At 35.2% G+C, this 117251-nt stretch overlaps 1 protein-coding gene, 1 long non-coding RNA gene and 5 pseudogenes across 2 annotated transcripts; 5 read left to right on the plus strand and 2 right to left on the minus strand.

The window, feature by feature from the left end:
* Positions 1-20380: 20380 nt before the first annotated feature.
* Positions 20381-21343, minus strand: LOC143680364 (olfactory receptor 9G1-like; annotated as a pseudogene).
* Positions 21344-30579: 9236 nt separating this feature from the next.
* On the plus strand, positions 30580-98911 carry LOC143679154 (uncharacterized). The gene is made up of 3 exons (XR_013173572.1): positions 30580-30686; positions 46349-46462; positions 98731-98911. It is a non-coding gene; the product is annotated as an uncharacterized LOC143679154 (long non-coding RNA).
* Positions 50695-51617, plus strand: LOC143679149 (olfactory receptor 2B8-like; annotated as a pseudogene).
* On the minus strand, positions 60409-61272 carry LOC143679152 (olfactory receptor 5AR1-like). Its single transcript, XM_077155805.1, has one exon. It carries the CDS (start codon positions 61270-61272, stop codon positions 60409-60411), a length of 864 nt encoding a protein of 287 aa, XP_077011920.1.
* On the plus strand, positions 74265-75210 carry LOC143679153 (olfactory receptor 5AP2-like; annotated as a pseudogene).
* Positions 83786-84805, plus strand: LOC143679356 (olfactory receptor 5M11-like; annotated as a pseudogene).
* Positions 98912-106592: 7681 nt separating the features above from the next.
* On the plus strand, positions 106593-107526 carry LOC143679155 (olfactory receptor 5M10-like; annotated as a pseudogene).
* The last annotated feature ends 9725 nt before the right edge of the window (positions 107527-117251 follow it).

The raw sequence follows: 117251 nt of genomic DNA on the forward strand, positions 1-117251 counted from the left end.
GTCTAATTGCTCTGGCTAGAACATCCAACACAATGTTGAATAATAGTGATGATAGTGGACATCCTTGTCTTGTTCCTGATCTTAGGGGGAAAGTTTTCAATTTTTCCCCATTGAGGATGATATTAGCTGTGGGTTTTTCATATATTCCCTCTATCATTTTAAGGAAGTTCCCTTGTATTCCTATCTTTTGAAGTGTTTTCAACAGGAAAGGATGTTGAATCTTGTCAAATGCCTTCTCTGCATCAATTGAGATGATCATGTGATTTTTCTGCTTTGATTTGTTGATATGGTGTATTACATTAATTGATTTTCTTATGTTGAACCATCCTTGCATACCTGGGATGAATCCTACTTGGTCATGATGTATAATTCTTTTAATGTGTTGTTGGATATGATTTGCTAGAATTTTATTGAGGATTTTTACATCTATATTCATTAGAGAGATTGGCTTGTAGTTTTCTTTTTTTGTAATATCTTTGCCTGGTTTTGGTATGACGGTGATGTTGGCTTCATAGAATGAATTAGGTAGTTTTCCCTCCACTTCGATTTTTTTGAAGAGTTTGAGGAGAGTTGGTACTAATTCTTTCTGGAATGTTTGATAGAATTCAGATGTGAAGCCGTCTGGTCCTGGACTTTTCTTTTTAGGAAGCTTTTGAATGACTGATTCAATTTCTTTACTTGTGATTGGTTTGTTGAGGTCATCTATGTCTTCTTGAGTCAAAGTTGGTTGTTCATGTCTTTCCAGGAACCCGTCCATTTCCTCTAAATTGTTGTATTTATTAGCGTAAAGTTGTACATAGTATCCTGTTATTACCTCCTTTATTTCTGTGAGGTCAGTAGTTATGTCTCCTCTTCCATTTCTGATCTTATTTATTTGCATCCTCTCTCTTCTTCTTTTTGTCAATCTTGATAAGGCCCATCAATCTTATTGATTTTCTCATAGAACCAACTTCTGGCCTTATTGATTTTCTCTATTGTTTTCATGTTTTCAATTTCATTTATTTGTGCTCTAATCTTTGTTATTTCTTTCCTTTTGTTTGCTTTGGGATTAGTTTGCTGTTCTTTCTCCAGTTCTTCCAAGTGGACAGTTAATTCCTGCATTTTTGCCTTTTCTTCTTTTCTGATATAGGCATTTAGGGCAATAAATTTCCCTCTTAGCACTGCCTTTGCTGTGTCCCATAAATTTTGATATGTTGTGTTTTCATTTTCATTCACCTCGAGCTATTTGCTAATTTCTCTAGCAATTTCTTCTTTGACCCACTCATTGTTTAGGAGTGTGTTGTTGAGCCTCCACGTATTTGTGAATTTTCTGGCACTCTGCCTATTATTGATTTCCAACTTCATTCCTTTATGATCCGAGAAAGTGTTGTGTATGATTTCAATCTTTTTAAATTTGTTAAGACTTGCTTTGTGACCCAGCATATGGTCTATCTTTGAGAATGATCCATGAACACTTGAGAAAAAGGTGTATCCTGCTGTTGTGGGATGTAATGTCCTATAAATGTCTGTTAAGTCTAGCTCATTTATAGTAATATTCAGATTCTCTATTTCTTTATTGATCCTCTGTCTAGATTTTCTGTCTATTGATGAGAGTGGTGAATTGAAGTCTCCAACTATTATGGTATATGAGTCTATTTCCCTTTTCAGTGTTTGCAGTGTATTCCTCACGTATTTTGGGGCATTCTGGTTCAGTGCATAAATATTTATGATTGTTATGTCTTATTGTTTAATTGTTCCTTTTATTAGTATATAGTGTCCTTCTTTGTCTCTTTTAACTGATTTACATTTGAAGTCTAATCTGTTGGATTTTAGTATAGCCACTCCTGCTTTTTCTGGTTGTTATTTGCATGAAATATTTTTTCCCAACCTTTCACTTTCAACCTATGTTTATCTTTGGGTCTAAGATGTGTTTCCTGTAGACAGCATATGGAAGGATCCTGTTTTTTAATCCATTCTGCCAATCTATGTCTTTTGATTGGGGAATTCAGTCCATTGACATTTAGTGTTATTACTGTTTGGATAATATTTTCCTCTAACATTTTGCCTTTTGTATTATATATATCATATCTGATTTTCCTTCTTTCTACACTCTTCTCCATACCTCTCTCTTCTGTCTTTTTGTATCTGACTCTAGTGCTCCCTTTAGTATTTCTTGCAGAGCTGGTCTCTTGGTCACAAATTCTCTCAGTGACTTTTTGTCTGAGAATGTTTTAATTTCTCCCTCATTTTTGAAGGAAAATTTTGCTGGATATAGGAGTCTTGGTTGGCAGTTTTTCTCTTTTAGTAATTTAAATATATCATCCCACTCTCTTCTAGCCTCCATGGTTTCTGCTGAGAAATCTACACATAGTCTTATTGGGTTTCCCTTGTATGTGATGGATTGTTTTTCTCTTGCTGCTTTCAAGATCCTCTCTTTCTCTTTGACCTCTGACATTCTAACTAGTAAGTGTCTTGGAGAACGCCTATTTGGGTCTAATCTCTTTGGGGTGCGCTGCACTTCTTGGATCTGTAATTTTAGGTCTTTCATAAGAGTCGGGAAATTTTCAGTGAAAATTTCTTCCATTAGTTTTTCTCCTCCTTTTCCCTTCTCTTCTCCTTCTGGGACACCCACAACATGCATATTTGTGCGGTTCATATTGTCCTTGAGTTCCCTGATACCCTGTTCAAATTTTTCCATTCTTTTCCTGATAGTTTCTGTTTCTTTTTGGAATTCAGATGTTCCATCCTCCACATCACTAATTCTATCTTCTGTCTCTTTAAATCTATCATTGTAGGTATCCATTGTTTTTTCCATCTTTTCTACTTTATCCTTCACTTCCATAAGTTCTGTGATTTGTTTTTTCAGTTTTTCTATTTTTTCTTTATGTTCAGCCCATGTCCTCTTCATGTCCTCCCTCAATTTATTGATTTCATTTTTGAAGAGGTTTTCCATTTCTGTTCATATATTCAGCATTAGTTGTCTCAGCTCTTGTATCTCATTTGAACTATTGGTTTGTTCCTTTGACTGGGCCATATTCTCAATTTACTGAACTTGGACCATTATCTTCTGCTGCTGGCATCTGGGCATTTAATCAGATTTCCCTGGGTGTCAGACCCAAAAAGGTTGTAAGATTTTTCTGTGAAATCTCTGGGTTCTGTTTTTCTTATCCTGCCCAGTAGGTGGCGCTCATGGCACACGTTTGTCTCACATGTTTGGAATGGATCCGCCTGGTCACCGATCTCCGTTGGCCTGGGGATTTCCGATCCAATTCTCTCCGTTGGTTCAGGGGGCCTCGCGTGGTGGGGGCATCAGCTGCCGCGGCTTGGGGGGACCCTGTGACTGGTCGCTGGCCACAACGGGCTCGGGGAATTCGCCACCTGACCAGGAAGTCGCCCACGGGGGAGGGGCGTCGGTCACCAGCCACCGCGGCCTGTGAAATTCCCCACCAGACCAGGAAGCCGCCCACGGGGGAGGGCCACTGTGGCTTGGATAGCCCTCTGATCCGAGACTCATAGCCGTGGACTCGAAGCTGCCCGCAAAAGAGGGGCGCTGGCTGCCTCGGGTTGGGAAACTTGCCTCTCCGAGACTCTCAGCCGGCCCGGGAAGGAGGGAGGGAGTAGCTCCGTCTGCCGCAGCTTCCATCTCTTTCTTATATGATACCAGGTTCCTACTGGATTGCATGGTTCCTTTCCTTTCTGAATATAAATCCTTAATTCAAAACCAATATGATAATGCAGAGGATTCAGATGTTGTACTCAGATGGGCACCTTATTTATACAGATCAGAAATTGTTTACAATAATGTCCAAAACAGTCACTGAATGATTCCTGCAATCTTACATTTGCAACCAGTACTGATTGTGAGCATAGAAACATTTCATTACACCCTCACTAGTATCAGGTATCTTACCTGTAACTTTTACTGTCTCAGTACATGAAAGACGCCCAGTGTGGATCCAGGAAACTTATAACTGCTCCTTCTCCCCTGTGTACTTGCTCCTCTAAAGACCTCAGGGATTTATACCATGGAAAGATTCTGCAAAGGCAATTAAACCTGTGTTGACTCATTTCTGAGAATCTTGCTCAAAGTAAGAGAAGGGAAATTTTTTTAAAAGATGAATATGATATATTGATAATCTATTCTTTAGAAAATATTTGCCTAGAACTTTATTTAATTGTCAAATAACTCTTTGAAATATATCTTGCAGTTCACATATAGACAAAAACATGTTCGGGTGCAGTCAATGATTTTGTCCAAGGTAAACTCAAAACTTCCACACAATTAGGATTATAAACTGAGATAACCAAGTTGTAAAACTCAAGGTGTATCCTGTTTACCAAGCAAAATTTAGAAATGCATATGCTTGACTATCTATCCAGCTATAACTATACTGATTTAGATATGGTCGTTCCTTATCTTCAATATCAATATGATAGATTTTGTAGAAACATGTGCCCTCACTCCGTATAGAAGCATTACCTGATTAAGAAGTGAAAAGAATGGTTTCATATTGAATTACATCACTAAAAGTTTGCTCGTTTCTCCATTATATGTGACCATGATACTTAGTGAGCTCTTAGTGTGGGCCAGACACTCTTTCAACTGGTTCAGAATTTTCACTTCATTTCATCATTCACAATAATCTTGTGAAATAAAGGTAATCATCATTCCCAGCTACACGAGTTATCTGAGACACAGAAAGTGTTGCACATACAATAGACAAGGTGGCAAATGTGTAGGTTGAGAAAACCAAAGTTCCAAACCCTTTCTCCTAGTATGTTTAAACTGTCTCCAAAACCACAACTCTGTCCAACATTAACTGTGCTCTAGATTCTCTGCCAGGCACCAAGGACACAGGATTGATCTAAGGCAAGGGCATATTTTATAGAATGAAGACAAATCTTGCTAACAAGTAAGCACAACAGGTCATGATCAAATTGTTATGTGTAACAGGTCATGATCAAATTATCATAACTAACGTGAGAGACAGGCCAAAAAGAAGAGTCTGTCATGTAGGGGCAGTGACAAAGCACAGTGTGTGCTCTGAGAGGTTTAATGTAGGAAGAGGATGCATACATTTGTCCTTAAGCAATGGCTGGACACTGGCCATGTGATAGGGGACATCTCTGACAAAGGAGTCCATGATAATCAAGGCTGAAGCAGGTAATGGAATGGAGGGTAGAGGAACTCCTGGAAATTTGGCTCGTCTGTCCAGAGTACAGGGTGTATTTGTGGAAGGAATAAAGATAAAGTTAGGTGAGATCACAGAACTCTTTATACCACACTCAGAATTGTTTAATATTCCCTGATCTTGCTTGAACTAAAAATCTCTAGCCATTCTGTACTTTTTACAGACTAGTACCAGAAAACCAGGGACAAATAGTCACATAATACACAGTCTGAGATTGAAATATACAGACAGTTGATATTTCATAATAGAATGGGCTTGTGTGGGAGGCAGTTTCCAAGTGAGCAGCAGATTATCTTTTGTGTACTAAAGGTCTTGGGAACCATGAGTTAGAAATGACAGGCCTGTGTGCTTCAAGAAGAGTCAAACCCGAGGTTAGTGTTGTAGTGGCGATAGCACAGGTCAAGCAGATGTCTCACTTCCCACCATCTGTGAGGCTTTAAAGAAGGGATTTAATTTCTTTAAACCTTCAGTTGCCTCCATGTAAAAGACTAATAGCTGTAATTACTAGTTGTGGCTTTTGTATTTTTAAAAGTGATGATATTATTTTTTATTTCTGTATAGTCTTTGGTGGAGTTCACATTTCATTCTTTATCCATGTGTGTATCCCATTACTGCAGCACCATTTGTTGAATTTTTCATTTTTGGGGTTTTTATTTGTTTGCTTGTTTGTTTGTTTTTTGAGGAAGTGCATGGGCCAGGAATTGAACCCAGGTCTCCCAAAAGGCAGGCAAGAATTCTACCATCTATCTACCCTTGCACACTCTAAAAGCAATGATGTTTTAAAACTACTTAGCAGAGAGCTTGAAGCATGGGAAAATTTCAATAAATCACTGGTCTTCTGATTCAGAGATAGCAAGCACCACCTAACAGATTGCTAAAATCTCATATTCGAGACCTCTCTCCTTACAGTTAGAATTTAGTTGATAAAGTTTGTTCAGGGAATCTTCTATCTACCAAATTGCCCACAATTATTAGAATGACAGCAGCATTATTTTATAGAGGAGAGAAGATGAAAGGAAATATCATACAAGTAAGTTTTTTGCAGAATATTATACAATTTGGGGAGAAAATATGGGTTGGTGAGCATTGGTATGGCATCAGACAGACCTGAGTTGATTTCTAATTCTAACCCTTACTCTAATTCTAACCCTTACTAACTTCATACCAATAATCATTAATTTAATCTTCCAAGAAATCACATGCCATTTAATGCATTTCTAATCTATAATAACACATTCCTTAATAGATTGCAGGAAGATGTAAAAGACATTGTTTATTTAAAATCTTAGCAGACTTTCTGACATACAATAACAGATACTATGCATTGAGAATTTAATATTACATTGGATATAAATGTTATATAATTGTCAACTCATAGAATTGTTATTATTATGCAAAAGATTGAAGATGGTAAATATTGCCTCTTTTTCCCTTCTGTATTCTCTTAAATACTCTAGTGCTTTTATCTCCCAGGTCTTGATAACCCTAAATTATTCATTATGGGGCCCCATTGACAGTTGGAAAATATGCTAACTGTAGCTAAACTTAGGAATTTACTCTTTATGCTTAGTTCCCAGGACATTACTCAGACTTTCTCAGTTCTGTTTATAGTAATAAGATAACAGCATCAAGAACACCCTGTGGCCCAGTGAATCAGTGTCTTCCTCCTCAAGGACAAAATTTGACATTCTTGAGGATTAGCTAAGAAAAGTCCATGTTTAAACCAGACTCCTAGTACTGTGCTCTTTTTCTCACCATTTCAGTTATTGATTAGACCCATTTCTGTAATCCCTAAAACTATGTAAATATCAGCCTCATCACCTGGACATGTTCCTGAAGTAGAAGAGAACATGCAGTTAATGAAAACATCTTTCTACTATGAACATCTGTAACTCTTCCTGCTGGAGAAGCTCACTTGTTTTAGTGTTTCAGTGGACACTGCCTTCAGACTGGCTCTGTTGCACAGCACTGAAGGGTATCGATGGAACCCTGGAATGTATCATTCTGCTTTCCAGAGGACCAACGATGTTGTGCTATGACTGTACAAAAAACATACCTCCTGGAGCTATGATTGTCAGACAGATACAATTAGAACCTAAAAAGATGCAATTGGCACTAAGGCCTACTCCTATGAGGTGACAACATGTATAATATTGTAAGCCAAACACCCACTGCAGCTCAAGGTGAAACTTGTACATTGATTAGTATTAAGTGCTGTCCTATAAATAATATAACTCCACTATACTACATCATATGCAAAGAAATATTGAACATGTTAAAAATCTTAGCAGATAACTCATTTTCTAAATAATTTGTAGATTGCCTACAAAATAGAGACAGCTCTCTCAAAGTCTGCTTTTATTTTGCTTGGCATAATAAAATTGCTTAATTGCATTTGTAAATTTATGTCTAAAGCATCTTCCAAAATAATATAAACATTTTCTTTGCCCATGATCAGCAGAGGGTAACTACAGAAGAATGAAACTTTTGCCCATTTTTATTATGTGAAACATGCTCCCACATGTCTTCTTAAGAATGAGAAGAATAAAAATGCAAGGGGGAAATTAATAGCTGGAAAATATGCTCACCCAGGCTGAGCTTAGCAATTTATTCTTGATACTTAATTCTCAGGATATCCCCCTAACCTTCTTAGTTCTGCTTATAGGAATAAGATAGCAGAATAATATTAAGAACACCCTGTGTCCCAGTGAATCAGTGACTTCCTCCTCAAAGGACAAAAGTTTGGCATTCCTGAGGATTAATAAGAAAATTTTCATGAAGACCCTACACATAACAACTTGCATGTCAATGTCATTATCAAATCACTGAAACTGAAACACAAGATGTGCTTGAGATGACACAGGATGGGACATTGCCCATGCCCTTCTCACAAAGATCCAACATCATCACTGACCTGATGAGAATGAATCATGTTGACATTACTTACTTTTTGATTCCTAACCCCTTCCTTTTACCTATAAAAATCCTAAATCACAGCCCCACTTTGAACTAGTTTGGGTAAGATTCCCACAGTTCCTTGCACAGTGCACTTGCAATAAATCACCTTCCCACTGAGAAACATGTTTCTCCTTTGTAGATCTGGGTCAAGTGGGCCCTTGTATAGAAAATGCCATGCTTACAGTAACACCTCTCCTTATTCTCATGATTTATTTGTTTTTCTAGTCTATTATACATTCCTTTAAAAATGTTTTGGAACTTTTATTGGGTAGTATATTCCTTTGGGAAACTTAACTCAGTGATTATTCTCACTAGAAAATGAGTAACTCCATAGCATACACAAAAGAGTTGACTTATTTTGACCCATTTTTTTTCACTGAGGTTAAATATGGACACGAGATCACAAGTTAAAACTTTGTCTTAAGAGATGTATCTTTTACTGGACACTCATACCAGAGTTTATGGCAACTTGAAAGTCATGGGCAGCCTTTACCTAACATTCTCCTTAATGTGCTGTATACATTTTTGCCTTATGAGAAAATATCTGATAGAAATGCTAAGTTTTTCATGATTTCTTTTGTTATTGAATACAGAAATTCCTCTTTCTATAGTCTGCTACTTTGGGGATCTTAAGATATTCAGAAAAGCTTATACCTTTGATAAATATTCTTCAGTGGCAAATCTCTTAGTTTCTGTGTAAATTACATGGCTTTTCATCTCTTTCTCTAATGCAGGTTGTACTTTCTCACATATAAAAGCAGGATACACTGCCTCTTTTCTGCTTTCAGTAGTTTCAGAAATTACCATAGAGTGAAATTGCAGTCTGGAATGAGACTTTGCACCCCTTTCATATATCCAAATATAAATTGCTTTAGAATCATTACAGGAATAAAGGAAAATGCTTATCGGACCAATAATACCCAATAACACAATTTACCAACAATTTAAAGAAACCATTATGCTAAAATTCCATCATTCAAACCAACTAATTACACAATCTTTTCAAACAGTTTTGATTCCAGTGTACTAGATCCAAGGAGTTCTTCATGGTTTTCCAGCTTTAGGGAAGGGCTAGCAAAGCAATTACACAAGACTATTCATTGATAAAGTTGGGACAAGCTTATTTAGTATGGCTCAAAAAGTTTTGTTTGGAGATTGTGATGCCACTTTCATAGATGCATTCAGTCATAATTCTCCTTCATAGTATATATTGAGTTTTGATGAAATCAAGTGAAAATGTAATACATACACATAAGTGTGTATTGTGCATATATATCCTTATATATATATACTTGTATGAAAATGCATAGACACTGATACTTCTTCAATGTGCTGATATCCAATTTTCCCTATAGATTTATTCCTTTACTCTTCCATCCTGCTATCTGCTCCAAAGTACCAATTTGTATTAATTGAATTAATTAAATTTGGCCAATGTAGAGAGGAACTGAAATGAAAGAAAAGACTAAGGTAGAGTACTTAATCTAAGGCTCTTTCCCTGCAAAGATAGTGGGATCCACATTCACTTCTTGACCAAAGCCATAGTTTTGGTTCTTCTGCTCTCAGTGTAAAACCTCCATAGATCTGGTAACTCTTCTTCCCCCTTCTTCAGTTTTAGGTATAGTAACACTCTGCAGTAAAGTACTCTTGTATCTTTTGTAGCTTTTGCTTATTCTCTTAACTTCTCTGTAAATGGTTCCTTGAGTAATTCTCTTTAATTTAGTCAATTTGAGTGAATTTGTTTCCTGCCAGAACTCTGACAGATACAGTAACTGATATTTGGAATAGACTTAGAATCAATTCTGCAAAAGGGGTTTCTGGGATTCATTTGCTTACATGTTAAAGAGTATGCAGAAAAAAAGTCTCTTCTTGTGTAAATAGAACACTGCTAATCCATTGCACAGGGTGGCATCATGATAATTTAAATCATTATCAGTGATGCTATTTTGTGAAGTGAAGTTACAGAGCAAATAAAGATGATTCACTTGAATGGTTCAAAAACTTTCAGAAGACAAAGTATCTTCAATGCAATGATGACAGACTATGTGGCTAAATTTGTACTTAAACTTAATTAATTAATAACATCAATTCTGTAGGCTTAATTAATTATTTCATTATGTGTATACATTGTACTATAACTTCCTATGACCATTGGTAAGATAATTTGTGCTCTTTCCTTGTTTGCAATATTATTTAGAGACTTTCTTGAAATTGAGTAACTTTTCAAGAGAAAAACAGAGAAAAATATTCTTCACCACCACCTGAGGTTAGAAGACCTGGTCATTCAGATATTTGCTTCTTATTTGAAGAAGGGAATAGCTCTTCACCTAAAGTAAATAAAATAAGAATAATTTTCAAATGGTTGATTTTCCTTTTTTGTGATTAATCTTTAAATGTCACTATAAATGTTTTTGTACACTTTTAAATATAAATTTTACTCCTTTGCCACATATTTCCCTCAAACATAGTTTACCTTCAATTCTCACTTAGAACAGGATCAGAAAAAAGTCATATTCAGGGAGTAAATGACATTGCTTGAGCATATACTCTAAAATCATGGCTAATATGAGAAAATTCATTTGTAATTAAGAAAACTAAGAAATAAGTGGAGTTCATGTGAGTTTTGTCAACATTTCAGAATGCTTGTTATGTCCTTGGGGCTGGAGAAACAATAAAATGAACAAACCATGGAAGGATGACTAAAATCCAAATATTGATAAATATTGATAAAAAGATAGACTAATGAAAAAATATGCTTACAGACACATGTATGAGCATAAAAACAGAATATATTCAAGAGACAGAATGGTTTGCCTGAGAAGACTCTAAATAAATCTTTAAGATAAAGACATTAAGGAGAAATTTAAAGCAGATACCATTATGGCTAAGATCTAAGAGATTGACTATGAGTTCCTTGGAAGGCAACTTGGATGAAGACATTGGGAAACAGTAGTTTTTGCCATGTGGGGTAGGTTTGCAGTGATAGCTAGATTGATTGAGATGTCTATGAAGAATCCACATGTAATTAAAAAACACTCGGGGTTTTTCAAACCTGTGAGTTTGCTTCATGGTGAGGATGCCAAATTCATAGGTTTAAGGGACAGAATTTTTCCCAAAAAGAAACTGTTCCTCTTATCCTTATGAAGAAGAGGAGACTTTGCACATTCTGATAGAAACATTTAAATCCTGAAAAATGGTGCAGTTTAATGGTTTCTAGCTTTTTTTTTTTTAGCAATTTCTAACATAAAGTGTTGAAGATGCTCTTTGAGGTCACTGTGCATTCAAAACAAACCACAAAGATGGTTGAATAGTCAAAATAAACACAGTGTTTAAATGTGGCCCTAACTTATGTTCCTTGATGCATAAAAACTCTATGAATAAATGCAAGCCTATGGAAATAAGTCTTTTATCTATAGATATATTATATACATATGTTTTGTAGATACTTACACATATTTTCTGCAATTCTTGAAGTCATCTCAGTAAAGTTGTCCAAAGACTTGTAGTCCTAGTCACTGTGTAATTCAAAGGGGTGCTGTAATCCTGTTCTGCCCACTTTACCAGGTTCCAGTGAGAACCAAATGCATTGCATAAGACTGAATGCATATTGAGCCTTCACTACCTGCCTAACTCTGGTTTAGAGGTTTTATATGTATTATCTCATTTAACCCATCCATCAGACCTGTGGAGTAGGTGCTAATCTTGTCTCATTCTGCAGTTGAGTGAAATAAGGAACAGATTGGTGAGATGAATTGCATGAGTCCTTTGCTGGTGGGTGGAGTAAGCATCTAACCCCATCTACTTCATCACTAGCTGTGGTCCCTGAAAGTGTGTTATGATGTTTGCCAACTGTGAAACTCCCTGTTAATGTCATCTGTTGTCATTTTCATCACTTCTATTTAGATCACTAAAATATTTTTTATTTACAGGAGAACTTCTTAAAGGTTATCTGGGAAACTTGTCAAGGAACATGATAACATCCTTTTCTGCCATTCTTGATGAAAACAGAGCTGTGACTTGGTTCCTCAGTCCTTATTCCTGTTTTATTCTTCCCTATTCCTCAGTTTCTTATTTTGGAAAATTTATTTTACAAGTTCACAGAATTATTTTATTTGAAAAGCCAAATTTCAATAAAAATGTAAGAATCCCTCTAAAATATATTACCTTATATTCAATATTATTAGAAAGGAGACATTTTGATGCTTCAGGTCAGTCTTTTCATGACCTGAAAATTTTCATTTCTTAACTGTTTTCCTAAGATTCTTCACTATCTCTGGTACCAGTTTTTTTCATTTGCTGCAATTTTCTACTGCTATGTAAGTTCTCTGAATATAGAGGGTTGATTATGTTTACTAATGTATATCTAGCTCTGGTTTGTACTAGTTTATCAAAGATATTTTTGAAGTGAAGATATGAATAAGTAAAAAGGGAAGTAAAAGAGAATGAGGAAATGAATGAATGTTTGACAGCTTCTACTTGTTATTCTATCTATTCCTGCCTTTAGAATTACACACTGCTCCATATCTTTCTAAACTGTTGCTTTTAATCTGCTAAGGAGTAGAAGAAATTAGCCATAGATATTAACTCTGTGCAAAACCTAAGAAGAAAGAAGCACAAAGGCTAAGGACTCTCAAGAAATAGTCCAGATAGCTGTAGCTTGTTGGAAGATTTTGATTAATGATCTTTTCCTGCAATTCTATAACTATTTCATATAATAGTAAAGAAGACTGTGCAAACCTGGAATCTCCTAGAAGCAAACACTAAAGTAGAATTAAATGTGATTTGTCAGGGTAAACACCTGTTTGTGTAGGGCAAAGTGGGGAAAGAGACAGAAATGTTTAGGAGTGACATCAGAATAAGATGAAAATTTGACACCCAAATGAAGGAAAGAGGAAAGGAATGATAGATAAAAGTATCCTACACCATTTTTCAGTCCAAGAATAGTTCAGCAAGTCAATGGAAGGACATACAACTCAACCTTAAAAAGACAAATAACATAATTAAACATGAGCAAAAGACTTGAATAGATATTTCTCCAAGTAGGATATAAAAATGGCCAAAAAGCACATGAAAAGATATACAACAACATTAGGTATAAGGGGAATGCAAATGAAAACCACACTTAAATACCATTTCACACTGAATAGAATGACTACTACTAAAATAAACAAAACAGAAAATTTACAGGAGTTGGAGAGGATCTGGAGAGAAAGGAACATTAATCCATTGCAGGTGGGAATTTGAAAGTATGCAGCTGCCATAGAATGTGTAAGATACTTTTGCTGCTCCTCAAAAAATGAAGTATGGAATTACCAATGACCTGGTATTCACGCTACAGGGTATATACCTAAAAGAATTGAAAACAAGGATTTGAGCAGATATATGCACACCAGTATTCACAGTGGCCATTATATACTATTGTTAAAAGATGGAAGCCACTTAAGTGTCCATGAACTCATCAGTGGATAAACAAAGTGCTGTATATCCATTATCCATACAATGAAAGATTATTCAGTATGAAAAAGGAATCAACTTCTGATTCATGGGACAATATGGATGAATGTTGAAGATATCATGTTGAGTGAAAAGATAGGCACAAAAGTACAAATATTGTATGATCTCATTAATACGAAATAATGAGAATAAACAAACTCATAAAATCAGAATCTAGAATATAGGTTACCAAGGGATGGATGGGGGTAGGGAATAGGGAGTTAAAGCTTAAAATATATAGAATTTCTATAAGTTGGATTGTAAAATTTTGCTAATGGATGGTGGCGATGGTAGCACAACATTGTGAATGCAATTAACAGCTCTTGATTACATATGCAAATGTGGTTAAAAGGGAAATTTTAATTTCTATACATATTACTAGAATAAAACTTAAAAAAACAACCTTTGGTTATATAACTCAATGAACCCTGTTGTAAACACTGAACTACAGTTAATAGTAAAATTACAGAAACGTTCTTTTATAAATTATAACAAATGCATGCTCTATGCAAGGTATTAATAATAAGGTTGTCTATTGTAACTCTGTATTTTATATATTTTATGCATGAATTTCTATAAATCTAAAGCTTATCTCAGAAAAATCTTAATAATAAAAAAACCAATTGTGGCCATTATAATTCAAGATGTTTTTCTAATGAGCCATATGCAGAAGTAAAAGATTTTACATAAAGCAGGACTATAATTTTTCTATAAGAAACCAGGTGATTTGATAGATGAACCATTAGAGTGTTTAGATGCATTGGAAACCATTCTCTTCATTACTTCTGACTGTGATCAAACTTAATTCCTAAACCTGAGAGGAAATGTCTGGATTTTAGGCAAGTATGATGTTTTACAGTGTGTCTATTATAGGATACTTGCAGACAGCTTGTGCTCTAGTTGTTCAATCCATGGCCAAGTGTTCTTACTTGCACAGAAATTATCTTGATTCTGATGGGCAAGCTTGTGTCAATCTAGCCTGTCGTGACCACCTTATACTTTCACAGGGGTCTTGGTCTTCGAAAGTTGAGGAATCTCATAAAAAGGTGCTGTGCACCCTAATAGGATGTAGGTCCACAATCATAACCATCAAAATAATTATTTGATTTTCCACAGTCTGAATAAAGGTCAATTGATTGTCAGGGTAGTGACCCTCTACTGAAAAAAGTTCAATACCAAAGTGGGTATTTTTAAAGTCCCATTTGAGTACTCACCAGACAAGGAAATTTTCCTTGTATACCAAAAAAGGTGAACAAAAAAGGGCTGCTGTCATTAACTCTAATCAAAAGAACTTAAAATTCAAATGCCCATTACCAGAAGACACTAAAATAAAGGGCCAGATCCTCAACAAAAAAAAGGGTGTTCACAACTTAAAGGACTTCACTGACAAGAATCTGGACCATTGAGAAGTTGACAAAGCAAAAAGAGCTATTGCTAGTACCTGTGCTCAAATCCAAAAGTGGCTCTGGAATCAGGTCATGAGTTTTCAGATAACCATTTCTGACAACATGTTATGGGAACCAAGAAATAAGAAATTAAGCTGCTAGTCAACAAAGGTATTTATTTGGTATCTTACAATTGCAGTTCAAGGATAACAGATTCAAACTGTGTCCTGTATTGGCCCTTCCAGGCATGGATTTTTAAAGAAAAAGGAAAAGATTACTTTAATTTTTTGTGGTTTGTGGATATTCAAGTGATCTCAATGTCTTTCCGGTTAGAGGGTGTGCCACTTTAAATTGATTGTGTACACAAGAAAAGCCATGTTCTTTAATCCTAATTTAACATTGTAGAGTGGTATTTTTTTTATTATTTCCAAAGAGATGTGACCCAGACAATTGTGGGTGGGAACTTTTGATTAGGTAGTCTCTATGAAGACACATCTATACCCATTCAAGGTGGGTTGTTTATTGGAGTCATTGAAGAGGGTACCACTTTGAAAAAAGCTTCAGAGCTGACACAGACAAAGATGTTTGGAGATGCAGAAAGAAAACATTGATGGGGAAGCTGTTTGAGATGAGAAGTCAGTGAGACTTCCCACCTTACAGTGAAACTCCCAGAGTCATCCTTCTTTTCTTGAGTTAAGGTATCTTTATCTGGATACCTTAGTTTGGATATTTTTATGGCCTTAGAACCGTAGACTTTTAGCTTAATAAATTCCCTTTACAAAAGCCAACCCATTTCTAGTTTATTGCATTTCCAGCAGCATCAGCAAACTAAATTAGTTAGCTTACTGAGTTCCTTATCTTCTGTTTTGTGTGTAATGTCTAGATGTCCTCAGGGTTTTGAGGAATATTGCTGCTTGAGGCTTTGTATATTTTGGCAATTTGTGGTATTCAGCTGAGATTTGCATAAGAATGAACTCTGAACATCATTTTAAATTTCTTAGGCATAGAAACTCTATTTTGCTTTATTTTTTGTAAGATTGATGTGGGATTACAAATTCATGAAAAAATGTTAACACTGTGCTAAGATGGTTAACTGAACTTTGAATTCATAATGGTTATCATTAGTGATGTCAAAATGTTAGGCCAAGCTGACATAGTTTGAAGAAGTCTAAGGTGCAGGAAAACTGAGATACTGCAAATGATGGATTAGTGTAGTGTATTCTGTGATTGCCTAACCATCACCTATCATTTCCTACAAGGCTTGTCCCTGCAACACTCCAAGGATGCTTATTTCACCAAGGCATTAAGAAATTCATTGTTCCTATGGAATTGTATAGATGGGAAACTAGCTCGTGTGTTAATTTTCTTTTGATGAAGAAACATTCCACTTTAATGTTTTTAAGAAGAAAGTGGACAATCTTTGGTTTTTATGTTTTATATAAAAACCAGCTCGTGTTGTCCTAGTAGGGAATCATAACCTCTTTACAACTCTCTGCAATAAGCCCATTTATAACCCCAGATCTCTTAACTGACAAGGAAGTCAGATTCTTTAACCAAGAGGAAAGTGGACAATCTTTGAGGAACAACTGAAAGCCACGATAGATACTGTATGTATTTCTCCAAGAATTTACTTGGATAGCTTGCAGGTATCTTCCAAGAATGCAGTCATTCTTGAGACTACCGTTACTGACTCTTAACTGTCACTAATTTCCAGAGACTGAAAAACACCACTGAGGTCCACACTCCTGATGTGGGCTCAGTGCATCTATCAGTGAACCCACAGGGACCAGGTACAAAGGCTGTTGCTATTTGCCCAGACTCAGAAAGTGTTTTGAGTGAATATGGATGGAATAAAACAGTGTTCATATTAGATATCTTTACTTGGTTCCCAGAATGAGGATAACTATTATCTCATCACTCAAGGGGAATTCTCAATGCCCACATTTCATTCACTGCTCAGCTGAGATTTTCAGTCTGACATGTAATCAGTCACGTAAACACCCTTCATTACACTATTCCACTTGCCCTCCATTCTACTGTTCTGACTATAGCTCAGCTTCAATTAAGCTTATTCCTTTGCTCTGGTCCTTCACCAAAGCTGCGTATTGCAATTAGAGAAAATTCCCCAGCATTCCCTCTGTAGTCTTGACCTTGCCTCACTTTTTACCCTTCCAAAAATAGAAACAACCAAATAAGTTCACATACCTTTCAATGTTCATATTTCCTCCCCTCCTTTCAAAATTGATAATGTGCCATAATGCATCTTGTTGTGCTCTTACATCTAGACTTTTCTGTCTCCCTTCTCATTTTGCCAAGCATCAACACAGGGGTTTCCTCTAAAAAAATCCTTGTACATTTAATTACATCTTCATTTCTCCTTTTCAGAGGACCATGATTTGCACTGCCTCTATACTATTCATTGGAAGAGCTTACTAGAATTGTATTTTTTATCACTATTATATTAGGTTCACTGGATTAGGAAGTCATGCTCCTAAGGGAAGAGTGCTTCCCCAAAGGAGCAGCTTCAATGTTCTGGTCAATTGGAACCTCAGATGCCCCTGGCCATCCAGGACTCTACTGGCCTTGAACAAAAATCTACTAAGCTGTGTGATTGATCCCAAATCAACGGAGGGAAATAGGAATTTGCTACAAAGTGGGTCAAGGAAAACTGTTAGAAAATCTGGGTATTTTGGTGTACCTCTTAATAGTCTCTTAGAATACCACTTGGAATACCACCTGATATAAACAAGGTGATCAATTATTGAATCTTAGAAGAAAAAAATGGGGAAATATTACCAATAATATTCTTAGTCATCTGAAAGACTGGGAAAGAATTAGTAGACCAGAACCATGAAGAAGGCTCATAGACAATGATTTTTATAGGCAAACATTTAATGATTCCTTTCTATATGTAATTATGTAATATTTACTGGTTATAATTTTACATGTCTCAGTTATATAGATATCTGTTGCTTTACTTCTTTCTGTCTCTTGTTTAAACACAAAACAGACTATAAATGCAAGAACCATTAGATCATGGTTTTGGGGATTACAAAAAAGCTGTAATCCAGAAATGCCACTTCTCATGGTCTATGCTATGAAAGATCATCAAAAGTTTAATATTTTCTTTATAGAACATTTCATTTCAAGAGATTTTTGTTTGCCCACCCATAAATATTTTATATTACTTACTATTTAATGCATTAAACTCATATCTAAAGGGAATATTTTATGAACCAAATCCTCTTCAGATTTTAATTTTCATGTATAACTAGAGAAATCTAATTTCAATTTATATTCCTTACATATGAATTGATACTATATGAATTGATACTATAGTTTTAGATTAATATGGCAGAACAATTTTAATGTTTAAAACTTAATCTGTAGATGGGATATTTCCAACACCATGATAAAAACTTATTGCTAAACTTATACATATCCTAAAACCTCAATGCCATATTTTAATTAATGAATTCTCATTTATTTTAATTAATGAAAATTGTAATTCATTTATTAAATTAAGTTCACATTTATTTTTATGTATTCCTAAAATTATTATTAGCCTTGCTTTATCTTCTTATTAGTGCTTTATTGTTATTATCCTGATGTGATTCTATAGTTTATATAGCCTTTCTGAGATACAGAATGATATGAATATATACTTGGATATACTCTTAGATATAGGTATATATTTATACTATTAGATCTGGGTATGTACTGATTTTTGTTTGGACAATGGAACTTGGATGTCTCTTCTAAGAGGATTAAAATTGAATTGCTTATCCATTTTAGCTTCTTTTTTACAGTTATATTCCAGTGTTTACAATAATAACACATCTTAATTAAAACTTTCTCACATCAGTTTGAATTTTGTAAACAGTATTTTTCTCTGATTTAATATCTTCCACTTCCATTTGGCTGATATTAAATAACTGATTTTCCATCATCAAAACATACGGATTTTATCTGTTTACACTTAAAAAGTGTTCCATCAGAACTGTAATATCAGTAGTGGGAATTATTGAGTGTTCTATTTTTAAAAATGCCTGAATCAGATTAAGTTGCTTTCGTTTTCAGAACCTTTGCCTAAATCAAGAAGTTTAGAGTTCCACTGCTTCTATTTTCATAATATTTGTTGAAATCAAGAAGTTTAGAATTCAGGTTACTGTGTGTGAGAATTGACATGAAATACATCCTGTGACTTACTTTCCAGGTTAATGTGGATGAGCATCAGTGCTGACTGGTCATTAATGGTTCCATGTATCACTCCTGCTTTTAAATCTGGTACTACATGGTTAAGGAACAGTTCCTTGAATTTTTTTTTATTGCTTACTCTAATGGACACCAATATATATTTATGCTTTATCATAATTTATATTAACATGACTTTACTTTTCAAAACAATCAAAATTACATGGAACCTCTTATATCTCCCCCATTTTATAATTACATGCTCGTATTCTCTATATGAACATTATTCTTTTGAATAACTGGCATACATAGACCTTCATTTCTTACCTTAATTCATTTTTTCATAGTTATTATCTGAATTATTATAATAATTGTGATTTGGTGCTCAGAATAGCATAATTTCGATGACAAAACCCTTATAAGTTGCCTTTACAAAATAAACTATAAGCCCCTAGAGTATTTCACAAAAATCAAACCTATGGCATCTTGGTTAATATTTCCTTAGAGGAAAGAAGAAATGTACAAGATAAAGACATTGATAGAATCATACCTTCTGAGACTATTTTGCACCAAGTGATCCTGACTGCTGCTCTATCCCTGTGCTAAAGCTCTAGGGGAAATTGCAAGCATAAAAATGTTTTAGAATTCTGTGAAAAGAAGAGAAAGTGATGACTGTCATCCAGTTTTCAATAGTTGGAAAATATTACAAATTAATTCAGCACATATGCTCTTATTTTTATGAAAAAAATTCTTACTATATACATATTTACTATAGGTATCAGTTTAACAAAAATCGAACGTGGCTGTTTGGTTACTTTTCTTTAAAAGCAGAGTTGTTATAGGTTTTAGTTTTGTTTTCAATAGAAAGTAATATGAATTTCTATCCAAACTTTTAAAGTTTGTATTGGACTTCTATCTCATAGACTGCCCTTAATTTCTTATATTATGTTTTGTGAAGTGTCAGTGTCAAGGTGGGATATTCTGTAACTCCGTAACAATCTTTGATCATGGTTGTCCTGAACAGCATCTGTGTCTGAGAAACAAATACCCTGACCATAAGATGTTTGCCTGCATCTTCTTTATGTACCATATAGTCTACCTAAAGTATACAATTAATGGCTCACAATAACCTCACAATGTTGTGAATTCATGATCACGATCATGCTTAGAGCATTTGCATCAGGCTTGTATCTTTTTAGGGTAGAGAATCTCGACTCAATTGAAAAGCTTATAAAGAGCCTGCTTCATATCCTTATTCCTCAGACTGTAGATCATGAGGTTCAACATGGGGAACACCACAGTGTAAAACATAGAAGTTATTTTGGCCTTATCCAGTGAACAGCTAGATTGGGGCAGAGCATATGTGTAGAAAATACAGCCATAATAGTATAAGGTGACAGAAGTCAGATGGGAGGAGCAGGTGGAGAAGGCTTTGAGATGGCCCTGAGTGGAGCAGATCCTTGAGATGATGTTGGTGATGATGATGATGAAGAGGTAGGTGGCCAGGATGAACAGAGTGGGGACAATGTCATTGAAGTTCAGGAGGAAGGACAGCACAGCCTGGTAACAATCCTTGCCACAGGCAAGCTTCACCAAGGGAAGCAAGGTACAGGAAAAGTCATCAATGATGTTGTCCCCACAGAATTCCAAAGCAAAAGTTCTTTTTGTGATAACAGCAGAGTTAGTAAAGCCAGTGAGATATGAGGCAGCCATCAAAAATGCACATAGCTTTATGGACATTACCTGAGAATAAAGCAGTGGCTTTGAGATACCCACATAACAGTCATAAACCATGGCAGCCAACAGGAAACACTCACTATAGGCCAGACCAGCAGAGAAGAGGAACTGTGCTACACAGCCAACAAAGGAGATGCTCTTGTCTTCAGAGATGCAGGTCACTAGAATCTTTGGGGTGTAGACAGAGGAATACCAGAGATCCAGAAAAGCCAGATTTCCAATGAAAAAAATACATGGGTGTGTGGAGCCAGGAGTCATTGCCGATCAACACAATGAGAGTGGTGTTTCCCACCATGGTCACAGAGTAAACTCCAAGGAACACCCCAAACAGAACCAACTGCATCACGGGATCTGTGGTAAAGTCCACCAGGATGAAGTCAGTCACGTGTGATTGCCCCTCTCCATGGCTACAAGGAATATCACCTAAGAGGGGGGAAAGTGGGCGCTCATAATGAATCAATGTGCTACATATACTGAAAATATACTAAATAAATGGCATCACACCACTGGTACTTCTAGAAGTTTAGAATGAGCCAGTCAATACATATGTATATTTAAAAAATTTTTAACTTTTTATAATCAATCAGATTTACAGTTACATATTCAAATGTACAGTTTTTTTTAACTCTAGAAGTGACTGTTCAACTCAATGAAAGGATTATAATTCCTATTGTGTTGTGATTTCTTTCCCATGTTGACTTCCGTTTTGGCTAAATGTGTGATTTCTAACCTTAAGTGTGATTTCTTTTCCTCTGAAAGAATGGAATAAATACCAATTTTAATACATTTTGCAAAGAATCATATTTTTCTTGTGATGCAGCCATAGCTTGGTACAGCATAAAGCCATTGTGGAATCATGTTACAACAAGATATTACAAGAAAAAAGGAGGTTATAAAACAGTATATGATACAAAGTTTTAAAATATATAGAGAGAGGAAAGGAGAAGATACAATGATGTGATTATAAAACATGTGGAATAAAGTTCATTTTACACATATTTGACAACTGACATAATACATAAAAATTATTCAAAGAACCAATTCTTCATTTAAGTAAGTTGAGTGTTTAGTACTAGAATGTTCTACTCTACTGTCTACACAACAATATCTGTGGAAACTACATATTTACTTAAAGTACTACTTAAAGTACAATTCCTGTCCCACTAACTGCCCACCACTCATTTTGTAGCTAAATAAACATATACATCAGTGAATATAATTATTATCCTCTGCAGACTGTTCTTTTGGAACTAGGAATATGCTGTTTATACTAGACTCTGATACTAGTATTAAGTTGACTTCTTTCTTAGCAAAATATAAAACAATGGAAGATTGTTCCAATTAAGCAGTTTTTCCTAAAACCTCCTAAAGACAGCCTTGTCAAGGTCCAATGATCTCCAGTTAGTTAAGTGCAACAGTATCAAATTTCAGTTCTCATCCGATTTGATCTGTCTGCAGCATTTGACACCTTGTTGCTCCCTCTTGCAGGAAACACTCTGTACACTTCGTTTGCAGGTCATCATGCTTGCTTAGTTTTCTTTCTACTTCATGTGCTGCTTGTACTCAGCATTACTACCCCAATCTTTGAAATTTGAAATACCCATGAATCAACCTTTGATTCTCTGCTCTATTACATTCACCCCCTGCTGATACTATCAGGTCTGATGTCTGTATGAATGTCCTCTATTTGTGAATGAGAATGAATTGTGCATCTGCTGACCACTTCTCTCCCTTGAACTCAAGACCCATGTATCCATATGCCCATTTAACATTTTTATTGTATGTCTATTGAGTATCTCATACAAAATTGAATTCCTGACAAACTTTTCCAGACCTGTTTCTCCAGCTTCCCTACCTGGAAAATAACATTAATCTAGTTAGAGAAAATAATTTAATAGTATTTAATATCTATCTTTTTTTTAATATTTCACACCATGTCTGATATATCAGCAAATTTATGTCAGAACCTGACCAGTTTTTCCCGCTCCAGGGTTTCTATTCTAGACTAAGTCACTGCCATCATCTACTTGTATTTTTTCAGAAGCTTCTGAATGGACTCTCATTTCTGTCAGCAGCCCACTTGAGTCAGTTTTCAACAGGGAGCCAGAGAAGTCCTGTTAAAATGCCATTTAAATCCTGTTATTCCACTGCCCTGACTCCATTGTCTTCTCAACCTAGAGTAAAAACCAACATTGGCACAAAAGTGACCAAGCTCTATAAACCCTGGGTTTCAACTTTCTAATCTTGACTCCCATTATTCTTCCCTTCACCGCTTGCTACACTCTAGCAATGCTCCCCTGTATTCTCTTCTTAGAATAGGAAGAGTGGGTTGATGGATTTTGTAGTTCTCCATATCTCTGTAAAGCTTGTCCTAGAAGCATGCTTATAACTAGCTTCCTTACATTATCAAGTTTCAGTTGTGCACAATTTTACCTCTTTTGGGGTCTTCCCTACATACCACAACATCATCTACTTCTCTGACATTTCTTTCTCCCTTTTCCTAGTTTTAAATTTCTGCCATTGCTGCTCATTATTTAATATTTTATACACCCTTCTATATTTAACCTGCTTTCTTTCCCCTTCATTATAATATGCCTTTACTCATGATTTTGATGGAAAATACATATCAGTTCACTGCTTATCTCACATTCATTAGTAGATTTATTATGAGATTATTTGGGCTGCTTATTTTAGATGAATCATTTAGTATGAATGAGAAGTACCTTACAGATAGGCAAAATCTTAGCAAACATAAAATATTTGAGAACTAAAAAGGGTTACCTTTGTGAAAGAGTCATAAGCACTTGGAGCAATCTCAATCTTAATCCTCTCTGATTCTAATATTCTCTAGTACTCATAATGATCTTGGGATTTCATCATTTATAAATATCATAGCAAAGTATTTTCAGCACTTTTTATTGAGACAAGTCCTGGTTTTGTGTTTTACATGAATATCTTCATTTTTTCCATAAATACTCATTATAAGCACATTTATGAGTTAATATCAATTATTACACATAATTGATTTAAGATTTAATAAGGTGCTAGTAGTTACACAGTTAATAAGTGGTGGTGTTTTCTTCAGACCTGGTACTGAACCACTAAACGAACTCCTTCTTATGTGACATCAGCTCAGTGGCTGCTAGCAGGTCCATGTTTCCTTCTCTTTTGGATTATAACTCCTTAATTAAAAAACAATATGGTAATACAGAGAGATTCATGTGCTGTCTGCAGATGGCCACCTTATTTATTCAGGGTCACAGAAATTTTTCCAAGCAATGTCCATATCATCAATTGGGAGTTTCCTATATCTCTTATATTTGCAGCCAATCTGATTCAACATGGAAACATTCCATTTTACCCCCACCTGGAATCAGGACCCTTACTTGTAATTTTCACTGTCACAACCAATGCAGGCTCACACCTTGGATCCAGGAAACTGGCACCTCTCAGTCTCCCCAGTTTATTTGATTTTTAAAATACCTCAGGGGTTCATAGCTTTGGAAGTCACTGTAAAGGTAATAAACCATGTGCTGACTCATTAGGAAAATCTTGCTCAGTGCAAAAGATGGAAAAAAATAATTACCATATATTGAGAACATACTCTTTGGAACAGAACTTCCTTGAAATGTTATTTTTTAGATAGTACTATGACATACATCTTGGAGTTCCCACTATAAATGTGAAAATATATTAAGTGTCCATCATCAGTGGACTCATCCTGTATGTGCAATTTCTGAAGCACCTGGAGATGTTACAGCCTAGATCATCACTGAGAAACTCAATTTGGCCACAAATGTATTGATTGGATCAGGTTAGGTTTTGTTCCTAATAAGAAAATTTGTGACAATGGAATGGAGAGAGCAAAGAAGGAAGAAGGAGAAAAAATGGTGGGTCCTAATCCAGGATCCATACCTGATACTAACATGCATTATTTCTTGTCTTAATAACAGTTATGAGGTAGATATTATTATCATTACCTCCATTTTACCTTTACTTTTGTGGAAAGGTTTTCTGGCTGGAAAAATATTTTGTTTTTAATTCTTTTTCTCCAAAGCATCCATTTCCATCATTGTAAAATGGGGATAATGATCAATGGTTTCATGTCAGTTGACCTGGAAATATTTTTCAAGTTTCTCAATTATTCTTAACAAAAAGTATAGTTGCCCTTTTATTGTGTGCCGAGTATTGCATTTAGTGCTTGATAATGAGTTAGTTTTTATAGCCCTTTGAGATATGTGCTACCATTACAGAGGCTTTTTGTTAAAGTTAAAATAGAAGTGTACATTGTTTTTAATGTTATTATTAATAAAATAAAATGTTATATAGCATACATATTGGGAGAATAAGTTTTCTATATGTTTTATTTAAACTAGTGTTTTAGAAAAAGCATTAAAAGTTAAGCACTACAGAAGTTGACATAAGTTCATTTCTTATCACTACCTCATGAGGTAGTTCTGTTTTATACTTGAGAAAAGATTGGTTCTTCCAGAGAAGCAACGTGACTTCTGGAAACAGAAAGTAAATCAGTGGGCAAAACATTCTGTGCCTCAGACTCTGTTCTGGGCTTTTACTACTGCAGGAAATGCCTGCTAAGATTTCTCCTGCTGTGACACAAAGCCTCCCTTTTGTGTTTTGCTGTTAGTTGTGTCTTAAAAAGAAGAGGACAATATCCTCTGACCTCTTGACCTTCCAACCCTAAACTTTCAGAACAGTGTTTGATAATCTACTGAGAGGAGAGCATAAGTAAATATGACACAGTTTTGCCTTGAATATATAAATGTTCAAAAGGGAACATGTATATCTCAGGGATCCTCATGGATGGAAGTGTCTGATTACTCTGTAAAAACTCCACACACATACACGTGCACAAATGCTTGATTTGGTCATAGCCACTTTTCTGATTTCTTCTCTTGACATCATTTGTTACCCAGAGGACTTTCACATTCAACAGCTTTGTGCTTGCTATTAATTCTCTCTATTCAGTGTTTTGATCAAAATTTGTCCCCTTCTTAGTTTGGTGTTCCCTAACCACACTGTTCAAAATATCCCTTCTTCTGCATTAGCACTCTGTATCTTCTTTCCCTGCCTTAGTCTTCTACAGAACATTTACCATCTAGCTCAAATACAATAGACTTATTTTATTTGTTCTACATTTCCACCTCCTAGGAGGAGCACTCAAGAGACCCGAATTCATTGCCAATGGTTAAAACATCATCTCACACAGAGAAAGAATTACTACAGATGATATTTGCTAAATGGATGAATGGATGGACTTCCCTAACTCTCAAGAAGCATAGCAAAAAAAAAAAAAAAACACATTCTGATCTGTTCTAGTGATGGCATTTAACTCCCATAGGACTTGTTTATTATCCCACATGACTTGTTGGAGCTAGAAATCTCTAGCCATCCTGTATGCTTCACAGGCAAATCCCAGAATAAAACAAGGGTAACTAAGCACACAATACACAGTCTCTCTACTGAAATGCAATACAATTTTTATTTCGTGAAAGAATGTGCTTTTGAGGGGGGCAGTTGTTATTTGAGCAGCAGATTGTCTTTCTTGTAGAAGAACAATAGGAAACAATGTCTTAGAAATATGAGGTGTGCATGACTTGAGGGGAGTTGGATTTACAGCTCTGCTGTCAGTGCGGACAGCACACATGAGGCAGGTGACATAAAGCCTCACCACTTACCAGCTGTGAGATCTCATAGAAGTGAATTATTCTTGTTAATCCTCAGTCGCCTCCATGGAAAACAAGGAATTTAATTATAATTACTAGAGGGGGGTTTTGTAAATATTAAGGATGTTGACAGTTTAAAAATACTTAGCAAAGGGCTTGGCCCATGGAAGATATACCAGAGATCAGGGGTCTCCTAATTCAGATATAATAAGCACTGCTGAACAGATTGCTAAAATTTCAGTTACATGGGTGTCAAAACTAACACTGAATTTGTAGATTAGATTTGATTCAAGGAATCTCCTTTCTGCAATATTGGCCAATATGATTAGAATGACAGCAGCCCTACTTCACAGGGGTGGGAAGCTTAAAAGAATTATTACATAAAAAGGTTTTTGCCAAAGAATATACCATTTGGGGAGGTGGTATGGGCTTGTCAGCATGAGATGTGGAATTAGGTAGACATAGGTTCAATTGTGATTCTAACATTTCCTAGTTTGGTTACCATTGATAATTTATTTACTCTTCCAGAGAGTGATGCTAGTCATATGCAATTTAAACACTTCTATATCAATAATATTTGTGCTGGTTTGAAAGGATGTATGTACGCTAGAAAAGCCACATTTTAATCCTAACCCCATTTTGTAAAGGCAACTGTTCCTTCTAAACCCTGCTCAGTACTGTATGTTTGAAACTGTAATTAGATCATCTCCCTGGAGATGTGACTGGGTCACATCTTGATGTGATCTTGAGTGATCAAGAGTGGTTGTTAAACTGGATTAGGTGGAGGCATGTCTCCAGCCATTTGGGTGGGTCTTGATTAGTTTACTGGAATCCTATAAAAAAGGAAACATTTTGGAGAAAGCTGGAGATTCAGAGAGAGCAGAGAATGCTGCAGCACCATGAAGCAGAGTCCACCAGCCAGTGATGTTTGGAGATAAAGAAGGAAAATGCCTCCTGGGGAGCTTCATGAAGCAGGAAGCCAGGAGAGAAAGCTAGCAGATGATGCCATGTGCACCACCTGCCTTTCCAGACTAGAGAGAAACTCTGAAAGTGTTAGCCATGTACCCTTCCAGCTGAGAGAGAAACCCTGAACTTCATCGGTCTTCTTGAACCAAGGTATCTTTCCCAGGATGTCTTTGATTGGACATTTCTATAGACTTGTTTTAATTGGGACATTTTTTCAGCCTTAGAACTGTAAACTAGCAACTTATTAAATTTCCCTTTTTAAAAGCCATTCCACTTCTTGTATATTGCATTCCAGCAGCTAGAAAACTAGAACAGTATTCCTTATAAAACTGGAGGAGGATTTAAAAGAGATGGTTTATTTTAAGGCCTTAACAGACTATCTGACATATAATAACAGATATGATGCATTGGGCATTTTATTTTATATTGGATATTAATGTTATATAATTGTAAAGCATTGGATTTGATATTATTGTGCAGTTATAACTGTCCTTCACATTACAAATTGAGTTTGGATGAATTCAAATGAAAATAAAATATGTACACATGGATACTGCGCATATGTATCCATATATATACATCTGAATATCAATAAATATACAGACACTGTTATTTCTTTAATGTGCTGATATCTTCTGTTTTTCCACCCTGCTTTATGACCCAGAAAATCAACTTGTTGGGACTGCATTGATGACTCTTGAGCAATGTAGGGAAGAATTGAATTGAAAGGAAAGAAAAGATTGAGTCAGAGTAAAATCTTAACCCAGGTTCTTACCCTGTGAGGTCAGTGAGGACCACATTCCTCCCTTGAGCAAAGCCATAGTATTTGTCCTGGGCCATCAGCACAAAACTTTTTTCTCTCTGGATTCTGGTAGCTGTTTTTTCCTCCTGCCCCTTCAGGCCAAGCTATAGATATACACTGTAGCAAAGGACTACTGCAACTTCTGTAGCTTTTGCATACTGTATCTCTTTGTATGCACATCTTTGCAATGGTCCCTTTACTAATTCTCCTTAAATTGCCCCGTTTGTGTGGGCAGTGATAACCGTTCGACCCTGAACTTTACAGTAATTGATATTAAGAATAGCCCTAGAATCAAACCCTCAAATGGGCTTTCTGGATTAATTTGATCACATATTTAAGACTTAGATCAATTTCCAGTTGGGGAAATGGGACACTGGTATTCTGTGTTATGAGGGGTCATCATGATAATTGATTATCAGTGATGTCATTTCATGGAATGTAGGCAGAGAGTATGGCAGTGAAAAACCCATTGATTGTGGTACACAAGGACTACAATGATAATACTGATTATAAAAATGAGGGATCTTTTGAATTGAAAACTATCAATATACAATTGTAAGGTTCAAAGGGCAATTGGAAAACTTCACCTGAAACTTTGAAGACATTTTTATTTTCTCATAGTTCATTAGGAAAAATGTATTTGCGTCCCAAGCCAGGACCTGACTGTAAAGATAGAAAAATTGTAATAACAATTAAATGCTAAATGTTACCAGAGGCTCTGTGGCAGGCTGATAGAACTCGTGGAAGGAAGAATGAGGACCATAAAATATGCAATCAGGTTATTGGGCAGTCAAGGATAAGTCTAATAGCAAACATCTCTTCTGAAGAAGCAGTCCCTATTGTCCCCTTAACTGAGGGAACCACTTCTACCCCAGATAAATTTTTTTTGCCTTAAGCATTGAAAAATAATCTGAATATATGTGTATGTATATATATGTGTGTGTGTGTGTATGCATGTATATAAGTGTGTGTGTGTGTGTATAAATATATATATATATATAGAGAGAGATGTGTGCCTATATGTATATGCATGTGTGTGTGTGTGTATAAAATACATGGGCACGACCACCAGTGCAGGTGCCTGGTTCTTGCGTGTCACCTCCGTTGTTTTTCTTTTCTCTTCCCTGGAGCTCGTGTGGGAGTCCGTGGGTTCCTGTGGACCCAGGTAGGGACAGGAGGATGGGGATGAGCTGATCGCTGAGCATGTAGATGCTGGCACACAGCAGCTCAGAAGGTAAGACAATGGTCCACTCTGCAAATCATGGTGGTCTCATATTAACAACCAAAGGAAAAGTTGGTGACTCTGCACTAGATGTTGTGGTTGAAAATAATGTAGGTATTGATGGTGCATGTGAGGGAACCTTAACCTGCTCTACCTGTCCCCTCACCCTTGAAGGTACGTATCTGAGGAGTCACAGGCAGTCACTGATGAGGAGAATGACATGCTTGATCTGGTGTATGGACTAACAGACTCATCATGTGGGCTGACAAGTATGTTTGATAAAGTCTACGGACATTATCACTGTTCAGGTACCCGAAACAGTGGCCTATGCCACAGTCCATTGATATGGATAAGAATTTGCAAACTAGAATAAATAGGAATATGTACATGAAATTTTACCTATTTTTATAATTATTATTTCTTAATGTAATTAAATGAGATGGATTTATTATTATAACTAGCTTTACTATTTGAATTCACCTTGTATAACTACTGAACTTTATAGTTCTAAAAGTATGTAATCTTTATTTTGGTTAATTTATAAAAACAAGATTTTACCAAAAAAAGCTAATATAGTAAAATCTAGTATATTTTACCTTTTATTTGTTTAGTTATATTAGCAAGATATTTTCATATAAATGTTATGTCTGCTTACCACTAAGTTGGATTAAAAACTTATCATTATCCCTCTTTGATCTGGGTGAATCAGGGAACTAAAATGTCTAGTGCCAAACAACTAACTAAATATATGATCAAATTAATCCAGAGACCCCACTTCAGGGTTTGATTCTAGGGCTATTCCTAATATCAGTGTGCACACTCGCTGTGCAGGGAAAGTCAAATATCTCACTAGACAAAGTGAAGTAATCCAACCTGCACTAAAGGGATATATGCTCTATGTTGTTTACAGACATAATAACCATTGTGAGGAGTAGAATTTATAAGTATGACTCATGGAATGTCAAGAGGGTTTTGTGGTCATGAAAAGCCATCCCTGTTATAAACTGACAAACCAATCCAAGATATCTATGTTATTGATTGATTAATGCCTAGGAGGCATCATTACATGGAAAGGTATCAATTTAATTGTAGTACTTTTAATGCTCCATTTATTAAGTGTTTAAAATAAACTTAAATTCTCCTAAGTCCTACATTTATTTTCTATTGATTAAATTTCCTTAGGTATATATGCTTTAATTAAATATTAAAGGACAGATAAGTCCTCTAAAGGGCCCCAACACTTATTTAAGTCAAAATATTCTCAATATAATTATGACAGTCCATATTGCAAATGTTCACTTAAGCCTAAATAAAAACAGCAAATATGTAGGCTTAATTAATTTCCTCATTATGTCCATTTCTGTGTTGTAATTTCCTATTATTATTGTCATACATATTTATAATCATCCTTTATTTTAGTCACTTTCCTGGAAGTAAAGTAGCCTTTCAAAAGAAAAGTAAATAAGAATACTTTCTCACCCCAGCCACTTTACAAGATCTACATTCTCAAATTTTTGCTTCATATTTGAAGAATGGACTAGTTTTCTCTTGAAGTAAGTGAAATAAGAATAATGTGTCAAAGGATTACGTCTCCTTTTTATAGTTGAGGTTTAAATGTCAATATGACTTTAACATCCATCATCTTAAACTTAAATTTTTGTCTTTTTGCCACACATCTTCCTCTTAAAAAATGTACTTTCCACTCTCAGCCAAATGAAGAAAAAATATTTAATGTTATTATAATTTAATACATGAGAATTATCCAAGATTAATTTAATACAGCAATAACTTTATTATAATTAATAAGGTTATTTTGAACCTCCATCTATAAGATCAGAGATTGAACCAGTATAATGAATTTTTTATGTAAGAAGTTATCTAATTCAGAATATTGGAATTATCCTGTTTCTACTTGGTTATTTTTTGTGACAATTTTGGTGGCAACTTTTATGTGTATTCATCAATGTTGATTATTCCTTCCTGCTGTTCATAGAGTTCTTAAATCTGCTGAGACTACATAGAAAATTCCATTGTTTACACTTTTATTTGTTGCTTATACCAATAAAGCATGGGTGCATGCATATGTATTTGCATTTCTGCATATTTATATATGCTATGCATGTTTTTTAACTGTTTTTAGAGTACCTTAGTTTCAAAGCCCAATGAAAATGAAATAATCCACTGTATTTATGTTTCTTTTGTATTTTACTACTTTTTTATACTCACTATATACATTTCTTGAGGATCCTTAGGTTTCATTGTTTTAATATATTTTAATTAAAAATTAAGTTTTTTAATAATTTTTTTTGTGCCCAGAATTTCCTAACCTTATCAGCAAGGGATTCTTAAGGTTGGCTCCTTTCTTTTGTTTCTGACCCTGTCACTGACAGAATCACCCTTGTTTTCTAGATACAATAGGATGTTTCAAGCTCATATTATTTTTCTCTCTCTCTAAAACATAGTTCAAGCTAACAACTAAGAATTCCTCATTCTTTTAGGTGGGCAGTTTTCCTGGGGCTAAAATTTTAGCTCCAAATTGTGCACATGCATATCAAAGTTTATGTCAAGTTATCTTCTTTTAGCATAGAAAAAATGGTGGTCTCAAGTATTTCTTTATCAATTCAATGACTAGTGTTTGACTGGGTGATCATAGACTGAAAAGTATAAGATTGGAAAATAAAAGTAGCAAGGAGATCTGGAAGAGATATGAGGTGTATCTCTGGGAAAGAACCCTGTTATTACAGGGTATACCCTGTTATTCATACTCATTTTATATGTCCACTATCAGACACGAATTGTAGAGAAGAGAATAATCAAGTGGACAGGATGACCCATGCTGAGGATATTGATAAGCCTTTTTCCTAAGATCCCTATACTCAAATAGTGGACTCATTAAAATTAGCTGTTGTGGCAAGAATGGAGGGTATATTTGGATTCGATTATTGAATCTCCTCCCACTAAAAATAAAATGGTTGCTGTCACTTTAGTGTGCTCAAGCTTCTAACAACAAAGGCCATCAATGAGTTACTGAAATGACACTATTTCCTAATAAGATGAAAGAACCATATGTGGTCAGGTCAATCAAACTTTTCCTCACTTCCAGATAGGTTATTTCCTTCTCTACATGAAATGTTTTTGGCAGTACCCCATCCATTTAGGACTTACATTCATGGATTTCCAGAGTTTCTTAATCATTGCTTGGTAGATATTCCACAAACTTATGAATTTGAGAATCATCACTGTCTATTTCCAATTATATCTCAAGCCAGGTCTACTTCTTTGGGCTACTTATATAAAATGACCTAATTAACATTTAAACTTGTTTCAGATTTACAGAGCTAAGATGAATGATTGATTCCACCCACCTCTGGCTATGGCTGTTTTAAAATCTTCTCTTTCTCAATAAATGGAACTAGAATACAACCGTTTTATGCTTAGGGCAAATAACCAGAACACAATGCCATTTTATACTTTTCATAATACTTCACAACCAAATCAAGGGTAAATCCTCTCTGTTCCACTTTGATTAGCTTCAATTTCTTTCTTTCACTCTAAACATCTTCATTCTGACAATACTAACCAGAATCATTGCCATCTCTTCTCACTTAAATGTTGCTACTCTCTGTCCTTTGTTTCCTGGTTCTACATTCCATCTGGCATCCAAAATGATTTTAAATAATTTATCAGATCATAGTACATTTCTGCATAAAATATTGTAATGCTATAATCAGAATAAAATCCTAGCTCCCTGTCACCACCTAAAACCAAGTTACATGAAGTGTGGTTCAAAAGTCAATAAAATGAGTGCTTCTCATATCTTTTTCCAAATAAACACCCTTAGACTCTCGCCCATACCTAATGAATTAGTGTGATATTTAAACAGGAAACCTATAGGATACCTTTGCATACTAAAGTTTTAGAAGCAACGAGCTAAAGATTCTACATAATTTGGTCATTAATACTTTTTCTTTTTCCATTTACATATCCTCGCATATCTCACATTTTCATGCATAAAAGTGCACTAAGCAAATTTTATGCTTCTATGAATTTTCAAAAATTAACATACCCTTATAAACTACAAATAAATTTTAAAAAATACAAGCATGCCAGATGCCATCTTCATTCTCTCTTCCAGTCACTCCCTACTCTTCACCAAAGGCAATCACTGTCTTGACTTTTAACACCATAGGTTAATTTTATATGTTTTTGAATTTCATATACAGAAAATCATACCACATGTACTATTTTTTACTTTCTTTATTGAAGAATCATATCTCTGTTATTCATTTCTAAAGTTGATGTCATTATTAATTTATCCATTCTCATTTATATCTAGTATTCCATTGTGGGATATACTGTTTTCATTTTTTTTTATTTCTGCTTTACTAGAAAAGTTGTGGGTTTACAAAGCAAGTGCGCATTAAGTGCAAGATACATTCCATACCACTGCATGCATTGGTGTGGAATATTTGTTACAACTGATGATAGCACTTTTTTATAATTATACTATTCATTAAAATCTATGATGTATGTCAGGGTTCATTGTGTAATGAAGTTCCGTAGAGTTTCTTTTAAATAGTTATTGTCGCTACATATACAATCTAATATTTCCCCTTTGTCACATTTAGATATACACTTTAGTGTTGTAAACTGAGTTGAAAATGTATCACCACCACCCATTATCATGCATACTATGTGTACACATATATATTATGATGCATAAATATAAAAATTACCAAGCTGTCATATACAACCCTATTATTAACACCTTACATACTGAGGTACACTTATCATTTAGGAAGGAATTTTATAATTGTACTATTAACTATAGTCCATGGTTTACAAGAGGATTCATTGTGTTGCAGTTCTATGGGTTTACCCTTACTCTTTATTTAGTAACGTATATACAAACTAAAATTTCCCCTTTTAATCACATTCACATATACAACTTAGAATTGTTCATTACAATTAAAATGTGCTACCATCACCACCATCCATTATGCAAGTTATTCCATTACCCAAAGAAATTCTGTATACTTTAAATTTTAACTCTCCATTCCCTTCCCCTAACCCAGGCCCTAGCAAACCATATTATAGATCCTGGCTCTATGAATTTGCTTATTCTAATTATTTTTTGTCAGTGAGTTCATAGAACATTTGTCCTTTTGCACCTGCCTTATTTTATTCAATATGACATTTTCAAGATTCATCCAGGTTGCCCTATGCATCAGAAATCGATTCCTCTTTACTGCTGAGTAATATTCCATCATATGTATTTATCAGATTTTGCTTATCTGTTCATTTGTTGATGGATACATGGGTTGCTTCCATCTTTAGGCAACAATGAATAATGTCACTATGACTATTTCTGTGCAGATATCTATTTAAGTTCTCACTTTCAATTCTGGGTATAATCTTAGAAGTGGGTTTCTGGGTCATATGATAATTCTATGCTTAGATTCTTGAGGAATTGCCAGACTGTCTTTTAGCAATGTCTGCACCATTTTATAGTCCACCAGCAATGAATCCTAATACTCTAATTTTACATCTTTTTCTAACAGCAGACGTTCTAATTTGTGTGAAATGGTATCTCATTGTAATTTTCATTTGCATCTCTTGATGGCAAATGATGATGAACATTTGCCTTCTGGTTACTTGCCTATCTTCTTTGGAGACTTATCTGTTCAAGTCTTTTACCCATGTTTTAATTGGATTGTTTGTCTTTTCTTTGTGAATTTCAAGGATTTCTTTATAAATTCTGGACATTATTCTTTTATTGAATGAGTGTTTCCCAAATATTTTCTCATACTGTGTAGATTGTCATTTAACTTTCATGATAAATTCCTATAAGGAACAAAAGTTTTTAATTTTGATGAGGTCTCATTTACTAGTTCTACCTCTGTTGCTTATACTTTGGGCATAATGTATAAGAAATCATTGCCTAACCCAAGGTCCTGCAGATGCTCCCCTATGTTTTCTTTTAAAAGTTTGATAGTTCTAGCTCTTATATTGGAGTTTTTTCTTCATTTTGCATTGATTTTTGTAAATGACATGAGATAGGGGCCCTCCTTCTTTTTTATTCCAAATGAAAGTCCAGTTTTCCCAGCACCATTTGTTGAAGAGACTATTATTTCCAAATTTAATGTTATTTCCCACTTTCTCAAATGTCAGTTGGCTATAAATTTGAAGATTATTTTCTGAGCTTTCAGTTCTATTTCATGTGGTCTATGTGTCTTCTTTATACCAGTGCAATGCTGTTTTGATTACTATGGCTTTGTAATAAGTTTGAAGATCAGAAAGTAAGATCTTCAACTTCACTTTCCGTTTTGGTATAACAAATTATTTTGAGCTCTTACCCTTCCATATAAATTTGATGATTGAATTTCCTATTTGCAATGAAATCTGTTTGAAATTAAGTTTGGATTTATTGAATCTACAAACTGTTTTGGGTAGTATTGACAATTGTTCTGCTTGCTAGCTGTCAGAATGCAAATACAAGAAATGGGATGGCTGTTAAAAAGGAGAATTTAATCAGACACTAGTTTACAGTTCCAAGGCTAAGAAAATGTTCAATTAAAACAAGTCTATAGGAATGTTCAATCTAAGGCATTCAGGTAAAGATACCTTGGTTCAAGAAGACCAATGAATTTCAGGGTTTCTTTCCTAAGAGGAAGGTACATGGTGAAATACAGTCAGGGTTTCTCTCTCATCTGGAAAGGCACATGGTGAATACAGTCAGGGTTCCTCTCTCATCTGGAAGGGCACATGGGGAACACTGCATCATCTGATAGCTTCTTCTCCTGGCTTCCTGTTGCATGAAGCTTCCTGGAAGACATTTTCCTTCTTCCTCTCCAAAGGTCAATGGCTGGTGGACTCTGCTTCTAGTGGATATTTCATTCTGCTCTACTCCCTCTGAATCTCCTTCTTCTCCAAAATGTTTCCTCTTTTATAGGACTCTAGAAACTTATCAAGACCCACCCAAATGGGTGGAGACATGTCATCACCTAATCCAGCTTAACAACCACTCTTGATTAAATCACATCTCCAAGGAGATGATCTAATTACAGTTTCAAACATACACTATTGAATAGGGATTATTTTGCCTTTATGAAATGGGATTTAGATTAAAACATGTCTTTTTTAGGGGACATACATCCTTTCAAACCAGCACAATAACCTAATCGTAGTTAGTCTTCCACACCAGGAACATGGACTATCCTCCCATTTAGCTATGTCTTTTCTAATTTATTTAACAGTGGTTTGTCATTTCCTATGTTTAAGTCCTTTACATTCTTGTTTAGATTTATTCCTAGATACTTGATTCATTAGCTGCTATTCAGAATGGAATTTTTTCCTTGACTTATTTTTCTGATTGCTCATTAACTGTGTATAGATACACTACTAATTTGGGGGTATTGATTTTGTACCCTCCCACTTTGCTGATCTCATTTATTAGTTCTATGAGTTTTGTTGTGGATTTTTCAAGATTTTCTAGTATAGGATCATGCCATTTTCAAATAGGGGTATTTTTATTTCTGCCTTTACAATGTGGCAGTTTTTCATCTTTTTTTCTTGCTTAATTGTTCTGAAAAAAACTGCCTATATAATGTTGAAAATCAGGATGACGGAGGACATCTTTGTCTTGTTCTTGTTCTTTGAGGGAAATATGTCAGTCTTTCACCATTAAGTAATATGTTAGCCATGGGCTTTTCATATATGTCCTTTATCATGTTGAAGAAGTGTCCTTTTATTCCTAGTGTTCCAAGTGTTTTTATCAGGAAAGGATGCTGTATTTTGTCAAATGCCATTTTCTGCCCCCAGTTGATACATTCACACTTTTTTCCATTCATTCTGGTAATGTAATGTATTATATTAATTGATTATCTTATATTGAAGCAACCTGGCATACAAAGGATAAATTCCACTTGATTATGGTATATAATTATTTTAATATGTTACTGAATTTAGTTTTCTATTATTTTTTAAGGATCTTGCATCCATATTCATAAGAGATATTGACCTATAATTTTCCTTTATTGTGTTAACTTTATCTGGCTTTGGTATGACAGTGAAGTTGAACAAATGGAATGAGTTATGGAGTGTTCTACACTATTCAATTTTTGGAAGAGTTTATGCAGAATTGGAGTTAAGCTTTCTTGGAATATTTGACAGACTTCACCTGCAAAGTCATCTGGTCCTGTGTTTTTCCATGTTAGGAGGTTTTTGATAACTGATTCAATATATTTACTAGTAATTGGTTTGTTAAGATCTATTTATTCTTGTTCAGCGTAGGTAGTTTTTGTGATTCTAATAATTTACTCATTTTGACTGGATTCATTGCTATACATCTGTTAATGGTATCCTCTTAGGGTTTTTTTAATTTCAGCAGGGTTGGTAATAATGTCCTCCTTTTCATTTCTTTTTTAATGTAAGTATTAAGAGCTTATATTTACCTCTCAGCACTGCCCTCACTGAATCCCATAACTTTTGTATGCTGTATTTTCAGTTTCATTCACCTCAAGATATTTCTTCTTTAACCCACTGTTTGAGAGGATACCCTTTCATTTCCAACTATTTGTGAAATTTCCATTTCTCCCGTTCCTGTTGATTTCTAGCTTTATTCTGTTGTGTTTAGAGAGCATAAAATTGTATTTCTTTAATATTTCTTTTTTCTTTTAAATTTTTTATTCAATATTTTTAAATTCATTGAACCTTGTTTTATGACCCAATGTGCAGGCTATCTTGGAGAATGGTCCACGTACACTAGAGAAGAATGCAGATTGTGTTTTTTTATGTGTGCAGTGTTCTATCTATGGTTGTTTGGTCTAGTTGTTTTTATTCTTCCTTTTGATCATCTGACTAGATGTTTTTTCAATCTGTTATTGGGAGTAATCTGTTAAAGTTTCCTACTACTAATATAGAACTGTCAATATCTCCCTTCAAATTTTTCAGTATTTGCTTCATATATTTTGGGGTTCTACTGTTAGTTGCATATATATTTATAACTGTAACATCGTCTTATTAAATTGTCCCCTGTAGCAGTATATAATGACCATCTTTGTTCCTTGAAGCTTTTTTTTTGTATGGGCAGTCACTAGGAATCGAACCTGGGTCTCCAGCATGGTAGGCAAGAACTCTGCCTGCTGAGCCATTGTGGCACCCTCTTGTAACTGTTTTTGATGTAAACTCCATTGTATCCAATAATATTGTAACCACCCCATATCTTTTTTGACTATTACAATTTTGTATTTTCCATCCTTTACTCTCAACCTACTTGTACTCTTGAACTTAAGGAGAATCTCTTGTAGACCACATAATTGTGTAATTTAATTTTAATCCATTCTGCCAATCTATGCCTTTTAACTAGAGAGTTTAACCCATTTAATTTTAAAGTCACTACTGATAATACAGGATTTTCTTCTGTCATTTTGCTATTTAGGCTTTGTAAGTCTCATAACTCTTTTTGTCCCTCACTTCCATTAATGCCTGATTTATGTTTGTTCACTTTTTTTATATCCTACACTATTGAGTGCCTTTTCATTTCTGTCTGGATGTATTTTTCATTTATTTTACTTGTGGTTAACATGGAGTTGATTTAATGTCCCAAGTATGTCAATCACATTTGGTTTGATACCAACTTTAATTTTGATAGCATGCATATAGAATTTTCTTATACCCTCACAATTACTTGTACTTGTTACCATTTATATGTTTATATATTGTTCAAAAAGCTAGACTTATCATTACTATTCATGTATTTATATTTAAGCACCTGTAGAGGAAAGAGATGAGGTAGCTGCACAGTAAAAATACATTACAATAAAATTGGTATTTATAATTATCTTAATGGTTATTTTTGCCAGTGATCTTTATTTCTTTATGCTGCTTTGTACCACTGGCTTTCCATCTGAGGAACTCCCTATAGCGTTGTTTATAGGGTAGGTTTAATGGTGATGAACAATCTCAGCTTCTGTTTATTTGAGAATATCTTAATCTACCCTTCATTTTTTAATAAGAGTCTCCCCAAATATAAAAGTATTGTCTGGCAGTTGTTTTCATTGATCACTTTAAGTATTTCAACCCAGCCCTTTCTTGCCTCTATGGTTTCAGATGAGAAATAGTAATTCAATCTAATTGAGACTCCCTTGTAAGTAATGTGTTGCTTTTCTCTTGCAGCTTCCAGAACTTTCTCCTTGTCCTTTAGATTTGATAATGTAATCAATATATGTCAGGCTATACTTTTCTTCATGATTATCCTGTTAGGTGTTCTCTGAACTTCTTGGATGTACATATTCATGTCTTTTGCTAAGTTTGGGAAGTTTCATTATTTCTTTAACTCTTATGCCACTTTCTTTCTTCAGGGACTCTCAAAATATATATACTGGTGCTTTTTATGGTTTCTCAGAGCTGTCATAGGCTATTTTCACTTTCAATATTTCTTTGCTCTTTCTGTCCCCCAGCCTGACTCATTTTAAAATTCTTCTTTTCAAGTTCACTGATTCTTTCTTCTGGTGGCTCCAATCTGCTCTTGAAACCCTCATTTTTCATTTCATTTAGTATGGACTTCAACTCCAGCAGTTCTGTCTGGATCCTTTCTAAATTTCCTTCTTTACATAAACTCTAATGCTGTCCATTCATTGTTTACCTAATATCCTTTATATCTTTCCTTGTACTCATCTCCTTGAACATTTTAAAAACAAATTTTATAGAGCTCATTTTGTATGTACACAGTCTTTTCTCTTTGTCGGTGTCTCTTTATTTTTATTTTATTTTATTTTTTGCATTTTCTGCCTATCCTTTTGGATGGGCCATCATTTTCTTTTTGTCTTGTACTCTTGCACACTGTACATTTAATATTTTAAAATGTAAATGCTGGGATTTATTACTTGAAATATTTATTTCTTGATTTTATAAACAGGTAGTGATAAGACAGAATTTCCCCTGCCTTTCTGGGCTTCTGCTGTGTCCTGGGATTTTGTTTGTTATTTGTTTCAGAATTATTTTGTCTACCTACATAACTTTGGTTATCTCTTCTTTTTCCCAAGAAATAAGCTTTGAGGAAAGGTGTTAAAAGTCTGCAGACCTTTGAGCCAGACCATCCGTCTCTATCATTTTTTTATACTCCTTTCATTGTCTCAAGGTGGAGGGCAAATTCTTAGAGGAGGGCACAACAGAGAGGACTTTTCCAAGCCAGTTTTTCCCATCACAAATAGGGCCATGGACCTAGGGAGGGGTTGCAGATTGCTCCTCAAGTGTCCTGGGACAAGAAGGGTGCTATAAACTTTCTGATGGCTCTTGAAAGCTGAGTTTTTCTGGATTGCACAGCAACTGTAGCCTTTTTGTTAACTATCCTTCACAGCTCTGAGGAAGCACCACATCTTTAAATCTCTACCACCTGTTGCCTGTGTCCAGAGAGGATTGAAACTATGGCAGCACTTGGAGCCATTCCCCCAGAAATCTTAACCACTAATCAAAACCTGTCATCAGTGATCAGTCTTGCCCACCCCTGATCTTGAGTCAGAGGGGTTTTATGTCCCTTTCTATCACCAGTAAGCCACTCAGAGACTGGACACCAAGGCAGCAAGAAAAGGGGATGGGTACCAGTAGCCACCACATAGAGAGAGCGATTAGCTAGTCCACCAAGTAATTTTTCAAAGTGATTGTACCAATTGGCACTTTAATCAACAGTATTAAATAAAATAAAATGGCCACCTGCATTGCATAATGTCAGATGTGAATCCTTTCTGAGAATGAATTTTTGAAAACACATACAAAAAGCAATTGACTTCAAGGTCTTTCCTTAGACTGGGATTCACCCTTGAGAATTGCAATTAAGCAATACCTGGTGATGATCCAGTTTTGGTGTAGTTGAGACAGTTTATCAGAATAGACAAGAATACCATACTATTCAATGTATATCTGTCTCCCATTTTGCAAGATGCTCAAATATAATGAAAAAATTAATGCTTGCCTTACCTTTCCAGAAAACATCTGCCAGACTAAGAAATGGAAAATTACATAATCAGGAACAGCACTTTAGAATGAGGGTTTCCACCAGAATTAGCCCAAATGAGGCAATGCAGTTTAGATATCAATTCAGAATATTTCCTCATTATTTCTGCTTTTGTTCTATATAAATTCCCCCTTTCCACCCCCTGGGTGTGTAACCAGTGCTCTCCTGGCAATGGTGCCAGCTGAGTTCTAATTCAGGTTTGATAGCCTTGAAACTGAAAGAATTTAGAGACAAGAGGGCCAGTAGGAATAAGTAGTGAATTTTATTAAAGAAAGAGTTTTATCAGAAAGGAAGAGTGCATGCTAGAGAGGTTAATGTGGGCATGCCCAAGAGAGGGACATGCACTGAGTAAAGTGGGCTAGATTGTTTTACAGGAAATTTTTGTTAGTAGCACGTTTACATAATTAACTTGGAATACTAGGTGTCTTCTTTGTTCTGGAAGGAGACAGCTAGCAGAATTCATGGTTTGTTGTCACATACCTAAAATTTGTCTTTGGGCAAATAGTTAACAATTTTTATGATCTTATGCTTCCCATCATTAACTAACAGTTTGCTTTGGGCCCAGAATTTTATAATGCTTTATCATTTGGAGAGGATTTGGTGGTTTGATGAGGTTTTGGAGATTTAGAGAAATTTTTGTCCCAGGAAATTTGCAGCTGTGTATTATTTCAGTTGGAGATATATAAGAAACAAGGTACTTGCAGTTATATGTTAACTCTTTAAGCACTGAATAGGAATCTAGGGACTTAGAGTTGTCCTATTTTTTCCTGCTTTAAGTGGAACTTCTTTCCACAGGTGGTTTGGATGCTACATAATTCATGAATTGTAAATTGCTCAAATAAGTCCTTATAAATAATATCTTATCTAATATTTTATTTTAACAGTAGCCTAGACAAGTTCAAGCTGTTCTACATCTTTGTGAAAACTAAGTTTTGTGGGTTTTAAAATTTTTTTCCCATTCTAATGGTTGTTTAGCAGTATTGCATTATAATTTTCATGACCCAATTTTACTATCATCTGTTTCATTCTATCCCTCATTCCCTAAATCTAATCCTTCCTTTTGAACCTTCTTTCTGTTTCTTGTACACACCAGAGTCATGAACTTGGGGTCTTCATGCTTGCTTGTTGCTCATCATTTGGATCTCCACTGAAATATCACCTTCTTAGAGATGCCATCTGTGACCACCCAAGCCAAAACAGTAACTCTCCCCCAGTTACTCTTTCTCACCATACCCGATAGAATTTTCTTCATGGAACTTGTTAGTACCTGTATTAGTTAGGGTTATCTAGAGAAACAGAATCAACAAGGAGCACTCACAAATATAAAATTTATAAAAGTGTCTCATGTGACTGTGGGAACTCAGAGTCCAAAATCTGCAAGGCAGAATGTGAAGCCAATGATTCTGATGAGGGTCTGGATGAACTCCACAAGAGAGGCTCACCAGCCAAAGCAAGAAGAGAGCCTGTCTCTTCGGAATCCTCCTTAAAAGGCTTCCAGTTATTAGATTAAGCACCACTCATTGTAGAAGAAACTCCCATCTGGCTGAATACAAATGGAATCAACTGTGGATGCAGCTGATGTGATCATGATTTAATTCTATGAAATGTCCTCATCGCAAAAGACAGGCCAGCACTTGCCCAACCAGACAAAGAAGTACCACCATCTGGCTAAGTTGACACATGAACCTGACCATGAGAGTACCCAATCTATTCATTTATTTCCACACTAGTTTGTGGTCTAATTTTCCCACTAGCATTTATACTCTTAGAGTTCTGTTTTCCATTGCTCAAACCCAGACCTAGAAAAGTATCTATTGTGCGGTGGTCCTTCAGTAAGTAATTGTTAGCTACTGATTGATGACTTACAAAACAAGGTTGACTTGGGGTAATTAAAAACTAGAGGTTGCATTCAATGTCCTACCCCAGACCTTGATCAACATCCACCAAGCACAGCAGGTCAATCTCTGTTTTTGGCAGGTCAAGGCTCATACTGCTTTAGAATTTCTAATGGCTTCAAGGGACTGGCAGGGTGTATGAGAGGCCTTTGGTTGACCATAGCCTTGAAAATAAGCATTTTAATATGAAGAATATTCAAGTGCTTTTTAATATCATTTATGAACTACATAAACTTTAAAAATATCTGCGCCCCCCCCCCTTAGATTTTGGTCTTTGCAGCTGTGAAATGGATATACATGCAGTTGTTTCTGTCTTACAGAGTCTTGAAGGTCAAATAGGAAACTATATGTTAATGGTGACCTTTCTGCCCTCTATTCTTATTTCCCTTGTGTATTAAATAGCCTCCATAGTGATTCCAGCATAAATGCCATATGAAGGGGATGATAACAGGAGAGAAGCTGATCTGGAAAGCATCAGCTTTCCTAAAGCACAGGAGAGCTGGACATTCGGTAAATCTTTGATGAAAGTGATACTTTTAGATTCTCTCCACACATGAGTTCCCAAATCTTGTAATATGGTGAGGAAAAAGTAGAAATGTCATTTGAAATCTGATAAGAGAATGAATATTTTATTCTTTGATTTGTCTACACCTATATATATATTTTTTTCAGTAAAACTTTTGTAAATTAAGGTATAAATACCTTGCCTGGTGAATTTGAAAAATACTTATGACTGAGTACATCCACAGAAATTATGACTTAACTGTCTCAGGATAAAGCTTTAGCCATTATTGTTAAACACCCATGATATTAAAAAACAGCAAATCATGAATTGTAGGTATTCAGGATTTGAGAATCATGAGATTAAGACATATGATTATATGGAGATGCTACTTGGTTCATTTTTTTTTTTTGACATGGAAGGGGTTTAATTAATTTTCATTGTTCACTTACCCCTTTTCTTCCCTTCCTCTCCCTCTCACAGTCATTTCTTTTCCCACCTGAACCTTATAAACTGGGAGAAATATTAAAGTGTAGATACTTCCATGTCCATTGTAAAGGTGAATAAATTGAGGATAATAAAGGTCAAGTGGCATGTTCAAGGTCACAAGTCTAGTTTCAGAGGCAGCTTTGCTGCTGCCCATATAAATGGTGTGTGATTAGCTATGATGTAGTAGGAACTTGGTCTAGAGCATATTGTTGGGAGAGAAATAAGGGTTCACATTTTCTTTACAGATAATTGAGAGTGGACTAAGATTAGAGTCATCTCTATCTTCCCATTGATTCCAGGAAATGGCTCTGTTTGTGCAAACATGAAGAGGCTTTGAAGCCTGCATTTTATGTTTGTTGCATGAAACCAGGGATGAGGCTGGAGGCCTCCAGGAACTTTATGTGAAATTAGAACAAGCTGAGACCAAGAGTCTGTTGTTTTGGGAAGCAAGTGGTTTACTAACTCATGTGCATGAGGCTCAGCTGAGTCACCTCAGAAGTTTGAGCCTGGAACAAAAGACAGCCTTAGCTTTTATAGACTGTATTCATGCTAGAGATAAGATAAACTTAATATGATGACATGCAATGTTAAGGTAAAAACAATTGGTTAGTTTAAGGTGTGAAGCTGGGTAACAGAATCAGATAAGCTGTCAGGGCAGGGGTCCCCATCGCAGGAATGTGTCTTATCTCACCTGCCTGTATTTTCACCCACTTCTTGGAGGCTAAGGGAGGGGGTCCCTATCCCAGGAAAGTGTCTTATCTTGCCTGCCTGCAGTTTTATCCATTCCTGGATGCTAGGGGAAGATGTCAGGGGATATTCCACAGAGGACATAGCCAAACCAGAAGAAGAAGTGGGGGGGGAGGGGTGGGGGGGCGGAGGGGGCTGGGGGGCTCCCTGCCTGCTGCAAAGTCTGTTTGCTACAATGTTTTGCTGTTATTATGACAAATGTACCAATTTTTATGATAACAAGTGAGAAGTAACATATAAGGATGACAACACCACATTCAGTCTGGAAGCCATGTCACATGTAAACTGTGCAGCAATAATGCTTCAGAACAAATTAACTTTTAATTATACATTTGGGATTTGATCCCTCAAGAATCTAAAATTTTGTCTAACATCTTAAAATGAGAAGAATCAGATGATTTGGGGATTTCATCTTGTATGCATTTTATTTGTCTATAAAAGATTAAGTTGGATCATAGCAGCATCTCATTTGTAGTTATAATAGAAAGAGAATTAATTTATCACCATGGATGTTGCAGTTTTTGCATATGGATATCACATCTGCTTTATATGTCAGTGACTTTTGTTTGAATGCAAATGTGAAGAGGATAGATATGAAGCAGATTATTTCCTCACATCACTTATCACCTTAGGGTATGTTTTGTCTCCTCTTACTGCATCAATAATGGTATCCTGTTATGTAAAAATAAAATAAAATCTGCAGCTAATTAATGAGGACATGTTGGAGTTAGGCAATTATGTCTCTTGTAAATACTCTAACTTTGAAGAATTTGTATAGCTTCTCTGATATTCAATGTCCTTGTCATCAAAATGGTATAAATATATTTAGTTATTGTGAGAATGCAATTTACTTGTAGTAAAATAACTAGCAGAATGTTTCTCATGTAATAAAGATTCATGTTGGGTAATGATATGTATGTAGTGTTTTTTTTTTTGGTGATTCTTTTCTTCTTCCTAGAGACACCTTTCATTGGGAGAAAAGGTAATTCATCGCAAAACCACCATATTAAATTGAAACAGATTTTCAACCTTTGTTTTCATGTTTCCCAGCATTTTACTCTTGCTGATGTTAGTTATTTCCCACTTTTAGGACATGGACTTCCAGGAACCTTTCCTCTGAAATTCTTCTTCTTCTACATACTTTATCAAACCAGTGCCTAACTACTTACACAAGAGAATTTGTCAACTTAATTCATTCCAAGTGGTAAATAATATTTACAGTATAATTCATAAGAACTATAAATGTTGCTTTGATTTTAACAGGTAGTCATTCCTCTTCCTTGTAATTGTGTTAACAACCCAGCCATAGATTTATTAGAAGAATAGTTTTGAGCTGCTTGAGAGACTTTTGTATGTCCTTCCTTACTTGTGGGACTAGGTTATGATGTGCTCCTTCTTATTCTTAGCTCTGAAATTTCATCCTTAAAATAGTTTTCCTAATAATAAATGTAATATACTGATTAATTCATAATCACTAAAATCACACAAAATGGTGACAATATTAAATGACATTGGAATTGTACAAGTCTGTACAGGTACTGTCTCTAGAATGATATGTCATGTACAACTAACATAACTATGTCTAACAGTGCTTCTAAGCTTAATGAACAAGTACATTTCTAGCGAATTTAATAAACCTGGATTCTGTATAATAATATTAGCCATGGTTTAAGTTCTTAGTAAGTGTCAGACATTATGCTAAAACTGTCATATGAGCTTTCTGGTATAGTCATAAAATTAATCTTATGAATTATATAGTAATATAATTCCCATTTAGCATATGAAAAAAGTGAGGTTGAGAGAAGTTATGAGACTCTCTCAAGTGGCCCAGTAGAGAAACGATGGAGTCAGAATTCAAATTAAGTTTGTCCTTGTCCCAGAGCTTATGATTTTGATCTAATACTGTGCCACCTTGCTGACAATAGCACTATTATTTATCAAATCTATCAACTAAATTTAAGTAACAGACAAATTAATTATACATTAGAGGAAATGATTTCTTCAATTTTACAAGCGTTTATATTGCAAATTTAGGGAGACAGTTTTTAAAAATCCTGAATTCCTGAAAGACTATTACATTTTTCCAGTTAGATGGGAAAGATATTTCAGGTTTCTTCCTGTGACCCAAAGAATGGAAAGGTGAGTCATTTGTTCATGTAATATATCAAAATCTTAATATGCTATACATATAACATGTCAAAATAATAACCTGACTTTGAAAATAATATGCATCAGTATGCATTCTTAGCATCAAGGCATACCAACTGTTTTTATTCTTTTTAGAGGAATTAAATAATTTTTGAGCATTATGCAGTATTATTCAGAAAAAATAATATTTTCAGAGAAAATGACTTGCTTGACTAAATACTTTACTTAAAATGATGGCTACCTTGAGAGTGAATTCATTCACAGTCTGAGCACAAGGCATACTCAAAAAAAGAACGAAACAAGAAGGACACATGTTAATATTATCAACATTTCATAGTGTTTATTATGCGTGGAGAAACAAGCAAACAAACAAAACAAGGCAGGATCCCTAAAACCCAAAATCAATTGAAGAGAAAGCTTAATGAAAAATGTTTATGCTTACATACACATGTATAACCATAAAAATAGACTATATTCAATGAATATAAATGGTTTACCTGAGAAGACTCTTATTAAATCTGTCAGGGGAAAAGTGTACAGAGAGGTTCTAAGAGGATAGCATGTGTGTCTAGGATTTAAAGATTGAATTAGCATTTTCTAGGCAGGTACATTGGCAGAAGACATTTGGAAACCTTAGCTTTTGCTTTGTGAGGTATAATGGAGGATATATAGATTTCTAGCTGATAGTTTGTTTGAATGGGATGCCTTTATAAAATTACATTTTATATCCATTACAAAATATCCAGGGTTCTTGTAAACCCAATTTTTTTACAAAATATGCAGGGCTTCTGTAAACCCCAATTTAATATGGTAGATTTGCATCATTCTTCAGCTGCTAAATTTATGAATTCTAGAGAAAAGCATTTTGAAAAGTAGAATATTCCTCATCACCCTTGAAGAAAAGGCAACTCAAGTTTTAAAAGGAATGAAAGGAGATTTAAATCCTGGAAAACTGTACAATTGAAATGTTTGTAGCTGGTTTTCAGCAGTTGTATCCAAAAAGTAACTGAAAATACTCTTTGAGGTGGTTGTGCATTCAGAGAAAGCCAGAAAGATGACTGAATCTTCAAAATAATGATGTGACTTAGAAGTTGCCCCATGATATTTATGTTCCTTGATGTGTACACATTTCTACATATAAATGCATTCTATGTAAATGAAACAATGTTTTTTTGTATTGTATCATTATTTACAGATATACTATGAACATATGTGATGTAGATGCTTGCCCATATACTTAGCAATTCCTCAAGTCTCTCAGTGTAACTTTTCAATGCCTTGAACCCTGATTCAAAGGGATGCCACAATTCCTGTTCTGCACACTTGATAGTGTATCAATAAGAATCAAATGCATAATACAGGGATTAACATATTTTGATCCTTCACTATCTACTTAACAATTTTTTAGGTGCTTTAGATGTGTTATCCCATTTAACCCATCCATCAGACTTATGAAATAAGTCCTGTCCTTTTCCCATTCTACAGATGAGAAAAATCAGGCACAGATTGGTGAGGTGAATTGCATAACACTTCACAGCCAGTGGATCGCAGAGCAAGGCATCTAAAATTCTACATTTCCCCCTAGTTACATGGTCCTTGATAGTACATCCTGATGCTTGTCAACTCAGGAGTTCACTGTGCGCATCGAGTGTTATCATCATAATCACTCCAAAAAAAACCACTAAAATCTTTCTTATTGATTGAACTTCTGAACAACTATTTAAAGGAAATGGAAAGACGTTATGTAACTCCCTTACTTGCTATTCCTGTTGAAAACAGGGCTGTACCCTGACTTCTCTCCTCATTCCTGTTGTATTCTTCCCTTATTCATGAGTTTCAAGTTTAGATATTGTAGTTTACCAATTAAAAGAATCATTTTATTTGACAAATGTTGATGTCAATAAAAATATAAGAAAAAACTTCTAAAATATATGTTACCCAATATTATTTGAAAGGAAATATTTTGCATAATTCAGTATTTTCATGCCCTGCAACTTCTCATTTCTTAAATATCTTCTTGAGTAAGATACTGCATGTTCTCTGGGCCAATATGCATCCCTTATTGCAACTTTCTAGTAGAATGTAAATTCTCTGAGAGTATTGAGAATGCTGGTTATGTTCACCACTGTAAACACAGCTACTGATACATACTAGATTATCAAAAAATATTTTTGAAATGAAGAAATGAAGAAAAAATATTTTTAAGTGAAAAAGAAAGAGCAAGTGGGTGAATGACTGGCAACTTCTACTTGTTAATTGTATCTGTGCCTAGCTCTGTGTTTCCTGATCACTCTATATCTTTCTTAGTTGCTGTTTTAAATCTGCTAAGGACTAGAAGAAAGTAGTCAAACTTACTAACACACTGCAAAAACTAAAAGTAAGGAGACATAGGATAGGGGCTAAGGTCTCTCAATGAACATACCTTTTATCTTTAATTTGTTTTAAGCCTTTTCATTAATAATATTTTCCTGAAATGTGTATTATTAGAGAAATGAATTCTACAAAAATGTAGCATCACTGTATGTTTCATGACTATTACTAAAAACTACTATTATATGGACTTCTTCTTAGGCATAGACTTTGTCTTGCATGCTTTATATACATTGCATTTAATTCTCAAAAAATAGCCAACCAATTAGTTCTATCCTTATGTGCATCCTTTACATAATGAAAGTGCCCAAGATCCCTTAGCATGGAAGTGGTGAAACTGGAAGAATTTGCAGCTATTGTGTTCCGTGACAGTTTTGTTGTTGTTTGTGCACAGTGGTTGTTCTTTAGAATGAAGTATAAGAAAGTTAAATCAGGATGCAACAGAAGAAGCACCATCTACCTTCCTCCATAGGCTAGAGTCATAGCACATGGGTCAATGCCCTTTACTACTTTCTGCTTGGGCTCTGCATCAAATTTCTGTATTGTTAGCCATAGAACAAAAACAAAGTCTAATTTTGGGGAAGTATATGGAATGTGAATAAGGCTTTTGAAGAATAAATAGGGTTTGAGAGGCTATTGACATACCAAAGAGCATCCCATTTGAGAAAAGGCAAGAATACCTGATTCACCCTATTGAACATTTTTTTTTTGCTATTCCTATCTCATCTGGAGAATATTTCCTCAAGAAACAGAAGAGAAATGTTCCACTTATAATAAAACTGTTATAGCTATACTCAAAATATAACTCAGACACAAATTTCTCCTCCTTTGTTATGCTTTGTATTTCCAGCACTATGATGTATAGGGAATTTAATTTTGTTTTCAAGATGGTCCTTTGAAACTAAAGTGGCCTGAAAAATGGATATCATAAAAACTAATTTCTCTGTGACTGAATTTGTGTTCCTGGGCCTCTCCTCTGAGCCAAAGATCCAGGTCACTCTCTTTTTCATCTTCTTGGTATTTTATTTAATGACTGTGGCTGGTAATATCACCATCATCACTATTATCCAAATAGAACCTCGTATCCATACCCCCATGTACTTCTTTCTCACTAATTTGTCTTTTTGGACATCTGCTACACATCCACCAATGTCCCACAAATGCTATCCAACATGGGGAAACAAGACTATCTCATTCTCTGGCTGTGCTACTCAGATATACTTCTTCCTCTCCTTTGGAATGATCAAATGAGTCCTCCTTGGTGTTATGACTTATGACTGATATGTAGCCATTTGTCATCCTCTTTGTTACACTGTCATCATAGACCAAAACACCTGTGTCCAACAGGCTGCCACTTCTTTGTTCATCAGCTGCCTTGGTTCCATGGTGATCAATGTCCTCACCTTAAGTTTACTGTACTGTGGATCTAATGTCCTGAATCACTTTTTCTGTGAGGTGCCTTCTGTCCTGAGGCTGGCTTTCACAGACATTTCATTTACTGAGATGGTTGTTTTGTCTTCAGTATCATCATTGCCTTCATTCCCCTCCTCCTCATTGTTACTTCTTATACCTGGATCCTTCTGTCTATCCTCAGGATACAGTCAGTCTCTGGGAGGCACAAGGCACTGTGTCTCCCATCTGACCATGGTGGTTTTATTCTATGGGACTGCCATCATCATGTACATCAGACCACAGTCAAAGTCTTCCTGGGCTGGGAAGAAGATAATTGTAGTTTTTTACACTGTGATCACACACCCATGCTCAATCCCTTGATCTACAGCTTGAGGAACCAAGATGTGAAAGGAGCTATAAGGAGAGCTATTGCAAAACAGAGGACATGAGGGTTGTTCATTGGACGCTAAGGTTAAGTAACAATCTAAGATTATTCTGTTTTGTATATGAAGAGAGAAAAGAAAAAAAGATGCTTGACTGTCAAAATCTGCCCCATTTTAATTAAGCTGCAACAAAAGACACAGAAAATTCCAGTTGGAAAGTTAGCAAGGAAAATGTTTCTCTCATGGACACACAGCAGCCATAAAGTGCCAAAACAACCCCTTTCATTAAGTAGTTACAATTTTTTTTGCTCAGTGATAAAATGTGGTTCTCTAAAATCATAGAACACCTGAAATTAGTTGCTTGAAATAAAGACTAAGTATCTCACTCCTACCCAGAGGCTCTAAATCACTTTTATACAAGGAAGCAAGCTCAATGTCCAGCCCAAGCACAGAGCTTCAAACTAAAGGTTTTAGGACTCAACATTCTCCATCCTAATTCTGTAATTTTAATTTTCTAGGCTGCTTCTGCAAATACCACAGAATGGGTTGGCTTAAACCATGGAGATTTATTAGCTTAAGCTTTGAAGATGCAAAAATATCCAAGTCAAGTCTTTATGAAAGCCATGTGTTGGTTTAGAAGAACAGCTTTTGATAATCCTTGGCTCCTCTGATACATGGTTAAGCACATAGTGGCAACTCCTGGGCTCACCTTTATCTTCTGAGCTTAATAGACTTTAGTTTCTTGCTTCTCTGGCTTTCTCTGTCTGAATTTCATTCTTTTAATAAAGAAATTCAGCAACAGGAGTAAGACCCATCCTGATCGAGGTAGGTCATGCCTTAACTAAAGTAATCTTATCAAAAGGTCCTACTTACAATGGGTTTATACCCACAGGAATGGATTAGGTTTAAGAACTTGTTTCTCTGTAATATGTGCCATTTCAAGCCAACAAACTAAGGGTACAGAACCTTGTGACTGCTCTGTGTTTTAGACATAAACTTAACTCCTTTGCACACCATACTGCTTTGCAATGAACCACTCAAAACTACTTCTTTTAAATTTTGCCTAAATCCACCATTCTCCAAATCCTGTGAGAACTCTCATACTTTGTGTGGTGACACACTCTGCTGTTTCCATGATGGGTGGTCGACTTCCTTTCAATGACTCAATAAATCTGATTTTGTCTGACAGCAGAGTTGTCTCTGGTGGTCTTTGGCTGATTGTGTGAATAGGAGGACAGCAATGATCATAAGCAGATGATTTGGTTATGTATCACATACTAGCAGTAGATTCATTCATCCACTATATATTATTGAGTGTATTATATTATGTAATATGATATTCAATAAAAGAGAAATGTTCCCTTCCCCATAAACAAGAATATATATGTACACATTTGCACATAATTTATTTATAAAGAATAAATAAAATTTCATGAAATGTTAGTAATATACATCAACATAAAAACACATATATTGATGATTTTTTATTAATACAATAAAGGAACTAACCATCAAGGTAGATAAGAAGGACTGGTAGGAGCCATTATAGGAAAAAGAGTTTTCCAGGTAAAAGTGGTTGTGAATAAAGACCATAGAGGAGTGAAACAGTTTGCATTATTTCAGGAAATAAAGGAAACCAGGGAAATGCAGAGCAGCAGGGGTTGTGGCAGGGTAGCAGGCAGCAGTGAGGGCATTCAGTGCAGTATTGGTTGAAGAAATGAGTACAGATTTACTATTAGTTAAATTTAAGCTCCTTGGGTAAGCATGACATAATTCATGTTTTGGAAAGATTTTTCTGCATGCCTTGTGGAGTACAGACTATACTATGTGTATATAGAGATATCATATTTGTCCATAGATGTAAATTGGTTCATGATACAAATTTGTGAAAACATGTTTCATACCATGCCAATTTGAAGGCAATATATTCCCTGAGAAAAGCTATGTTTTAATCCTGATCCAGTCTGTTGGGAGCAACCATTTCTTTTAATCCTAATTTAATAGGGTAGGTCAAAAACTTCTGACTTGATTATGTCCATGAAGATGTGACATGCCAAATTTTGGGTGTGACATTTTGAATAAAAGGAGGTGTGACTCCTTCCATTCCATGTGGGTCTTGATTAGTGTATTGAGATCCTCTAAAAGAGGAAATATTTGGGGGAGAGTTAGAAGTGACAGAGCTGATAGGAACTTCAGAGCAGAGCTGACACAGATGTCAAAACTTAGAGAACAGAGAGATGTTTGGAGATGCTTGGAGCCCATCAGACATTGCTATGAGATGTTAAGCAAGCCAGGACGTGGAGAGAACCAAGAAAAGCCAAGAGAAAACAGCCAGGCCCTGAGAAGTAAAGTGAGGAATCCCCATAGGAACAGAGGCTGAAAGCAACAGGAGGAAGGCACCAGCAGATTTCAGTGAGACTTTCCACCTTACAGAGGTTTTCCAGATGCATCAGCCTTTCTTGAATTAAGGTATCCTTGCCTTGAAGCCTTAGTTTGGATATTTTCATAGGCTAAGGGCTTATTAAATTCTCTTTTTAGAAGCTGTTCCATATCTGGCATATCACATTCCAGCAGTTGGAAAACTAACACATCTGTATTTTTTAATACACTTCTTTTTGAAACTTTTATGTCAGTATTATATTTAAAAGGAATTACTCTTTGAATTAAGAGAATAGCAGGTGGGCAGTTGTGACTCAGTGGCAGAGTTCTCACCTACCATTCTGAAAACCTGGGTTCGAGTCCCGCTGTGTGTTCATGCAAAAAATACATATATGAGAATAAAAAATATAATTTAGTATGGATATACTTAGGATGGGAGTTAAAACAAAGCCTAAGATTTCTGTGATATTAAGTTAGAATTGAGTCATCTCTAGAATTATTTTGCACTTTTCATTTTACAAACTGGATTTTAAAATTATGTAATTCACCTTTCAGAGAAACCCAATAGCATGAATTCAACCATTTCTTCTAAATATATGCAACCTGGAAATGAAATTGCTCTGATGAACTAGAAAAAGAAGACATTAAAGTCTATAATTGATTTAAAACTAAAACTCTAGTCACTAATTAAATAGCCAAATTCTTATACAGAAATTTTTACTTTGCATATTAACCTTGCTATACAAATGTCTTGCCATTTCATATATTTGATTAAATGCATGAACCAGGTTTAAAAGCACATACTTTGAACAGGTTTTCTTCTAGTAGTTTCTCTAAAGCCAAGAGTACTATTTAAAATTCTTTGAAACATTATCAAATAAGAAATATGTGTTTAGTTGGCTGAATATAAATTAGAAATACACATCAAAATTATTTTGAATAAGAAACACAAAATGCTTAAATGTAAGTACAAATGGAACGATTATTTTTTGATTCATAAAAATTGCCTACCTATTCTACTTCTCAAATTCTGAAAGTGGGAGAAATAAAGTATAGACAAAAATTGTGAAACTATCCTTTCTTAGGTCACATTTAGACAAAACCTGTAAATAAGTGGTACTGAATATTTGTTTTTGTGAGAAATCATCATTTAGACTAATTGCTTGCAAGTCAATTCATTTTGACCAGTTTGCTTTTTTTGAGTACTTTTGGAGTTGGGGGAACTGTGAAAAATAATGCAAACCAATCAGCCTGTGCAGTTTCCTAAGCATTTAGATCTCTTCAAGAGTGGTCTCCTTCCCTAGGTTTGCTTGTTTTGTCATAAAAGGAAAATGTGGCATTTTAAAGAACTTGAGCTGATTCTTTTCTTTAGTATATGTTAGAATCACTGCCAGAACAAGGCAAAATTGATTATAAGACTAATACAAAATAGTGATGTAAACGATGATTAGTTTAGAACTCTTAACATTAGGATTAAAAGTAATTGCTATTTCATTAAAGGAGACACTAATGCACATGACTTTTGCAGAATATAATACTGAATATGATCACTGTGTTTATCTTCACTACAATTTTATTACTGGACTAAGTTTTTAATGTATGAAAAAGAACTCGGGTTTTTTCAAACAACAGACATCTATTGATCTATGATTTGAGCAAACTGATAGTGTAAATGTGAGTGCTCATTTTATGAATGAAGATACTGAAGTACAAAGATGTTTAAGTATTTCTTTGGGATAAATATTGGTAAGTCTGGCAGTGGGACAGCTGTGATCCAACTTCCATCCCATTTTCCTCTCTATTATAAGTTGATGTGCATACTTCTACCACCAGCTCTGGGGAAAGCAAAACATTTCATTTCCTCACTTCAGTGCATCACTATGATACATATTTATGGATAGTTGACATACAAATGAAGGAAAAATGGAAAAAATAGTATTTAATAAGTATCTTTTATGTATCAGATAATATACATTTTAAAAATGCCAAAAGGGTAGCAATATTATTCCCATTTTATAGATGGAGAAACTGAGATTTAAAGGGATTAATTCACTTTCTCAAATTCACACAGCTAGAGAATCATAAAATTTGCTGAGAGTTCATTTCTATCTAATCCAAAGAGTGAATGCTTCTTACTAGTCACAGTGGAAAATGCAAGTCTTTTATTTAGAATAAATGAATAACAGAATTAAGATCATTCTATCACTTAATGTTGCCAAATTTTTTATCTGTCTGAGCTTTAGTTTCATCCCTTTCTTGCACGGTTGTTGTAGAAACTTTATGAGCTATAAAGTGCTTTGTTCATTGACTGGCACACAACAGACAAATATGAAGAGTTTCTCAAACTCCAAGGTTGCTGATTAGAGATGTAGAGATATGATTAAAATATATATCTTCCTGATTCCAAGGCAACTGCTCTTTCAATTATAGTGTGCACTTGCTGCTTTAATTTCCTGGATGCTGAAACAGTTTCATAATAAGGATTGTCTTAAACAATTGGGTATTTATCACCTGATGATTTTGAGAGAAGGAGAAGTCTAAAATTGAGGTGGAAGCAAGGTATTGCTTTCTCCAGGCAGACTATTGTATTCTGAAGCTGGCTGCTAGTGGACCTTGTTCCTAGGCTATTCCATAACATAGTAATGTACATGCCAATGTCTTCTCCCCTCCTTGTCTGTGTTCTATTGACTTCCAGTGTCTGGTTGCTTGCCATGGATTCTCTCTCCATCTGACTTTCACTCTGCTTATAAAGGTTTTAAGTAATCCAGGTTAAAATCCAACTTGATTTAGTTGGGCCACGCCTCAACTAAACTGATATCTTGAAGAGATCTTATTTATAATGGAACACATCCCACAGAATTTGGGTCAAGATTATGCCCAAACTTCAGTGCACAACTCCATTGACATCAGCCCACCCTCCTGGAAACCAAAAGGATATGTTCTTTTTATGTGCAAAATACATTCATTCCATCACAATATCCCAAAAAGTTTTAAATCATTTCATTAATAATGCAAAGTACAAAATCTCATCAAATTCAATTATGGATGAGACCTATCCTAGGACAAGATTTCCTATGTTTAATGGACATGTAAAACCTAGAAATCAGGTTTGTTTCTTCCAATATACAACAGTGGACAAGCATAAGGCAAACATTCCCATTCCAGATGGGAGAAATTGGAAGGAAAGTAGAGGTCACAGGTTCCAAGCAAATCTGAAAACCAGCAAGGATAACCTATTAGATTCCAATGTCTAATAGTCATCTGTGGATTGCTGTTTTTCCCTCCAGGCCAGATTAAGAGGCAGCCCCTCACCCCTTTCAAGTCCTTTCAAGGCGGTTATGCTCCGTACAAACGCCAGAGCACAGGGCCAACCCTTACTGAGGATTGGGGTTGTGGCAGAGGCTTCCATGAAAGCAGGGGCTCAAGTACCACCAAATCTGAGCATTAAAGTGGCTGCACATTCCCAGAACAATAGGATTCATGATCCACTTCCTCCAAAACAGGGGCAGACCCACCCTATCCACAGGTATGGGAGAGCTTGCTCCCTTGGCCCAAGTAGATCTTCTCAGTCCAGACTTTTGTTTCCATAGTTCTACCCTTGAAGTTATTTTATCTTCAGTTCATCCTTTCTCTGTCCCTTTTACTCCATCCTGGCCTTGATTCTGCTTGCACATATTTTACAAAAACCTTGCTGACTTTCTTTTCAGTCCAAGCAGATTCAAACCATAGAGGCAACAGCACTCTATATATATCCCTCTGGGATAACTGTATTTCCAATCTTGACTTCCATTGAAATGGCTGACTGGACCTGTGTTCAGCCATGCTCTGTTTAGTGAAAAGGTCGTTCAGTTAAACACTAACATGGAGACCTGTCATCTGAACATCCACTCCCTAAAAACTTAGGGAGACCTCAGATAGAGCTACTTTTGGCCTTAGTCTGAGAGCACACTGTCTGGATAGGTTCCGAATTTTCCAAACCATCAATTTCAGGTTTCTTTGTGCTTAAGAGTTCACTTCTCAGTGTATCCCTTTCCTCTTGCATTTTACTATAAATTTCCCAAAGAAGCCAGGCTGTAACTTCTATACTTAGCTTAGAAATCTCCTCAACTAAATTCCCAAGTTCATTGTTTACTATTTCCACTTTCAATTTGACATCAGAGCTCAATTTTGCCAAGTTTTCTGCCACTTTATTTAAAAATCTCCTTTTTGTCTTCTTCTGATCACAGATTCATCATTTCCTTCTAAGTACTCATTCTAAGTAGCTTTAAGTTCATATTTTTTACCAATAGTCTTTTCAGAACAATCTAGGCTGTTTCCTTCAAGCCTTTAATAATTCTCCTAGCCTCTACCCATTACTCAATTCTCAGACTGTTTCCACATTTTTAGATATTTGTGATAGCTGTACCCCTCTCTTGGTGCCAAACATTAACATAGTTTCCTGGTTGTGGGAACAAACAGCATACAACAGCTATGAAACAGTTGAAATTTATTTCCTCATGATTTGGAGGTTAAGGAAAAAGTCAGCAGGATGATGTTTTCTCCAAGAAGACTGAGGTATTTGGGTGGCTTCTCCCTCTGACTGATTTTGGCTCTATTTCTAAAGACTCTAGTAATCTAGATTAAAGTCCAAGCTGATTGAATTAGGCCATATCTCAACTGAAGTAACATCTTGAGATACCATTTACAAGGGGAGCACACCCACCAAAATGTGAACCAGGACCAAGAACATGTCCAAACTAGATTACAACAATTCAATCCACATCAATTGGTTTGTAGTTAATATTATAGGAATCTATTATCTTATTTTTCACACAGCAACTGTTATTTACATGTTGCACTCCAAAAAACACACATAAGGCTAGATTTTCAGACTGTTTATGGATTGTCAACTCCACATCCAGCCATCAGTCACAGGTTGTTCTTTCTCTACAATGTGACACTAAGGAAATGTTTTTGTCCATTCATATATGAATTGGGTAATTCTGAGCCAGGTCAGTTACATCTCATGTACAGTAACATTAGGAATTAATTATTACATTAGGAATCTTGGTCTCATCCTTGGTTGCATCCTGGGTCTTTAATCCTTAAAACTTTTTGGTGCCTTTCTTGATGAATGGGCATGCTATGCATGTTACAGCAACCATTTTCTTCTACTGACCTTTCATGATATTGCACAGGTGAAAGTCTCTCACTGAAAGACTATTGAATTGTAAGTATTTGAAACTGATGGTATGAGGAAATTTCAGTACATTTGAGAAAAACTTAGTTTTCCCCAGATCAGGGATCACTGCCCTCACCTGCTTCTGGTATCTGATATTTTAGGTTTTTAATAAAAATCTGTAGCCTTGAGAATATGCAAAAAAGAGTACCAGCCTCTTCTATAGTCAGTAACTGCTACATCAAAATTATTGATATTATTCTTTGATAAGAATCAGGGAATTATAGTGGAAAGTATGAAGACTCTTGGCAACCAGGGAAAAAGCTAGGGTACAGTTAAGTTATGAAGAGAGTGAGAGAAAGGGATAGGGTAAATCTTGAATGAGAGAAGGATGAATTTAAACCTGTTATGTTACAATTTTGCTAACATTAGCCTATGGAACTGCTCTGACCTGTATTTTCCTTAAAGTTTCAGGATCTTAGGGTTTCCTGAGGACTGAAAGAATATCAATCTGTGAAAATGAGAAATTTCAAATGCTTGCAACTTTGAATATTAGATAGAGGAGATCAAAGGGATCAAGTTATGATGAGGTGAAACTAATTTCTTGACAAAGGAGAAACTGAGGAGAAAAAAGAAAAGGGTCTTGTCCAAAGTCACAGAATTAACAGCAGAGCCTGAGTTTCCAATTTCTTGAACCTTGCACAGCTCCTGATACTTTTATTGGTGGCACCAAACTCAGACAGATAATATAGTAACTGGAAACATAACAGGCTCCTTGTTGGAAAACCATGCACCTTTGGTTTGTATCCTCAAGAACCAAACACATACCTATCACTCATAAGTTTTTTCTAGGTAGGTGAATGGATGGATTTTGTACTGAATTAAGTCATCCTTCACCTTTTTGAGTTCTCTGTTCATCCTAAATTTTCTTTGACTTTCATTCAGTGTAGAAAATGTTTAAACATTTTGCCTTAGCACTTATCCTGCCTCTGAAAAAAATTTGTTTTGGTTTTTCCACTTTCAATTCCTGCCTCTATTTCCAATCAACACTTGAGTCACCTTTAAGTAAAACAAAAAATGAATCTATCTTGTTCTGTGTGTCTTTCAGAAATAATCAGTTATATTTCTTTCAGTTTGTAAAGTTAAAGATCATTGAAATTCTTTCAAGGTGTAAGATTCTTTCAGCAAGGAGATGGTAAGGTGGGTAGTAATTCTTAAAAAGATATTTGCATATTATCTTTCCTTTCACCATTCTTCTATCTTGATCATTTACCTGTGATGAAATTTTTCATTTTATTGAGGTTTTCTCCCAATTAATTTTCAAAAACCAGCTTTTACATCCTTGTTCCTCAGACTGTAGATCAAAGGGTTCAACGTGGGATTGATAATAGCGTAGAATACAGATGCCCACTTGTCTTGGTCCAGACTGTAGCTGGATGTTGGTCTCAGATACATAAACATGACTGTGCCATAGAAGAGGGTGACGCCAGTGAGGTGAGACCCACAGGTGGAGAAAGCCTTAATGCGACCTTCAGCTGACTGCATTCTGATGATGGTGATAAGGATTAAGGCATAGGAAATGAAGAGGATAAGGATGGTGCTGAATTCAATGAACCCACACAGACTAAAGAGTAAGATCTCACTGATGTAGGTGTCTGAATAAGAGAGGGCCAAGAGTGGTGGGATTTCACAGAAGAAGTGGTTGATGATATTGGAACCAAAATAACAGAGGCTAAAGGTGAGGGAAGTATGTGCTACCAAACTCACCAGACCGATCATGTAAGAGCCAAGCATGAGGGCCAAGCAGATCCACTTGGACATAAGAGTGTTGTAATGGAGGGGTTGACAGATAGCCACAAAATGGTCATATGCCATGGCTGCCAGGATATAGCACTCAGCATCTATGAAACTTACAAAGAAAGCAAACTGGGCAATACAGCTGGAGAAGGAGATGACTTTGCACTTACTTAGGAAGTCAGCCAACATCCTGGGGACAATGGCCGAAGAGTAGCCCAGATCTACAAAGGAGAGGTTGCAGAGAAAGAAATACATGGGTGTGTGAAGCTGCATGTCTGTTATGATCAGGATTATCATTCCAACATTCCCCACCACGCTGACCAGGTAGACCACCAGGAAAACCACAAAGAAGAGGATCTGCAGCTGAGGGTCCTGAATAATGCCCATAAAAATGAACTCAGTCACACCAAGTGGTTTCCTTTATCCATCTCTTCTGTTTTCTGGTTGTAGTTAAGTTCCTTGTCACTGTAAATGTTCAACTAAAGATAAACAATAATTAACCAGAGATGTTGTAATAACTATATGATTCTAAGCAAATGAAGGCTTTATTTGGGGTGAATTTTAAAATCCCTGCCAGTAAAAAGATTCTGTGATCAATAGGGTGATTCAAATGACTTTGGTGAAAGTGGTAGTCACAGATTTTCTCCACATGCCCATTAAAAATAAAGTTATTAGCTTCTTAGGGATGGAAAGTTATGATTTTATAGTCTTCTTGGTGCTGTGAGGTCATTTCTCACATGGCAACAGATGCTTGACCTGGTCTCTGAAATTACCCATTTTATTAATTAGTAAAGAAGAGTAGTTTATAGCATTCATTACTTCTTTATAAAACAAAGCAAATATGAATTCAGATAATACTTAAATGTTAACTCTCATTTCAGGTAGGTATAGAGGGTAAATGCAAAATGAATCTCAAAGTTTAACACATTACACATCATATACAGAAAATGAAGTACTTGTAGTAGAGGGTGAGAAATATATCAAAAGGATAATAATCTTTTTTTAAAAGTAAGTTATACTTTAAAAAAAAGTATAACTTTTTTTATAGAGCACTAATTATGTGCCAGACTTTTTTTTTTTCATGGACAGGCACTGGGAATCGAACCCATGTTTCCAACATGAGAGGGGAAAACTCTGTCTGTTGAGCCACTGTGGCCCACCCTGTGCTAGACTTTTATTGAGTGTTTTACAGTCACACAGTTTCATCCTCACAACAGTGAAGCAAGTGTCATTGTTATTTCCATTTCATATGTGAAAAATAAATAAGTAGAGGCTAAATATTAAGTAACCACCAAAGTCAATAGCCAATAAACAACAGTGCTGGGTCTGCTAGACTCTAGAACCCACTACACTTTATTGTGTTCCATGTAGATGTGATTTTATGGTGGTTAATTCTTTATTTTTGTACCTGTCTTTTCTTTCCTGCTTTGGCTATCAGATGCTTGAATATGGAACCAGTTCTCTAGGTTTCCTTGATTTTTGCAAGCACTCAGTGGTCACACATGAGGCATAGTTAGTCTGAAGACACAGTTGTGTTTTGGGAAAACTTAGTTGCCTAACCAATAGGCCTTTGCATAGATCAGCTGAGAGATAAGGTTAAAGGATTGCAAGAGAGAAGAGAGAAAGAGTTTTCCATTGCTGTGGTCACATGGGAACATGTATTTCTTAAGTCTCTCTTCCCTCTTAAGATTAGCTGGTCCCACTGCAATATTTGTAAGAGGGAAATGGGGAAACATAATTTTTAAATGAGTAGTAACTCTTATCTAAGATTGAAGGGAGAAGTTAGATTGTAATTGCTTTAAATTGTTTGCTACCACTTACAAGAAAGTGGAGAAGCATTTTATATGTCTTCTACAGAAATATGGCCATTCAGGATAAGATACTTTAAGTCCTAGAGTGAGCCCTGATCTTTCAAATTTACATGGAATGTAATCAACTATAACAAAGAAGGGAATCTAATAAATAAATAATATCATATATTGGTCCAAGAGCTTATCATTTAAACATTTTTATAGTTATTCCTGTTCAATTCATTATCAATGCTATGAATAGGTATATCATGTCAAACAGGAAACAGAGAATGAAAAGACAAACTAGATCTCAAGATAAAGCATATTTCTATTAAAGAACTGATTATTCAACTTTGAATAATAAGAAAACTAATAGCCTAATGAGAATGGCCAAAGATTTGAACACTTAACCAGAAAAGATACATGTGTGACAAATAAGTACATGAAAAGACACAACACCATTAGTTATTAAGGAAATTCACATTAAAACCACATTTGCCACTACACATTTATTAGAATGACTAGATTTTTAAAAGGGTGATATATCAAGTATTGACAAGGAATCTGATGGACTGGGACTTCCCTCATTGTTTGGTGGGAATCTAGAATCACTCTGGACCATGCTTTGGCCGTTTCTTATAAAATCAAACATGCAATTGTCCACCCTATGATCCAACCACACTCTTAGACCCAGTCAAAAGAAAAGAAAGCAATGTCCATATAAAAACTCATATACAAATATTCCTAGCAACATAGATAGCCACATGTTTGGCTACTTTTTAGTAAGCCCAAACTAAAATAAGACCAAATTCTCATCCATATGTGACTGTGTAAACAAACTGTGGCATTTCCATAAAAGGAAGTACTACTCAGCAATTAAAAATGAATTTTGATAGATGCATCATGATGGATGTGTGATGAATCTCAAAACAATTACGCTGAATGAAAAAAGCCTTATATAAAAGTATATCCATGATATAATTCCATTCATAAAGATTTAGGAAATGCAAGTTAGCAGAGAGTGAGAGAAAGCACACCAGTCTTTGCCTGGGGAGGGGCTGTGTGAAGGGGAATAACTGAAAGCGATTACAAAGAGGCATGAGAAAATTTGGTGGGGTGGTGAATAAGCTCACTACTTTGAGGTGATGATTTCATGGATGTTTTCATATGTCAAAACTTATCAGATCGTGTAGTTTAAATATATGCAATTTATTGCATGTTCATTATACCTAAGAAAAGCTGCTAAATAATAAAAATAACAAATTACTGGCCCCTTCCAGTTCAGCTCATTCTCACTTCATGCGAATGCATATATCATTTCACAGGTAAGGTTGTGGAGGAAAAAAAGGCATCAGACTAAGAGGACTTACATTGTCATGCAATAAATTAGTTGCAGAATCAGGCACTGAACCTGGGACTACTAGTTTCCCACACTGTGCTCTGTGGATTTCTTTCCCCCACCCACTGTCTTGCAAAAGAATGTGAAAATGACACATCAGGGAGGAAATAGGAAAAAAAATTGTCTTGCAGTTGTCTGCTTTCTATTTTCATATTTTAGAGGGAAAGAAAATAATCCTATCATTAAACTTAGGACAGTTCACCCAAACTTATCATTTAATAGATGAGCAAACAAACCCACATATCAATATTGAAAATGTAGGGAGCAGTGAGAGAAGTGTGAGATGCCTGGTACAAACACAGCCCCAGGAGCCAGGACCCTACTTCACAACTGAACTGGGTATATGCTGGCCAAGTCACTTCACTCACCTGGAAAACAGGATTATAAAATAATTCTCTTCTCCCTTACTGATTCCAGGTGCTGGTTAAGTGAGGTAGTGCATGATAAGGTTCTTTGTCAATCATGAAATATCCTTCTCTCTACTCTCTTATTGTGAACAGACTAATCAAGGCTGTAAGGCTTATCTTTGGTGATTTCCAGCATGTTACTTACCTTCTGGAGTCTCAGTTTCTTACATTTTAAATAGAGTTAATAATTTTACTTTAATAAATTTATGCAAAAATTATTTAGAATATGCACAAATTAGTTAGAATATATATATATATATGAAGTGCTGAATTCAGTGACTGCATGTGCTAAGCGCTTAGTGCTCCTGGCCATTGCATGTCAGTGTAGATGTTCTGATGCAGTAGATGGTGTGTGCTGTCATATCTTCTAACTAAAAGAGGTGTCATGATTTTGCCACGGAAGTATCATGGTCATCTACAACTTGTAGGAAAGATGTGGTTTGATTTCTACAACTCTCTTGTTACATAATAATACGAGTAGAGAAGAGACTATAATATTCAAAACCAGGGCTTGACAAAAGAAAATGTTCACAATTTCCTGCTTAATATCATGCAGCAAAAATTCAGCTCATCTATCTGACTATTGAAAAGATGATAGAAGCAAATAAGAAAATTTCAATGAACTCAAATATTTAATAGAAGGCCAACAAAGGTATTGTCCTGCAGAAATAAACACAGGTCCAATGCATTCCAGATTTCTATGATCAACTGCTTTTGCATGGTTATAGGAAATAATACAAGGGTAAGAGTTTGCAGCTCTAGGCTCCAGTAGTTTGTATCACTAACACATTGTGGTGATGGTGATTTGGTGCGCTGCATGTAGCTGCCTCAACTGTGACATGTATGGGATGGAAAATACAGATTCCCTGGCTCTATAGAAACCACAAATATTTGCATTCTCTGAATCCAAACTTATTCTAGCATTCCTAAAAGCCAAACCCATGTCTTAGGTATCCTTTTGAAATGTAAAAATGGCATGGACATGGCACCAAGAAGAAATCACACTCAAAGAAGTATGGGTGTTGTGATTTGCCTTCTCCAAAGGTCACATCTTTTTCTCTTTTTCTCTCAAATACTGACTTTTGATGTGCCCTCTTTTATACCTGTTGGTGAGAGGTTGAATTTCTCCTCCTCTCTAGATTGGGTATCCTGAATAAATATCCTAAGAAAAATCGAAAGATGGCAAAATGCTATTGTAGTTGTCTCTGAGATACTCGCTCATCCAACCCTTACTCCTGTGTGGAAGGTATTTACATCTCAGAGTCGCATTCAATCCCCAAAATAAATATGATGAAATGCTTTTCTGCTTTCACAGGAGACTCAAAGCTTTGATTATCTGCCATCCCCTGAAGAATTGTACTCTTTTCTTTTGATCTTAATGATAAAAGAAGAAAGCACAAGGAAAATATTTTCAAATACTTCAGTTGAGATGACCAACTCACTCATAAATTACAGAACAATCATATTCGACCTTGTCTGAGCACATAATTTGGCAGTCAGGGTAAGGCAATTGGCATCTCTTGAGACCTTTTATTCCCTAGTGATTCTGTGGGGCACCTTCACATAAGTGATTCAATTGAATCTTCTAAGTATAATTATATCACCTCTGGTTTCCGATGAAATGAGTTAGTTTCTGATTTACAGATAAAGAGAGTGAGAAAGAATTAATTATCTTTCCCATGTCCACACAGGTTAATTTTATACTTCTAAAAATTACAAAGTTCTCTCTTTTTGTGTGTATTTTTTCTTATTTTTTTAATGCATGGTTTGCTCAATTGCAGTCACACCTTACACAGGTCAAAGAAAGTAATTTATAATAAAATAATATGCATTTTAATAACTAATTGATTAGGCAGGACTGCTTGCACAGGTATGCAAAATCTCCACAAACGTGACTGTTAAAAATGCAAACTGATAACAGATGTGTTATCTGTATAACCAATCTTAAACATTTTCATTCATGATATCAGTTACAAAATGCTGAACAGTTCTTGCCAAAACTGAACCAATTTTTTCCCTTCAGTTATCGAGGAGCTGCATATGTGGCAAGTTCATTATACAAAAAAATCCATGAAAAATGCACTATGCTTATATGTAAACTGTGTTTACATATAAAATGAAGGTAGAGTCAAAGCTCAGATAATCCTTTCAAGTCTATATATAACCAGAAGAACACTTGACAGTCCTGTGGGGTATGGGTAATTCTTTGTGGTTAGAGATTGCATTGCAATTTGCAGGGTTTTTGAACCCTTGTTACAGTTCTCTACTAAATCTTATAGTATACCCTCATCATTTTGACACCCATAAATTTCCATGTCACCACAGGGAAACACTACTCAGTGAGACCTTCTCTTTAAACTCTAGTTTTTTTGATATTGAATAATTTTGCTCAACTTGTTAGACAGTGTTCTCAACAAATGGGCATTATATAATTCACTATTTAGCCACTTCACCTTTCCACTACTAATGCCTCTGATTCAATATTTTCCTAGCAACCAATACCCCCAAAGATACCACCCCTGGCTGCTGAATTAGCCAGTATTTTCTATCCTACCCATTTTAGTACATCAACCATTAATCACTATTGTAGCTTATGTGTTTTCATACATATTTAATGCAAAAGTACATTTTTAAGGAACTTTTTTAGTTATTTATGAGATGCAGAAGCACAAATGGTTAGCAAATCATATCCTGGAATCAGGAAAAACTGTATAGACTGAGTTCTGATCTGTACTAGTTATATGAACATGTTGGTTATTTCTTATCTGTGATGGAAATTCTTATAAAATTTTTTAAAAAAAATATATGTTTAGGAGTGTACTTGGCAAGTTGTACATGCTCAATTAATATTAGTTGCTATAATTATTCATCCCTAGTCTTCCCTATTTATGACCAGGTAGAGGATTAGCTAGACAGGTTTTCTTCATCATTCAAAATGTCACCTCATTCTTTTTACAGACCATTTTTTAAGTTCTTCTAGACTGTCATGTCTTTGTTAGCTAGCATTGCCTCAACTGGTTGCTCAATAAATCCTTGTTGCTTGCTTATTTGGCTTTAGAGAAACATAATACTCCAAGAAGGGTCCATTACAACTTAACCTTCAATCTCTCATTATTCCAAGTTCAGTAGGCTGAATACCAGTGAATTATCAGAATTATCCATGGAGATCACATTGCATTCCTAGTTCTTCTGGTCATGATCCTAGTGGCAGGGTGAATAACTTCACATGTCTGGTACCTCTTTGAGTGAAACTCAATCTAGGGTTGGAAATGGGTTCTCTGCTTATCCCAGAGACTGGGGTATCCTGCATCATAGCCTGAGACTAATTTATCATATTCACATTCCAATTCCACATTTATGGTCCAGTGGTCTTATTCTCCCACCTTTTTATTACATAGGTTCTATTCTGTGCCCCTCCCAATGACCTCTTAGTACCATGTGATCTTTTTTCCAACCTCAATACACACTCTCGTTATGCAAATCTCAATCTGATTTAATTTATCACTGTCTATTCCCACATAACAACTAATTCACACTCAGATGAGAAAGGATGATTGATTGATTAAATAAATCTTCATTGTGTGTCAATTATGATTCGGAATTAGTGCTGATAGGAACCTACTGTATTTTCTTTATGGTTTACTGAAAATAAACAGACAAATAAAATACAAAAGGGAAGACTTAGCCAACATAATGTGTAATAATTCAATTTTCTTAATTGCTGGAGATGAATCAACCTGCCTTTTAAATCTTTATATCCCCCAACATCCAGCTCAAGTTGCATCAATTACATGATATAGAAAAACAAACTAGAGTATCACCTCAAAGTGATATACATAATTTAAAGGATCTTTAGATATTTACACCTCTGAATTTCAGGCCCTGTGTCTCTTGCATGGAAGATCACATGGTCAATGTGGCACCTGGTAAGTCAGAATATAGCTATACATATTGCTAGCTATTTCTTATTCTGGAGAGTAAGAAAGAATGTGGTAGTGGATTAAATTCTTGTTTATGATCATGTATATAGTCCAGGTATTGAGCTCAATAATTCATGTTCATTGTTTTATCTCCTGAGTCACCTTGAGGTAGGCATTAGAATTGCTAATTAGATATGCAAAAGTGAAGACACAGGGAGATATAGTGAAATAACCAAAGTACACAATCAGTGGGCCATAGAGCCAGAGCTCCAGTCAAGACTATCCTGGTTTCTCCATCTTCCCATGACTCCTCTACTGACACCCATCACCATAATTCATGTTGCTACCTGGAGAGACAGTAAAAGGATGTTCAATGGTACTAATTGGGACTGAAATTTCATTCTCCACTGGTCACAGGTGTCCCAAAGGTGAAGGAGAGAAGTATGAAAAAATATGAAAAATAGATTGTAGTGCAGCAAACTACTCTACCTTTAAATGTATTTTACTTTGCTCAGGAGGGAGAAATGAGTCACCTACAATGAGGTGACATGAGAGCTGCTTCCTCAGAGGCCAGAGAACATGCTATACATCTTACTTGTAATAAGTCAGGAATCTGTCCTCCAGAACCCAGCATAGAAACTCTACAATTAGAAGTTTTTGTGGGCATTATTACAGTTGCACTGCAGCAATCTATTCTATATTTGAAATGTATTTTATTCTGATGTAAGAAATTGGGTTATTTCCCTTCAAAGAAGACTAAAAAAAAGAAGATCTGTCTCCTGCATGCAGGCACACAGAGTAACTTTCATGTGAAGGGGAAGTTGTAAAGGGTTAGGTTTTTCTATCTATATAATGAACAACCTCCTCTAAGGTACAGCCTAACAATGTCAACCACTTAACTTGGAAGAATTACAGTTGTGTGTTCTCTAAAACAAGGATTTTTTTTCCCACTTTTGCATTTTTTGGTGAATTTAAGCATTGAACAGGAACAAGCAAAAGGAAAAAAGAGAAGTCAATCAGTTACAAGAGGTAAGTAGATGATATTAAAGGTCTTGTCCATAAAACTTTCAGACACGGAGAAAAATATTGCACACCTATTAATTCCTAGGACCACCCAATTTAAACAACATCCCACGGGCACTTGGTGGCTAAAAATATATGCTAAATAAATGCTCAGTCTATTTTTATTCTTAGACGTTTGTGAAATACTAAGAGAAATGTAAGTAGTAGTACATAACATGATTTTTAAGACATTTTGAAATACTTTAGAAAGATCTCAAGAATATCTGCTACTACTTTCCAAAACACAGAAAATGAAAATTCAGATAAGGAATCTTTCAGTTAGAGAGTTGACTACAAAATCAAAGTGGAAGAAGATACATTACATACGGGGAGATTAACATGTGTAATAATAACACTAGATATTAAACAAATGTTTTATCATTAATATCAGAAATATATCAATGTAAGTTCTAGAAACGACAATTATGAACAATTGCTATTGCTTTTTCACTTCAGGAGATATGTGGTTGCATTTTCTGTAATTATATATATTCTAGAGTATTCATAGAACTCTGATCATTATGACATTAAGTTATTATTATCACTCACCCCAGGTCTTGATAGCCTGCAATCTACTTCTTGTCTCTATGGATTTAGTTATTCTAGGTATTTTTTTGGCAAATGAAATACCTAGAATTTTTGTGCCTCACATTTCCTATCTGCCATAAAAGGGATAATAACACTGCTTATTCCAGAGGATATAAATAAAATAATGTAAGCCAAATTCTTAACACAGTGCCTGTGGGACATAGGAAATGTTCAGCCCATTTTGGTACATTTCATTTGTTACTTAGCACTAACTTCTTTTTGTGTTTAGCATGTGCCTTGACACATTCTATTTTTTTCACTATTTCTGATAGAATAATAATTTCTGGGAATTTTTCTGGTTGGGGGTGAGATAAAAGCTTCTATGAATTCTTTTTCATTCTTTCCGATAATAATGTTCTTCGAAATTTGAGGAACAAAGTGAAGAAGAGGAGGTAAGCTGCATAGCTGTGTGAATGAAATATAGGAACAATGATTTAGTTTCCCAAGCTGCTCCAACAAATACCATGAAATGGGTTAGATAAAATAAAGGGAATTTATTAGCTTCCAGTTTTAATACTGGGAAAGTGTCCAAATCAAGACATAATCAAAGTGATTTTTTCTGCTTGAAGACTGGCTGCCTGTTAGTCTTGGATCCTCTGCCACATGGCCAGGCACATATTGTCATCTCCTGGTCTCCTTTTCTCTTCCAAGCTCCATTGACCTTCAGCTTCTTATTTCCTGTGGCTTTATTGCTCTCTGTCTTAGTATCATTCTCTTATAAAGGACTCCATTAATAGTATTAAGACACATCGTGACTGAAGTGAGACACACCTTATCTGAAGTTGCCTCATCCAAAGACCCTACTTACAATAGATCCACATTCACAGGCATGGATTAAATATAATGACAATGTTTTTTCTGGGGGTACATAAAGGTCCAGAATAGCAAATGAGTTGCTACAAGGAGGCCTGTATTTTGGAATGTAAAATGGTGCAGACAATGTGGAAAGCAGTATGGCAGTTCTTTGTACACTTAAATATAGAATTGTCATATGTTCCATAAATTCTAATTCTAGATATATACCTAAAGACCTTGAAAGCAGTCACTCAAACATGTACATCAATGTACATCAGAAGGAATGACATTTTGATGCTGTTATGGCATGGATGAACATTGAAAACATAACACTGAGTCTAATAGCCAAGGCACATGAAGACAAACACTGTAATATTTCATCTATATGAAATATCTAAAAAAGACAAATTTATCATAGAGACACAAAGTAGATTTGAGGTTTCCAGGGGATGAGAGGAAGAGGAAAGGATGAGTTGTTACTTTGTGGGTGTTTTGGTTTGTTAAACCTGCTGGAATACAATATACCAGAAATGGACTGTTTTTTTTAAAGGTGTTTAATTAGGTTACAAATTTACAGTTCCAAGGCCACGAAAATGTCCAAATTACTGCATCAATAGGAGTATGCCTTTTATGAAAAAAAGTTGATGGCTTCCAGGGTTCCTCTGTCACATGGGGAGGTGTCTGCTGGTCCTTTGCTCCTGGATTCTATTGCCTTTAGGTTCCATTTGTCCTGGGCTAATGCATAGGTCTTATTATTATTATTATTAATTTTACATTTAAATTTTCAAAATTTACAAGCACCTTACACTCACTGGACTGGTTCATATCTCTAGAGACATCTCTCTGAGATTTCTATGTCCTGTGTATTATTCTTTTAGTGTCTCCAGGTTGTTTCTCTCTCTCTCCATAACTTGGTTTCAACTCTCTGCTCTCTATATCGATCTCTCTGTGTTTTCTGTCTTTTTCCTCTTAATTGAAGACTAAGTAAAAGGATTAAGAATCACCTTGAATTGGGTGGATCACATCTCCATGGAAACAACCTACTCAAATGTTCTACCCCCAGAATAATGGATTGAAAGAAGATAGTCTTTTCTAGGGTACATAACAGATATGAACCAGTCCAGTGAGTGTAAGGTGCTTGTAAATTTTGAAAATTTAAATGTAAAATTAATAATAATAATAATAAGACCTATGCATTAGCCCAGGATTTCCCACTGATCAGCTCATAAATCTACATATTTCACTAGTCTCATATAACTTAAGATAATACCTGCTCATCATCCTCACTGATTTGTGGTATTGCTCATGTAAGATAATGGGTGTAATGACTCTTTGAAAGTTTTACAGTACTCTCTGAACATGCTAGGTTTTGTTGTGGATGAGTCTATCAAGCCCCTGTCTCAGTGGAAACTAAGTGGCACACAACATGTGTAGACATTTCTGTGGAGAATGGAATCAGTTACTGCCCACCTTTCTCCCCAGCTGTGTCTGTTATACCCTTTATCTCCAATACTAGCAAAGGTATCAACTTTGGTCCCCTGTTTCAATTTCAGGCAGTACAAAATGACTTCCTGCTGTGAGTAATGAAGATTTTTAAACATCTTTTCTTAACTACTAAGTTATAATTTGATGGTTGGTCTACTACAGTTTTAACTACTGTTCAATAGCCTGAGTTCAAGGAAGAGGTGAGGGACTGGAGTGGAAGTGGAGAGGAATTCCACTAGAGCTGATGCCCACACTTTCACTTGAAGATCTAAACTCTTCATCTATTCTGAGATTGTTTTCCTTCCTTTACCAGGGTTCATTACTCTGTATTAGGGAAGAAACTTATTTCCATTTGAATTTACCTGGAATTAAATTATTCCCCAATTCAGTATGATGCCTACAAAGTTTCAAGTGCTTCTCTTGTGTTTCTTGTTTATTTTGTGATCTTAGAAACCTTGGTGCTAGGAGTTTTCACTACCTTAACAAATTCCATCGCTTTTTTCCAGGGTGTTTACTCACTCTTAGCATCAGGTTCTCTAAATGTTGAATTATTGAAAGTTCTCATGGTTTTAGTAGCATGTTTTTTCCTACAGATACTGATTCTGGGAAGGTGAGATGGTTTGGAATCATAATAGCTGCATAGTTCCATTTTTAAAAAAATTTTTTTAACTCCTAAGAGATTCAGCTATTTCCCTTGACATTTTTGATTAATGTTTCTAACCTTTAATTTTTTAATGAATTATGTTAGTACTACAAAGGACTATTCAGCAGACTGAATTCTTTCCATCATCTTTCTCTAGCACTGACATCTAAAAGTCTGTTAATATTGCACTTGATTTATTTTTTATATGCAGTAGTGACATATCTGAAGTCCTTGTTATTATTCAATAAATGAATAATGCCAGAGGGAATGCCAGTTTGTGATTAATAGATTCTCAAGCACTTGCTCAAGGAAATTAGTTAGTACTTACTTTTCGCAATATGCTCTTCTGTTAGAATATGTATGAGTGTTGTTCTAGTTTTATAGCTGATAGAATGCAATATATTGCAAACAGAATGGCTTTTTAAAAAGGGGAATTTAATAAATTGCTAGTTTAAATTTCTCAGGCTGTGAAAATATCTCAACTAAAGCAAGGTTATAAAAATGTCCAATCTAAGGCAATCTAAATATCAACATGTTTGGTATTTGCAAAAGTGGTAGCACCCCCTTTCTCAGGTAACAAAATCTGTTCTAGTTTGCTAGCTGCCAGAATTCAATAAAACAGAAATGGAATGGCTTTTTTTAAAAAGAGAATTTAATAAGTTGCTAGTTTACAGTTCTAAGGCTGCAAAAAAAGTCCCAATTAAAGGAAGGCTATAAAAATGTCCAAGCTAAGGCATTAGGGAATATACCTTGGTTCAAGAAGTCTGATGAATATCAGGATTCCTCTCTCAACTGGAAAGGCACATGGCAAACATGGTGACATCTGATATCTTTCTCTTCAGGCCTCTTGCTTCATGAAGCTCTTCCAGGGGCATATTCCTTCTTCATCTCCAAGTGTCTCTGGTTGCATGGGCTCTGACTCTCATCATTCTCAAAAAAGGGAATCTCTCTAAAATACTTCCTCTTTTAAAGGATTCCAGTAAAGTAATCAAAACAACCTGGAATGGTTGGAGTCACATCTTCCTCTATTCAAAAGTTAATACCCACAACTGGGTGAGACTCATCTCCATGGAGATAATCTAATCAAAAGATTTCAACCTACATTGTTGTGTAGGGATTCAAGAAATGGTTGCTCCCACAAGATTGATTAAGATTAAAACAGAGATTTTCTAGGGTACATGAATCTTTTCAAACCAGCATAAGTATATATTGTAAAATTTTGTTTATAGCACTTTTAAGCATTCATTTGACCAAAGTCCATCTTTTATCTTTTCTTTTACCCCAGCTCAAATGAACAGATATATGAAAGAGACTCAAAGCAGGAATCAAGCAGAAGCAATAGAACTTATCCTCTTAGGACTCTCAGAGAACCCAGATCTACAAGCTGTCGTGTTTAGATTGTTTCTGTCAGCCTACATGGCAATGATGGTGGGTAATTTGGGAATGATCACTTTGATTAAGATTGATCCCTGTATCCACACCCCCATGTGCTACTTTCTCAGTAGCCTCTCCTTTGTGGATGCCTCTTACTCCTCTTCTGTCATTCCTAAGATGCTAGTGAACCTCGTAGCTGAGAATAAGGCTATTTCTTTCAATGGATTTGCTGCCCAGTTCTACTTTTTTGACTCCTTTCTGGAGACTGAGTGCTTCCTGTTGGCCATGATGACATATGATCACTTTGCAACCATTTAGAACACCCTGCTCTACCCCACTTTCATGACTGAGAGAATTTTCAACTTACTAGTGGCCACCTCATTGCTAGAAGGCTTTGGAAATGAAGTCTGATGATTTTCAGGTTGCCCTTTTATAACTGTAATAGGATCAACCATTTCTACTGTGACCACTTCTACCTCTGCTCAAACTTTTTTGCTGTGATGATCACATCAATGACATTGCCATTATGGCTTTCTCCAGTTTTAATGTCATCAGCTGTGTTATGAAAGTCCTCACATTTTACCTATGCATCCTCATTGACATCTTGAAGATGCCTTCATTAGAGTGAAGGTAAAATACCTTCTCCACTTGTGCCTTCCACCTTATGACTGTCACCAGATTATTTGGGACAATTTTCTTCATGCACTTGTGCCCTACCTCTAGCTACTCAATGGAACAGGATAAGGTTGTCTCTGTCTTTTACATGGTGGTCATCCCTTTGCTAAATCTTCTCATCTGAAATTTGAAAAATAAAGATGTGAAAGAAACCCTACAGAAAATTTTACAGAAACACATACTCTAAAGCTTATTCTGTCATGTATAAGAAATCACAATTTGCTATTAATTTTGTACTCTAATTAAGTCTTTTACTTCTGTTAAGATAAAGGATTTAACATTTATTCTGTTGATTAGTCTCCTACCATCTTAAATATATATATAAATATAAATATTTATATTTATATTAAATATAAAAATATAAATATGCATATTTAAGATGCTAGGAGGCTAATCCACAGAATATATACATATATATAGGGCTATCTGATGAATGAATATAGGTTGGGCTGGGTCCAATAAAATATCAAAACTTTTGGAATTGGCAGAGTTGTATTTAAGTTGCAACTTCAACTTTTAGCTCTATTGGTCTTGGCATCATTATATGTAATTTAGTGGCTTTGGTTGGGCTCCATGCAAACAGACCCTGAGGCAGATATTTATATGCAGGAAGTTTATTGAAGAGTGCATAGAGAAACAGTACTTATAAAGGGGTGAGGGAAGCAGGATTGGACAGGAGAAGTTAAATTATGACTAAGTTGTACAGAGGATTCAGGTAATCTCATGTGGAGCTCTGAAGCTTGAGACAGTCCTTCAGAGATTCTCAAATTGTGATTAAAGTGTGTTTTTGTACTCCCCCAGTTTTGTATGTGGGATATCCTCTTAGAGGGGGTATAATCTTGGGCAATACAATTCCTCTCAAATTCCCAAAGAGGAATTCACCTGTGAACCATCAATTGCTAATATACCTGGCAGATGGGGAAATAACAACTTCCATACTTCAATCCTGAAGAAAAATTCTGCACAGTATACTGCATTTTCTAATACAGATAACACTTATCACACTTACATGGATACCTAGAGCACCAAATAATACACGTGAAAGAGTCTTATCAAGCATTCTATTAATATTAGACCATGGGAATACTGAAGAAATAACTTACTGGCTTTATGAATCAATTGGGATATTGTAAGGATATTAATTATTGTACTTTAAATTTTTTATCTTTCCCCTCCCAAGGTTGCACATAGATTTCAATAAACTTTTGTCAGTTAAATGACCTACTGATTGTTCAATGTAGTGAGTTAAGGGTTGCAAATTTGGAGCAAAGAAATGAAAGCCTTCTTGGGTGAGATTGCATGGTGGAGGTTATGTAAGCAATGATTTGACATCAGGTAAATGTCTATTCAATATTTCTTTCCCATTCCAAGAACCATGAGGGAGAACAATCATTGAGCAAAGACAGCAGTGCTCTGCAATCCCCTTTACACCTGAATAAACAAGTGAGTCCAAAAAGTAGAAGTTAGTTCATCCTGCCCATCCTGTTTTACTGTAAGCTATATGATGAGTCTCCCCATCTTTCCATAATTCCCTCATTTACCTATTCACCAAGATTTCTCTAAAAGAATCTGAAACTCCCCTGTGGTTCACATCTGTATTCACTACCCCTTCTTATCTAACTCATCTACTATAATACATATCTTTTAACAGCTTTTTATCACAAAATTAAGAAAAGTGGCACTTTATTATTAATCATCACTATTCTCATGCCCACATTTCATTCACTGCTCAGCTGAGATTTTCATGGTCTATTATATAATCACTCACATAATCATCCTCAATTCCATTGTTCCACTTACCATCAATTCTACTCTTCTGACAGTAGCCCAACTTTACTTAAACTTATTCCTTTGCTCTGATCGTTTATCAAAGCTGCTTATTACAACTAGAGAAAATTTTCCAACACTCCCCCTGTGGCCTTTGTCTTGCCTCACATTTCACCCCTTCCAAAAATAGAAATAATCAGATAAGTTCATCCACCTTTAAACATTTATATTTTGTTCCCTCCTTTCAAAATTTATTATGTGTCCTTGTTTCTGTCTTTGACCAGCTCTTCCACTTCCTTGGAGTTTTTCATAAAATTTACTTCTGAAATTATATCCCTTCCCAAATCTCTAACTTCGTAGGAATATCTTTATTTGTTTATAAAGAGGGTCTAGTATCACCTTTCTTAATAATTTTCTAGACTGACAGCCCCATCCACCCACCAAACTTTCTCCATCCCTCTTTACAATTAATTTTCTCTAAAGCACAATCTGTAGTCATTGTCCTTATTTCCTCATGTTCCATTGGCTCTCTAAAATTTCAATCGTGTTTCTATTCTACTTTTCCATTGAACATAATCACGTCAAGAACTCAAAAGAACTCCATATACCATATCTGAAAATTATTTTACCATCTTACTTTTATCTAATCTCTTAGTAGGACTTGCCAAAGCTGACCCATCCAGCTACCTTGAAACATCTTTCCTAGGCTTCTTTATTACTCTTTCGGTTTGCTTCATCCCTCACTGGTCACTTTTTCCCAGTCAGATCTGTTGACTCTTCTCCCTCCTTGTGCTGACCTCTAAACCTTGGAGCAGCAAAAGATTATTCCTTAACATTCTTCATATGTATCCACTTGTTAGGGGATATAAGAAATCTGCAATGAATAACAAACTCATATCCCCAACCCTGACCTGAGTTCCAGGTTCATATATTGAACTGACAACCTGGTCTCTAGGGAACTTGACAATATGAAAGGATTAAGAAATTTGCTTTCATTACTTTCTTATCACGCTCAGTCAGCTATAAAATAATGAAAACAATTGGATCTTTTGTAATGTTAGCAGAGACTATACCTTGGCATCATATTTACTATCATTGGCTTAAAATGTCCTTTCTATGGTTAGTTATGATCATTTTTTTCTCCAGATATACTTCCTTAATACGTCTTTGGAGCAAGAAAATGAACACCCTTTATATCTTTATTCATAAGTCATTAAAAATTATACACTATATAAGTGGCATGTACCATGTACTAGAGATATAGTAGGCAAGGAAGCAAAGTTCCTGATCTCATGAAACTTATATTCAAATGGAAAAGAATTTATTTTCTATATCAAGTATATATCAGTTTACATGAATATGTATTTGTGTTAGTATGAATGTATGTGTTTGACATAGAGATGGGTGTGCTTTGAAGAAAAGTAAAGCAGGCAATGAAATAGAAAGTTGTGCTATCATAGTGGTATCAGTGCTGAGAGAAGAGCTCTTCATGGAAATAATATCTGAGCATTGCCTGAATAGAAGGCTAATACTATATGAATATCTGTAAAAGAACAATCCAAGCATAGTCACAATAAATTAAAGGCCCTGAGGTAGATCCCCCTTGGTTTCTTAGAGAAACAAGGAGACAAGCATGTGTTGACAGAAGTGAGCAAATGGGAGGAGGTTAAAAGCTGTGATCAAGAAGGTGTTGGGGAAATACATGGCATTTGATTGTACTTTTGTTATATCATCCTATAATAGCCATCTCTCCACAAATCCAGACTACAAACTTTTTGAAGGAATGGGCAAGACTGATGTTGTTGGCCACATTACCTAGGACATAGGAAAGTTCGGCCCAATAAAAAATTTTAAACACTAAATAGCAGTTGAATGAATAAATAAATGCATGAATGAAGTGAGAAACACATTCTAGTTGAAATGACAGAGTTCATACTTTAAGTGGAATTTTGAAATTTTGGAGGCAGAAGCTGCTGAATTCTGAACTACATAGCTTAATTCTGTGCTCAATAGTTTCAGGGCAATGAAATACTTTTTATAATGCTCTTCAGAGTATAAATGTCTCACTGGGGAAAATTTAATTCAATTAGCTCAATGAAAATTGAAGGCACATTTTAATTGTGAATTCTTAACATATATCATACTTTAGACTTCTTAGTAGTTTTGCAGAGCACTAAATCTCAAGGAAATGATTACATCTTGATAAGTCTGACCCTGAATTTTATGTTCAGAAGTACTGCTTTTTACTCTTTGGTAAATTAATTTTGCTGATATCCTGATGTTACTTCCATGATCAACAAAGCTGTAAATCTCACTGTTGAAAACCAGAAAACTTGTATTCCTCTAGAAACTAATAAATAAAATACAACTAAACTAATAAAGCAATATCCTTATTACTTTAAGAATATATTTTAAGAATATATCTAAAGGAAAAATATATCTTAAGACTATATCTAAAAGAAAAAAGGTAGGGCATTTTGAGTTATCTTAAAGTGTTCAGATCTACAATTTTCTGAGAGGGCTCAAAAAACTTTTCAGCAATTGAGACAAACATCTTAAATAAAATATGTTTGAAATATTGCTTTTAATGCTACTGAGTAAATTGTGACCACATATGGTTTGAGAAGAAAGGGATTTAGAATGACCAGAATCAGAGAAATTATCTTATAGAACAGAAAACAGTAATATTTGCACATATGCATATTAGCATGCAGTATATACATATATACATATGTGTGTGAAAATAAGTACGTGTAATTAGCTTTGTGCATTGTGTCAAAACAGCATTTATCATGAAACTCAAAATACAGATGCATCCCAAAAACCTTTGTTGAGTTAATCAACTATCATTATACCCTCTGTTTCTGTTGAATTCATCCCCTATTCTCCATTAGTTTGCAATATGATCTTTCTAAACTCACAATCTAAACTTGATAGTGAGGCACAAAATATATGTGTCTCATCCTTCACCCAATGAGGCAACATTTCTTTGAGAACACAATTTACCTTTTAGCTTACTCTTATTCTCATGGTAGTGACAGCCCAGTAGCATAAGGCAGGTGTTCCCTGAACATTTGTTAAATGCACAAATGATAGAATGAATAGAAAATGGATGGATGGGTAGATGGATGAATGGATGGATGGATGGTTGCATGCCTCTTTACTCCGAGAATGTTAAGTATTGTGTGACTTTGTCACATTTCTATGCTAAACTATCAAAAACTTGATTTCAAAGACTACTCCTCTGTAATGAAGTTGGATCCTTTGCTAATTTGTCTGTAAGCATGCTTGTCAGAATTTGCTTCAATTTCTTTGGAAAATATTCTACAGAACTATCACTTGGTGGAAAGGAACCAAGTAAAAGCAAACACACACAACTCTCCTCACACATAAGTGCATTTTTTAGAAGTGGGCTTGGAGAAGGGGTTCCTATACTTGGCTCATCCCAACTAGAGGCTCTTACATTCTTCTAAAAGTTTATGTATGTGAATTTATCTCGGTTGAGAATCTGTAATTTCATTGGATGTTGCAAAGAGTTCATGCTAAAAATAAAAGAAAAAAGTTTAAATATCATTCTTACAATGAGTTTTTTAAATATTTTATGTTTTTTTGTTTACAAAAATAGCATTTTCTCATTAGTATGTAACTAAATATCCTACAAAATATATCTGGATTGCTAGTCCTTTGAGATGGCATGCTTACACTTTCTCTTTCGCTTTTCTCCTATCTGTCTATAGGGGAGTAGGGGTTCTCCTTCAGCTGCTACATTCCCATTGTCAGCCTCAGGGACTAGACATGCCTTCTTCATGGGCATGAGAGTTGTGTAGTTACCCAGGGCCCTGTGCTCAGAAAATTGGTTAAGACTCCAAAAAGTATTAACAAATTTTCAGCAAGGGTCACTGCATTATAGTTTTGCACTGGGCTGTACAGATGATGTAGAAGTTTCAGTTCCAGATTCTACAAATCAGTTTTTCTCGTCCAACTGTTTTTTTTTTTGTCAGCCTGCATGAATGGATAGGGTCTCCCCTTGATTACTATCAGGGAAACTCTAAGTTCTTTGTTCAGACGACATTAACCTTTTACTCTACCTGGACACAGGCATCCAGACCTGCTGCAGTTATCTTTTTCTGTAAATATATCTTATTCATAGCAATTTCTTTGTATTTTTCCAAGGCCCAGGGCTTCTGCTTTACTTCAGTTAGATCTATCTGGATTCCACACAAGTCACTGTGCCTATGAGTCAAAATTCTTGCAGATCCCAAAGGCAGTCTTTCAGTGACATGCAATGAATGCATCCTGCTGTCAACGAATCACTCAAATCTCATTTTTTATCAAGACTTTAAAAACAAAAATCTTAAATTCTCATGTCTTGAGTGTTTTCCCCTCATTTTTCTCTGTTTTGGTTTGCATTCCTTATTCTCTTTCTGGAGTTTCATTTGCGCAGAGGAATATGAAAATACCACCTCATGCCACCTTGTTACTGTCACAAGAATATATGCTGTTTTCATAGCATTTACTGCTAGACAATTCTTTAAGAGAACTGCAACTGACAATTTTTTTCTGTGAAAACTGCTAATATTCTTAGTAGAAAATTCATAAGAATGTGTGAGCCTTCCTTAATGAAGTAAAGCATTTTAATTTTAGGAAAACTCTCAACTGGAATGTTCTCTATTTTTCTACATGAATAGTGCATACACAGAAAAATACACATACAGACATTACTAGAAGTTTCCATAGAATGGCTACATGTTATCTTTGTGCCTTCCGTTTATTTTTCCAGAAGACTTATCCAAGAAATTCTTAATGCTTATGTGCTTCATCTTCCATTTTGTTGCTCAAAAGATATTTCCTGTTAAGTGAAGTCTTCTGGCTGTTCCTGCTTAAAATTTCAAAAATACCCTTCTCCCCAAACCTCATTTCTCTTTGTTTTTCCATAACGCTTACCGCCAATTAAAAAGTTGTTCCTGTACTTACTTATAATACTATCTTTCTCTCTCTCCACTATAAAGAAGTTCCAGAAGGGAGGATTTTAAAAGGTTTTGTTAATTTATATATCAACAATGCCCAAATTTGTATCTTGAATATTAACAAATATTTGCATTACAAATATTCAGTTTGACATCAACAATGACTTGAAAGGGATGGAGGATGCATTATTATCACCACTTATAAATAGAGAAGTGGTGTCATTTGACCACAGTCAATAAACAGTTCAACTGCAGAAACAATGTTGCAATTCTGGACCCCAACTGACCCCTAATGAAAGCTTTATTATTGTTTTTAAGTCTGGTGTTTCCTGATGTTAAGGAACAGGTGATCACAGGCTATGGGTCAGACACCCAGTACATGTCTCTGAGTATACCAGTAAGCCACACAGTAGAAAATGCCTATGGTTAAGGGGAAAATGAGTGACACAATGCTGTTTTTTTAATGTTACAATATTCAAAGATGTCATTATGTCCTTGTCCCAGCTGTTTATTATCCTTTCTTTTCTCAAGACATTCTGGGTCTATAAATGGTATTTCCTGGAAAAGTTCAAGTTTGGGGAGGCAATATATTACAGCAGCATGTAAAAAAGTTGTTCTGAAATAGGATGAGTTTGAGTTGTTGTCTCAGCTATTATGTCATTAACATTGTGTCCTTGGCTTGGTTACCTGATATTTCTGTATTTCATTCTTGTCATTAGTAAATTGTGGATGATAAAAGTGTATGCCATGTGGTGTTTTGTGTAATTTAATGTTATTGCATGCAGTGAACTTAGAAGCTGCACCAGTTATGTAATTAATGGTCACTATATATTTAAAATAACTATTATGAGTTTATTAAACAAATATTCATCAAATACTTGTTCTCCTGGTTAGTGGAGTAATAGAGTCAAATAATGACCTCATTAATAGCTTTCTAAACCTTACAGTACATATGTTCTTGTGATTAATTTTTGAAGGAGATGAGAATTGGGAAAGGTTGGAATAGATTTTACTTACAAGAGGAAGGGCAAAAATAAAACAGCTTGAGAGAAGGAAAGAGTCAGCACTGATTTATTATATAGGGAGAGCTTAAATATCTGAGGAAATATAAATACCTCTTGACAGACACAATATATAATTAATAGTTTAAACATTGAGTGTTTAAACTTAATATGAAAATAATTTATATTCTTTGCTATTAAGTCATTAGTATTGACCATTCACAAAATACTATATGAGACCTCATTTAATTTAAATATGATTTTTTCTTTGATTAGAAATGCAGTCATTGAACCATTGTGACTGTTTCTCTCCGGGGAGCACTTACATTAGAATCCTCTGGATAATTTATTAAATATGAAGTTCTCAGTATTCCACATAAGACCTTCTAAAACAAACTGTCTGTGAATTTGCTTGATAAAAATCTTCCCATGCAATTTCTTTGTACACTAATTTTCACAAAGCCCTTTAGACTCTACGTACTCAAAATCATGAAAAATTTAACAGGGAGAAAAGTGAGTGAAATATCCAAGTGATTCATTCTTTTGGACCAACACTGATTATTTTGTCTTATTTTTATTGAGAAAGAAAGTGAGAGAATGAGAGTGCTAGAACAAAGAAAGAGCGAAAAAAACGGTTTCAGTCTCACATCCAGAGGAAAATTTGAAAATGTTTCAAACTGAAGTTTCTGTAGTTACACTTGGTCCTGTGCTTTTAAATGGACCTTGTCAAATAAGTGAATTTTGAGAGGCAAAGAAAATTTCCAGGAGACAGTAGATATGTAGGTCACTTGTAAGGATGGAGTGTGTAGAGTATAGGCAAAGGTATAGCTCTGGCTCTAAGTACAGCTAACCTACAAATGTAGGTATACAGAAGAAAGCTTATAAGGAATTTAATACAAAGGAAAATTAACAAATCAGTAGACATATGAAATCTCTTTATATAATATATTGGAAAAGATTATTTGGGATAGCATGTGCAGGTTTAGAGAAAATGTTTTTGATTATCCTTGATGTGACCTGTACATATATGTCTTTTTTATTGGCATTTGTTCCCAGAGAAAACACAGACTCTCATAAAATTCTCATTAAAAATGGCAGTGCAATAACAGAATTCATTCTCCTGGGACTTTCAGATCGCCCAGAACTCCAGTCTCTCTTCTTTGTGTTTTTTCTAGTTGTTTACCTCATCACTGTCTTAGGCAATCTGGGCATGATAGCATTCATCAGAATGGACTCTCGCTTTCACACACCCAGGTACTTCTTCCTCACCAACTTAGCCTTCATGGACTTGTGCTAAATCTCCAGTGCAACTCCACAGATGCTGAGAAATTTGTTGTCTGAAAAGAAGATCATTTCCTATGCTGGCTGCTTTACCCAATTTTGTGTTTTCATTGCACTCCTCCTTACCGAGATCCATAAGTTGGCAGCCATGGTCTATGACTCACTATGTGGCCATATGCAACCCACTGTGCTACAGTGTGAAAATTTCCAGGAGAGTCTGCACCTGCCCGGCCTAATTTCCTTACGTTTATGGTTTCTCAGATGGTCTGTTCCAGGCCATCTTGACCTTCCACTTGAGCTCTGTAGATCCAACGTCATCAACCACTTTTACTGTGTTGACCCACCCCTCATTAAGCATTCTTGCTCTGATAATTATCTCAAGCAACATGCCATTCTCATATCAGCTGGCTTCAACTTCTCCAGTTCCCTCACCATCATCCTTGTGTTCTATGTCCTTATTATTGCTGCCATACTCAGGATCAAATCAGAGAAAGGAAGGCATAAGGCATTTTCCACCTGTAGTTCTCACATGATGGCTGTCATTCTATTTTATGGGACAATCTTCTGCATGTATATAAGGCCACAAACAGATAGGACTATTGAGGAATCCAAAATTATAGCTGTCTTATACACCTTTGTCAGCGCAGTGCTTAATCCATTGATCTATAATCATTGAAACAAAGATGTAAAGTAGGCCTTGAAAAATATCCTCAGACAAAATATGGTCACTAAGACAGCCATGTCCCCCCTTTCCAATAAACCATAATTCAAAAACTTTCACTCAGATCTTTGCAGTTGAAGATTAAATTTGTTTTTCTCAATTGCTATGTCTTGCGTCTCAGCTACAAGTCTAAGGTCTAGAGAATAGTGAGCTGCATTTAAATCTAGGCTGTCAATCCTCAACATATTATCCATGAAGCTGCACCCTCAGCATTGCCTCAGAGCTTGTTAGAAATGCAGAATCCCAACTGGAACTCAGATCTCTGCATACAAATCTGCATTTTTAACTAAATCTTCAGGTGACTTTTAAGCTTCTCATATATCTTGGTGACAAATTACCCACTGGTGTGCCTTGGCAAATTGATGTGTTCTGACTGCTTATAAATATAAACACCATGATCATACTCTCAGTTCAGTCCCTTGAATTTCCTTTATTTTCAGTCCCATCTGTTTAGAGGGGTCATTAAGAAACATTTTTCTGCACTCTGGGCAAAAGTAGAAACTGTGATTTGTGGTAGCAGTTTCCTGTTTCTGAGGAAAATACCTTTCTAGTGGTGGGAGCAGCAATCGGAATAGAGAGGGGAATTAGACCTGAGTTTGAGGATGGGATCAATGAGTCACTGGAACATCCTTCGTCTCTTTGTCCCTCCAGCCAAGCAAGAACATTCTCTTGATCATTATCACTTCGAAAATCTAAGATAAGGCTATGTGAAAGGAAGGATGAAACTTGAAGGAAAATAGGATATTTGAAGAAACAATGGGCCATAGCAAATAGAACTCTGTACTTTTCTTTGAATAATGATTTTATTCCTGATTATGCTTATTTAAGTAATATTCATTCTTTCCTTCCTGACACTAGAACCAGGGAGATATGGCTGTTTATATGTGTCATAGAGGGAGGATGTGGTCTGGTACAGGGATTAAAATTGGTCTGACCTTTTCACAAACCCTAAGTGAACTCTCAGTTTCTGTGCTAAACAATATTTAAAGGGTAAATAAAAGGTTGCTCTGCTTTCTAAATTCCTTAATCTCATTTTATTCCCTCAAAATCTGATTGTGTAAAGTTTCTTTCTAGGACAATAAAGCCTATCAATCCACCATTAGAGAATGAAAGGCATAAAACACTCTCTGCACATAAATATATATTAAGTTGAACCTAACTGTTTTAGGATGGTCTCTTATTTTTTGTACAAGCATTCTCTAAAACTAGTTAATGCAATAAAGAGAATTCATTATGTGTATACAGTGTACTTCATGGCAGTTGTGGTATTTAGATTGAGGCATCAACTTGGCCAGGTGAAGGTGCCTAGCTCTATTGCTGTTGACATGAGCCAATGGCATGTGAACCTCATTTGTTGCTGATTACATCTGCAGTCACCTAGGAGGCATGCCTACTACAATGAATGATGTTTGATTTAATTGGCTTGTGCTTGAATGAGAGATCTCAACGTAGCACAACCCAAGCAGCTCAGCATACCTCATCTCAGCACTACTCAGGCCAGGTCTTTGGAGATGTAGAAAGAAAACACCTCAGGGAAAGTTGTTGGAATCCAGAGCCCTGGATAGAAAGCCAGCAGAGATCATCCTGAGCCTTCCCACATAAGAAAGAGCCTCAGATGAAAGTTAGCTGCCCTTCCTCTGAAGGCATATAAAGATTTATATGAAATAAATCTCCTTTTAGTAAAAGCCAGTTCATCTCTAGTGTGTTGCATTCCGGCAGCTGGCAAATTAGCACAGCATCCAAGCAGCAGAGTGCAGTTGGAGCTCAGGAATCAGGTGGAATGTGGAACTGTTTTTGCTTTGTTCCAATATTAAGGGACTTTACATCTTTCTTGCACTGACTTAGATTGATAGTACAATTTTGATTAGAAGTCATTAGTGAAATATCAATGCCTGTCCCCATCTGGGGGGTAAAGGAACAATTTTAATGCATCACTGGTAGTATTACATTAGCTGTAGATTTTTCATAGGTGTCTTATTCAATTAAGCAAGTTATTTTCTTTTCTTACTTTGCTGATAATTTTCATCATTAATGGGGAATTGAATTTTTTAATGTATGCTGTATGATGGGGTCATATTTCATTCTTTTCCCATGTGAATATCCTGTTTTTGCAACACCATTTGCTGATTTTTTTTTGAAAGTGCATGGGCTGGATATCAAACCTGGGTCTTCACGTAGTGAATGAGAATTCTACCACTGAACTACCCTTGCACCCCCTAGGGGTATTCAGTTTAAAAAAATTTTTTTCCTTTCTCTATAAAATGACCTATGGTATTCTCCATTATTCTGTTAATGTGATGAAATATGCTAAACCTGTCTTGCATTGCTCAAATTAAACCAATTTGTAATGGTGGTAGTTATCCTATGTATTGAAGGATTAGATTTGTTTGAAAAATGGCTACTATTTTTCATTTATGTTTAAGAGGTATAACTACACTGCAATTTTCTTTTGAAAAATGACTTTGTTAGGTATTTTTAAGTAAGATTATGCCACTTTCATAAAATGAGTTGAGAAGTATCTTAACTTCCTGGAATTTCTGAAAGGGTTTGATGAAGACAGTGATATTTCCACCTTAAATATTTATTTGAATTCACTAGTGAATTCATAAGGGTCTAAAGTTTTCATTGTGGGAAATTTTTATTGTAAATTAATTATTTAATAGATACAGAGTTTCTCATATTTTTTTTCTTTTTCTTATGTGTGTTTGGTTAATTTTTGTGGTCTTTCAAGCAACCCATCCATTTAATATCATTCTGTAAATACTGATATGCCCACTCACGGAATGACAGCTAGGTCATGATGCACGCTTGGTCAGTCATGACAAAGCAGATCCGGACTTCATAAATATTAAAGCATAAGCAAAAACTGTTTCTGAAAATCCATGCAATGCAGTAATTTAATTTAAAGCAAACCAGCTCTGGAGTTGGAATTCTCTCAGTGCTTACAAGTCATGGGAAAAGTATAAAGAAATAATCAATTTGCTTGGAGACTATGGTCAGAGTGTCAGAGTATATTTCTCTTATGTGGACTGAAGCCAACAGAGCTCGTATACATTCATTTGTTCATAAACTACAGCTTGCTGGGGAGGCACTGTCCTTTATAGATAATGTGTTACACATGAATTTGATTTTTATTTCTAAAGTTTGGTATATGTACTTGGTATGGGTGACAACTTCTTCAATTTAATGTTCTTTCTTGATTTGGAATAATAACCTTATACCATAATGTTTAAATTTAATTTTATTAACATATTTTATATTCAATAAAATGTATTAATTTTCACTACATGTCATTGTGTTTTCACAAATATAAACATCCATGAAACCACTACCAAAATTTAGATAGAGATCAATGTCCCCACTGCGATCAAGTTCCCTTTTATCCTTTTGCAAACAGACTGCAACAAGTGAACCTAGGACCTGGCAATTATAGATTTGCTTTCCTATTTTATTTTCTTCTCTTTTAGCACTTTATATATATGGAAACATAATATATATTGCTCTCTGTGGCTAGCTTCTTGGTTTACCAAAATATTTTTGAGAGACATCTATTTATGCACGGAATCACTAATTGGACTTTTTCTGTTGTTAAGAGGATTCCATTTTAAACACATACTGCAATGGATTTCCCATTCATCTGTGGTTAGAATTTGGGCTGTTTCACTTTTAGGATTTTCTGATGCTCCGTATGTCTTGGTATGGACCATTAGTTTTATTCATTGCATGAACAACTAGAAGTGGAATTGTTGGGTCATACATAAAAGGTAAGTTTAATATTACAAGAAACTGAATGTTTTGCAAAGTAATTGTAACATTTCAACTTCCCAGCATCAGTGCATGAGTTTATTCACTCTATGTTCTTGAAAACATTTTGTAATATAATTCCTTTCAATTTTAATCATTCTAGTGAGTATTTATGTGCCACTTATGGTGATTTTACACTGGAATTTCCTAATAACTTATATACAGACATTTATTTAGTTCCTCTAAATGGTCCGATAAAATTACAACAGTTTTGATACTCATGCATTCTTTTTTATTTATTAAAAAATTAACAAATGAAACATTAAGATATCATTCCACTCTACATATACAATCAGTAATTCTTAATATCATCATATATTTGCATATTCATCATTTCTTGGAACATTTGCATCGATTTAGAAAAAGAAGTAAAAAGATAACAGAAAAAGAAATTAAATAATAATACAGAAAAAAATGATTATACATACCATACCCCTTGCCCCTCCCTTTCATTTACCACTAGCATTTCAAACTACATTTGTTTTAACATTTGTTCCCCCTATTATTTATTTTTATTACATATGTTCTACTCTTCTGTTGATATAGTAGCTAAAAGGAGCATCAGACACAAGGTTTTCACATTCACAGAGTCTCACTGTGAAAGCTATATCATTGTTCAATCATCATCAAGAAACACGGCTGGTGGAACACAGCTCTATGTTTTCAGGCAGTTCCCTCCAGTCTCTCCACTATATCTTGAACAACAAGGTGATATTTAATTAATTCATAAAAATAACCTCCAGGATAACCTCTCGACTCTGTTTGGAATCTCTCAGCCATTGATATTTAGTCTCATTTCACTGTTACCCCTTTGGTCGAGAAGGTTCTCTCAATCCCATGATGTTAATTCTCAGCTCATTCTAGGGTTTTTCTCAGTCCTTTGATGCCAAGTTTCAGCTAACTCCAGGATCTCTGTCTCACATTGCCAGGAAGGTCCACACCCTTGGGAGTCATGTCCTATGCAGAGAGGAGGAGGGTGGTGAGACTGCTCTTCATGTTGGCTGGGAAGAGAGGCCACATCTGAGCAAGAAAAGAGGCTCTCTTGGGGGTGAATCTTAGGCCTAGATTTTAAGTAGACTTGACCTATCCTTTGTGGGGTTAAGTTTCATATGAACAAACCCCAAGACTGGGAGTTCAGCCTTTAGCTTTGGTTGTCCACACTGCTTGTGAGAATATCAAGAATTCAACTTGGGGAAGTTGAATTTCTCCCTGATCTCACCGTTCCCCAAAGGGGGCTTGCAAATACTTTTCCAGTCACTAATAAAATCATTCTGGGATTCATTGGGGCATCACTCTGGACAGACCAACAAAATTTAATGTCCAACCTGAGGTTTCAAGTACTTATGACGTGTAATCAAACTATCTACATGAGTTATATTAGGAAATGCTCTAGTCAAAATAAAAAAAATTGTAACAAATAAACATTTTTTGCTTTAGTCTCACGCATAAGGTGACATTTTAAAGTATTAATTATCATCTATTTTCAGCACCCTGCAATAATAACATTCCTTTGTTCTTACTCATGCAAAAACATTTTTAAAATTTGTACATTGTACCTTTCACTATTTTGATACACTCTAGGCATTCCTAAATTATACCATCTCGATCTTTAACAGCTATCTTTCTTTCTGATTTCATTTATGTCCCCAGCCCTCCTCCCTCTATCATTCTCACATGCAGCTTCATTCAGTGATTTAACATAATTATATTACAGTTAGGTAGTATTGGGCTGTCCATTTATGAGTTTTTGTATCCAGTTCCGTTGCACAGTCTGTATTCCTTCAGCTCCAATTACCCAATATCTTACCCAATTTCTATCTCCTGATGGTCTCTGTTACCAACGAAATATTCCAAATTCATTCACTAATGTCAGTTCATATCAGTGAGACCATACAGTATTTGTCCTTTAGTTTTTTCCTAGTTTCACTCAGCATAATGTTCTCAAGATCCATCCATGTTGTTACATACTTCAAAAGTTTATTCAGTCTTAAAGCTGCATAATATTCCATCATATGTATATACCACAGTTTGGTTAGACCCTCGTCTGTTGATGGACATTTTGGCAGTTTGCACCTCTTTGCAATTGTAAATAATTTTGCTATAAATATTGGTGTGCAAGTGCCCGTTTGTGTCTTTGACCTTAAGTCCTCTGAGTAGATACCTAGCAATGGTATTGCTGGGTCATATGGCAATTCTATATTCAGCTTTTTGAGGATCCGCCAAACTGCCTACCATAGTGGTTGCACCATTTGACATTTCCACCAACAGTGAATAAGTGTGGCTCTTTCTCCACATCCTCTCCAGCACTTGTCATTTTCTGTTTTGTTGATAATGGCCATTCTGATGGGTGTGAGATGATATCTCATTGTGGTTTTGGTTTGCATTTCTCTAATGGCCAGGGACATTGAGCTTCATGAGCTTTTGGCCATTTGTATCTCCTCTTCTGAGAAGTGTCTGTTCAAGTCTTTTTCCCATTTTTAATTGTATTGGCTGTCTTTTTGTTGTTGTGTTGAACAATCTCTTTATAAATTCTTGATACTAGACATTTATCTGATATGTCATTTCCAAATATTGTCTCCCATTGTGTAGGCTGTCTTTTTACTTTCTTGATGAAGTTCTTTGATGCACAAAAGTGTTTAATTTTGAGGAGCTCCCATTTATTTATTTCTTTCTTCAGTGCTCTTGCTTTAGGTGGAAGGTCCATAAAACCACCTCCAATTATAAGATTTATAAGATATCTCCCTATATTTTCCTCTAAATGTTTTATGGTCTTAGACTTAATGTTTAGATCTTTGATCCATTTTGAGTTAACTTTTGTATAGAGTGAGATATGGGTCCTCTTTCATTCTTTTGAGTATGGATATCCAGTTCTCTAGGCACCATTTATTGAAGAGACTGTTCTGTCCCAGGTGAGTTGGCTTGACTGCCTTATCAAAGATCAAATGTCCATGGATGAGAGGGTCTATATCTGAGCACTCTATTCAATTCCATTGGTCAATATATCTATCTTTATGCCAGTACCATGCGGTTTTGACCACTATGGCTTCATAATATGCCTTAAAGTCAGGCAGTGTGAGACCTCCAGCGTCGTTTTTTTTCCTCAAGATACTTTTAGCATTTCGGGGCCTCCTGCCCTTCCAGATAAATTTGCTTATTGGTTTTTCTATTTCTGAAAAATAAGTTGTTGGGATTTTGATTGGTATTGCATTGAATCTGTAAATCAATTTAGGTACAATTGACATCTTAACTATATTTAGTCTTCCAATCCATGAACATGATATGGCCTTCCATCTATTTAGGTCTTCTGTGATTTAACAGTTTCTTCTAGTTTTCTTTGTATAGGTCTTTTGTCCCTTTAGTTAAATTTATTCCTAAGTATTTTATTCTTTTAGTTATGATTGTAAATGGAATTCGTTTCTTGATTTCCCCCTCAGATTGTTCATTACTAGTGTATAGAAACACTACAGATTTTTGAATGTGTTCTTGTAACCTGCCAATTTGCTGTACTTATTTATTAGCTCTTGTAGTTTTGCTGTGGATTTTTCAGGGTTTTCAATGTATAGTATCATATCATCTGCAAATGGTGATAGTTTTAATTTTTTTTTTCCTATTTTGATGCCTTGTATTTCTTTTTCTTGTCTAATTGCTCTGGCCAGAACTTCTAATATGATCTTGAATAACAGTGGTGATAGTGGACATCCTTGTCTTGTTCCTGATCTTAGGGGGAAAGTTTTCAGTTTTTCCCCATTGAGGATATTAGCTGTGGGTTTTTTTCATATATTTCCTTTATCATTTTAAGGAAGTTCCTTTGTATTCCTATCCTTTGAAGTGTTTTCAACAGGAAAGGATGTGTAATCTTATCAAATGCCTTCTCTGCACCATTTGAGATGATTATGTGGTTTTTGTGCTTTGATTTGTTGATTTGGTGTATTTCATTAATGATTTTCTTATGTTGAACCATCCTCGCAAACCTGGGATCAATCCTACTTGGTCATGATGTATAATTCTTGTAATGTGTTGCTGGATTCGATTTGCTAGAATTTTGTTGAGGATTTTTCCATCTATATTCATTAGAGAGATTGATCTGTAGTTTTCTTTTTTCATAATATCTTTGTCTGGATTTGGTATGAGGGTGATGTTGGCTTCATAGAATGAATTAGGTAGCTTTCCCTCCACTTCAATTTTTTGAAGAGTTTGAGCAGGGTTGGTACTAATTCTGTCTGGAATGTTTGGTAGAATTCACATGTGAAGCCATCTGGTCCTGGACTTTTCTTTTTGGGAAGCTTTTTAATGACTGATTCAATTTCTTTACTTGTGATTGGTTTGTTGAGGTCATCTGTTCTTCTTGAGTCTAACTTGGTTGTTCATGCCTTTCTAGGAAGTTGTCCATTTTACCTACATTGTTGCATTTATTAGCATAAACTTGTTCATAGTATCCTGTTATTACCACTTTTATTTCTGTGGGGTCAGTGTTTATATCTCCTCTTCCATTTCTGATCTTATTTGTTCACATTCTCTCTCTTCTTCTTTTTGTCAATCTTGCTAAGGGCCCATTAATCTTGTTGCTTTTCTCATAGAACCAATTTCTGGTTTTATTGAGTTTCTCAATTGTTTTCATATTCTCAATTTCATTTATTTCTGCTCTAATCTTTATTATTTCTTTCCTTTTGCTTGCCTTGGTGTTAGTTTGCTGTTCTTTCTACAGTTCTTCAAAGCGGACAGTTAATTCCCGCATTTTTGCCCTTTCTTCTTTTTTGATATAGGCATTTAGGGCAATAAATTTCCCTCTTAGCACTGCCTTTGCTTCATCCCGTATGTTTTGATATGTTGTGTTTTCATTTTCATTCGCCTCAAGATATTTACTGATTTCTCTTGTAATTTCTTCCTTGACCCACTGGTTGTTTAAATTGTGTTGTTGAGCCTCCATGTATTTGTGAATTTTCTGGCACTCTGCCTATTATTGATTTCCAACTTCATTCCTTTATATCTGAGAAAGTGTTGTGTATGATTTCAATCTTTTTATATTTGTTGAGACTTGCTTTGTGACCCAGCATATGGGCTATCTTTGAGAATGATCCATGAGCACTTGAGAAAAAGTTGTATCTTGCTGCTGTGGGGTGTAATGTTTTATAAATGTCTGTTAAGTCTAGCTCACTTATTATAATATTCAAATTCTCTGTTTGTTTATTGATCCTCTGTCTAGATGTTCTGTCCATTGATGAGAGTGGGGAATTGAAGTCTCCAACTATTATGCTAGGTGTGTCTATTTCCCTTTTCAGAGTTTGCGGTGTTTGCCTCAAGTATTTTGGAGCATTCTGGTTCAATGCATAAATGTTTATGATTGTTATGTCTTCTTGTTGAATTGTTCCTTTTATTAGTACATAGTATCCTTCTCTGTCTCTTTTAACTGTTTTACATTTGAAGTCTAATTTGTTGGATATTAGTATAGCTACTCCTGCTCTTTTCTGGTTATTATTTGCATGAAATATCTTTTCCCAACCTTTCACTTGCAACCTATATTTATCTTTGGGTCTAAGATGTGTTTCCTGTAGGCAGCATATGGAAGGATACTGTTTTTTAATCCATTCTGCCAGTCTATGTCTTTTGATTGGGGAGTTCAATCCATTAACCTTTAGTGTTACTACTGTTTGGGTAGTACTCTCCTCTACCATTTTGCCTTTTGTATTTTATATGTCCTATCTAATTTTCCTTCTTTCTACACTCTTCTCCACACCTCTCTCTTCTCTCTTTTCCTATTGGTCTCTAGTGCTCCCTTTAGTATTTCTTGCAGAGCTGGTCTTTGGTCACAAATCCTCTCAGTGAATTTTTGTCTGAAAATGTTTTAATTTCTCCCTCATTTTCGAAGGACAATTTTGCTGGGTATAGAATTCTTGGTTGGCAGTTTTTCTCTTTTAGTAATTTAAATATATCATCCCACTGTCTTCTCACCTCCATGGTTTCTGCTGAGAAATCTACACATAGTCTTATTGGATTTCCCTTGTATGTGATGGATTGCTTTTCTCTTGCTGCTTTCAAGATCCTTTCTTTCTCTTTAACCTCTGACATTCTGACTTGTAAGTGTCTTGGAGAATGTCTATTTGCATCTATTCTCTTTGGGGTGCTCTACACTTCTTGGATCTGTAATTTTAGGTCTTTCATAAGAGTTGGGAAATTTTCAGTGATAATTTCTTCCATTATTTTTTGTCATCCATCTCCCTTCTCTTCTCCTTCTGGGACACCCACAACATGTATATTTGTGCGCTTCATATTATCTTTCAATTCCCTGAGCCCCTGTTCATATTTTTCCATTCTTTTCCCTATAGTTTCTGTTTCTTTTTGCATTTCAGATGTTCCATCCTCCAGTTCACTAATCCTAACCTCTATCTCTTGAAATCTACCATTGTAAGTTTCCATTGTTTTTCATCTCTTCTACTGTATCTTTCATTCCCATAATTTCTGTAATTTGTTTTTTCAGACTTTCCATTTCTTCTTTTTTTCATTCCTTGCCTTCTTCATGTCCTCCCTCAATTCATTGATTTGGTTTTTGATGAGGTTTTCCATTTCTGTTTATATATTCTGAATCAATTGTTTCAGCTCCTGTATCTCATTTGAACTATTGGTTTGTTCCTTTGACTGGGCCATATCTTCAATTTTCTTTGTGTGATTTGTTATTTTTTGCTGGTGTCTAGACATTTAATTACCTTAATTAGTTTATTCTGGAGATTGCTTTCATTTATCTTACCTAGAGTTTTCTTGCTTGATGAGTTTGTTGTCTATCTGCTCTTTGACTTTCAGTTCAGCTTTTTTCTGGGCCTCTAGCTTAAGTTTTGTTTAACAGAGCACAATTTTTTAGTTCTTGTTTTCTTGTTTCTTTTCCTGCTTGTAAGGTGCCTTTTTCTTCCCCACACTTAGGAGGGTCTACATAGGTATTACAGACTCCAGTCGGGTTTTCCCGGACTAAACTGGCCTCCTATCAGGGGGAAGGGGTCACCTGCATTGATTTTCCCTGAGGGTGAGACCCAGCAGGTTGCAAGACTTTCCTGTGAAGTCTCTTGGCTCTGTTTTTCTTATCCTGCCCAGTATGTGGCGCTTTGCACTTGTCTGCCTATGGATCCCACCAGCAAAAGGTATTGTGGTTCTTTTAACTTTGGTGAGCTCTCCCTGCTGGGGGCATGGTGGGGACAGAGGAGAGGTTGTAGGCTGGTTTTAATGGCTTCAAATTGCTAAGCTCTTGGTTCTGAATTCCTTGAGAGAGGGATTCCACCTGAGTTGCAATTCAGCCCTCCCCTAGGAAAGGCTCAGGTGGAAGACAGCCCTGAAAGCAGTCCGTTTCTGACTATGCCTGGGGCAGTTGCAGCCCGAGTCGTCTTGCTGCTTAATCCAGAGGCAGCTAAGCCTCCATAGAAACAGCCACAAAAGCCCGTGTTTCATCCTCTTTCTTCTTTTTCAGTTAGCCCAATATGGGACCTCCTCCTTGACCAGTTTTGCCTGAGTTGGGGACCAATTTTTAGCAGTCAGAATTTGTTTATTAATGCCACAATTGGTGTTTGGTTGGACTCAGTCCCTGCTACTGTTAGAGTGTCTTTCCTTTCCCTCTGGGAAGCCACCTGTTGGGGAGGGGCACTGGCCACCAGCCGCCACGGCTTGGGTAACTTACGGTTCCAGAGTCTCGGTCCAGCTGATCCAGACTGGGGTACACTGTGTGTCTGGTCACTATCATGGTCCAGCTGGTCCAGACTGGGATACACAGTGTGCCTGGTCACCATCATGGCTCCAGCAGCTGTTCTGTACTGTTTCTGGTTTTTTAGTAATTGTTCTGCAGGATGAACTAAAATTCACACATTGCTAAGTCACCATCTTGGTCCCCTCTTTATCACTCATGCATTCTTGTGATAATTTTTAATGGCAAAAATAATCACAAACACTTGAAATAGTTAATGAGATATTAGTTAATTGAATTATTTTCTAACTCTGTGAAGGAGTCTATATATTATGAAATTTAGGTAGAAGTCTGATATTGTAAAAAAATTTGCATTATGTTGTTAGGCAAAATAAGTTCCAAACAATATAGTATGCATGATTAAGATTACACACACACACACACACACACACACACACACACACACACACACAAATAGAAATCTATGATGCCTACTTCCAGGTTAGGAGTGTTTGCTTCAGGGTGAGGATATATAATACATTTATTTTCTTTAATCTTGTTTCATATTTCTTTTACCTTATTTGCAAAAGTAAAACTTACATTGTTACTATTTTTATCATCAATGTTATCATTATCATCTGATTAAAATCACCATTAAACAAAAAAAATGCTGCCTTAAAATCAGCCTTAAGGACAGTGTGATTTCACTGTTATAACATGCAGTTATACCAGTTGACAGGTAGGACATTCTACCTTCATACCTGGTCCTCTTTTCTTCACCTGATAAGCAATGTGGCAAAAAAAAAAATCATCCCTTAGGGCTGTTATCTTGCTCAACTACTCTAGGCTCAAGTGAGCATCTTCTCCAGGTTTTCCTCTTTTATTCTTTGTAACTAGAAACTTGGCACATCTCACTCTATTTAACACTGTCCTAAACATAAAAGCAAATAAAGTTGTGAAGTTGGAGGGATGTAAGATAATGAGAGGAAATTCACGGGTCTTTGACAAACCAGAAAGCATGTGTACTTTAAAGGATGAAGGTGCTACTCTGCTCCAATTATTAGTTTTCTTACCAAATAGGAAGCCATATTAAGGTTATATTGATTTTAGGGGAACTCCATAATATTGCAATAATAAAAAAATATCAATGTAAACACTGTACGAACAGAGCTGAGGATATGTCTGGGTGAAATACAAACTTTTTATTTAATCCACTCAGAAGAGTCATATGGCTCAGTTCTTCTTTCTACATATATTCATATATATTCAGTCTCTTTCCCCTTTCTCACTTTCTCTCCAGTAGCAATTCCTCAGTCCCTCGGTATCCTGTCATTCTCAGCAAATTCATACCAGTTTAACAACTGAAAATCTGAATTGTTTCTTAACTTATTTTCTATCTTTTCCCTTACAGCTCTCCTTTTATCACCCAATATTCCCATTAATTTCATCCCCTTTCCATATATATTTTACATCCCATCTATCAGGATATCCTGTCACCTCTAAATCATAACATTATATAATGAATTGGAATACCACTCGTGAACACTGCCTCTGCTACCAAAAAGGTCTAAGATGGAAACGAGTAGAAAAGTTGGGAAGTAGGGTAATATAAAGCTAAATAAAGGTTTTTTAAGCAGTTTGACTGTAATTTTGTAGGCAATGGAGAATTTTAACCAGTAGGATGAAAAGATCAGAGTTTCAAAAATTTTTAAGCAAATTTTCTTACTCAGAAGGGAAAGACAGCTTGACCCCAGATGTAGGAAAAGCACACACACAGAGAAACGTGCATATTTTTAAATGCAATAGTTCACTGAGTTTATTTAAGAAGTATTTTCTTATTTAAATATTAAAATATTTAGTAAGTTAAAATAGGGAGATTTAATAGATATATTATCAGAACATCTTAGAAATAATCTTATTTAATGCATGGAATAATATATTTAATATTCCTGGCATTTTGGATGCAATTTTTTTTGGATGCAATTTTAAATACTTTAATCTGTAGTCTGAGAAACAAGGAGTTCAGACTTCCATAGGCAAAAATTTTAAAACATTCTCTTCTTACTTCTGTATTTAGAATGATCAAAGTATAGGATTTTAGGATTTGAACTTAGACATGACTGAACACACTTCTATTCACTCTTGTTCCAACTTTCTTTCTGTCCTATCATCCCTAAATACTGACTTTTTTCCAGAGATCAACCACTGACCTGTAAACACAAATTGTTTTCAATTGATTTATAGTGAAGAAAATATACTAGGCATAATACTACTCTATCCCTTTGTCATAGAAAAAATATATATTGTCCAAACAGAAAGTAATCACTTAAATTGCATAAGGTATTATCTCACTTTTGGTTATAATGCATGTTTTTTTATGAAAAATGGAGTTCAAATACATAAATTTATCTTCCTCTATTTTCCATTTTAGGTATTATGTATCATATAAGTTTCCTGTTTTTGTATATTGTTTATCCAATGACTGTTGTCCATTTTTTTTTCACAGAAATGTATCCTTCAAGACACAGCAGAAATATTACCTCCTCTATGAAATCTGTGATGGTCCCTTGGACTTCCCAACATGGACAGTTACACAAATATTCTGTTCTACATGTAATGTAAACCTAAGGAATTTTTTCATCATGGAAAATAACCTTGTATAATATTTACTAACATCAACTGAGAGCTCCTAGGAAAAATTAATATTTTATATAATATATAATATAATATATATATTTATATATCTGCTACTATATACACATGCTTTTATACTAGATGATCAACAAATTTTTAACATTAAGAAAGACAAATTCTTATTAAAGGCACACAGAGATGGCAGATGTAACTGAATGTGCAACAGGTACAATTTCAGAAAGTCAATGTTGGAAATGAAACATTCCCCTATATATGGTTGTTCAATCTTTTGGATAATGTTTTATACTTTTTAAAGCAAGATGTACCATGTTTTTTGAAACTACACACTTTAGTAAACATATTTCAATAGCTTATATCTTTCATTTGATGCAAAATATAAATGTGGTTTTAATAATTTTCAATAGGATTTTTCAACTGAATAGACAAAAGTTTCATTCAAATTAACATAGACCTGGAATTAGGACTCAGTGTCAGCCACCAGGTTTCTTTCTCTTGCTCTCTTTCTTACTATCTCTTTGTCCTTTTAAAATAATTTCTCATCTCATATCTTTGAGATAGCCAAAGAAAGCTCTACCAAACCCACAGTTATTTCAGTAAACCCAAGGCTTTGCCTTTGGAGGAGCAATGCCATAGGCTTAATACTATATAGTGAATATATTTCACTATCAAAACAAAAAAAGACAAAGAGCCACAGAATTGGCAAAAAGGCAGTAATCGTTGTTGCTGTAATATGCTATCTAAAATATCCAGCCTCATCAAAAAGTTATGAAGCATGCCAAAACAGAAAATTATGTCTTATACACTGGTGAGTGGGAGAGGGGTGGAATGAAACAACAAAGAACAGAAACTGCCTAGGAGAATGACCAAGTTTCAGATTTTAAAGTTGTTATTACAAATGTGTTCAAAGAACAAAAAGAAACCAAAATTAAAAATAAATAAATGAAACAATGATGACAAGGTCCCATTCAAATCTAGAATATTGTTAAAGAACAAAAATAATCAAATGGAAAATTCTGGAGTCACAAAGTACAGTGACAAATGAAAAAGTCATTGAGAGACTCAGGAAAAATTTGAATTGGCAAAAGAAAGAATCTTTCATCTATAGAGATTATGAAAACTGTAAAAGAGTGAAGAATGAAGAGAATGAACAAACTCTCAGAGAAATGTGAAACATGGTTAAACACACTGACACACACAAAATGGGAATACTAGAAGAAGAGAAAGAGAGAAAAAGAAGAAAAATTGGAAGAAATAATGAAGATAATCTCCTATTTTTTCCAGAAGAGTAATAAATTTAGCTTTGACATTTAAGTCATGATCCATTCAAATTAATATCATAATACTAAAGTATGGTGTAATATAGGAGATGATGTTGATTTTTTTTTAAAAAGAGACACTATTTTTCTGGAAGCATTACCCACTAAAATGCCTCCGTGACTTGGTTCAATTGATTGTTGACTAAATATGAGTAAGTCTATTTCTTATTTCTTATTTGGTACCGTTAATTAATTTGTATTTCCTTAGGTCTGGCCATTGTTTGAATATGGTAATTTTCATAATAATTCTTAAAATTAGATCATGTAAATCCACCAACTTTGTTCTTCTTTTTCAAAATTACTTTGGCTAGTTTAGGTCATTTGCATATGTGTATATATATATATATATATATATATATATATATATATATATTCAAGTTAAAATCAGAGTATCAATTTTTGAAAAAAAAAGTTGCCTGCTGAAATTTTGATTGGAGTCGTGTTCTAGTTTGGCAGCTGCTGGAATACGATATACCAGAAATGGAATGGCTTTTAAAAAGGGAAATTTAACGAGTTGCTAATTTACAGTTACAACAAATCTATAGAAATGTCCAATCAAAGGAATCCAGGAAAAGACATCTTGGTTCAAGAAGGCTGATGAATTTCATGGTTTCTCTCTCAAGTGGAAGGGCACATGGTGAAATCAGTCAGGGTTCCTCTCTCATCTGGAAGGACACATGGCAAACACAGCTGCACCTGCTAGCTTCTTCTCTCCTGGCTTCTGGTTTTATGAAGCTCCCTGGGAGGTGTTATACTTCTTTATGTCCAAAGGATGCTGGCTCATGGACTCTGCTTTGTAGTGCTGCAGCATTCTGTGCTCTCTCTGAATCTCTTTTCTCCAAAAATGTTTCCTCTTTTATGGGGCTCCAATAAACCAATCAAGACCCACCCAAATAGGTGGAGACATGTCATCACCTAATCCAGCTTAACAAACACTCAACTAAATCACATCATCCAAGGAGATGATCTGATTATAGTTTCAAACATACAGTATTGCATAAGGATTATTCTATCTTTATGAAATGGAATTTTGATTAAAACATGGCTTTTCTAGGGGGCATTCATCCTTTTAAACCACCACAAGTGGCTTGAAACTACAAATCAATTTGTAAACAAGTGAAATTTTAACACTGTTGAATATTTCAATTCACACATGTGGTATATATTTCCATTACTTAAATATTCTTTAATTTATTTCTACAGGAGTTTAGGTTTTCAATGTGCAGCACTTGAAAATTTTATTGTATTTATTTCTAAGTAGTTTTTGCTTTTGATGTTATTGTAAGTGATATTTAAAAATTTAATTTTAGTAGGTTTATATTTTGTATGATATATAACTTTACATATGATATTTGTATATTGGCTTTGTAATACTCTGATTTCCCTAAGTACAGACATAATTTCTATCCTGTAGGGTTTTTAAAATGATATTTTACTGAGCTGTATTCATGCACCATACGTTCCACCCGCAGTATACTATCAGTGGCACACCGTATCATCACATATTTATGAATTCATCACCAGAACCATTTTAAAACATTTTCTTTACTCTAAAATAAAATTATAAAAAGAAAAATGAAAACCAAAAGCAGCTGTATCCCTTATCCTCCCCTATTACTGATGCCAGCATTGGTGTGGCAAATTTTTTTATTATTGATGGAAGATATAAAGATATTACTGAGAACTCTAGCCCATACTTTGCAATAGGCACATTTTTCCATATACCATTCTATTATGAACAACTTGAAATAGTGCCATACATTTTTTCTAGTTCATGAAATCACTTTTTTTTATATTTGTACTGATCACAATCATCGTCCACTGCAGGATTCACTATGCTACCACATTTCCAAGTTTTAATCTCTAGCTTTCATTCTGTTAACAAACAAGACTCAATATTCCCTTTCACCCACATTTATAAACAATATAGCACTGTTAAGTATATTCACAATAGCATGTGACCTTCACCTCTATCCATTTCCAAACATTTAAATTCAACCTAGTTAAAAGCTTTGCACATAGTAAGCAACTGTACCACATTCTCTAGCTTCATCTCTATCCTGGTAACCTATATTTGAGATTTCATGTCTATGAATTTACATAACTTATTATATCATCTTAGTGAGATCATACAATATTTACACTATTGTGTTTGATCTATTTCACTCAACGTAATGCCTTCAAGGTTGATCCATGTTGTCACATGTATAACAGAGAAATTAGGATTTAAGGGATGATTTTGATTACTGAATCATTACATAGGTATCACTTTGTGCCTTCTGGTATATTGGAGTAGACAGAGGGAAATACTGAAATCTCTGAATTGTAATCCAGTTGCCTTGATCTCTGATAATAATTTCATAGCCATTATTTTCTGCCTCTTTGATGTAAACAGCTTATGACTAACGTTCCTTTGTATCAATGTATCCAGCTTTCCAAATTCAGAGTCTTGTAATCACTAAAGACAACTTCTAATATTTTCTAATGATGGGTCTTGGGTCAGCCCAGAACTTACCCAACCCAAAACCAAAGTTGTCTTAACTAAGACTGGATCTAGCCAAAATGGGTCCACCTGACATGCACAGGAGCTTAGACTTTAACCCATGTCATTCCTCCATTTTATTACATATATTCTGTGACTAATCATGCAATCAATCTGTGCATGCCCAATAATTAGATCAACTCTAATTACCTCATCTGGGACCCTGTGTTCATTATCCTAAACCCTGCCCATCTTTATCTCTAAAAAACTTTTTGTCACTGAAAACTCAGTGTCTTAGGAATTGGTCAATGAATTGGGCAAAGGAATCCACCATCTTTGTCCAGTGGCACATATTTCAGGACTTCATTCCTTCTTACTGCTGAGGAACATTCCATTGTACATATATATGTTTTGTTGATCCATTCATTGGTTAACAGATATTTAGTTTTTTTCATCTTTTGGCAACAGTGAATAATTCTGTGAACATCAGTGTTCAGGTGTCTCTTTGCTTTTTTTTTCTGGGTATATACCAAGGAGCAGAATTGCCAGATCATAAGGCAACTCTATGCTTAACTTTCAAGTAATTTTCAAACCACAGTGGCTGTACAATTTGACATTCCCACCAGCAGTGAATAAGTGTTCCTATTTCTCCACCTCTTGTCCAACACTTGCAGTTTCTTGTTTGTTTAATAGCAGTGAATCTAGCAGGTGTACTTGGTAGATGTTTAAAGCTAGTTCAAATAAATTATCATGAACTTGTGAATGACAATATTTTGTTTCTTCCTTTATTATTCTTGCTTTATAACACAAGTTGCAACATCAGATGCAATCTTGAACTTGCAATCACTTTTAAACAAAAGAAGCCAATTAAATAAACACAAAATATAAGTAAACCAGTTACATGACTAGTAGGAATTAGCAAAAATGTCACTACTGTGCCATATCTGGAGCTAAAAGCAGTAGTATATGCATGTCAATTGGTCATTGCAAATGAAGCAATTTGATTTAACTAAGGAATGCAATGTCTTCAATTACAATTACATCAAAGCCTGTGAAAGCTTTTTAACAAATACAAAACAAAAATGAGTATAACTATTCTTAGAGTTAATATCATTCATATATGTAAAATCTGGACATTCTAATGATATATATCACTATATGAATAAATTAATATCACCTTCTTATGAATGGATTCCAAATCATGTGATCGAAACTGAAAAGTGTGGGCACACTTCTTCTCCAGATGTAAAATACCTAATGCACTAGTTTTTGCCTACTCATTATTGAGAATTTTTGTCTTGTGGAAAAAGGAAGCTTATATATTGACATCTTATTATCTTATGTTTATGCATTATCATACATCAGAATATTATTAAATTAAAAAAGAAGTAATCAGGGACCTTTTCTTCAAATGGGAAATTAAAAGAAGAATTAAGTCTTTAGTCACTTATGCAAAACATGGGGCATCCAAATTAAGTGGTCAAACAATAAAGGCTATCAACTGTAAAATTCTCCAAGGATTTTCCATTTATCAGAAATATTTCAAGCAGTACAATTTCATTTTTCTTCATTGTTGTTACTTTATTTGTGAAAGATATCAGGGAAAAAAGAGAACACTAAAATAGAGCAATCTTTCCACACAATTTGAGAAAATTACTATGGTAATATTCAAATCTCAAACTTCATGCATTGGTAACAATGTATATTTTAATATTGATATACAGCTTTATCTCTGATTTCTCACAAACTAACCCATCATTTCAAGGTCAGCCTAAATTAAGGATGCCTCTCCTGTCTTGGTCAGACTATATGTCGATTAATTAATTTTATTGACCTAATACTGATTTAGGACAATCAGGGCACTAGAAGACATGGAAAAGTAAAAATGTCTCTTGGTTCATTTATTTTGTAATGAATGCAAATGCTGGATAATATTCAATTATTCTCTATTCTCTGGACACTCTTCCTTCTAAGTCATTAATTTCAAGAATGAACCTGACACTAAGATATGGCTTTGAGAAAAATCATGTTGATAAAATAAACTCAATAGGACAGCCCTGTATAAATCCATGAACTCTATCCTCATGAAGACTTTCATATCGGACCAGTACCTTTCCATTCACTCGTTATGTCACTCTCCTACTATCAACATTGACTATTTCAGCCTGTTCTCCTCAAATCTCTTGGCAATCACAGGGTCATACCTGTAGCAGTTTTTAGGTGAATTTACATTTGTCTTTACAAAGGAAAAATGAAGGTTTTTGATGGGGATGCTCTCATCTTCACTAAATAAATATAGAACATTTTTCTCAACATATTTTCTTCCTTCCATACTATTGAAAATGGTGCCTAATTTTTTTTAATATGTTAAGGATCCATGCAGTTATGTACCAAGCAGGATGCACAAAAGGTGGTGGGGGTGATTTCCGTCTCAAAGGAGAATCTAGCTCCTTAAAACATCAAATTAATTTTATGCCCTTGAGGAGCAAATACTATTTTAATTGCTCCTTTAGAATGACTCACGAAAGACTTTAGAGAATATACTTATGGAATACACTATAAATATTCCCACGTTCTATTGGCAAAATGTGGTAAGTCAATTTTTATGCAGTTGGTCATTTTCTCCATTCATACACTAAAAAATTATCTTGTTTTATTCAATGGTGATGAGTTTTTTACCAGTGTGGAAAAGAAAGATAATTTTCATTTGACTTTCCTATTCATATGTTAATAATAGTTCACTAAATGTCTAAAAAATCTATTATTATATGCAAAGTTGTTCTGCTCTATCTCTGACAACTAAATAAACAAAGACTTAGGGGGCAATTCTTCAAGAGTATATGGAACTAAATGTTTTTACAATGGATAAGTGAAAAAAAGAAACAGTGGCTTGAGCTGGAATCTAAGGTTAAATTTTAACATTTTCTGTATTTCCCTTAACAAGCAATTTCTTACTGCTTTATTGTTGCAAAAGTTTAGGACCAAAAATTCCACTCTTTCCTGATACTCACATAGTTTAGTAACTGCTGAAATACCATATCTCAGAAAGGTATTCTTTGAATGGTTTCAAGCCACCCTCATTCCCTCTTACATGTATTTTTCTTCACAATGCTTGCTTCTACCAGATGTTATATATTTTTCTAATGTTTAATATGCTTCCTCTACTCAGTACATTCTCCACAAAGGTGTGGAATTTGTTTACTGCTCTAACTCCAGAAACTAGAAAGGAAGAAATCGATCATTGTAATGTAAATAAATGAATTGATGAGTAACTCAATTTACAAAAAAGAAAGGACAATAGAATCACATACTAAAAAGTAAATTAGGCTAATGCAATGCTGTTTTCTTAATGAAATTAGGCAATAGAACAATGTTCTTCAAGTGAAAAATGCTATACCAAATAATTTTCTACTAATTTATATCTGCAAAAAAGATGGCAGAGCTGGAATGTTCTGAGAGATACAAGTTTTTATTTGTTCATTTAAAGGATGCAAAGGGCATGCTAATTTTCGTAACTAATTTTCTTTCCCTTCTGATATTTTTGTCTTACAAAAATTTTAAAAACTACCAACTGTGAAGCTCCCTAAGAAGACTCATAAATGTGGAAGCATGTGTATGCATGCAAGTATGTTTATGTGTGCATTGGTATATGTGTGTTTATATGGGAATGTACATGTGTAAGCGGGTGAGTTTGAGAGAAAGAAGGAAATAAAGAAGTAGAAATAGAGTAACAGCAATGTGGGGCAAAAAAGTTTCACGTAGATATAATAATCTGTCTGTTGAAAATAGAACAGATAATATCCATGACCGAAGAGATCAATGAGAAAATGATAAAATGGATGGAATAGATAAAGAATAAGCATCAGATGAAAATCTCACATTCCCTGCCATTTTCAGTGTTCAAAGCATGAGAGAATGTCCACCCCAAATGACATCACAGTGACCGAATTCATTCTTATGGGGCTCACCAACGACCCAGTGATGGAGAAGACCCTGTTTGGGCTGTTCCTGACAATCTACCTCATCATGCTGGTTGGCAATCTGTGCATGACTGTGCTGATCAGCACAAGTTCCCACCTCCACACTCCCATGTATTTCTTCCTGGACCACTTCTCCTTTGTAGACATTTGCTATTCCTCCAACATTACTCCAAATGCTGTACAATTTCCTCTCAGACCAAAAGAGCATGTCCTATGCTGGGTGCTTTGCACAGTGTCTTCTCTTCATTGCTCTGGTGATTACTGAGTTTATATCCTGACATCAATGGCCCTGGATTGCTATGTAGCCATTTACAGCCCTCTCCATTACAGTACTCAGATGTCCAAGAATGTTTGCAGGTCTTTAGTCACAGTCCCTTATACTTATGGCTTCCTTAATGGACTCTCTCAGACACTGCTGACGTTTCACTTATCCTTCTGTGGTTCCCTTGAAATCAATCATTTCTATTGTGCTGATCCTCTTCTTATAATGTTGGCTTGCTCTGACACCTCTGTCAAAAAGATGGCGATGTTTGTGATTGCTGGTTTCACACTCTCAAGCTCTCTGTTCATCATCCTTCTGTCCTATCTCTTCATTTTTGCAGCCATCTTGAGGATGTGTTCTGCTGACAGCAGACACAAAGCATTCTCTACCTGTGCTTCCCATCTGGCCACAGTAACCATATTCTATGGAATGCATTTCTGCACGTGCTTGAGGCCCCCAAGTGAGAAATCCATAGACGATTGTAGTCTTTTATGCTTTTTTTAGCCCAATGCTGAACCCATTGATCTACAGCCTAAGGGACAAGGATGTGAAATATGTCATGCAGCAGGTTGTCAAGGGAAATCTCTTCCACAAAGTTGTTGTTTAGACTTCTGGTCACTTATAGTCAATGAGGGTTTGTGATACTGCAAGGACTCCTTTCAAAGGATAAATCCATTACTGTGTGGTCATGATTTGTTAATCATCATGAACTGGGACTGACCAATCTAGTTTATTTACCCTCAAGTTAACATCTCAAAGCCAGATTGTATATTAAATATTTAAATTGAAAATGTTTTCTTGTAAGGATTTTCCCCATATAAATTTATTGATAGCACATGATTCCATACAAGAGTTCAATGGTTTTACTTACTTATGAGTAAATTTTATAGCTAAATTCTTCTGACTGGAAAATTGAAAATAGATCTTTTCTCAATTTTAGGAATCAAAGAGCCCTACTGAGGTCCAAGATAGAGTGACTACTTTTAGAATTATTTTTTTTCCATGGGCAGGCTTGAATTTTTATTTTAATGATGAAATGCTTTCTACATCAATGTGTGGTACATGACAATAGTTTGACCCTACTAATCATTAACATTGTTTGGGAAATTTTTAAATATATGGGTCAATCATAGGTGTAAGTTTTCTCTAGGTTTTACCCAAGCCCATGTTACAGATATTTTACTTAACAGTTTGTCAGTATGACAGACCTCAATTTTTAAATTAAACCTTTAATATCTGCTTATGAGTTTCTAAAATTATGAATCCAATTCAATCATGAAAATAGTATAATGACATTTCAGGTACTTGAATAATTGAAAGGTGCAGTAGCTCTGACTTTGGGCTAACTTACTAAAAGACAAGAAGATCTATTAATTAGCTGTGCACTTCCAATAATGCCCTGAAACCAAACCAATGAAATAGATGTGTGGGAGGACAAGACCCAGTGTGTACTTTTACTTATAAAGAGGTCTTTACAAGTCAAATATTTTAAGAAATGTTGAACTAGTTCTACTCACGATTTTATAGATAAGGCAATTCAATATCAGACTTCCATTCGGGAAAGCAATAGTAAGGAAAGATGTATGAAGAGATACATAATTCATATGTGCTAATTCATGCATTGTTAGCTGGCAGGATGGCTGTATATTGAATGATATGTATTTAAATCTTAATAAATTGCCTTAAATATTTTGTGTTTTCATATTGTGCACTCTTTAGACAAGTATAAGAAGTGCTTATCTAAAATCCACTACTGCATTTACTGTAAAGTGTTCACATTTATTTTTCTAGAAAATCTCTCAATGAACTGTAATTTTTTATAAAATGTCTCCCTTCCTTCAGTCAGAGTTGATTGAGGAAGTCTGGGCCTATCAAAGTCCACTTTTAGATACAGTAACGGAAAAAAACAGAGTGTTCTCTCCATGGCTAGAATATAATATGCAAATGCCAGAGCTGTTTTATGGTGTGTTTATTTGGTATTTGGCTAAGCTAATTAAGCAACAGAAAACTGATTGTAGAGAGCAACAGAGGCACTTCTTAATGCACTTCTGAGGGCCCTGATGGTGGGAGAGTCCCTGTTCCCACCTCTTTTTGGGGACTAACATTCTTTAGTCCATTGGATATTCCTTTATTTTATAACAAATTTCTGTTTTGTTAAGCAAAAAGTTGTGTTTCTTCCCTTAGCAACCAAAATGATCACATACTCAAATTTATAATCCTTTTCAAAAATGTACTTTAGCATCAGTATAAAAGATACTCTATGTTATGCCTATATAACTGTGTACTTCTTATTTTCTAGTTTTAAGAATTACTGTAGTTCACAGGAGACAAATTTAAGCTCAATCTTGGCAACTTTCTTAAATGGTAGAAGTACTTATAATCTTCTTCTTTTTAAAATTCCATTGATTTACTTCTATTTATGATTTAATTTTTTCATAATATTCTTTGGGTGAAAACCAGCTCACAAATTCTGTAGAGATAAGGTAGATCACAAACTAACCAGAATACAAAATCCGTATAGACTAAATTATAGTTTAGCACCTACTTTTATATTCGTATTTAATTTGAGCCTCACAAATGAAGCTGTTAAGAACTATTAGTCCCTTTCATAACATTCAGTAAGTGTTGGGTGATAATATTTTAGATTAGAATTCAATAGAACCAATAACATGTTTATGAAATTCCTTTTAAAGGGGATTAAAATAGCAGGCTACAAAATATATTCATTATAATCAACTTTGTAGGACAGCAAGTTTGAGGAAAAGCATAAATTATATTTATGTTGAAATTTTTCATAATGAACACTAATTGCATTTTTCGTTTGTTTGTTCTTTTTTTTGCAGTATGGCAGGGTCACACTTCATTCCTTATTTCTATATGAGTAGCCCATTATTGCAACACCATTTTTGAATTTTTTTTGTTGCTGTTTGTTTGTCTTTATCAGGTTTCTTTGCTTGTTTGTTTTAGTAAGCACATAAGTCAGGAATCAAACCCAGGCCTTCTGTATGGCAGATGAGAATTCTACCACTGAACTACCCTCACACCCTCCAACTTTTGGTTTTAAAAGCAAAAAAAATGCACATTACCAGGATAGTACAGACTCCAGAATATAAACTAAAATGATATTTACTTATTAATATTTGTAACTTCGTATGAAAGTATGAAATAGCTGGGAATTTAAAAGTTATTCCAGAACAGGCATTTAACTAGAGGTTTCCTTCTAATTAAAGTTTCTATGATTATTTGTCCTTAAAAATAGTTAAGGAAAATGTTTGAAATTCTTCAGGGGTAAATGTATGTTTATTCTGTGTGTTAAGGATGAGAGATGAGTCATCTTCAGTGCTTCAATCTACTGTCTCTTAATCTGGAATACAAGTTATCACTTTCATTCATAAACATAACTCTCTAAAGAAACTTCCTGGAAATTAGTGCCTTCCCAAAACACTAAGCTTAAATATCATCATGACAGTAGTATACAATGGCACAAGGAAAAGAAGAAGCTTGTGACAGTTGAGTGCCCATAAATGTTCTATGATCAATGAAAGCTTTCTGTGTTGATTGCATTAAATCCTCACATTTAAAAAAAGAAAATGAAAGCAGGGATACCTTTTGTGGATGTGGTAAAATGAGAGTGCCCATTGTGGTTTCACACATCTCCCCCAAAAGTCAATATAAAAAGATGTGAAGAAAGAAATTGAGGAAATCTAGCTTGTAAATAACAGATTAGAACCAATAGGTTATACTTCTAAGATTTCGATTCAGAGAGAAAAGTGCATGAAAATTCCCTCTCACTGATATACTAGAATGTGACATATCCACACTACATTATACTAGTTCCTTATGGAAAAGGTAATTTAAGAAAAAGTTAATGAACATCTGCAATGTGTTTATGGTACACATTGCATAAACATTTATTAGAGAAACTGTTATGTTAAAATAATATGTGGGTAGATGAGAAATAGAGAAAATAAATTTTCTTAATTACAATTTTAATAATAAGTAATTGTTAATGGTATTGTAGGGACACAATAAAATAAACCCCTTAGCAAGAAAGGGAAAAATATAAATTAGAATTGGTCTCCCCCATTAAGAAGGGAATCTCTTTCTTTTTTTTTTTTTACATGGGCAGGCACCAGGAACCAAAGAGAATCTCTTTTGATGAAAGGAAAATGATGACACAATTCATTACATCATAAACCATGTAATATATTAGTTTTTGTTGAACTAATAAAACATAAGTTTTAAGTTCACATAAAATGCATCAAATGTGTAATAAAATGCAATTAGAATTTCTTTTGAAAGGTTACTCTGACTTCATTAAAGGAAACATTGTAACATCACATCAATGTAAATGATTTCTTATTCAGGAGAAATTCGAGTGATAAAAATATCTCAGAGATACTTAATATTAGGGCTTTGGGAGTGAAATTAGGGACTTATTTGCTAAATAAACAGCTGGAAATGAAATTTTGAAAAAGACTAAAAACATAACCCTGCTTTATCATAAACAGAAGGCTTTTGATGTGTTCCTATCATCACTTCACATTCATTATTTTCATTTGACTCTCACTTCATCTCAAGCTATGCATATATTGCTAATTAAGAGAAGTACATTCAGACAGAATTTAGGGGAGCAGGTTTTTTTTTATTAGTTTTGAGATTCATTTTTTAAAGTAAAAATTGTAGAAATTGAATTCTTCTCCATTTTACCAAGTCTTTTCATGAACACACTCGTCAAACCTGTTTCATGTTCTTAGTCCTCTGACTGTAGATAAATGGATTCATCACGGGACTCACAAAAATACAAAACACTACTACAATTTTCCCTTGTTCCACAGAGCACTCATTCACTAGTCTCAGATACAAGCAGAATAGGGACCCATAGAACATAACGACAGCTGTCAGGTGGGAGCCACAGGTGAAGATGGCTTTGCATTGTCCCTCACTGGAGTGGATACCTATAATGGTGATGAAAATGAAAATGAGGATGAGGATGAGCTGGGAACCTGTGAGGCTGATCCCTTTTGGCACAAACAAGGCAGTTTATGTAAGTGTCAGAGTACGTCAATATTAAGACAAGTGAGTCAGCACAGTAAAATTGATTGATTGTGTTAGATCCACAAAAGAGCTTGTGAGAAGTCATTATTACATGCATTGTACCCACTATGGGTTTCTCAGATCGTAATGAAATGAAGTTAGAATTGACAGGTGGAAGGCTGGAAAATTCACAAGCATATTGAAGCTAAACAACCCAATTTTAACCAGTGGGCCAAGGAAGAAATCAAAAGAGAAATCAGTAAATATCTTGAGGCAAATGAAAATGAGAACCCACCACAAAAAAACTTAATATGATTCAGCAAAGACAGTATTCAGAGGTAAAGTTATAGCCATTAATACCCATATTATAAAAGCAAAAAAAAGAAAATTTTAGGATTTAATAGGTCCTTTGGAGGAACTAATGAATGAGTAGGAAACTAACCCCAAAGCAAACAGGAGGAAAGAAATAACAAAGACCAGAGCAGAAGTAAATGAAATTGAGAACATGAAAACAGTAGAGAATATCAACAAAACAGGAAGTGGGTTCTTTGCAAAAATCTATAAAATAGATGGACCCTTAACTAGTCTGACAGAAAAAAGAGAACAGATGATAATAAGTAAAATAAGAAATGGGAGGGAAGACATTACTGATCCCTAAGAAGTAAAGGAAATAATGAGAGGTTACTATGAGCAATGATATGCTCACAAACTGGACAACTTAGACACAATGAACAACTTCTTAGAAAAGAACAAACAACTAACACTGACTTGAAGAGAAATAGAAGACCTCAGTAAACCAATCACAAGTAAAGAGATTGAATCAGTCATCAAAAACCTCCCCAAAAAGAAAATCCCAGGACCAGATGGCTTCACATATGAATTCTGTTGTTTCACTTTGCTAACACTGTTGGAAAGCAATACACCAGAAATGAATTGACTTTTACAAAGGGAATATATTAAATTACAAATTCACAGTTCTAAGGCCATGACAATATCCAAATTAAGGCCTCAGCAGTATGATGCCTGGACTCTGAAGAAAGGCTGTTTGCATCTGGGACACCTCTGTCAAATGGTAAAGACTGTGGCCAGAATATGCTGTTCTTGCTCCTAGTTTCATTGCTTTAAGCTTCTGATTCCAATGGTTTCTCTCTCTATCCTATGGGTCTTCCCTTAACTTCCCCAAGAAAAAACTGGATTTCATCTCTTAAGTTCCCTTGATTCTCTCCAGGTGATGACTCATTCAGTTTCTGTAGATCTTTGCTTAGCAACTCCTAGGGCATTTCTGAGCTCTCTCTAAAATTTCTCTCTTGTAAAGGACCCCAGTAAGTAGATTGAGACCCACCTTGAATGGGCAGGGTCATGTCTCCATGGAGAAGATCTCACCAGAAGATCCCAACCAACTCTAGGTCTGCTCACACAAGATTGGATTAAATGAACACAGCTCTTTTGGGAGTACAAAACAATTTCAAACAAACCCATCTACCAGCATTCCAGAAAGAATTGGAACCAATCCTTCTCAAACTGTTTTGAGGGACATCCATTTAATTAATTCTGTGAAACCAACTTCACCCTAATACCAAAGCCAGACAGAGATACTACAACGAAAGAAAATTACAGACCAATTTGTTTAATGACTATAGATACAAAAATCCTCAATAAAATACTTAAAGTAGCAGCACATCAAAATAATTATTTACCATGATAATATGGGTTTTATTCCAGGCATGCAAGACTGGTTTATCACAAGATAATCAAATAATGTAATATACCACATCAATAAATAAAAGTGGAAAAACAACATGAGCATCTCAATAAATGCAGAAAAGCATCTGGCAAACCTTAACATCCTTTCTTGATGAAAACACTACAAAGGATAGGAAAAGAAGAAAATTTCCTCAACATAAGAAAGAGAATATATGAAAAACCCTCACCTAACATCATGTCCAATGGGGAAAGACTGAAAGCTATCCCTCTAAAATTAGGAATAAGAAAAGAATGACTGCTGTCACCATTGTTATTCAACATTGTGTTGGAAGTTCTAGCTAAAGCAGTCGTGCTCTTCATGAGGTTGTTGGCGTTGGGCATCATGGCCTCTACTAGGAACCATGCTTCCCACTTTCTCCACCAGGCTGTTGCATTAGTCAGCCCTTCAGGTCTTCTTTTCTGAAGTACCAAACACATCAGCCCACTGACTTGCCTGCCTGCCCTGTACCAAGGAAGAAAGGCACAAAGGGATACAGAACAGTAATATATGGGTGGTCCAGTTCAGCTTGGTTATGGGAATTAACCCTGCGGTAGTGCCAGAGGATGACAACAAGAATGAGAGGCACCCTGCCTGCTCCTTGAATGCAGCATTGCTCTGCTCTGCTGACCAGCACTGGGGAGTGCTGGTGGGGAAGCAAGGGGGAGTTATAGGGAAGATGTTTGTGGATTCCTCTGGTGATCAGAGGGCACATCTCTTGTAATCACAAACCTCCAAGTGTAACAGCAGAGATGGATGAATAAGCTCTTTTAGGGCTAAAGCTAAATGCTGATTTGAACTTTAGACAAAGTTCCCTGGCTAATTTTGAGTAGTTAAGGATTTCCCCAGATGCCTGGTAGGTGTGTGAAGAGGCTGTACCCCAGAGGACATATAGTGATGATCACATGAAGTTTTTCTGCTTTCAAGTGCTAGAACATCAAGTTAAATACAAATTTCCAAAACTATCTACTGTTTAACAACAGCTAATTAGGCAGGCAGTTACAACTTGGCTTCAATCTAAGATGCTGAATCTCTAACCAGAGAAGATGTTTATACAAAATAAAACAGCCCAGGTCTTTGCCTTGCTCTTTGTTGCAGACTGTGTAACTAAATAGCCCAAGTTATTTTTATTTTGTTTTTACATTCTCTCAGAAGTGGACCTAATCCAGAGAGCATGGATCTATACCTGTGAGTCCTCATGTCTATTGATTCAGTATTGGTGGATTATGATGTGGTGTACACGTAGAAGAGACTTGTAGAAATAATCTAATTATGATAGATACCATGAGACAGTAGTGCATTCCAAATCTGGTGGAATCATATTATCAAATCTTAGAAAATTATCAATATATTAATTTAGAAGTGACATGCAAATGCTTGAAGTGGTTGGGGCTTATGTCTCTTGAATAAACTTATCCCTTATAGCTAATGATATGTTTATAAATATGCTGCTAGATCATATGTTAATAGAAGTTCTATGGGAAGAAGCATGTGACTGTTTATTTGAAATTGTAAATAAGGGCATGGATCCTGTTGATAAAATAAAACTAGTAGAATCTTTGTGTCAAGTATGAGAGCCTGCTGGGATTTTACCATTGATGAGGAAGAAGACATTGACTTCTTGGCCAGATTTTCTAAGCTGATAAATGGATTGGGACTGTCATTGATAGTTAGTTGAACTAAATTAATTAAGAATAAAGATATCAAGAATGCTACCATGACCAAGTGGTGTTTATATCAGAAATGCAAGGGTGGTTCAATGCAAGCAAATCAATGTAACATAGCATATTAACAAATCAAAAGGGAATAAAACAAATGATCATCTCAATTGATACTGAAAAAGCATTCAACAAAATTCAGTATCCTTTTCTGATAAAAAGACTTCTAAAGTTAGGAATCAAAGGTAACTTCCTCAATATGATAAAGGGTATATATGAAAAACCCATAACCAGCATCATACCCAATGGAGAGAAACTGAAAGTTTCTCTCCTAAGACAGTCAGACAAGGACATCCTCCATCACTATTGTTATTCAACATTGTACTAGAAGTTCTAGCTGGAGCAATCAGGTAGAAAAAAGAAATAAAAGGCATCCAAATGGGAAATAAAGAGGTAAAACTTTCATTATTTGCAGATGGCATGATATTATACTTAGAAAATCTTGAGAAATTTACAACAAAGTTATTTGAGTTAACAAATTCTGCAAGGTGGTGGGATATAAAATTAATGTGCAAAGCCAGTAATGTTTCTTTACACAAGTAATGACTAATAGAGGAGTCAACTAAAGAGAAATTCCATTCAAAGTGGAAGCTGAGAGAATCAGGTATCTAGAAATAAACTTAACTAGAAATGTAAAAGAGCTATACACAGAAAAGTACATAACTTTCCTAAAAAAATCAAGATATAAATAGGTAGAAAAATAGCCCCTGCTCATGGATAAGGAGATTACATTTTATTATGATGTCAATTCTACCCAAATTGATGTACAGCTTCAATGCAGTACCATTCAAAATAATGACAACCTATTTGAAGACTTGGAAAAGCTAGGTGCCAAATTCATCTACAAGGGAAAGAAACCCCAAATAATTAAAAGCAACCTAAAAAAGAACAAAGTGACAAGATTAACACTTCCTGATTGCAAACTTATTATAAAGCCACATTGGTCAAGAAAGCATATATTGACCAATGAAAGTAAATCAAGAGCATAGAAATAGACCACCAAATCTATGATCAACTGATCTTCAACAAGGCCTCCAAATTCATTGAACTTGAACAAAATAGTCTTTTCAATAATTGAACATGTAAAAACTGAGGATTAATAGTCAGAAGAATGAAAGAAGACTCCTACCATACACCCTACACAAAAATTAACTCAAGGTTGATCAAACACCTAAATATATGAACCAGGACCATAGAACACCTAGAAGAAAATATAGGGAAACACGTTCAAGACCTAGTAATAGGAGGTAGCTTCCTAAACTTTACACCCAAAGCACAAACAACAAAAGAAAAAAATAGATAAATTGGAACTCCTCAAAATCAAATACTTTTGTGCCACAAAAGACTTTGCAAAAAAGGTGAAGAGGTTGCCAATTCAATGGGAGAAAATATTTGGAAATCGTATATCAGATAATGGCTTGATATACTGCATACATAGAGAAATTATATGATTCAACAGCAAAAGAAGAAGCTATCCAATTATAAAATGGGATGAAGATATGAATAGGCATTTTCCTGAGGAGCAAATACAGATGGCTAAAATGCACATAAAAGCATGCTTATTTTCTTTAACTAAATACAGATCAAGGCTAAAATGAGATACCACTTCACAGTTATAAGAATGGCTGCTATTAAACAGGAAACTATAGCTTTTGGAGAGGATGTGGAGAAATCTGGACATTTATGTACTCTTAGTAGGTATGTATAACAGTGCAGTTGCTAAGGAAGATAGTTTAGCAATAGCTTAGGAAACTAAATATTGAGTTACCCTATGCCCCACAAAACTGCTACTCAGTATATATACAGAAGAGCTGGAGGCAGTACACAAACATACAT

The sequence above is a fragment of the Tamandua tetradactyla genome, chromosome 4 (genome assembly GCF_023851605.1).
Source record: "Tamandua tetradactyla isolate mTamTet1 chromosome 4, mTamTet1.pri, whole genome shotgun sequence".
In the NCBI taxonomy this organism is placed as follows: Eukaryota; Metazoa; Chordata; class Mammalia; order Pilosa; family Myrmecophagidae; genus Tamandua; species Tamandua tetradactyla.

Excerpts from the sequence above, each read along its gene's own strand:
- LOC143679152 (XM_077155805.1), bottom strand. The coding sequence starts at position 61,272 with ATGGGCATTATTCAGGACCCTCAGCTGCAGATCCTCTTCTTTGTGGTT.